Source organism: Oncorhynchus gorbuscha, linkage group LG05, assembly GCF_021184085.1.
Source record: "Oncorhynchus gorbuscha isolate QuinsamMale2020 ecotype Even-year linkage group LG05, OgorEven_v1.0, whole genome shotgun sequence".
In the NCBI taxonomy this organism is placed as follows: domain Eukaryota; kingdom Metazoa; phylum Chordata; class Actinopteri; order Salmoniformes; family Salmonidae; genus Oncorhynchus; species Oncorhynchus gorbuscha.
The window spans coordinates 68,255,818-68,357,870 of record NC_060177.1 but is presented as its reverse complement, the minus strand read 5'-3'; the positions used below and the strand labels follow the sequence as shown (position 1 = coordinate 68,357,870).

The following is a 102,053-nucleotide window of genomic DNA, read 5'->3' as shown; positions in this document are numbered from 1 at the left end:
GAACATATTTCTCTGGTGTATTTGTTAAAATAAGATTGATTAGAGTTGACTTTGAAGGATATTTAAGCTTAGTCACCAGCTGGGTTAGGTTTAGATCATGACATGTCTTTGATATTGTCTGAAGCCTGCATTTCCCAATCATAATATAGGTCACACAGGATAAGGCAACAAACTAGTTAACAAACGCTTAAAGATAGTAGCTCACATTTTTTGGTAAGGAAAATGGATTTCAGTAAAGAGACAGATAAATTATGTTTAATAAGAATGGCCACTCTACCATCTCTACCCTGTCTATCATCTCTGAACACATTATAACCCTCAATATTAAGTCCACAATGTCCCCAGAGATCCACGTTTCAGTCAATAACAGAATGTTTGGATTTGTCTACTTCGTCCAGATCTTGATGTAATCCAGTTTAGGAAATAAGCCCCTTATGTTCAGATGCATCAACCCAAGTCCTTTACGATGTTTAAAGTCACATGGAGTTTCCAACATGAACAAGCTACCTTCAGTTGGTAGTTGAAGGCCCTGTCTGATGGTTGATATTGATAAAGTTGGTACGGCTATAAGATTGCATAGAACTGCCCCATTTGGTCTATATCCCTATTAGTAATAGAGGAAAGAGTAGAAATTTAAATTACTTTTCTAAAGTTGGCACCATAGGCCCCGAGGCCACAGCCAATGTCAGTATGAGGAACTTTCAGATTAACCAATGACGGAATGCTATAAACTGATTTACATGGGCTTTGGTTGCTATCGTGTATCAGCCCAAGCCCGCTACATTATTTGAAAACCGGGGGTGTTGAAAAGGCCCATGGAGTTGGTGGAATCGGCCATAAATGTATGGCCGCTTGCGCAACTGGGCCAGAGCTCTTTAATTAGGTCGGGTGGAAATGTCCAACAGGTCTCAACTCATTAAAAGGAGGATATCGCCTCCGCCCGACCTCACTGCCTCCCCCCCTCCCCCATCTCTGTCTAATACAGACATTGTGTGCGTCCACAAATTGTAAATCCACCGAATCTGTTATCTTTCATCTGAACTATTTGTTGTGCTTGGGAGAGTGGGCCATCAGTTATTGTTTATAGTTAATACAGAGGAGCGCGGTTTGGACAATGATGTCGGCCCTACAGATCATTACTGGACAATTATGGCATTGATATATGATTAAGATGTAACTAAATTATATATACATATCAAGACAAACCTGGAAATATGAAACCTAATTCATATTTGCTAAATTGATAATCCTGAGATCAAACTGATTGAGATTATAGATGTAATAATTTATAACTGATCAATTTATTTGCATAATCATTGTCATGATTATGGTGAACGGTTATGATCCTAAATGACTCAAACATGCTTCATATTGAACTGACTTGCTTAATTACTTCATAATGTCAATGAGAATTATTGTTAATATGATTTTACTTTTGTGATTATGAATGTGATTTGATACATGTTATTTTGTTTTCTTTGCTATGCAGCACACAAAAAACTACCCAGTAAATATACCGCTTTGTGGTTAAAGGAATTCCTGCCTCTGTCTCCTCCATTCCTCTGTCACCTGACCCGTGGCCCTGTTCACCTTCACTATTGTCAGTCATTCGACCTGTCCAGCTACACACACAGATTCCAAGAATCTTTCAGCGGGGCTACTTGACCAAGAAGGAGAGTGATGGAGTATTGCATCAGATGACCTGGCCTCCACAATCACCTGACCACAACCCAATTGAGATGGTTTGGGATGAGTTGGACCGCAGAGTGAAGGAAAAGCAGCCAACAAGTGCTCCGCATAATGTGGAAACTCCTTCAAGACTGTTGGAAAAGCATTCCAGGTGAAGCCAAGAGTGCGCAAAGCTGTAATCAACGCAAAGTGTGGCTACTTTATAGAATCTCAACTATAAGATATATTTATATTTGTTTAACAGTTTTTTGGTTACCACATGATTCAATATGTGTTGATTAATTGTTTTGATGTATTCACTATTATTCTACAATGTAGAAAATAGCAAAAATAAAGAAAATCCCTTGAATGAGTAGGTGTGTTCAAACTTTTGACTGGTACTGTATATTCACTGTTGTTATCGAAGTCATTCCAAAGAGTAGGTTTATAAGAGCAAATGAAATGTAACCATACGTTATAAGTCATATATCATCAATGATACCATTTTGGCCTACAGTATATAGAGAGAAATAGTAATGGCGTCTTTTTGTAGGCACTAACTCGGCCATGGCTCGTTGGACAAAGCCTATTTATTTATTTTTATTTTATTTATTTATTTAACCTTTATTTAACTAGGCAAGTCAGTTAAAGAACAAATTCTTATTTACAGTGATGGCCTACCAAAAGGCAAAATACGTCCTGCAGGGATGGGGTCTGGGATTAAAATAAAGAATAAAAAAATAACATAAATATAGGACAAAACACATCACGACAAGAGAGACAAGGCAAAACTACATAAAGAGATACCTTAGACAACAACATAGCAAGGCAGCAACACATGACAACACAGGAAAATGAATGGTGTTTTTGGAAAAACTTGAAAAAAGAGGTATGTGGTAAACACAGGTTTAGGACATTTTATGTTTTTTTTCTATGAGATAATCTCCATCAGCTAGCGACACTTTTTGTGAATTTGGAAGAATTTGTTATAAAAAAAAGGTACAAAGGCTTAATCATTCCTAAAGATTATGTTAACGGATTACTATTTTCTGCCGAGGCAGGGTAGCCTAGTGGTTAGAGCGTTGGACTAGTAATTGAAAGGTTGCAAGTTCAAATCCCCGAGCTGACAAGGTACAAATCTGTCATTCTACCTCTGAACAGGCAGTTAACCCACTGTTCCTAGGCTGTCATTGAAAATAGGAATTTGTTCTTAACTGACTTGCCTAGGAAAATAAAGGTAAAATTTAAAATAAATAAATAGAACAAAACTTAAGGTATCCTAATCCTGTGTTAACCTCAGACTTTATTTTCTGCGTTTATTCCAAAACCCATTTCTTTCCCCATTCATTTTTCCCATAGGGATCGCTGAATGAGCCAGAGGTAACTCATTTTGGGGTTTTTAGGACTAAAAGCTGGCGAGGTCTATAGCATTTGCAAAATTATCAACAGCTATTGCTTCAATTCAACACATGGTTGAACTAAAAATAGACAATACATTAATGTCAGATTCACATCTCCATCTCAACCAAAAATATAAGTTAAACAATAGGACTAAATCCAATCAAATCTGATTTAAAGTTAATTTAATGTTTTATTTATATTAGATTTAGTACTATTCTTTCATTTAGCTTGAACATTTGCTTGAACATTTGAAGGAAATCTTTTGGTTGGAGAGTTCCATCTGTTACACTGACTTAGTCCGGTTTTAATTCCATTTTAACCAAAAATTCCAGTTAGTCTACAAATGAATAATTGAGATGCTGGATTCACGTCTCCATCTTAACCAAGATAACACATTTAGATGAGGACTAAACCAAAAATCTGACATTTGTTTTTTCATTGGAATTTGGTTGTGCTTTTCGATGGTTGAAGCATAATGATAACACATTGGGAATTCAACAAAATGCTGGCTGTCTTTTTGAGTGGGTGAATAATGGTTGAAATCTCATTGATCAATGTCTCAACCAAATATTACCCACATTTCCACACGCCCAGTGGGTCCTCACTGTTTGCTGAGCCAGACCTCTCATGCTGTTTCCTAGGAGACAGAAAAATTCAGAACAATACATCTCAGCTTGCCTACTCTGTGAAAATGACTTATGCACTCTGAGAAGATCTGATAAAAGGGAAGGGGGATACCTAGTCAGTTGTACATCTGAATGCATTCAACTGAAATGTGTCTTCTGCATTTAACCATAGAGTTGTGGGGGGCTGCCATAATCAACATCCACGTCTTCTGCATTTAACCATAGAGTTGTGGGTGGCTGCCATAATCAACATCCATGTCTTTTGCACCTGGGGAACAGTGGGTTAACTGCCTTGCTCAGGGGCAGAACGACAGATTTTTACCTTGTCCGTTCGGGGATTCGATCCAGCAACCTTTTGGTTACTGGCCCAATGCTCTAACAGCTCTACAGCTCTGCTGTACCTGACCATGATAAGGGGATATCAGACCTTGTCTAGTAATGAACAGCTCCAAATGTAAAGAATTCAGTGAAAGGTGCTCTAGAACTCAACATAAACACATATTGAATGAGTTGATGAGGAGTAAGGCTTTTCATGGTGGATTTCTGGATTTATAGAGTTTACAGGTCACTGTGCGGTGTGTATCTCACCACAGTAAGGAAATGAGAAACTGGGAGCTTGGCCTTAATTGATAAACCTTGACGAGACACTTATTGTATTAGGCAAATGGGGTCTGACATCACAAGGCTGGAATATAAGCCTCCCATTGCTAGTGCAGTTGAGGGAAGACTCGACATAACCAACCAACCAACTAACAAAGAGTGCTCTGTCAGTCCTGGGTGAGCATTCGGCTGGGAGACATGACTGATCAGTCAGTGTCAGTCACGGTTTTACACAAACACACTGTAGTAACGGTAAGGAGCCAGGCCTAACCCTGGCTGCCTCTCCAGTCATCTTACCAGAGTGCTGAGAATGTGTAGCCTACTGCATGCTGCCTTCATTCAGGTACTGTAAGACTGGAATAACTTTTTTGCTTGTGCTTCCTGGCTTGTTGTTGTTGGTTTGAGTTGGGGCAGCAGAGCACAAGGCGATCAAGTGATCTGCCTTGTGCGTTATGGCAGAAGGGTGCAGGACAATGGTGTAGTTGTAGCCAGGAATGAGCTGCCTCGAGGCAGGGGGTCCTCCTCGGTGAGCATGGTGCTGATGGGGCCTGCAGGACTCTCAGGAGTCTGAGCTGAGGGTGATTTTAGGGTGAGCCTTTGCAGTAGTCAGTTTTCACATGACTGGTGTGTGATGGAAAGGAAAGTTTTCTCCTTATTCTCCTTAAAGTTTTCTCTCTTATTTCATGCAGTCTACCAGAGAGTTCAGCATAGCTGTGACTGCACCGTGAGCTTGATGTACCACTGCTGTAGAAACCTACGTTTGGAACCTCACCTCTCTCTCTATTGGAAAAATAATGGTAGGCTACACTTTTTTATCTTCATTTCGGCTACACTACTCAAACAATGGACTCAGGTTTGAGTGATATATCATGTATATACCATGTAATGTAAACATATTGTAACACTTTGATACAGATTGCTACATGTTTCCAACTCGTTTGTATTTCTACACAGTGACCGGCTGTTAGATAACATGTTCTCACCCAGTCTTGTCTCTGGCTGTCTGGTAAATGTTCAGAGCAGCCATATGATAAGGAAGCAGCAGCCACAGCTTTAATAGATGGGGAAAGTAGAGTAGGGGCACTGACAGGAAACAGACTCTTGTTCCAGACCTTTTTCCATTGTGCTTCATCATTCTCTCTGATGACCACTGCAGTTCAGTGTGAAAAAAGTAGCTCTGTAACATTGAGGACCAACTGATACACTCACCAGCAACAGGAGCGAAAGCTAAGATCGCTTGCGAAGCGATGAGATGATTGGGGCGACAGGTAGCCTAGCGGTTAAGAGCGCCAAACGGTCACTGGTTAACCCCTAACAACAACTGCTCCCCTGGTGTCGATGACGTGGATGTCAATTAAGACAGCCCCCCTCACCTCTCTGATTCAGAGGGGTTGGGTTAAATGCATAAGACATATTTCAGTTCAATGCATTCAGTTGTACAACAGACTAGGCAACTGAAGCAACTAAAACCATAGACAGACAAACACCAGATCCAGGATTGCTAGTGCCCCTGCAACTGTCATGTTTGTCATTTATTATCATGTCTTGTCCCTGTGCTCCCCATGCTATTCGTTTCCCTCTGCTGGTCTTATTTGGTTCTTTCCCTCCTTCTATCCCTCTCTCTCCCCCTCCCTCTCTCACTCTCTCGCTCTCTCTTCTCTCTATCGTTCCGTTCCTGCTCCCAGCTGTTCCTATTCCCCTAATCATCATTTAGTCTTCCCACACCTGTTCCCGATCCTTTCCCCTGATTAGAGTCCCTATTTATTCCTTTGTGATCCGTTCCTGTCCCGTCGGTTCCTTGTATTGTATTCACCATGCTGTGATTGCGTTTCGCCCTGTCCTGTCGTGTTTTTGCTGTGATTGTGTATCGCCCTGTCCTGTCGTGTTTTTTGCCTTCATCAGAAGCTGCGTGTGAGCAGGTGTCTCTGTCGACTACGGCCTGCGCCTACAAACCTGCAGTCTGTGGCCGCTTCTCCAGTTATTTCCCCTCTACAAGTCTAGAGGATTTCTGTTATTCCCTGTTTGGACTTAAATAAACTCTGTTTCTGTTAAGTCGCTTTTGGGTCCTCTTTCACCTGCATGACAGCAACAGCCTCCTAAATAACAATGGACAAAAAACTAAAATAATGAAGGAATAAGCTAAATGTCCACTATAACCAGTAGATGTACTAGATGAAAATCCTGCTTTCAGAAATTAAATATATAGTATTAGACAGAGTCAACATCTCAGGGAGTAATCTCTTAAATTTTCCTGCAGAGTCATTCATTTTGAGTAGGTCAATCAATTACTATTATTGAGAACAAACATCTGGTGATAAATTGAGTTTCCTCCAAACAAAAATAACTCCCCGATCCAATGTCCTCTCAATCCAAACGATGGGAAATACATTTTGTTACCTAAAGATGGACAAAGAAATCTCCAGAAATGTAATTTATTAAAACCTCATAAACTCCCAAAGAGTGAGAAAGAGATTATTATCAGGCTAGAGAGTTTAAATTGTCTACAGTTGAAGTCGGATGTTTACATACACTTAGGTTGAAGTCATTAAAACTTGTTTTTCAACCACTCCACACATTTCTTGTTAACAAACTATAGTCGGTTAGGCTAAGTCGGTTAGGCATCAGAAGCTTCTGATAGGCTAATTGACATAATTTGAGTCAATTGGAGGTGTACCTGTGGATGTATTTCAAGGCCTACCTTCAAACTCAGTGCCTCTTTCCTTGACATCATGGGAAAATAAAAATAAATTAGTCAAGACCTCAGAAAAAAATGATAGACCTCCACAAGTCTGGTTCATCCTTGGGAGCAATTTCCAAAAGCCTGAAGGTTCCACGTTCATCTGTACAAACAACAGTACCCAAGTATAAACACCATGGGACCACGCAACCGTCATACCGCTCAGGAAGGAGATGCGTTCTGTCTCTTAGAGATGAACATACTTTGGTGTGAAAAGTGCAAATCAATCCCAGAACAACAGCAAAGGACCTTGTCAGGAAGTTAAAGCCTCGTCGCAAATGGGTCTTCCAAATGGACAATGGCCCCAAGCATACTTCCAAAGTTGTGGAAAAATGGCTTAAGGACAACGAAGTCAAGGAATTGGAGTGGCCATCACAAAGCCCTGACCTCAATCTTATAGAACATTTGTGGGCAGAACAGAAAAAGCGTGTGCAAGCAAGGAGGCCTACAAACCTGACTCAGTTACACCATCTCTGTCAGGAGGAACGGGCCATAATTCACCCAACTTATTGTGGGAAGCTTGTGGAAGGCTCCCCGAAATGTTTGACCCAAGTTAAACAATTTAAAGGCAATGCTACCAAATACTAATTGACTGTATGTAAACTTCTGACCCACTGGGAATGTGATGAATGAAATTAAAGCTAAAATAAATAATACTCTCTACTATTATTTTGACATTTCACATTCTTAAAATAAAGTGGTGATCCCAACTGACCTAAGACGGGGGATTTTTACTAGGATTAAATGTCAGTGGTTGTGAAAAACTGAGTTTAAATGTATTTGGCTAAGGTGCATGCAAACTTCCGGCTTCAACTGTATGTGTCTCTGCTTCATCTGCTGTGGAGTCAGGCTTCACTCTGGCCATCTCAAATACTAGAATCAAAGGACCATGTCCTGCATGCCTGTCACCCACTTACTATTAAATGTGTTCATTTGGGATGATCTATCCTAACCCTTTTTATTAGTGCAATTTCCTTCACTCATGTCATACCTCTACTTTTAGATACATCAGAATGTGTCATGCCTGGCTAAGGTCCTACAAGCTGACATGATCATCCTCAGAAGGATAAATCTTGTGACACCAATGTATTTTTCTTAAGTTGACCCTATAAGGGTTGACATTGTGAAAGCATGAACAATCAATGTGGTTTAGAGCAGTTGTGGTCATAAGATGCTTAGCCAGACCAGACCATGTAAATGGCTCCTGTTTTGTGTGCCATAACGAACTAGTGGTATATAATGTATCCACTGTGTCTACACATGATCAGTTTTGTGCTATTTCACAGTAAATTATCCTGGCTCTGTTCCTGATATCTGATTACATTGTTCCTTTTCCTGTCTCTACTTCTCATGTTTCCAGCTCATATTTCTATCTCTGCCAGTTCTCAGTGGGACAGGTATAATCATACACCCTGCTTTGAAATAAAAAAAGGAGATGGATGGAGAGAGAGAGTGGATGTGGGAGAGCAGAGCACAGGGTTTACAGTTAAATAAATGCTGCTGGACTGGCATGCCACAGCTATGGTATTATTGTAGACTGCTACTTCAGAGTGAGGAGGGTAACAGCTTGTCTCTGTCCACAGACTAGCATTGGGCAGAATCAAGACAAGGTGGATGGGGATGAACATGCCAGCAGTGGAGGGGCGGAGGAGAGGGGGCCCTGCCCCGACCTTGGGGAAGCAGGCAGGGATAGAGGTGGTGCCATGGAGGGAGGAAGCCCCTGTGAGGAGGCCGGTAAAGCCGGGGAGGACCCAGCGTTAGCTGATGCTAAAAGTCTGAATGAAGGTCCAGGCATGGAGCCAACAACACCTTCGGCAGAGAAAAACCATAGCACTCAGAAAGGGGTGAGTCCTTTCAAAGAGGGGGAGTTGAGAGAAGGAGGGGCTGGAGGAGAGGAGGGAAGAGAGGAGGGTGGCAGGACTGCTCCACTGACTCAACAGGATCAGTACAAAAGCCATAGCCTAGAGAGTAACACACAGTGTGAGGAGAAGGCCAGAACACCCAGACAATCCACCCAAAACGTGAGAGAGAAGAAGAAGAAGGAGGGTAAAACTGCCAAGATGGACCATCGATATGAAAGAACAGCTCCACACCAGAAAAACCAGGAAGAAAATTGCTGTTCTGCTTCAGAGGGAGTTACTGGTGAGACGTATAATCCATCTGTGGAGAAAACTGATGGCACTGTTTCAATGGGTGAGAGCACCATGGAATACAAGAAGGAAGGTTCTGTGAAAGTCGGCAAGGATGGGACTAATACTGAAACTACTGATGACGTCATTCAAGAGGGAGGAAGAAATATGTTGACTGTTCAGAAAGACCAGGAAATTAAAATGAAAAATGATCCCTCAAAGGCAGTTGAGGATGGAGACACCAGGTGCATTTATGGAGAAGTAGGCGATTTGAGAGAGCTGAAAGACCCCTACAAGGCTGAACTTCAATCACCATTAAAAAAGACAAAAGGGGAAAAGTCTCTGTTAGCCGTGGGTGGTACCTTGAATCATGACCCTCCAACAACGGGACAGGTAAAGCCACATGGATATGAAAACAAGAGTGACATTGAGAAAAAAAATAAAGTGTCAGAGGTGGCAAGGTGTGACATTAAGCCTGACCTGAATGATAATCACAAACAAAGTGAGCTGGAAGGGGCAGGATCCCCTACAACTAACCCTCCCACTCAAAGGGACAAAGAAGCCTTGCCCATGGGGCATACAGAGGAGCCCAGCTCCATTTTGGAGAAGCTTCTGAAAATAAACAAAAATGAGCCGTCTCCAGATCTCTCCAAAGTTAAAAAGGTGGTCTCTGTGTCAAGGGACCAGTCTGATGACCATGACCAGCTGCAACCTGAGACAAAGCTTCATTCAGTGGCTGTGGAGACAGGGGCTGTGCCAACACCAAAACCTGCAGTGAAGGAAACAACACCAAAATGTGCTGCCAAGGGAACAACACCAAAACCTGCCGCCAAGGAAACAACACCAAAACCTGCTGCCAAAAAAACAACACCAAAACCTGCTGCCAAGAAAACAACACCAAAACCTGCTGACAAGAAAACAACACCAAAACCTGCTGCCAAGGAAACGACACCAAAACCTGCTGCCAAGAAAACAACACCAAAACCTGCTGCCAAGGAAACAACACCAAAACCATCCGCTGATATTGCAAAGACAGCTCCAGATCAAAATAACCCTGGATTACAATGTCATATTGAGGAGGAAACCATAATGTTATCATCCTCTGTATGTACAACAGAGAGACCCCCTGGAGCAGAAGTTAACACTAAGCCCTGCCATGAGGAGATTCATCCACAAAGCCTGGAAAAAAGTGACCAGGCAGGGAAAACTACTCAGGACTCTACAGATATCATCTGTCCACCAGCTCCACCTCTGGAGACTGGATCTGTCACTGATAGAGAAGCGGGAATGTCATCACTGATGGATGAGGCTGACTGTAAGGCTTCAGAGCAGGACTTTGCAACAACAGCTGCCTCGCCCCAAAATGAGGGGAAGACGATGAAAAATACTCCCCCAGCTGAGACCCCATCACCAGAGACTTCACAGACAAGTCTGCCTGTTAAAGGCAGGCCCTCCACTAGGAGTGAGGTCATCACAGAAAAACCTGCATCTTCCTCAGTTTCTGATGAGGGCGTCATTGAGTCTACTGAGTCTCCATTCTGCAATAAAGAGGATGATCAAACCACAGAGCCCCTGCCTTTGCACAACATTGATGAATCACCAAGCGCTATCACTGTCACTGAGATTCCTCCACCAACACCCAGGCAATGCACCTCAGAGGCCTTGCATGCTGAGTCTATGGAGGAGGCTAAGACCATGAAGGACCCTCCTCAAATAACACACATCCCAGTTGTAGTGATAGAGGCTGCCTCAGCGTCGGTAGGAACTGGAAGTGCTCTATCAGAAGAAAGCCAAGAGAGTATGGATAATCAGAACAAAGATGAGAAGCTTCAGTCTCAAGATGTTACTTTCAAAACAGAGCTTGTGTCAGAGCAAGTCACAGAGAGCAACACTGCAGTCCACTTTGATGAACAGTCTACCCAGGACAACGACCAAACTGTCTCAGAGAGTGGCAAACACCAGGATACTCCGAAATCAATACCTGTCTCTGAACTCTTAAAGGAGAACATTCTACTACAAGAAAAGCTGAAGCATCCGGATATGACAAAGCCATTGGAAGCTAAACCTGATGGAGTTTCAGAGCAACCCCAGTCTGTGAATGTGGCTCAAATGTTGGCGGCTTTTGACACCCCCAAGAAATCCCCAGAGAAGACACTGAAGAGGAAACCATCTGTGAGAAAAGGTATGAGCTTTACAAGTTTTCATCTGAATTGTGCATTATGTGACAACCTACTGTAAGTGGGGATGAATGAAAGATAACAGATGTGCATGAATCAGAAACGTGTATATTTGAATAATTTGTATGCTGAAAGTATTTGGTAATCATAGGCTTTTCTGATACATAGGTCCACAACATTGTTTTTCATTTAGTTATATGATTTATCCCAATCCCCTCCAAATCTACCGTGGGCCTAAGCAACAAGGCTCAGGAAAACATTTGGTGGCTGATTGGACGGACACAGACGCTATTTATGTGGATTTGTAAAATGATGCCATCTTGTGGCAAGCAGAATAAACAAATTCCTGAGGTAGATTTTGTTCTCAATTCATGTTCTATTTAATCTATTAGCTAAAATACCTCTAAACAACATTTGTCATCAGCTTTAGCGGAGGCAGTTAAAGCAACACACTACATACAGTACACTGCCCTCTTGCCCTTTTACTGAGTCTGGGTGACATTTGCATAGGTACAGTCAGAATAGATTTTCAGCCTACTTCTACTGGGACATTACGTTTTACAAGGGACAGTGCACCAACCATTCCCATGCCTTCAAGGTGTACACATCTGTCATTAAAAGAAAGAGAGAGGGATTATGTCAATGCTTATTGCTCATCAAGTTTCAGATTTTCAAGGCATTCATATTTATCACATTGTAACAATATACAGTAGATGTGTTATTATGTAGAAAAAAACAATTGGGTTTCCTTTTTATGTTATTCATTATAACACACTATTTATCACATTAACAATTACATATTGGAGGCATATGTCTTGCTCCCTGACACAGCTCTAACGGCGATTGTGATTGGTGGTTTTGGCTGCTGCTCATCTTTTCCAAACATGCCTGGCCAAGCCATAACTGAGGCGGGGAATGGGGATAGGGGAGGGCGTTGCGTCCGGTGTAGCAGTGACAGAGGGAAAGAGAGCCCAAGCGAGTTGTCAGTGGCATTAGCGGTGGATTCAATTGGGTGAACGTCGACAGTCCTATTTTAGATAATTCAGCAGTCAGGGATATTTGTACTTTGATCTGGAAGGTACGTCTTTTTGCTTTATCTTTAACAATGTTGTACACACAGTTCCGACTTGGTTATTGTATTAATCTGTGCCGTCTGTGCTTTAGTTAGCGAGGCACCACTTGCTTGAATCCAGTGAGGAAGCTACAGCTAATTGGGATTGACAAGTTTAACGCCAATGAGTTAGTTACCTAGCTAAATTAGGTAGCTAACTAGCTACAATTTTTGCCTTTAGTACTTGTGATATCCATAAGCTGACTAGCTATCCACCATGTGAAATGAATGACCAGTCCAGCAGCCAGTTGTGGTAGGGTATTATTCCACGACAAAGTAATCGTTTCTGATGAACCGAACTGACTTGTGGTTCCAGTTAAAACGAGGATGGGGTAATGTAATTTAGCCTCAAACTGTCAAAACGATATAATATTAGGGAGGTAACGTTAGCTAGTTAACTGGAAAGTATTGATTCAGACATCTGAGCTCATTCAGCTTTACAATGTCATCTGGGTGTTGCTGATGACTGCAGGCTTTAGCACAATCAAATTAGTTTTGTGTCCACAGATATAACCTCATTTGCAAAAAGGAATTTAGAATTAATGTAGGAATGACTCAAATTCCCAGACAAAAGCACATTGTCAGCACAGCTGTGCTACTACTGGCACAGCTATGTTTCGAGGATCGATTGGATAAAATTAATTGTACACAAATATTTTAGTCTGACCATAAAGACGTTATTCGTCCCTCTTTGTATCTGACATCGCCCATAAAGATGAAGCTATGGCTTTGCTCTCTAACCGAGGTGATGGGTCGCCGTGAATGGCCCTGTATAATGCCAACCTACTTATATATGTTACTGTGATTGAACAGCCATAGCTTTGATCAGCCTTTGACTTTTCAGGCTGTTAAAAAATAGCATTTTGATCTATGACAACATTGATTTTACTTGAGGGATTTTGGTTTTCAGACCAGAAGGATTTGCCTATTATTAGCCTCGATCCCCCTCCAGAACTATTTGCAAAGAAGTGTGTTTGCATAAGCAGCTTGGGAGTTCCCTTCCATTGGAGAATGAGTGAGTCATTGTGGGTGGACGACTGGCCATAGCTAGCTGTCAGTCTGACCTGAGGGGCACATGTTAACACCATGGTCATGTTTGGTCTGGATGTCAGGAAGCATCAACCTCTGGCTGGCAGGTTGGCTGGCCACTCGGACCGCACCACTGTTAACTCCGAAGTTACCCCTCACCTCCCAAGGCTTGTCTGGGAGATGCACCGACGTGTTAGGCTACAGAGGATGCAGCGAGAGGGAGTGGGGGTTGTCAAATAAGTCCTCAACCCCCCCCCCCCCAGCCACTTTTGTATAAATGGATTCCAAGATGAAGCCCCTTAGGAAAGTTGGGAGAACACAAGAAGAACATGCACATTTTCAGGTATCATTTCTGCCTGATGGTAACTCTGATTGCATACCTCGGTTCACATCTCACATTCTTGAGTTTGTCAGGTCCTGTCTGTGCAAGGTGGTGCTATCCGAGGCCACATCACCAAGGTGAAGGGTTTGCATCTTCTGAGACTCCTCCTCTACAGGGAAATAAAATTCTGCATAACGATTTGGAGTAGGCCTACACATTAGCAATGTTTATTGAACCAATTATTTTCTGCCCTGTGGAGGTATCAAGAAACCATCACACTAAGCTGCACATGTGCTCTAAGTTCTTGCTGGTATTATCACACCCAACACCGTTAGTCTGTTTGATTAGGGTTAGTAGGCACAAGTACCTTTGGTGCTGTGAACATGACCCATCATGGAAAGGTGTTCATGTCTTGCTAACAGTATCCACCTCTCCTCATTTTTGGGAACCAAGTGTGATGGTATTTTGTCCAGTCACATTTCCTTTGTCCAGTTCTGTGTGTGTGCTCCCAAACCTGCTCTGAAGTTCCAGCAGGAACTGGGAACCAGGGTGAGATTGTTTGTGACAGACAGGACTGCACAGGCCTAGTAGAGGTTTGAGACCAAGATGTCATGTGATGTATGTTTGTCTGTCTGTAGATGTGACTCATTTGGGAAGTGGCAGGAGCATGCACTGATCTGATGAGCACACCATTCAGCATGATTTCTGTGGCAGTGTATCCATCTGGTCAAAACTGGTTGTTTCATCTTAACTATTGCCCACACTTTTTGTTTTGACTTTCTCATTTAGTGGATGTTATTGTTGATGTAAAACAACAGAACCTCTCACCTTAATCTAGGCCACACAGCACAGGATTTTGTCTGCCTAAAGCCTGTCTTGATTTAAGTAGCTTCATAGGGTTTGGGGAGTGGACCTTCTCAAGTCTGGGAATTAATTTGGATAAGTACATGCATAGACAAATGTCCTCCTTTGAAACAGTTGATGTTTTATTCTTATAGTTTAGGCTAGTCCCTGGTAAGGTTCTGTACCAGATCCTGACCTTCCAGAACAAGGTGAAATAGTGAATGCTGCTGTACATCATCCTCATTTGACATTTAATGTACAGTTTGAACATAGTTGAAATGTCTGGTCTCATTCGTCCGAGCATAGATGGATACGGTGCCATAGGAGAGTATTCAGACTTCTTGACTTACTCCACATTTTGTTAGGTTAAAGCCTTATTCTAAAATTGATTAAATAACAAAACATTCTCAGCAATCTACACACAATCCCCAAATAATGACAAAGTGAAAACAGGTTGAATACAGGTGTAATAAATACAGGTGTAATAAGCTTGTAGCGTCATACCCAAGAAGACTCGGTGCTGTAATCGCTGCCAAAGGTGCTTCAAAGTACTGAGTAAAGGGTCTGAATACTTAGGTAAATGTGATATTTCAGTGTGTTTAAGAAATGTGCAAAACAAAAACAGTTTTTGCTTTGTCATTATGGAGTATTGTGTGTAGATTGACGAGGGGGGAAAACAACTTAATCCATTTTAGAATAAGGCTGTAACGAAACAAAATGTAGAAAAAGTTGAGGGGTCTGAATACTTTCCGAATGCTCTGTAGATGGGGAAATAAGTGGCTCAGTTCCAGTGGATTGTCTTGTTGCACTGGCTCTGTCTGTATTTTGCAGGATACAGTCTTTTTGGCCCTTGAGCGCATAGTCCCAAGTTTGAAAACAATACAACATTCCATTGAACTGTGCTGCTGACATTGTGCCCTCGTGGTATTTTACAAAGAGCAGAGCACAGACCACATGGTCACCCAGGAACAGAGAAAGGTGCTGTTTTTTCACCGATCTCATTGTTGAGAAAAGCAGTGGAATGTAGCTGGAATTTGATTACAATGGTACACTGTGGATTTGGTTACGGGAAGAGGATTTAGGTGGCGTCTCTCTATGCGTTCTGAGTGACAAAAGGCAAAGTCTGCCAGTGCATCGAGAGCATTGAGGCGACAGTACAGAAAGAAAAGCCTTGGGACAACATAATGCCAGACACTGGGGTGGGGGGCTCCACTCCAGAGTGGTCATTTGTGTTGATGGGCTATGTGGTTAATCAGTGGCAAGTTTTTTTTGTTAAATTTTTACCCCCTTTCTCTCCCCAATTTCGTATTATCCAATTATTAGTAGTTACTATCTTGTCTCATTGCTACAACTCCCGTACGGGCTCGGGAGAAACGAAGGTCGAAAGTCATGCGTCCTCCGAAACAACCCAACCAAGCCGCACTGCTTCTTAACACAGCGCGCATCCAACGCGGAAGCCAGCCACACCAATGTGTCGGAGGAAACACCGTGCACCCGGCGACCTTGGTTAGCGTGCACTGCGCCCGGCCCGCCACAGGAGACACTGGTGCGCGATGAGACAACCCGGACGACGCTAGGCCAATTGTGCGTCGCCCCATGGACCTCCCGGTCGCGGCCGGCTGCGACAGAGCCTGGGCGCGAACCCAGAGTCTCTGGTGGCATAGCTAGCCTGCGATGCAGTGGCCTAGACCACTTGCACCACCTGGGAGGCCCTAATCAGTGCGAAGTTATGTAGGGCTACTTCATGTGCACACCGACTAGGGTTGAATATTTTACAAATGTCCATCCTGAGAATAAATCACTTTTCTCCTAGGCAACCCGGTATTTCCCTTCCAAACCAAAAGTGTCATTATAAAGCATATAAATGTGTCTAGATTTGATTAGAGCTTTGATCAGAATGGAAATTCAAGCTGATGCTACCTGAGCCTGATGACATTCATTAAACTAGAGATCTGTTTTTTGCAAGAGCTGCATCTGGTGGTGGCAGAGCTAGAGCGGTGTTTGTCAGACCATGAGACATCCTGAAAATCGGTCTTCTCACAAAATAAATTGTGTTGCGCCTGAACAGTTGGGGATACACACTAATATCTGTGGAAAGCTGAGACTCTCATGAACACGATGGTATTCTTCGTTGTGCTCTGGGACACAACGAAGAATACCAAACTCTGTCCTGCCCCCCTTGTGGGTGCCCAAGAGCAGGGTTTCCCCAAACTCGGTCCTGGAGCCCCTCCCAGGTGCACGTTTTGTTTTTTTGCCCTATCACTACACAGCTGATTTAAAATAATAAACACTTGATGATGAGTTGGCTATTTGAATCAGCTATAGTGCTAGGGCAAAAACCAAAACATATACCCAGGGGGGGCTCCAGGACCGAGTTTGGGGAAACCCTGCTCTAGGGCGCCTACAAGTCTCAAGACTTGTCTGTAGGTCCGTGGTACTAGTTAAAAAATAATGGAAGTGTGGAGATATTTTAGGGACTAAACTAAGGCGGATAATGAAATGTAAAAAAAAAGGGTTCCTCATCTTTCATCTCTCCGATATAGAATAGACACTTCAGAACAAACTTCCTATTTGATATTTTTGGGGGGACTGTTCCATGCAGGGAATCTGTTATTCAATGTGTTTGTATTGGCTAATAGCATATTCCTATTTTTATTTTATTTTTTAGAATGTTAAAACAATTTTATACTTCAAGGGATATTAAAATCCAATGGGTAAATAATCCTTGGTATTACTTTGTCTTAAAACAATTCCATTATAGTTTAGTAGATTTCCTAATTCTCTTTCCTTGGCTGACTTTACCTCTCCCCTTCTCCACATAATGTTTTGGTTGTCACTAGTTACCGCAGCCACATAGTCATAAACTCTGCTTATTTCTATATTTTATCTTCTTAAAATCAGTTTTTAAAACTAACCTTAACCACACTAATATTATGTCTAATCCTAAAACCAAAAATCAAATTTGTTTTCAAGAATTGTTCAAATACAGCCAATTTTGACTTTGTGGCTGTGGTAACTAGTGGAAACTGTTTTGGGGGATTTCCTGGTCTTTGAGCTCCCTGCAGTGAGCTATGAATTTCAGTGCTTGATAACATCAGCATCTGTCTGGTTCCCTAGTAACCACTCTGAAGTGAGCGGATGGTTAAATATTTAAAGAAGTCAATTCAATTTGGATTGACATTGTTAAGTTTTGCTTTGGTTGACCACCTGCCCATTCTTCATGTACAAGGATTAGCCCCTCCATCCTTTAAAAAAATATTAATGGCTTTCACAGGGACAGGGAGAGTGAGATACACGATAGGCCTTTCAAGCAGAGGAGATGCTGACCTGATCTGTCGGTGGGTGGGGGGAATGGGATCAGACCGGATACAGACCTTCCTCATAATTTTCCTGGCTCTGTCTGTGTACAATTTCCCTTTTACTCAGGATGATTTCAGATTGATCAGTGAACTAACCTTTCCCCCTGAATGACACGGTCTATTTCCTTGTGTGTATTGTTTTGCAGTGATCCTTGTGGTGCATTGTCAGGGAGGGGCAGTATTATAGTGTGGCAGCCTTCTCATTGACAAACCAGTTTTAGCACTGATCGTTGTAGACAGAATGGGATGGCCATGCTGTAGTAGGCCTAATTGTGATGCATGAACATAACCATGTATAGTGTTAGATTGTCTTCAAATGAAAGGGACATAAAAGGCATTACGAGCTCTTGCTCTTTTTTTTCCACTCTTCCCCTCTCTTTTCACTAACTGCTTCCCAGCTTTATGTCAGAGCATAATAATGTGCCTTGGTTTAAGAAAAGGCAGCAGTCCCCACTCCCCAGCACTCAGCTTTGACTGTTTGGTGGAGAGAGGAGAGAGGAGACCTCTAACCTTCTGTGCTCTCAAGGAAAGTGGGAATGGACTGAATTGTTCTGTTATCACTGATTACTTCACATGCTGTGCTCAGTCTCGCGCTCTCTTTCTGTCTCGTCATTCTCTTCACTGGTTGTGCAAAAAATGCACTTTGTGCGACACTGACACAGGACAGGAGCTTATAAGTGTTAAGCTCTTTACAGTAAGGGAAAAACACATTTTATTAGAGTATTCAAAAGTGCCTAAGACCACTGCGCTACTCAGGAGGCCCAGAATATTAATTTGAGAAAAAATAAGGTATAATTTCATATGTGTTGTCTAAATTTAAATTAACATCTGTGGCATTGCTACATACAAGGATAGACCAATTGTAATAAAATACGTTTTATGACCGTTTCTATCGGTGCGCCCCATTTTTTAAAAAGAAAAAAAAGCTATCTGCACTACCATGTTTAACAAGTGACTTGGTAGATTTATAATCAATGCAAAATAGAATGACAATTACAGAATTAAGTTGGGTAAGTTAGGAGTAGGCTACAATGATCAACCAACAGGTAGGCTATTTAATATGAATGGAGTTGTTGTAGATAAGGATGCTGGGAGCTCAGCAAAATAGCCTCAATTATCCTTGCTAGCTGGCTAACTAACTTAGCTGGCTAGTGTAGCTAGCTAGCTTTACATCGATTTGATGCAGTAAAGACTGACACTACCAGATGAGAGAACCTATCGCAGCAACAAGTTTGTCTAACTTTTGGTTTGTACTTTTGCTCATTCACTCTCCCTGTTACACAGTCATGGTCGAAACATGTTAATATATCAGTAGCTAAGATGGAGAGGTCTGTCCGTTTATTTAACTAGGCAAGTCAGTTAATTAAGAAAAAATTCTACGTTACTATGACGGCCTATCAAAAGGCAAAAGGCCTCCTGCGGGGGCTGGTATATAAATTAAAAAAAGGACGAGAGACAATGGTACAAACATTATTGTGCACAGATAACGGCACAAAGGGCAATAATGTAGAGACAACAATACATCACACAAAGCAGCAACAACTGTCAGTACGAGTGTGCGTGATTTTGAGTTGTTGAATGAAGAGATTGAGAACTGTCCAGTTTGAGTGTTTGCTAGCTGCAGCGAACTGAAAAGACGAACAACCCAGGGATGTGTGTTTTGGGGCCCTTTAACAGAATGTGACTGGCAGAACAGGTGTTGTCTGTGGAGAATGAGGGGTTCAGTAGGTATCTCAGATAGTGGGGAGTGAGGCCTAAGAGGGTTTTATAAATAAGCATCAACCAGTGGGTCTTGCGACAGGTACACAGCGATGACCAGTTTCAAATCAAAATCAAATCAAATCAGAGGACTATAGAGTGCAGTGATGTGTCCTATAAGGAGCATTGGTGGCAAATCTGATGGCTGGATGTATGGGTAGGAGGGTCATCAATCAGGGTTCTTTTGGCAGCTGGGGTGAAAGAGGAGGGATTTACAATAGAGAAAACCAAGTCTAGATGTAACTTTAGTCTGCAGCTTTGATATGTGCTGAGAGAAGGACCGTGTACTGTCTAGCCATACTCCCAAGTACTTGTATGAGGTGACTACCTCAAGCTCTAAACTCTCAGAGGTAGTAATCCCACCTGTGGGGAGAGGGGCATTCTTCTTACAAAACCACATGACTTCTGTTTTTGAAGGTGTTCAGAACAAGGTTAAGGAAAGAGAAAGCTTGTTGGATACTAAGAAAGCTTTGTTATAGAGCATTTAACACCAAAACCGGGGAGGGGCCAGCTGAGTATGACTGTATCATCCACATATAAATGGATGAGAGCTTCCTACTGCCTGAGCTATGTTGTTGAGAAGAGCGTCGGATTTAGCCTAGGGGTACTCCTTTGGTGACAGGCAGGCAGTGGCTGAGACAGCAGCTTTTCTGACTTTATATTAGAGGTCAACCGATTATGATTTTTCAACGCCGATACCGATTAATGGAGGACCAAAAAAGCCAATACCGATTTTTAAATTGGCCGATTTTGATTTATTTATTTGTAATATGACAATTACAACAATACTGAAAGAACACTTATTTTAACTTAATAAAATACAGCAATAAAATCAATTTAGCCTCACGTACATAAAGAAACATGTTCAATTTGGTTTAAATAATGCAAAAACAAAGTGTTGGAGAAGAAAGTAAAAGTGCAATATGTGCTAACGTTTCAGTTCCTTGCTCAGAACATGAGAACATATGAAAGTTCCCTTTAACACGAGTCTTCAATATTCCCAGGTAAGAAGTTTTAGGTTGTAGTTATTATAGTAATTATAGGACTATTTCCCTCTACCATTTGTAGGTTTTGCAGAGAGCCACATCAATTTACAGAAATACTTATAATAAACATTGATAAAAGATACAACTATTGAACATGGAACTTTAGATAAACTTCTCCTTAATGCAACCGCTGTGTCAGATTTCAAAAAAACTTTACGGAAAAAGCATACCATGCAATAATCTGAGTACGGCGCTCAGAGACCAAAACAGCCAAAGAGAGATCCGCCATGTTGTGGAGTAAACAGAAGTCAGAAATGGCATTATAAATATTCACTTACCTTTGATCTCAATCAGAATGCACTCCCAGGAATCCGAGTTCCACAATAAATGTTTGATTTGTTCTATAAAGTAAATTTATGTCCAAATTCCTCCTTTTGTTAGGGCGTTCGGTAAACAAATCCAAACGTGCGTGCAAGTCCAGCCAAAAAGGTTGGATGAAAAGTCCAAAAAGTTATATTACAGGTCGTAGAAACATGTCAAACTAAGTATAGAATCAATCTTTAGGATGTTTCTAACATAAATCTTCAATAATGTTCCAACTGGAGAATTCTTTTAACTGTAGAAAAGCAATGGAACGCAAGCTAACTTTCACATGACCGTGCGCCACGAGCTCTTGGCAATCTGCCAGACACCTGGCTCAATCCCCTCTCATTCGGCCCCACTTCACATTAGAAGCATCGGTTGACATCTAGTGGAAGTGCAAAATGACCCCACTTACAATGTATATTGGAATGTCAATGAGTTGAGAAACTACAAACCTCAGATTTCCCACTTCCTGGTTGGATTTTTCTCAGGTTTTCGCCTGCCATATGAGTTCTGTTATACTCACAGACATCATTCAAACAGTTTTGGAAACTTCAGAGGTTTCTATCCAAATATACAAATTATATGCATATTCTAGTTTTTATGGCTGAGTAGCAGGCAGTTTACTCTGGGCACCTTATTCATCCAAGCTACTCAATACTGCCCTCCAGTGACCAAGAAGTTAACAATACCGCTAAAAATATCTAATAATAAGGACCAACGTCTTCGACAGAGGAGAGTTCATGAAGGTTTGCTCATTAAAGTTTTTTAGCAAGCGTCTAAGACAAATCGGGACACGTCGTTTCACTGAGCAGCCATTACGAACACAGGCTGAAAAACAGTGGTTTGTTATTATACCTTTATTTCAACAAGGAACACAGACTGAGACCAAGGTCTCTTTTACAGCTGGGCCCTGCGTATACATGTTTACACATACAGTTTAGGTACAACGATTTAAAAAACTAAACAGGACAAACACAACGATCACAGATAACACACACAAAAAGAGCAACGGATAACATTTACACACAGGTTATTCTACTAACAGCACAATAACTTGCATTACCCGAAACAGTTACAAGCAATATAAAAATGTTCCAATAAATATTTAAAATGAGCAAGGGGGACAAGAGTCAAGTTTAGTCTGCAGGCTATTCCATAGGCAAGGAGCATAACAGGAAAAGGCAGCCATACCCAACTCTGTGGAAATCGCATGGGCCTCAAGTGTAATCCATGCTTGAGACCTGGTTTTAGGAATTCTAATTATAATATTGATGAGTGATGATAAATAAAAAGGTAGCTTATTCAGAAGTGCTTTATAGACAAACATGAGAGCATGTTGTTCTTGTCTAACGGACAGCGAAGTCCAACCCACATATTGATATTAAACACAGTGGTGAGTTCTGTAGCTAGCACCCGTAATAAACCTAAGTGCGCAATTATAAGTAACATCCAGCGATTTTAAGTTTTGATGCCGTAGCATTCATGTAAATAATTTCCCCATAATCTGTAAGAGACATAAGTAGCTTGCACAATTTGTCTTCTATTTGTAGATGACAAACATGTCCTGTTTCTATAGAGAAAGCCTAGCTTGAATTTTAGCCGTTTACAAAGTTCGTCAATATGCATTTTAAAAGACAGGGATATGGTTGGATGATAAACTAAGTATTTATATGCAGAGACCTGATTCATTTGAGAACCATCTAAGCTCGTAAGTGCAAGTGTATTTTCAACCAACTTTTTGAACCTATTAAAAATCATAAAATGTTTTCTTTGCCTTTAAAACAAGTCTCAGCTGTATAAAAAAATCCTTGCAATATCTTAATCTGTCTCCAATAGTGATAATGCTTGGTCAGCTGTTGAAGTGATAGAGTACATGAGTGTCATCAGCATATAAATGATTTTGACACTTATCTCATCACCGATATTGTTTATGTAGAGAGTGAACCGTAATGGACCAAGTATAGAACCTTGTGGGACCCCTTTAACCAACTCCAATGGCTCCGAGTCGATGGCATGCAGTCAATCAGCCTGACTTCTATCCTTTAGATGGTGATGAAACCAACGACAGGCATCCAATCCCAGTACTATTGACGACAGCTTACCCAAACGTTTCGCATGGTCTTCAAAAGCTTTAGATAAATCTATGAACACGGTGGCACAGTACTTTCTATTATCTAGGGCATTGGTAATATAATTTACAACACGTACAGTGGCCGTAATAGTACTGTGTTTAGGTCTAAAGCCAAATTGATTACTAGAAAGTGTATTGTTAAAGCTTGAAGTTGCCTATTCACCAATGACTCTAGAATTTTAGCCAAACAGGAGAGCTTAGAGATGGGCCGATAATTATTCAATTCACTACCATCACCTCCCTTGAGGAGTGGTAAAATAATATTTTTTTTCCAAGATTTAGGAATCTTTCCTACGACAAATGTTTGGTTAAAAATATGCGTCACTACACCAGCAATAATAGGTGCCACATACTTGAGTAAATATGGATCCAGCTTGTCAGCGCCTAATGATTTCTTAGAACCTATAGCAGTGCAAAAAATACCACCTCTTCTGTGACTTTTTGAAAATTGAAAACCAGCTTACTGTTTTCCACATAAGCTGAAGGCCAAGGGACTGAAACAATAGACCGGTCAGGATCATGTTGGCCATTTTTTCTTTAAAAAAAAACCCATCAGAAAAATAAGTAAATTAATAAGCATCGGGAGCACGTGATGCCGTGGAGCTGAGCAGACGTTGACAAACCGAGCTCTTCAAAGTTATTCTATTTTTACCTAAAATAACAACGTTGAAACAATATTCTAAAATCGGCTGATAAATTGTCAAGTACTTACCTTCCCAAAGAGCCATGGACCTCTGACCAAGAGGCAAAAAGGAAGACCAAAAGGTTGTTGATTCCCAAGATAACGATAACGCTACAGCTAGCAAGATTAGCATTAACCCTCATAACTCAGAAGACAGTTCCAGACTGTTGCTCTCAGCAGCCTCTTGCGAGCCTGCCGACATGCTGGCTACTCTCCTCCGGGAAATTCAGGATGGTAACGGAGGACTTTCTCTGAAAATCGATAAGAAATCGGCTGAACTACATTCTTCCATTGGCGACCTGAAATCCTCCATGAATGATCTCCTTTTGAGAACGACTGAGGCAGAGCTGCGCATTAGCACAGTTGAAGATACCATCGCTAGACATGACCAGGTCTTGATACAATTGCAAAAGGACAATGCCTACCTCAAAAACAAGGTAGATCAGATGGAGAACCAGAGTAGACGTAGTAATATCCGTGTGGTGGGATTGAAAGAGGACACTCGGGGCCGTGACCCTGTCGGTTTCTTCACTCAATGGATCCCGGAGGTCCTAGGCATAATTAACTTCACCAAGCCGCTGGAAATCGAACGCGCCCACAGAACATCAGCGCCGAAACCCCGGCCAGATGAGCCCCCACGAGCCGTCCTGATCAGGTTCCTCCATTTCCAAGACAGAGAGAAGATACTGCAACTCGCAAGAGCCAAAGGGGACATCACCATTGATGGAAAGAGGGTCAGCCATTCCCAGATATGAGCGCGGATCTCGCCAGACGTCGCAAGCAGTTCAGACCTGCCGCCAAAGCACTGAAGGAGAAGATCACCGGCTACCTCATCCACCCTGCGCGGATGAAAGTACATTTACAGGAGAGTATATTTTGGTTTAGTCCATATCCACTGGGCGAAGCAATAAGTTGGCTTAGGCCCACTGCTTTCCCCCTCATTTATGTTAATCTTTCGAAAAGAGACTCAAGCATCCCTTACCATGGGCAGTAAATATTCGGGGTGGGTGGGATTATTTTTTTCTTCCTTTTTCTATGTTTATTGTTTCCTTCCTAAAGAGAGAGACGGGTCACTTTTGTGCTCAAACCAAAGTTGAAACATTTCCTAATCATCTGCATATGATAGATTTCTATTCATTTACATATTTGAAACCCAACCTATGCTTAATCCACTAAAATATGTCACATTCAACGTAAAAGGTCGTAACAGCCCAATTAAAAGGAAAAGAGTCTATACATACCTTAAGAAATTAAAGGCTGACATTGTGTTTTTACAAGAAACACATCATACATCTATGTAAGAGACTGGAGTCATGTCTTCCCCCTGTTGGTCAACCCAGATCAGACTGGCTTCATAATTAATAGAATGTCCTCCAACAATCTCAGAAGGTTCTTTGATATTCACCTTGCTAACAAAAACAAAATACCTAGTGTTGCAGTTTCCCTCGACGCTAAAAAGGCCTTTGATAGGGTTGAATGGCCATACCTCTTTCGCGTCTTGGAAAAGTTTGGTTTAGGTACCATGTTTGTAAATTTGATAAAATCACTACAAATCTCCTAAAGCTAGGATTGCTACCAATGGGATTACTTCCTCCTTTTTCTCTCTTTATAGGGGGAACAGACAAGGTTGTCCAATTTAGCCCCCACCTCTTTGCCCTCGCCATCGAACCGTTGGCTGAGGCTATTAGAACGTGCCCTGACATACATGGCTTTGAGGTGGGCCCCCCGTACCCATAAATTATCACTCTTTGCGGACGACCTTATCTTATTTCTAACAAACCCAGAACACTCCCTCTCTCACTTGCAGATCCTACTACAGTGTTATAGTTCTTTCTCTGGATATAAGGTCAATTTTGATAAAAGTGATATCTTACCATTGTCTGTCTTTGACCATCATACCATCAAGCACAAGTTTTTCCTTTTAGATGGTCGCCTATGGGCTTCACATATTTGGGCAGAATGGTGGATGGTAATCTGAACAACCTCTATAAACTCAATCTGGCCAGTTTGTTGCAAAAGGTAGAGGTTAACCTTTGTAAATGGATGGACTTACCTCTCACTCTACTGGGTAGAATCAATGTAATTAAAATGAATGTCCTGCCCAGATTTCTATATCTGTTGAAATCCCTCCCTATCCCTGTTCCCCGTAACATTTTCTTCCTCTCTCGACAAGCTGACCAGACGGTTTATCTGGCACTGCAAAACCCCTAGGGTTGGCCTGGATAAACTGACCCTTGATTACAGTCAAGGGGGCTTAAACCTCCCCAATTTTAGAATGTACTACTGAGCTGCAGTCTAGGTTTCTGGCTCAGAGGTTTGACAATGGTCCCTCTCCCTCATGGTTGAACATTGAAAAGCTTGAGGTAAATGATGACACTGGGGCAGAATTGTTTTACAAATGGGACAGAAAATCTATAATAACCATCACAGACAACCCTTTAATCATACATTCTGTCCTGGCATGGTGCAAACTGCATGAGCTGTTCGGACGAGGGTGATTCCTTTCCCCTAAAACCCCTTTATGGAACAATAGATTGATCCCTATGTTTTTCCAGAATAGTAACTTTAGACCATGGTCTGATAAGGGGATCACTCTTCTGGAACATTGTTACGAGGAGGGAGTTCTTATGTCTTTTGATCAGCTGAAACAGAAATACCACTTGCCTAACAGGGACTTCTTTAGCTACCTACAACTATGAAACTTTATTAGGGTGACTCTCAAGGGACAATGGAACATGCCTAAGATGTCACCTATTGAACAACTCTGCCACGCAGACCAACCACTGTTCAAGACCATTTCCCGTGTATACGATGCTCTTATGTCAGGACTAACACTGCCTGGGCTAGATAAACCCCGACTTAGATGGGACAAAGATCTGGGTATTGATCTTGATGAGGGTCTATGGAGTGACCTATGCAGGGATGGTGTTACATCCACATTGAACTCCAGATACAGACTGATCCAGTTTAATTTTCTCCATCAGCTCTATATCACCCCATCTAGACTGCACAAGTTCAACCCAGATATCTCCTCCCTATGTTTTAGATGTGGCTCAGATGAAGGAAAATTCCTCCATTCCACTTGGCAGTGTTCAAAACTACACGGTTTCTGGCAGGGGGTATGCGATACCATATCCTCAATTCACGGGGTTGCATTCCCTTTTGACCCGGAGGTCTGTCTACTGGGTAACTTTACTAACACCAATCTTAGGCAAAGCCAAACTATAAAGCTAACAGAAATATTGCTAGCGATTGCCAAGAAATGTATTGGATTCCTCCCTGCCAGTTGCAATGTGGCTATCGGAAGTTAATAGTTGTATCCCTTTGGAGAAAATCACTTACTGCTTGAGGAGTAAGTTAGACATTTTACAGAATTTACCAACCTTTATTGACCTATATGGAGAATCTCCCCCCACATCTCATTGATTGAATCTATATATAATCCTCACATAATGTTTCACACGTAATGTATAATATGTAGCCTACGGCAGGTGATCCAATGTCTCGTTATTTTTTTCTTATTGTATGTTTGTATATATATATTTTTTTGTTACGCACGTCTCTTACTGTCACTTTGTCCTATCGTTGTCTAATATCTTTTCACTTTTGTTTTGAATGTTCTTAATTGGAAAATTCAAAAATAAAATATAAAAAATAAAATTAATTAATAAGCATCACAAATTTCAGTTCGGTCACTGATGATCCCAGATTCCGATGTAATTTGCTTTGGCAGGGAAGTCGGAGTTTCCTCGTTTTAAGTGAGTTAACAGTTTTCCAGAATTTAGCGGGATCACCAGCAGACTCTGTCATAGCATCAAGAAAATACCTAGATTTGACCTTTTTTATCCTTCTGGTCCATTTATTTCTCAATTGCCTAAAAGGCAGCCAATCAGCTGTTTCACCGGTTTTCCTCGCCAATGCCCATGCTTGATTCTTCTGCAGAAAAAGGATTTTCAAATCACAGGAGAATCAACGATTAGTTTGATTATTTTTTTTACCCTAAGTTGCTTTAACGGGGCGTGTTTATCAGCTATGAAGGTAAAAATAGGCGGTAAAGGGTGATCACTAAGTTCATTACTGAAAACACCATACCTATCAGGATTATTTGTGAGGAAAACATCAAGAGTAGTAGCCTTTTCTGGGTGTTTGGAGTCATACCTTGTGGTATTGGTCATCATCTGAGAGATTTAGAGTCCCATTGCTTTAGGATTTGGTCAGGTGGTTTGAGCATGTCCCAGTTTAGGTCACCTAGCAGGACAAATTCAGACTTGGTGTTTTTATTTTATTTATTTATTATTTAGCCAGGTAGGCAAGCCAGGTAGGCAAGTTGAGAACAAGTTCTCATTTACAACTGCGACCTGGCCAAGAATAAAGCAAAGCAGTTCAACACATACAACACAGAGTTGCACATGGAATAAACAAAACATGCAATCAATAATACAGTTGAAGAAAATCTATATACAGTGTGTGCAAATGAGGTAAGATAAGGGAGGTAAAGGCAATAAATAGGCAATGGTGGCAAAGTAATTACAGTATACCAATTAGACACTAGAGTGATTGATGTGCAGAAGATGAATGTGCAAGTAGAGATACTGGGGTGCAAAGGAGCAAGATAAATACAGTATGGGGATGAGGTAGTTGGATGGGCTATTTACAGATGGGCTATGTGCAGTGATCTGTGACCTGGTCAGACATCTGGTGCTTAAGGCTAGTGAGGGAGGTAAGAGTCTCCAGCTTCAGTGATACAGTGCAAGGAGCCAGGAGAGAGCTTAGGGCAGGTAGGGTACAGGCCCGGTGCTGATGGAGGACGATGGCACCCAGCAACAGTCAACAAAGAGCTATTTGAAAGTTTAATGCTTAAAACCAGAAAATCAAATTCTTTAGGGATGGACTTGGTGGAGACAACCGAGCACTGAAGGTGATCCTTGGTTAAGATTGCCACTCCCCCACCGTTTGGAAGCTCTGTCTTGCTGAAAAAGGTTAACATCTGTGTTCAAAGCACTCTTCCTTAACCACATCTCAGTAATGACCAACACATCTGGTTGGTCATGCCCCCTGTCACTCAAGGCAAGCATTTGATATTACTCAACCACGAGACACTTGTCTCTGTTAACCACGAGACACTTGTCACTGTTAAGTCTGCATGATCAATGCAGCACATGCAGCAATACTGTTTTCACTTTGCTTCTTAATATAAATCCTCTAGCGTTCAATAATGACACTATTAGTTTTTCTTACATCAGCAAACAGCTAGTTTGTCTTTTATTTGCAAGTTGCCCTACATCTTGAGATGCTAATTGTTAGCCACTAATGCTAATAGCTAACTAGCTAATAAATGTACTGAGCAAACGTAGCTAGCTAATACAGCCTGATAATACCAGTGATGGCGTCAACCTCAATCAGCATGTTTGTGCAACAGTATCTTCTAAATCAAAGAGGAATATGCAAAGCAAGAATGTTAGATACATGAAGTAGCTAAGAGAGAACATGCAATGTAGCCAAATCTTATAGGGTCCCCTAGGAATCAAGTATCAACAATTTAGTTCCTACCTTGTCACTAACTCCTCCCTGGCATTTTAATTTGTCATCTCAAACAACACTGTATTCAAAGTGCCCACTTATATTCTAACTTCTATTTCCATGATTCCAACAGGTTTGCTCAAATTTTCAGGGAAGTCCGGAACCAATATACTCAGTCATTTAGGAAAGCTAAGGCTAGCTTTTTCAAACAAATTTGATTCCTGGAGCACTAATTTCAAAAAGTTTTGGGACACTAAAGTCCAAGGAGAATAAGTAAGCCTCCTACCAGCTGCCAACGGCACAGAGGATAGGCAACACTGTCACCACTGATAAATCTACGATAATTGAATTTATAAGCATTTTTCCACGGCTACTCTTACCCCGGCGAACATCTCAGCACCCCCTGCAGCAACTTGCCCAACCCCCCTGCTTCTCCTTCCCCCAAATCCACACAGCTGATGTTCTGAAATAACTGAATCACTACAAATCAGCTGGACTAGATAATCTGAAACCTCTCTTTCTAAAATGATCTGCCCAAATTGTTGCAACCCCTATTACTAGCCTACTCAACCTATTTCGTATCGTCTGAGATCCCCCAAAGATTGGAAAGCTGCCGCAGTCATCCCCCCTCTTGAAAAAGGGGTGTCTCTAGACCCAAACTTTTTTATAAACCTATTCCCAAACTTTTTTAAAACAGATCACCGACCATTTCAAATCCCTCCGTACCTTCACTATGCAATCTGGTTTCCGAGCTGGTCATGGGTACACCGCAGCCACAATCCACGTCCTGAGCGATATCATAACCACCATTGATAGAAGACAATACTATGCAGCAGTCTTTATCGACCTGGCCAAGGCTTTTGGCTCTGTCAATCACCATATTCTTATTGGCAGACTCGATAGCCTTAGCTTCTCAAATGACTGCCTCGCCTGGTTCACCAACTACTTCTCTGATAGGGTTCAGTGTGTCAAATCGGAGGGCCTGTTCTCCGGACCCCTGGCGGTCTCTATGGGGGAGCCACAGGGCTCAACTCTCGGGCCGACTCTTCTCTGTGTATATATCCAATGTTGCTCTTGCTGCTGGTGATTCTCTGATACACCTCTACGCAGACGACACCGTTCTGTATACATCTGGCCCTTTTCACTGTGCTAACAAACCTCCCAATGAGCTTCAATGCCATACAACTCCTTCCGTGGCCTCCAACTGCTTTTAAATGCTAGTAAAACTAAGTGCGTGCTCTTCAACCGATCGCTGCCCGCACCCTCCCGTCCGACTAGTGTCACTACTCTGGAAGGTTCTGACCTAGAATATGCGGACAACTACAAATACCTAGATGTCTGGTTAGACTTGTAAACTCTCCTTCCAGACTCACATTAAGCATCTCCCATCCAAAATTAAATCTAGACTCGACTTCCTATTTTGCAACAAAGCCTCGTTCACCAATGCTGCCAAAAACCCCCGTAAAACTGACTACCCTAACGATCCTTGACTTCGGCGATGTCATTTACAAAATAGCCCCCACACTCTACTTAGACTTCATCCAGTTTGCTATCACAGTGCCATCCGTTTTGTCACCAAAGCCCCATATACTACCCACCACTGCGACAGGTATGCTCTCGTTGCCTTCTCAGTTCACCGGTCACCATAACACCCACCCGTAGCACGCGCTCCAGCAGGTATATTTTACTGGTCATCCCCAAAGCCAACACTTCCTTTGGCAGCCTTTCATTCGAGTTCTCTGCTGCCAATGACAGGAACAAATTGCAAAAATCACTGAAGCTAGAGTTTTATCTTCCCCTCTAACGTTAAGCATCAGCTATCAGAGCAGCTTACCGATCACTGTACCTGTACTCAGCTAATCTGTAAATAGCACACCCAACTAACTCATCGCCATATTATTACTAGTGTTCCATTTATTAAAGTGGTCAGTGATTCCAAGTCTATGTATATAGGGCAGCGGCCTCTAGTGTGCTAGTGATGGCTATTTAATAGTCTGATTGCCTTGAGAAAGAAGTTGTTTTTCAGTCTCTGTCCCAGCTTTGAGGCATGTATACTGACCTCGCCTTCTGGATGATAGCAGGGTGAACAGGCAGTGGCTCGGGTGGTTGATCTTTTTGGTCTTCCTGTGACATTGGGTGGTTTAGGTCTCCTAGAGGGCAGGTATTTTGCCCCCGGTGATGTGTTGTGCTGACAGCACCACCCTCTGCAGAGCCCTGCGATTGTGGGCGGTGCAGTTGCCGTACCAGGCGGTGATGCAGACCGACAGGATGCTCTCAATTGTGCATCTGTAAAAGTTTGTCAGGGTTTTGGGTGACGAGCCACATTTCTTCAGCCTCCTGAGGTTGAAGAGGTGCTGTTGTGCCTTCACCACACTGTCTGTGTGGGTCGACCATTTCAGTTTGTCATTGATGTGTACATTGAGGATCTTGAAGCGTTCTACCTTCTCCACTACAGTCCCGTGGATAGGGGGATGCTCCCTCTGCCGTTTCCTTAAGTCCACTGTGTTTTGTTGACGTTGGATGAGAGGTTATTTTCCTGGCACCATACTTCCAGAGCCCTCACCACCTCCCTATAGGATGTTTCGTCGTTGTTGGTAATCAAGCCCACTACTGTTGTGTCGACTGCAAACTTGGTGATTGAGTTGGAGGCGTGCGTGGCCACGCAGTTATGGGAGTACAGGAGGGGGCTGAGCATGCATCCTTGTGGGGCCCCAGTGTTGAGGATCAGCGAAGTGGTGTTGTTTCCTACCTTCACCGCCTGAGGGCGGCCCGTCAGGAAGTCTAAGACTGTGTTGCACAGGACGGTGTTGCACAGGACGGTGTTAAGACCCAGGGCCTCGAGCTTAATGATGCGTTTGGAGGGTACTATGGTTTTGAATGCTGAGCTATTGTCAATGACCAGCGTTCTTACATCTTGAAGAATGTGGTGACGGTAGACTGGGTTAGGGAGAGATTAAATATGTCCGTAAACACTCCAGCCGGCTGGTCTGCGCATGCTCTGAGGTCACACGTACACTGGTTTTGTATTGTAGCTATGTGGTGGAGTAGGAGCCTGAGGTCCGTGTGTTGTGAAATCCGAATGTATAAAAAATAATAATAATTGTGTAACTGCCGGACCCCAGTAAGAGTATCTGCTGGGATCCATAATAAATACAAAAAGGTGCATGTTTTCATGAGCTTGGGTCCCAGGAAAGCACTTTCTTAGTTGGGTCTCAGGCTGTAAAAGTTTATGAACCCCTGGTCTAAATAATCCATATGTTCTTCTGAAATATGAACACAGAAATAATGGACATTTTAAACTTTTATGGTTGTATTTGACACAATTACAATCATGGTCTTGAATTGGACTCACTTGGATTTTTCCGGTCTTGGTCTTGAATCGGTCTCACTTTAGGTGGTCTTGAACACAACACTGAAACGATCTACACTCATCTGCCCAGCCATGGAATTTAAACTTGATCTCCATTGTAAAAAGCATGTCGACATTATCTTCAACATTTGCAATATTGAAATTCGATCTCCATAGTGTCAGGATTCGGGACGAGACAGACGGCCAGCTTTTCATTTTTATGGATACACGCACACAAAGAAATAACAATAGAAAACATGTGAAACGAAATACAGCTAGTATGCAGTCTTTTCAACTTCAGTCTGAAGTGATTGAGTTAGCTGTGTAGTTGGCTAGTTAGCAAGGTGGGAAGAGCCTCAATAGCAGATTGATCGCAAGTCTCTTGCCAAACAATTCTGAAAGTACATGCAATTTCCACGTGTTCCACTGCAAATTGTCATCTCGCAAGTAAGCTCCCACAATTTTGGCCCCGTCTGTCTGTGTGGTGCACGTGTTGGTCTATCACTCTGTCTAGCCAGTTGATGTGATAACATTCTTGTGGGTTGACAGATTCGCTACCCAAAACTTTCTCAATTAAATGTTAACTGCAAAGTAGGCATACCGGGTGGAAGTATATCAAAAAATGTTGTAGCTTGTGACGTTTACATTTTTTTTATAAGTAGCTCTCATGCTTTGCCATAGCAACCTGCATTGTTCTAGACCTGTCAACCAGTGCTTGGATAGTGGTTTTGCTTTACATTGCAGTCAATACAAATAGAACTAATGACCAGCAGGTGCTTAAAATTGCGTATTATTGCTTAAGTAGAGGATAGGAAAGCCAGGCTACAGTGCGCCGCCATGCAAGACTCTCAGACCGAGCTCTGTTACAGAACTCCCTCAACAACCGACCCCATCTATCACTGTTGTATACCAAAGTTGTCAAACCCCACCTGTCTTCCAGTCAACTTTTTCATATTCATTGCCTTTGAATCATACAGTATGTTTCGTATGTGGGTTTTCTATGCACTAGCTGAACATTTAAAAATGTTTAAAGTTGTATGGACCAGATTCAGCAAGCAGAACTGCATGATCTTCTTACAATTGCCAGAGTGTATTTTCTGTTCTCAGAAGTTCTCACAGAGCTTTGCTTCTTGATTGGCAGCTAAAGACTGGCTTAGTTCTGAACACTGCATGGCCCCTCTCTGACGCTGTAATGCTTACAAATTCTTCAGTCACATTTAGCACACATTATGAGCCATTTTTCACACCACTAATCTCTTCATATTAGTCATTGTAGAGCTATAGTGTAGCAGTCACTGTACCATGTTACACTACTGTACTGCCAGTCCTGCTCTGTCCTCCCGAGCAGTAGCCTGATATCGCCCCTTCAATGTTTATTTTCTTGTATGTGTGGATACTTTTTGGATAATGGCATGTTCCCTCTTATTGTTTATAGAAATGTGATATCTGTGTGTGATTCAAGGCATGAAATTGGGCATTCCAGTCTACTGGTTCAATTGATCTGTGAGCAGCTTGTCTTCAAATACTGCTCATGGACATGAGGCCTAATTTACTGTGCTGTGGTCATGACAAACACCTCTCATAAATGCTTGACATTTTTAAACATTCCGTGGCTGGTATTTTACTGATGTTGCTAAGCAGCATCTGTGTTTGCAAACATGGCCAGGAGATCTTACTGCGATCCAGTCTCAACTTCAGGCATGGCTGACTTATGGATTAGGCTAGAGCAGACCACTGGTGCATTTGGCAACACAGAGCTTTTCCACCATCTCTCTGTCCAGCTGTCTGTCAGATGTCCCAGCCTCACCTAACTCGCAGCATATTTGCCAGGATCGGCAGCCGTGATCCTGCGTTGACCTCTGATGCAGGACCGTAGCAGGATGTCCCAACATGCATTGCTCCCCGCCAGGGATGGAGAATGCTCATTATGCATTCTGGTCAGGCAGACCGGCGTGGTGACAACTGAAGCAGCAGGATATTTGTCTGACTCGGAGGGAAGCCCAGGGTGTAATGGGTGGGACAGCCATACAGGCAGGCCAAGCCATAAGTGTCTGGCTGGGGCTGCTCTGCTGGCAAAGGTCCTGTCACTACAGGCACAAACGGCTCATTTTCCATGCATAGTTTCATTCTACTCCATCTGTGTATGATGTGTAGTAGACCTGGGAAGTTTTCTGTTTGCAGCAGATGGATCACTCTGACAGAGGGGAACCCTGTTGACCTTGTTATTTATTAAACCGTACGTCAGCCGAAATGGAACAGGTATCACATGTACCCCCCCTCAGCATCTATGCACTAATGAGACTGATTGGCTTTCTGTGATAATTAGCCATGGTCCTGCACACACTCAGGGGACCAATCAGGCTCCACTGTTCTGACTGAGCTAGGACCCTGGTGAGTTCTGCTGTTCACAATAGACCACAAGTCAATGATTGCCTCCCCCATTCTGTAGAGTTGGCTCCCTCCAGACAAGAGATCATATGGTGCCATCAGACACCCAGTAGGGAGAGACTGGCTTTAATTGAACATTTGGAGTGGTCCTCAATTAGCTTGTCATCCACTTGAGGACTGTCTGATAGCCAGTGTCTAAATACACACACATACACCAGTTCCTTCCCATTTAACATGGGCACCATGACTTTGTTCCTGACGTAAGCTGTTTTATGCATCTTTGCACCATCGAGAACTAAAATGTCTGGCATTTGTACATGTCTTCCAGTATCATGCCTTTTTAAGATAGTCTTTTAACTGGAGTTGGCACGTGTTCTCTGTGTTGGATCTCAAGCTCTCAGTATGGAATATGCAGGTTCAGGAAGCTTGCTGGAAACTCGTACAGGTTATAGCAATGTTCTGTACTGGGCTGCTCTAAAGCCAGCTGTTTCCACTCTGTTCCCTCAGTCTTGGCATAATGAGGACATACAAGACTGGGGTCACATTTAGCCCTTTTCACACAGCTGAGGTGAAACGAGCAGTAGGCCTACTGTGCTAGCACAGTACGGTTTAGGTCGGCATAATGGTGCGAAACACTGCTCACTGTGCCCCTAAAGCTGATTGGCATTAGCCAACCTTCAGACCACACAAACCAATCTAGACCAAGAGGGCTCAAACTGCACAGGGGTATGCCAAAACATCAAATGATTAAGGACATTTTATGCAATTTTTCTTTTTACAAATGTCCAAATGCCATGGCAATTCCCCACCGCTCCCAGCTGGTTGAAGGCCTAATCTGTCCTGTGTCACTCAATGTAGTGGGTTTATACTTTTTGCAGGACAATACGCTAGATTGTTCAAATGATGTGGGTTTTTCTCTCTCCATCTAAATCAGTTTATGAACCAGCAGCACACAATCATAGTGTGCGGAAAAGCCATAGAGGACCATGGAAGACACCCTGTGAGGCTTTAAGTGTTGTTAGGTGGCCATATTGGCCCATACAGCTGTTATGACACATTTTCAGAGCTTTGTGTGGAAAAATCTGAGTAAGCCTCATGTTAATCAAAAATGCTAAACTTTTTTTCTTATCGCATGTATGTCTTAGCTCAGTCTCTCAGAACACATTTTCTAATAGGGGATAGTTTTCTGTTAACCCACTGTTCCATAGTAGGGTGGCCTTGGCTGAGCCTGAAGCATGACAGAGGTAATGAAGAGGTCAACAGGAGAAGGTGTCTGTTTGGGTTGGTTTGGACCCGGTGGACAAGGCATGTGGCCTCCCAGAGGAAATGGTGGTTGATTTTTAAGTGACTTCAGAGCTGCCTGCCATTACAGAGAAGCACTGTGGTAGATCCCCAGTGGGAGGGTGGGCAGACTGGGTCTTGGGGGCTTTCATTTCCTAAAACAAAGTCATCCTTGTTGAGTATTTTTGCCGAAATGGCCCTCACACTGAGGAAGAACAATTTCCCGTTTTCTTCTGCCTGTTGGTTTGAGAAACAAGCAGATTGAAGTATGAAGATCATAGGTTAGAAGGTGAGGGTCAGCATCAAATTGTATTTGTCACATACACGTGTTTAGCAGATGTTATTGCCGGTGTAGCGAAATGCTTGTGTTTCTAGCTCCAACAGTGTGGATAATTCCCTTTGTTAACATCGATGTAACAAATAAGGACAAATGCATAGCAGAACGATTCATTGACTGTATAGCCTACCCATTTTTAACTTTTACTGCCAAGGTCCTTCCCTCATTAAGCTCCAGCATGGGGGGGATACATGGGCTGTGTGCCCGACTGCCTGTTGCATGGTGAGGAGGGTGGTGATGGGAGGATCTGAGTTTGTATTCCACAAGGGTTAACAGTGGAAGTAGTGTTGCATATTATCTGCCTGTGCCATACCCCTCCACAGGAAGGACTTCCTGCCTGACTGACACCAAAGATGATCTACTATATTGACAAGATAAGAGTGACTGCTCTAACAATGGAAATACATGTCCTCAATGATTGAATGAATGCGAGAACATGCGTATCTGCCCTCTAGCCAATGAGAGGGCAGATATGCATGTAAACAGGTGTTTTTAAGTGTCCAGAAAGCTACATGCATCAACTTGTATCAGTAAGTTGATCAACTAAGCCTCATGTAATGCAACACACTCCTAGAACTCCATACAAAAATGGGAGAATCTCACATGGGCAGATTTTTCCTGAGTAAATCCTCTCGTTTTGCCTCTGACACACCGGCAACACCACATGCCCTGCTTCGTCAGTGATTTAGGATGTGAATAGTAGATAGCCTTGTTCTGCTCGGTGGTCGTGCATCATATCAGTGGATCATGGCTTGACTACACAGATCTGAAGGTCAGATTAAATCAAAGTTTATTTGTCACATGCGCCAAATACAGCATGTATTCATATAGTGAAATGCTTACTTACAGGCTCCAACCAATAGTGCAAAAAAGGTATCAGGTGAACAATGGGTAAGTAATGAAATAAAATAACAGTAAAAAGACAGGCTATATATAGTAGCGAGGCTATATATAGTAGCGAGGCTATATATAGTAGCGAGGCTATATATAGTAGCGAGGCTACATACAGACACCGTTTAGTCAGGCTGATTGAGGTAGTATGTACATGTAGATATGGTTAAAGTGACTATGCATATATGATAAACAGAGTAGCAGTAGTGTAAAAGAGGGGTTGGCGGGTGGTGGGTGGCGGGACACAATGCAGATTAGCCAATGTGTGGGAGCACTGGTTGCTCGGCCCAATTGAGGTAGAATGTACATGAATGTAAAGTGACTTTGTATATCTGATAAACACAGTAGCAGCAGCAGCGTAAAAGAGAAGGGTTGGGAGGGGGCAAATAGTCTGGGTAACCATTTGATTACCTGTTCAGGAGTCTTATGGCTTCGGGGTAAAAGCTGTTGAGAAGCCTTTTTGTCCTAGACTTGGCGCTTCGGTACAGCTTGCCATGCGGTAGTAGAGAGAACAGTCTATGACTGGGGTGGCTGAGGTCTTTGACCATTTTTAGGGCCTTCCTCTGACACGCCTGGTGCAGAGGTCCTGGATGGCAGACAGCTTAGCCCCAGTGATGTACTGGGCCGTACGCACTACCCTCTGTAGTGCCTTGCGGTCGGAGGCCGAGCAATTGCTGTACCAGGCAGTGATGCAACCAGGATGCTCACGATGTTGCAGCTGTAAAACCTTTTGAGGATCTCAGGAGAGAGACTTCTAAGTGAGAGACTTAGTTCTCAGGCTAAACTAAACAGTTGTAGGCTAGATGCCATACTATGTCCCAGAGAAGGGATGTGGCTATATGATGTAGGACCTAGTTTCTTCTCCCTGGTTGCCTCAACAACACTGTATTTCATCTGTTGAAGTTAAACACAGACTATTTGACAAATCAGGTGTAAAAGGAGAGGTGATTTGAGTTGTTGAATAACGATGTATTAATCTAGTCAACCGAGAGTTAGGGCTGGGTGATAAGGCGTAAAACTTATATCTCAATGTTTTTCAGACTTATGGGTGATTCACAAATATATCTAGATAAATGTTTTCTCTAAGCTTTGTTGTACAATTTTAAAGGTCAAATACACAGCATTTAAAATTGTCAGCAATAAACTAATGAATTCAAAGCTTGTGGAATATATGCCTTCCACAACCGTAAGACCCACTACTAATTTAATATTTTATCAAAATAGTTTTACCTGCTTTTTTGTGTGATCACTGATCTTGCATTCAGATCCGTCTATAGAAATGCAATTTTTCTAACAAATGTAACCAGAACCATGAATAATGCACATTCATGAATAATTAGTACCGGTCTCATAAACGATCTCTCCAGCACAAGCTAGTGAGTAGCCAGCTAATATTACATGTTTAGCCAACGTAAATCTAGGTATAATTTCACAAGCTCTGAATTCAGCTAACAAGGAAAAACAGTTGAATTGTTATGAACACAACCTTGTCTGCCTCCAACTGTTTGAACAGCATGCTAGCCTTTCCACTTTGTTCAGATGTTGAAATCAAGTGGCCTACCTTCTCAGAATGAGAACGATTTGCCAATCCCTTTATATAATTGTTTTATTCTTATTGCACATTTTATAAAAGACTAAACAGCTTGTAAAACCACCTTTTATTTTACTCAAATGCTGCTAGCGATATGTGGTATCGTAATGCGTAATCCGTTTGTCAGAGCGGAACACGTGATCCCTCATCTTTGTTGTTGGGAGGGGCTTGGGATACAGAGGCGAATGAGTGATCACGTGTGAAGCTTAATGCAGAATCGGCTTTCTATTCCGCAACAAAGCCTCTTTCACTCACGCTGCCAAGCTTACCCTAGTAAAACTGACTATCCTACCGATCCTCGACTTAGGCGATGTCATCTACAAAACTGCTTCCAACACTCTTCTCAGCAAACTGGATGCAGTTTATCACAGTGCCATCCGTTTTGTCATTAAAGCACCTTATACTACCCACCACTGCGACTTGTATGCTCTAGTCGGCTGGCCCTCGCTACATATTCGTCGCCAGACCCACTAGCTCCAGGTCATCTACAAGGCCATGCTAGGCAAAGCTCCGCCTTATCTCAGCTCACTGGTCACGATGGCAACACCCATCCGTAGCACGCGCTCCAGCAGGTTTATCTCATTGATCGTCCCTAAAGCCAACACCTCATTCGGCCGCCTTTCGTTCCAGTACTCTGCTGCCTGTGACTGGAACGAATTGCAAAAATCGCTGAAGTTGGAGACTTTTATCTCCCTCACCAACTTCAAACATCAGCTAGCTGAGCAGCTAACCGATCGCTGCAGCTGTACATAATCTATTGGTAAATAGCACACCCATTTTCACCTACCTCATCCCCACAGTTTTTATTTATTTACTTTTCTGCTCTTTTGCACACCAATATCTCTACCTGTACATGGTCATTTATCACTCCAGTGTTAAACTGCAATATTGTAATTATTCGCCTACCTCATGCCTTTTGCACACTGTATATAGACTCCCCTTTTTTTCTCTGTGTTATTGACTTGTTAATTGTTTACTCCATGTGTAACTCTGTTGTCTGTTCACACTGCTATGCTTTATCTTGGCCAGGTCGCAGTTGCAAATGAGAACCTGTTCTCAACTAGCCTACCTGGTTAAATAAAGGTGAAATAAAAAAAAATAAAAAATATAAAAAATTCTATGCGCTTGTTGCTTATTTTGAACCTAAACTTGTCGCCTGCGTAATTCTGTTACCAAGGAATTGCCCTTAGCAGGAGGATATTTTTGAAAACTAGGTTACTACTTATTGTCCTCTCAGATGTGACTTCACTTGTAGCTGTTACAAATACATGTTGTCCAAAGCGCCCTCATCTGTTAATTAACAGATTTTATTCCTGGGTGAGAATTTCAGCTGAACAACCTACCAAGTCCCTGACTGTTTTATATTTGAATTGGACATGTATTATTTTTGTTGAGAAATGGCACTTAAGTAGGTGAGCTATTCAATGGATGAAAGATGGTTGTTGTTTGATAGTTGGCATAATGCAAGATGAAAGAAAAACAAATGAAATGTGATGAGGTGTGAGCCTTGTGTGACATGTTATGTCAAACATGTTCATGTGCTAGGGTGGGGCTTAAATAAATATCCATGTATATGTCTAGATATCTGAGGTTATTTGAGGATTACCATTTCTCCCTGCCAAGAATTTTATCTCTTGGTTTTAATAGACTGTGATTACACTTTAACCTTCATGGCAAAGCCTACGCCAACATTATTTTCCAATCCAGGAATTCACTCAGGGAGGCTTTGGTTGCCCAGCTTTGCTATCATCTCTTTCTGTCTTGCTCTCTCGGCTTCATTTCTGCCTACTCTGTTGTTATTTAGTTCCTCGTTGCCTGTGTATGAGGAAGTACACAATAGCAAGTGTAGGCCTAATTCTGGTGGTGGAAGAAAGGAATGATACAGCTGAGCTATGCTCATTGCTCAACTCTAGATAATTGGCGCTCATGCTGGCACATGTCTGCTAAATGTCAGCCTGGTTGTGTGTCATGGGGAAGGAGGGTTAGTCTGATCTGTCATATGGCTCCTCTCTCTGGCTGTACTATGCTGCTGTAGAACCTTACCGTAGTGATGTTCCAAATGGTGCCCTATTCCCTATATAGTGCACTACTTCTTACCAGGACCCATAGGGAATAGGGTGCCATTTGGGATGAATGCTTAGTCTGACTGAGGCTGAGACTCACATCTGGGAGGGGAATGTGTAAAGGGCTCAGTCACACATGCAATCAATCTGTCTTGCAGAGTAGCAGCCACAGCTAGGGGACAGGACGTTCAAGGCACCCATGTCTCACAAGCAGTAAACACGTATACATGTGAGAGCTGCAGCCTTTCTACTTCTCAGCCATGTAGCACCTTGTGAAATGCTGTTTTTTTCTTTGTTTCTTTAAAGAATTGTCATTTGAGATGTTACAGGCCTAAAAATTGACTGCTTGGTTTTGTCTTTTCCCTTTGATTGTGAGTGACAGTTTCTAAACTTAAACCCCTACTTTTCTACCCCTCCCCCCCGTCTACTATGCAGATATGTTCAGGCGAGTTGTGCGAGCGAGCAAATTCCGTCATGTCTTTGGCCAGGCGTTGAAGAATGACCAGTGCTACGATGACATCAGAGTGTCACGGGTCACATGGGACAGCTCGTTCTGCGCCGTCAACCCCAAGTTTGTCGCCATCATCATAGAGGCCAGCGGGGGCGGGGCCTTCCTGGTCCTCCCTCTTAACAAGGTGAGTCAGATTATTGACTATAACAACTGCATTGCATAGATCTGTCAGTGGGTTTCGCAAGGAAACTAATGTCAAGCAACAGAGGTTTATACATTCATATGTGCTATTGCTGCCTGAGCAGATTTGGGCTTTGGCCTAGTTTGACCTGTCCTTACATCTGTGGCTTTGACACACACTTCCCACACACACACCTCCCCCTGGGGACATGACGGAGTGTGTGTCTGCGTGGCTTTGGCCTGGGCCAGCCCCCCTCTTTCCCAGAGTCAGTTTCAACATGCCCTGTTTGCAGGGAACAACCAGGCACGTCACACACAGCGAAATGTACTGCTCAGACCCACACACATCCAGGGGAAATCACACATTGGCCACCTACAAATCCCAACCCTGCAGTTATATATTTTTGTATTTATTTTATTTATTTCACCTTTATTTAACCAGGTAGGCAAGTTGAGAACAAGTTCTCATTTACAATTGCGACCTGGCCAAGATAAAGCAAAGCAGTTCGACAGATACAACGACACAGAGTTACACATGAAGTAAAACAAACATGCAGTCAATAATACAGTATAAACAAGTCTATATACAATGTGAGCAAATGAGGTGAGATAAGGGAGGTAAAGGCAAAAAAAAGGCCATGGTGGCAAAGTAAATACAATATAGCAAGTAAAACACTGGAATGGTAGTTTTGCAATGGAAGAATGTGCAAAGTAGAAATAAAAATAATGGGGTGCAAAGGAGCAAAATAAATAAATAAATAAAATACAGTTGGGAAAGAGGTAGTTGTTTGGGCTAAATTATAGGTGGGCTATGTACAGGTGCAGTAATCTATAAGCTGCTCTGACAGTTGTTGCTTAAAGCTAGTGAGGGAGGTAAGTGTTTCCAGTTTCAGAGATTTTTGTAGTTCGTTCCAGTTATTGGCAGCAGAGAACTGGAAGGAGAGGCGGCCAAAGAAATAATTGGTTTCGGGGGTGACCAGAGAGATATACCTGCTGGAGCGTGTGCTACAGGTGGGAGATGCTATGGTGACCAGCGAGCTGAGATAAGGGGGGACTTTACCTAGCAGGGTCTTGTAGATGACATGGAGCCAGTGGGTTTGGCGACGAGTATGAAGCGCGGGCCAGCCAACGAGAGCGTACAGGTCGCAATGGTGGGTAGTATATGGGGCTTTGGTGACAAAACGGATTGCACTGTGACAGACTGCATCCAATTTCTTGAGTAGGGTATTGGAGGCTATTTTGTAAATGACATCGCCAAAGTCGAGGATTGGTAGGATGGTCAGTTTTACAAGGGTATGTTTGGCAGCATGAGTAAAGGATGCTTTGTTGCGAAATAGGAAGCCAATTCTAGATTTAACTTTGGATTGGAGATATTTGATATGCGTCTGGAAAGAGAGTTTACAGTCTAACCAGACACCTAAGTAGTTGTCCACGTATTCTAAGTCAGAGCCGTCCAGAGTAGTGATGTTGGACAGGCGGGTAGGTGCAGGTAGCGATCGGTTGAAGAGCATGCATTTAGTTTTACTTGTATTTAAGAGCAATTGGAGGCCACGGAAGGAGAGTTGTATGGCATTGATGCTTGCCTGGATGGTTGATAACAGTGTCCAAAGAAGGGCCAAATGTATGCAGAATGGTGTTGTCTGCGTAGAGGTGGATCAGACTCACCAGCAGCAAGAGCGACCTCATTGATGTATATAGAGAAAAGAGTCGGTCCAAGAATTGAACCCTGTGGCACCCCCATAGAGACTGCCAGAGGTCCGGACAGCAGACCCTCCGATTTGACACACTGAACTCTATCAGAGAAGTAGTTGGTGAACCAGGCGAGGCAATCATTTGAGAAACCAAGGCTATAGAGTCTGCCGATGAGGATGTGGTGATTGACAGAGTCGAAAGCCTTGGCCAGATCAATGAATACAGCTGCACAGTAATGTTTCTTATCGATGGCGGTTAAGATATCGTTTAGGACCTTGAGCGTGGCTGAGGTGCACCCATGACCAGCTCTGAAACCAGATTGCATAGCAGAGAATGTATGGTGAGATTCGAAATGGTCGGTAATCTGTTTGTTGACTTGGCTTTCGAAGACCTTAGAAAGGCATGGTGGGATAGATATTGGTCTGTAGCAGTTTGGGTCAAGAGTGTTCCCCCCCTTTGAAGAGGGGGATGACCGCAGCTGCTTTCCAATCTTTGGGAATCTCAGATGACCTGAAAGAGAGGTTAAACAGGCTAGTAATAGGGATGGCAACAATTTCGGTAGGTAATTTTAGAAAGAAAGGGTCCAGATTGTCTAGCCCGGCTGATTTGTAGGGGTCCATATTTTGCAGCTCTTTCAGAACATCAGCTGAATGGATTTGGGAGAAGGAGAAATGGGGAAGGCTTGGGCGAGTTGTTTTTGGGGGTGCAGTGCTGTTGACCGGGGTAGGAGTAGCCAGGTGGAAAGCATGGCCAGCTGTAGAAAAATGCTTATTGAAATTCTCAATTATAGTGGATTTATCGGTGGTGACAGTGTTTCCTGTCTTCAGTGCAGTGGGCAGCTGGGAGGAGGTGTTCTTATTCTCCATGGACTTTACAGTGTGTCCCAGAACTTTTTTGAGTTAGTGTTGCAGGAAGCAAATTTCTGCTTGAAAAAGCTAGCCTTGGCTTTTCTAACTGCCTGTGTATAATGGTTTCTAGCTTCCCTGAACAGCTGCATATCACGGGGGCTGTTCGATGCTAATGCAGAACGCCATAGGATGTTTTTGTGTTGGTTAAGGGCAGTCAGGTCTGGGGAGAACCAAGGGCTATATCTGTTCCTGGTTCTAAATTTCTTGAATGGGGCATGTTTATTTAAGATGGTTAGGAAGGCATTTAAAAAAAATATCCAGGCATCCTCTACTGACGGGATGAGATCAATATCCTTCCAGGATACCCCGGCCAGGTCGATTAGAAAGGCCTCCTCGCTGAAGTGTTTCAGGGAGCGTTTTACAGTGATGAGTGGAGGTCGTTTGACCGCTGACCCATTACTGATGCAGGCAATGAGGCAGTGATCGCTGAGATCTTGGTTGAAGACAGCAGAGGTGTATTTAGAGGGAAAGTTGGATAGGATGATATATATGAGGGTGCCCGTGTTCAAGGCTTTGGGGAGGTACCTGGTAGGTTCATTGATATTTTGTGTGAGATTGAGGGCATCAAGCTTAGATTGTAGGATGGCTGGGGTGTTAAGCATGTTCCAGTTTAGGTCGCCTAGCAGCACGAGCTCTGAAGATAGATGGGGGGCAATCAGTTCACATATGGTGTCCAGAGCACAGCTGGGGGCAGAGGGTGGTCTATAGCAGGCGGCAACGGTGAGAGACTTGTTTTTAGAGAGGTGGATTTTTAAAAAGTTCAAATTGTTTGGGTACAGACCTGGATAGTAGGACAGAACTCTGCAGGCTATCTTTGCAGTAGATTGCAACACTGCCCCCTTTGGCAGTTCTATCTTATCTGAAAATGTTGTAGTTTGGAATTAAAATTTCAGAATTTTTGGTGGTCTTCCTAAGCCAGGATTCAGACACAGCTAGAACATCCGGGTTGGCAGTGTGTTTAAGCAGTGAATAGAACAAACTTAGGGAGGAGGCTTCTAATGTTAACATGCATGAAACCAAGGCTATTACGGTTACAGAAGTCGTCAAAAGAGAGCGCCTGGGGAATAGGAGTGGAGCTAGGCACTGCAGGGCCTGGATTCACCTCTACATCGCCAGAGGAACATAGGAGGAGTATAATAAGGGTGCGGCTGAAAGCAATAAGAATTGGTCGTCTAGAACGTCTGGAACAGAGAGTAAAAGGAGGTTTCTGGGGGCGATAAAATAGCATCAAGGTATAATGTACAGACAAAGGTATGGTAGGATGTGAATACAGTGGAGGTAAACCTAGGTATTGAGTGATGAAGAGGGAGAGATTGTCTCTAGAAACATCATTGAAACCAGGAGATGTCATTGCATGTGTGGGTGGTGGAACTAATAGGTTGGATAAGGTATAGTGAGCAGGACTAGAGGCTCTACAGTGAAATAAGCCAATAAACACTAACCAGAACAGCAATGGACAAGACATATCGACATTAAGGAGAGGCATGCTTAGTCGAGTGATCAAAAGAAGCGAACTAGCTTCTGAACTAGCTTCTGAACTAGCTTCTGAACTAGCTTCTGAACTAGCTTCTGAACTAGCTTCTGAACTAGCTTCTGAACTAGCTTCTGAACTAGCTTCTGAACTAGCTTCTGAACTAGCTTCTGAACTAGCTTCTGAACTAGCTTCTGAACTAGCTTCTGAACTAGCTTCTGAACTAGCTTCTGAACTAGCTTCTGAACTAGCTTCTGAACTAGCTTCTGAACTAGCTTCTGAACTAGCTTCTGAACTAGCTTCTGAACTTGATTCTGAACTAGCTTCTGAACTTGATTCTGAACTTGCTTCTTGGAATTTCTGGCTAGCTTCTTGGAGGATTACAGATTTGAGGTAAATAATACTTTTTTATAAATATAAATTGGTGAGGCGGGTTGCAGGAGAGTGTTTTGAAGGTGAGTTGATGGAAAATAAAAATAAAATGTATGTGAATAAAGTTGTAAATATATACACACACACACACACACACACACACACACACACACACACACACACACACACACACACACACACACACACACACACACACACACACACACACACACACACACACACACACACACACACAGGACAAGACGAGGACAAAAGACGTCTGAACTGCTATGCCATTTAGCAGACGCTTTTATCCAAAGCGACTTACAGTCATGTGTGCATACATTCTACATATGGGTGGTCCCGGGGATCGAACCCACTACCCTGGCGTTACAAGCGCCATGCTCTACCAACTGAGCTACAGAAGGACCACATTATGTGTGTGTGTTCGAGAGCCTACGTATTTCCCTTTGTCATTCATGAGGAGAAGGCAACAGCATTTTGTGTATCAGTAGCAGCATCACATAGACGTGTTTCAGGTTGTGGACAGATGTTTTTTTTTTTGCTGTGTGAGATTGGATGGATTCTGGGTTGCTCAGCATTGCAGGCAGCAGTACATACTGGTGGTGGTCAGTGGAGAGAGAGACTGCAGTCTGACTGGCCCAGATGTGGGAGACCGATACTACAGATTCACTATTCTAAAGATCATAATAAGTGCCATCTTTGTATCAATGAAATGGTTTGTTAGTAACTCAAGTCTGTGTTCACCTCTCCTATATTTTGAACAGAAAGAAAGCAAAAGCCCCGTCAGCTCAGCGGCAGTTGTTTTAATGACCTTAAATTAACCAGCTGTCAGATTTACAGTTCATTATTGTCATTTATCTTCTTTTAGTGAGGGACAACACAGTACCATAGAATACTGTAGCAGCTAAAATCCACCTTTTTGTTATTTGTGCCTGTTGGCTCTATATCCTCAGTGGCCGGGTGATGGTGTACTCACCGTGGCGATGATGTAGGAGGATAATATTACTTGCTAGGGAAGCCATTTGTCTACTTAGAGTCCGATGGACATGTGGATACTATTTTTATGCATCTGCATTCGGTATGAAAGTTAGAGGTAGTTTCGTGAGCCATCGCTAACTAGTGTTGGCGCATTGACTGGACATTTATGGTAATAGCTTTAGTTTCGCTAGTTAGCCACTGGGCCGGCGCTAAGTTAGCCGCTGGGCCGGCGCTAAGTTAGCCGCTGGGCCGGCGCTAAGCTGGGCCGGGCGCTAAGTTAGCCGCTGGGCCGGCGCTAAGTTAGCCGCTGGGCCGGCGCTAAGTTAGCCGCTGGGCCGGCGCTAAGTTAGCCGCTGGGCCGGCGCTAAGTTAGTCGCTGGGCCGGCGCTAGTTAGCCGCTGGGCCGGCGCTAGTTAGCCGCTGGGCGGCGCTGGGCGGGCGCTAGTTAGCCGCTGGGCCGGCGCTAGTTAGCCGCTGGGCCGGGCGCTAGTTAGCCGCTGGGCCGGCGCTAGTTAGCCGCTGGGCCGGCGCTAGTTAGCCGCTGGGCCGGCGCTAGTTAGCCGCTGGGCCGGCGCTAGTTAGCCGCTGGGCCGGCGCTAGTTAGCCGCTGGGCCGCTGGGCTGGGCGGCGCTAAGTTAGCCGCTGGGCCGCTGGGCTAGTTAGCCGCTGGGCTGGGCGGGCGCTTAGTTAGCCGCTGGGCCGGGCGCTAGTTAGCCGCTGGGCCGGCGCTAGTTAGCCGCTGGGCCGGCGCTAGTTAGCCGCTGGGCCGGCGCTAGTTAGCCGCTGGGCCGGCGCTAGTTAGCCACTTCAAATGAGTGGATTTGGCTATTTCAGCCACACCTGTTGCTGACAAGTGCATAAAGTTGAGCAGACACCCATGCAATCTCCATAGACAAACATTGGCACTAGAATGGCCTTACTACTTCTGAAGATCTTAGTGATGCCACCTTTCCAAGAAGTCAGTTTGTCAAATTTCTGCCCAGATAGAGCTTCCCCGGTCAACTGTAAGTGAAGTGACAACATCTAGGAGCAACAAGTGGTAGGCAAGCTCACAATGGAACAGTTGAGTGCTGCAGCATGTATAAATTGTCTGTTCTCTGTTGCAACACTCACTACTGATTTCCAAACTGACTCTGGACGCAGCGTCGGCACAATAACTGTTTGTCAGGAGCTTCATGAAATGGGTTTCCATGTCCGAGGAGCCGCACACAAGCTTAAGCTCACCATGTGCAATGCTAAGTGACAACTGTAAAGCTTGCCGCCGTTGGACTCTGGAGCAGTGGAAATGCATTCTCTGGAGTGCTGAATCACCATCTGACAGTCTGAAGGACGAATCTGGGTTTGGCAGATGCCAGGAGAACGCTACCTGCCCCAATGCATAGTGCCAACTGTAAAGTTTGGTAGAGGAGGAAAAAATGGTCTGGGGCTGTTATTCATGTTTTGTGCTAGGCCCCTTAGTTCCAGTGAAGGGACATCTTAGCGCTACAGCATACATTCTAGATAATTCTGTGCTTCCAGCTTTGTGGCAAAAGTTTGCGGAAGGCCCTTTCCTGTTTCATCATGACAATACCCCCGTGCACAAAGTGAGGTCCATGCAGAAATGGTTTGTCGATCGGTGTGGAATAACTTGACTGGTCTGCACAGAGCCCTGACCTCAACTCCATCGAACTCCCTTTGGGATGAATTGGAACGCCGACTGTGAGCCAGGCCTAATCCCCCAACATCAGTCTTTGACCTCTAATGCTCTGGTGGCTGCAGCAATATTCTAACTTCTAGCGGAAAGCCTTCCCAGAAGAGTGGAGGCTGTTATAGCAACAAACTGGAGATGACTTTGGAATGAGATGTTTGAGCAGGTGGCCACAAACTTTGTTGTGTAGTTTTGCATGCAGTTTGAAGGAAGTTACTGAGACACACACACACATGGTATCCACAAGTTCATCTGACTAGTGGGAAATAGAAAAAGGGCTTCATTGCCAAAGTCCCAAAGTATCCCTTTTTGGGTATTAAAGGGTATTTCTAGAGGAAAGCATCCAAACTGGCTTCAGATATTTGATACAAGCAGGACATGGGACTTAGGAGGATAGGGTGGGTAGTGTTACAATGCCTTTGGAAGCTAGGCTGTTCCTGATGGATGGCAAAGGCCAGCCAGGCAAGCCATTTTTCTTCAGCTTTGCCCCTTTTAACAGTAAGGTGGTTTTCCAGTTAAAATGTCTGTTTTGCATACAGTAAATAAACATGCATTTGCATTTCAGATTTCACTACAGGGAGGACAAACACTGTTCGTGTCTGAGCAACTGGGATGATTGTGTCCGCTCTCCCTGAGTGAGGTTTCCCAACCCTCACTATAGGCTGGCAGGCTATCTCGGTTATTATAGCATTGTGTACAACACAAACTAAACCAAAGGCCTCTGGGGACAGGACCTCTCTGTGCTGCTCCGCTCCATATAAGGGCCTTAAAGCGCTCAGACCACTTTGCTCTACCCTCAGTTTGGAGATTAACAGCATTTGGACAGTGTTTGGTTGTAAACAGTTGACTGAACACCCACTCCTAGAGTCATGCAGTTTGGCATGCTTTCTCTCTATATATTCAGCTATTAATTGGCTACATTAGGTTATGATGTATGAAAAACTGGTGTAACATAATTAAATGCAAGTCATTAGCCTATTCTTGCATTGAATTTTTTTTTAAAGAATGTAATTTGGATTTTTTTTAACATCAAAATACGACTGTCTTAAAGGGGCAAACGTTCCAAACGAGACATTGAATGGCTAGTCCCAATGCTAGGTTTCTTTTTGCAGACTAGCCAGCATATTGCTAGTACGTTCACAATTGAAGGTTTACTTCTGTGAATCACTTTCCCTAAAATAAACTGAGTGGATTTTTTGCTTTGGATGGCTCACGTGTGCTGTGTGAAGGCATCAACTCATGTAGGCCTAGTTTTTGAAGTAATGACTTGCGGCAGCGTGAATGAAAGGCTGATCATATTGCTCATACAAATATCATGACTTTTCTGTCTAGTCTACAATGGTAGACTGCGACAGCAGGTAAATGTTGAACTGGAACGTTAGTCAGTAAAAACATGTCGGGCCGGTGACTAACGAGATCCACTGGCATGACATGTTTTTACTGGCCCTAGGCAGCGGAACATTGTTAATGTCGGACCAAACCCCCCCTCATAATTAGTTTAATTAAAGTGTAGAAGGTCAGACACTCCTTGATGCCAACGGTGTCTCTGGTCTGTGATGTCCCTCAGTAACAGCATTAGTTGTTATTAGTGTCATAAGTGGTCAGTAGTGGACGTCTGGCTGCAGCAGACGTGTGCACACAGAGCCTGGTGGTGTTCCTGCATGTCTGGTTCAGCGGGGCCCCAATGTCAGCCAGCCATGGCCTGATATGCAGTAAGTTCTGCCTGTGTGGTTTTGACGGCTTGTAACCAGAGCAGGCCATTGGTGGACCGTGTCATTTGACTCCGCTATGATCTTGGGAAGCCGATCCTCTGGCCTGTCATCACACAGCCACAGCCATGCACCTTACTCAATACAGCCATGCACCTTACTCAATACAGCCACCGCCTGCCTGGCCCGCTACCAGACCCTGGCTGTGTCTCAGGGATTTATATTTAAAAAAATGCATTTCATCTTTTATTTAACCAGGTAGACTAGTTGAGAACAAGTTCTCATTTGCAATGACACCGTAGAGAAAAGAAAGTCTATATACAGTGTGTGCAAAAGGCATGAGGAGGTGGGCAATAAATAGGCCATAGGAGCGAATAATTACAATTTAGCAGATTAACACTGGAGTGATAAATGAGCAGATGATGTGCAAGTAGAGATACTGGTGTGCAAAAGAGCAGAAAACTAAATAAAAACAATACGGGGATGAGGTAGGTAGATTGGGTGGGCTATTTAGAGATGGACTATGTACAGCTGCAGTGATTGGTTAGCTGCTCAGATAGTTGATGTTTAAAGTTGGTGAGGGAAATAAGTCTCCAACTTCAGCTATTTTTTTGCAATTCGTTCCAGTCACTAGCAGCAGAGAACTGGGAGGAAAGGTGGCCAAATGAGGTGTTGGCTTTAGGGATGACCAGTGGGATATACCTGCTGGAACATGTGCTACGGGTGGGTGTTATCATGACCAGTGAACTGAGATCAGGCAGAGCTTTACCTAGCATAGACTTATAGTTGACCAGGAGCCAGTGGGTCTGGCGATGAATATGGAGCGAGGGCCAGCCGACTAGAGCATACAGGTCGCAGTGGTGAGTGGTATAAGGGGCTTTGTTAACAAAACGGATGGCGTTGTGATAGACTGCATCCAGTTTGCTGAGTAGAGTATTGGAAGCTATTTTGTAAATGACATCGCCGAATTCAAGGATCGGTAGGATAGTCAGTTTTACTAGGGTAAATTTGGCGGCGTGAGTGAAGGCTTTGTTGCGAAATAGAAAGCTGATTCTAGATTTGATTTTGGATTGGAGATGTTTAATATGAGTCTGGAAGGAGTGTTTACAGTTTAGCCAAACACCTAGGTATTTATATTGTCCACATAGTCTAGGTTGGAACCGTCCAGGGTGGTGATGCTAGTCTGGCGGGCAGCTGCGGGGCAGAGAACAGTTGAAAAGCATCCATTTGGTTTTACTAGCGTTCAAGAGCAGTTGGAGGCCATGGAAGGAGTGTTGTATGGCATTGAAGCTCATTTGGAGGTTAGTTAGCACAGTGTCCAAAGAAGGGCCAGAAGTATACAGAATGGTGTCGTCTGCGTAGAGGTGGATCAGGAAATCGCCCTCAGTAAGAGTGACATCATTTTTATATACAGAGAAAAGAGTCGGCCTGAGAACTGAACCCTGTGGTACCCACATAGAGACTGCTAGAGGTCCGGACAACATGCCCTCCGATTTGACACACTGAACTTTGTCTGCAAAGTAGTTGGTGAACCAGGCGAGGCAGTCGTCAGAAAAACCAAGGCTATTGAGTCTGCCGATAAGAATACGGTGATTGACAGAGTCGAAAGCTTTGGCCAGGTCGATGAAGACTGCTGCACAGTACTGTCCATTATCGATGGCGGTTATGATATCGTTTAGTACCTTGAGCGTTGCTGAGGTGCACCCTTGACCGTCTCGGAAGCCGGATTGATTGCGCAGCGGAGAAGGTACGGTGAGATTCTAAATGGTCAGTGATCTGTTTATTAACTTGGCTTTCGAAGACTTTAGATAGGCAGGGCAGGATGGATATTCAGGGGAGAACGAGTATTTGATACACTACCGATTTTGCAGGTTTTCTTACTTACAAAGCATGTAGAGGTCTGTAATTTATCATAGGTACACTTCAACTGTGAGAGACGGAATCTAAAACAAAAATCCAGAAAATCGCATTGTATGATTAAAAAAAAAAAGTAATTAATTTGCGTTTTATTGCATGACATAAGTATTTATCACCTACCAACCAGTAAGAATTCCGGCTCTCACAGACCTGTTAGTTTTTCTTTAAGAAGCCCTCCTTTTCTCCACTCATTACCTGTATTAACTGCACCTGTTTGAACTCGTTACCTGTATAAAAGACACCTGTCCACACACTCAATCAAACAGGCTCCAACCTCTCCACAATGGCCAAGACCAGAGAGCTGTGTAAGGACATCAGGGATAACATTGTAGACCTGTACAAGGCTGGGATGGGTTACAGGACAATAGGCAAGCAGCTTGGTGAGAAGGACATTTTCTAACAACTGTTAGAAAATGGAAGACGTTCAAGATGATGTCAATCACCCTCGGTCTGGGGCTCCATGCAAGATCTCACCTCGTGAGGCATCAATGATCATGAGAAAGGTGAGGGATCAGCCCAGAACTACACGGCAGGACCTGGTCAATGAAGAGAGCCTGAAGAGAGCTCGGACCTCAGTCTCAAAGAAAACCATTAGTAACACACTACGCCGTCATGGATGAAAATCCTGCAGCGCACGCAAGGTCCCCCTGCTCATGCCAGCGCATGTCCAGGCCTGTCTGATGTTTGCCAATGACCATCTGGATGATCCAGAGGAGGAATGGGAGAAGGTCATGTGGTCTGATGAGACAAAAATAGAGCTTTTTGGTCTAAACTTCACTCGCTGTGTTAGAAGGATGAGTACAACCCCAAGAACACCATACCAACCGTGAAGCATGGAGGTGGAAACATCATTCTTTGGGGATGATTTTCTGCAAAGGGGACAGGACGACTGCACCGTATTGAGGGGAGGATGGATGGGGCCATGTATCGCGAGATCTTTACCAACAACCTCCTTCCCTCAGTAAGAGCATTGAAGATGGGTCATGGCTGGGTCTTCCAGCATGACAACGACCTGAAACACACAGCCAGGGCAACTAAGGAGTGGCTCCGTAAGAAACATCTCAAGGTCCTGGAGTGGCCTAGCCAGTCTCCAGACCTGAACCCAATAGGAAAGGGAGGGAGCTGAAAGTCCATATTGCCCAGCGACAGCCCCGAAACCTGAAGGATCTGGAGAAGGTCTGTATGGAGGAGTGGGCCAAAATCCCTGCTGCAGTGTGTGCAAACCTGGTCAATAACTACAGGAAACGTATGATCTTTGTAATTGCAAACTAAGGTCTCTGTACTAAATATTAAGTTCTGCTTTTCTGATGTATCAATTTTTTTTAACCCACTGGGAACAGTGGGTTAACTGCCTGTTCAGGGGCAGAACGACAGATTTGTACCTTGTCAGCTCGGGGTTTTGAACTCGCAACCGCCCCACCATGTCATGCAATAAAACGCAAATTAATTACTTAAATCACATTGTAAATCACATTTTTTTTCTTCTGGTTTTCTGTTTTAGATTCCATCTCTCACAGTTGAAGTGTACCTACGATGATAAAAAATTACAGACCTCTACATGCTTTGTAAGTAGGAAACACTGCCGATTTTGCAGGTTATCAAATACTTGTTCTCCCCACTGTAGGTCTGTAACAGTTTGGGTCTAGGGTGTCACCCCCTTTGAAGAGGGGGATGACCGCGGCAGTTTTCAAATCTTTATACCAATGATTTATATATACACTGACGGGTGTGATTTTGAATCCACCGCGCCTCCATTTGGCACTCCCCCACCTTTTTGTAAAAAATTATTTTGGAAACTATAGAATGTATTTAATGTCTACATTTTGTTTTTGCTTTCTATTAGACACATTAATGCATATGTTTAAATTATATTATGTTACGGGAGGGATCAACTGTTCCTTCCTGCGCTAAACGGTTGTTAGCTCACGGACGTGAGGAGAGTTAAAGCTAGTACACCCGAGCAGTTTATAGAATTTACTTTGTCTGCCTACTATGATCGAAATCAACACTGGTAGGCTGCAATTGTTTTCAAATATGTAGCCTATTTGACAAACCTTCTTACATCCCAATACATTTAAACTACTATAGTCTACTTAGCATAGGGAAGATCATAATCCCTTTTCTATAAATGACCCATGCAATTTATCTGCTTATTTTAACAGCATTGAACCACGTAGAAGCAAGGGTAAAATAGACTTGCTTTATAATTTGACGCCATTGACGCTCGCGGCCCTGTGTTCTCTCATTTACTCCTGTGCATTCTAATTCCAGCATGTACGTGCTCGTTCATGCGTGTAAAAAATACATTTGGGCTCAGGGTGTATTCGTAGGACAAAGTCTGCTTTGACTGGTGAATTAAAAGTGGACAGAATGATTGCTTTTACGCGCAGAGCAAAGGACAATTTCCGCAAGCTGAGGATAAAAAATGGCTCCCATGTTTTCAGATCTGCTTACATACTGGCTGGCAGCATGGACTAATCTCTTTTTAATGTTCCCTCAACCGGCTATGCTCTAAAACACTAAGCGTTAATATTGTTTCAAATGGCCATTAAGTGTTTTGAATTATTTGGCTTGTGGCTTTGGTTACCACTGTGTCAAAACGTAGTCTTTCAGAGAAAGGAGAGGTTCAGGCTGCTGTCTCCATATAAGTTTAGAGAACACATATCGATCTCTATGGCAGCTTGGAGAATACTACTCTACAAACAGGAATGTTACACTGCATTAATTAACATTGCAGTATCAGGGTTTCAGGGTTGTCTTCTGCAACTGCAGCCTTTTAAAATGACTTTGTGCCATAGATTTGGAGACTACTTCCTGATTTTACAGATGACCTTTCCGATTTGAATGAGGCTATGGAGCTCTAGTTAATCTGATCATGGCTTAGCTGAGTGTTTCTTCTGGTGGTCTATCCAAGATGCCGTAGCAGTCAGACATGTACACGGGACATGACAAGACATCTTTTTTCTTCGTATATATTTTTAACCTCAATTTCAACATACTCTCCTGCAACCCGCCTCACCCAATATAGTGTGGATCTGCTATTTTCTATACTTTACAACCGGAACCCCCAACAGAAGCTGGCCAGCTAACTATCTACTAGCTAGTAGTCAGCCACTGCTAGCGGTCATCAGCTAACCTCAGCCTGGTCAACTCGTGAATAGAAAACACTCTAAAGTTTCTAAAACCGTTTAAATTATGTCTGTATGTAAAGCAGAACTCTCAGGGCAGCCATTCTCCCAAACTCTCTCTTGGCAACAGAAAAGTTGGGCCAACTTTGACATCATCGCCCCCACCCTTCCCAAGCAGGTAGCGATCTGGGAACAGTTTGTATGTGTTCAGCGCGATGTCTGCTTTCAAATGGTGCGTTCATTGTGAGAATCTCGTGCGCCCTCGTCCTTTGGCGGGCAAAAACGTTCGGGTCACTCATACATGCACTCTATTGCGCGCAGGCGCTTTCTTTTCCAAGAAACACCAATTGATGTTTGTTTGTTCGCGCTGATCATTGTTTTACACGTTAAAAACATCATAAAGCTCGATTCTGCACTTAGTTTGACCTGTTTAATCGACATATAATATGTAATTTTGAAGTTTTGATGCGCAAGAGTGCGGGACCAGAAGTCATTTTGGGTGCATTTCAGCTGAAGCTGTTAGCATATGCTAATACAGAGACACACAACTTGAAACCAAACGATGTATTGGGTAAGTATGACTCCTTCCACGTCTTCTGATCGAAGAACATCAAAGGTAAGGGAATATTTATGTGGTCATTTTGGGTTTCTGTGGACTCCAAACGTAGAGGAGACATATTGCTAATATCTGAGCGCCGTCTCAGTATAGCCTAGTGAACGAATTCTGTAACGTTAAAAATAAATGTAACACAGCGGTTGCATTAAGAAGAAGTGTATCTTTGTAACTATATGTAGAACATGTATATTTAGTCATGTTTATTGCTTGTTATCTGTCGGAGCTATCATCATTTCTCCGGACATTTGAGTAGCATTTTTTGAAAATGTCGTCATTGTAAACAGAGATTTATGGATATAAATGGCATATTATTGAAAAAAACAAAATTTACTGTGTAACATGTCATTACTGTCATCTGATGAAGATTTTCAAAAGGTTAGTGAATGATTTATTTTTTAATCCTGCTTTTACATTTTATATTTTCTGCGACAAAATGGCTGCCTCTTGTCTTTTGTTTCGGTGGTGATCTAATATAAATATGTGCTATGTTTTCGCCGTAAAACTTTTTAGAAATCTGACTCGCTGGGTAGATGAACAAGGTGTTTATCTTTCATTTGAGCTATTGGACTTGTTAATGTGTGGAGGTTAAATATTTCTAAGAATATTTTTTTGCATTTTGCGTTATGGTAATGAGGTTGAGCCTGTAGTCACAATCCCGGATCCGGGATGGGTCGCCGCAAGAAGTTTTAAAAACAAAAATATATATATATATATTAAATGTAAAAAGTCTGCAGATTAATCGGTATCGGCTTTTTTTGGTTCTCCCAATCGGTATCGGTGTTGAAAAATCATAATCGTACAGTCTAGAGGTTGACCATTTACATTACATTTAAGTCATTTAGCAGACGCTCTTATCCAGAGCGACTTACAAATTGACCGTTTGTTTATTGTCACACTGCTTTGCTTCATCTTGGCCAGGTCGCAGTTGTAAATGAGAACTTGTTCTCTACTGGCCTACCTGGTTATATAAAGGTGCATTTTGTTTTTTCTTAATGGCTCAACCCCTACACACAATGTCAACGTATCCTCATAGCAGGGCACAGCGTTCAGATAAATGTGTCTTCGCTTGTCTGTCTGACTCTCTCTGCCCTCTCTGCCTCTTTTTTACACACACACACACACACACACACACACACACACACACACACACACACACACACACACACACACACACACACACACACACACACACACACACACACACACACACACACACACACACACACACACACACACACACACACACACACACACACACTATAGCCCATGTGAGGGTGGACAGGCCCATCTGCCCATGCTGTGCTGTTCACAGCCTGTTTGGGCAGCCAGCTGCTCAGAGCCTTTGTCTCTCGCTCACTCCCAGCCAGGCCCTTTGTCACAGCAGCATTCGGCCTGCTGAGGGGGGATGGATGTGGAACGAGGGTGCTGCTCCTTGAATCCAACCCCCAAAATATGGCCCCGTACTGTGGCCCTCATTTTATCTTCATATGTTCTACCTCCCTATCCACATCCAGCATTGTTGGTGTTAAGTCCGAGAACCACAGAAACCCTCCATGTAAGTGTTGGTTTGAGCTTTGACTGAAGGTGTCTTGAGATTTTGCCTTGATATTCACCCTTCATACTTTCCTTGCACTTGCCTATTATCCTGTGTGTGTGCTTGGACACGTTGGCCTATGCTTGAGCTTGTGGAGCGATGTGTGTGTGTGTGTGTGTGTGGCCATAAGGTGCCTGTGGTATTGGTCAGTCAATATCACAGAGATGAGCTGGGTGTGTCTCTGTGTAGGAGGTGGTTCCTGTGGCAGGCCAAGATGACTCAGCGCCTCGCCTCATTGTTGCTGCCTGCATGGTTGGCTGCGTCCTGTCAGGACCGAGAGGGATGTGTGGTGTCAGGTGTCTGACTGAACGCATGTAGTCTTCAACCCTCATGCTTTCAATCTCCTTTCTCTCTGTGCGCCTGACGCAATGTAATATATTCCCTAATTTCCATATGAAGGAAGCAGTGGGAGACTGCATGCTGTAGCAACTGCACTGAGACATTCCTGCTTTGGCCTCTCAATCTGCCTGACCCAACTCTGTAGAGGGGTGGGGGGGGTCTCAATAAGGAATAAATAAATAAACCACTATTTATGATTTATAATCTGATGCCTTGAAAGCCCTCATTTGAGTCAGTCAAGCATTAAATTGTTGAATTATTCATGATGACTGGCTGGCTCAGTAGCCTCTGTCTTTCCCATATGTAGCCACCATGTGTTGATCAGTGTGTTACAATAACGTTATTCTGACTGAGGCAGTAGGTTTCTTCTGTCTGTTCTGGGACTCTTTTGGGATAAAAGTACAGCCAGGACACTGTGTGTACGAGGTCATGTTCTAAACCAGTGGTTCAAAAACTCTTTCTTCACAGAAGAGAGAAATCAGATTTGGCCATGTTGTCTTTGGACCAGTCCTCAATCCCTCATTCATCCAAAACTCACCCTTTTGGCTTAAGAGATCCCTGGGTGTGTGTGCGCGCACACGGTCTCTCTCACACACACACACACACACACACACGCACACCAGGGTTTCCGTTAGTGGTACCTGACAGATTTTACCGGCAGCATTTAAATGAACTGGACATTTGAAATGTACCAGACCCATGTGCATTAGGTGTGTAATCTAATTAAAGCATCCACCCACGTTGCTCAGAATGACAAATCACATTTACATTATGGTAATTCATCTTAACATGCAACTCGAGGATGCAACGGCGTGCTTCCTTCTTACCGAATTCCGATGTGCAATTTGAAGATGTTAAAGCTGTTCTTTACTTTTCCTCAGCCAACAAGACAAGTAGCGAATAGCAAAATCACTAGCCTATGTCAATCTACTATCCCCTATAGTGGAAAAGTATACCTATTCTACTGGTCAGCTTGTCGTTCTCTGCAAGAAAGAAATGGCCAATTCCAAACAGACTCTGGGACAGGTGTGGGATGATGGATCCAAAATTCGTAGAACCATTTGGCTACATTGTTATAAGTAGCGAGGCTGATGCAACCGATCAGAACGTTTAGCTTAAAATGTTGATAAACTATAAGCGCAGTAATGTGCACAAGGCAGTAAGTTCTACTCGAATGTTCGCTCCATAATGCAATTAGCAGGGGAAAAAGCATCCGGCACGTGATGGAGATGAGAATTTCTGTTTCCGCCACATTTCTATGGTCTGGTTTTGACTAGGCTACTTTGAAGCAAGGTAAGACATACCTCATAAAAAGTCAGCAAAAAAAGAAATGTCTATTTTTCAGGTCCCTGTCTTTCAAAGGTAATTTGTAAAATTCCAAATAACTTCAAAGGTCTTAATTGTAAAGGGTTTAAACACAGTTTCCCATGTTTGTTCAATGAACCATAAACAATGAATGAACATGCACCTGTGGAATGGTTAACACACTAACAGCTTACAGATGGTAGACTATTAAGGCCACAGTTATGAAAACTTATGACACTAAAGGTCTTTATACTGACTCTGGAAAAACACCAAAAGAAAGATGCCCAGGGTTCCTGCTTATCTGTGTGAACGTGCCTTAGGCATGCTGCAAGGAGGCATGAGGACTGCAGCTGTTGCCAGGGCAATAAATTGCATTGTCCGTACTGTGAGAGGCCGAACTGTCCGCAATAGGCTGAGAGAGGCTGGTCTGTCCTCACCAGACATCACCGGCAGCAACGTCTTCTATAGGCACAAACCCACTGACGCTGGACCAGACAGGACTGGCGAAAAGTGTCGATTTTGTCTCACCAGGGGTCGGATTCGCATTTATCGACGAAGGAATGAGCGTTAAACTGAGGCCTGTGATCGAGGTGGAGGATCCGTCATGGTCTGGGGCGGTGTGTAATAGCATCATCGGACTGAGATTGCCTGCAATGACAAGCTCAACGCTGTGCGTTACAGGGGAGACGTCCTCCTCCCTCATATGGTACACTTCCTGCAGGCTCATCCAGCATGACAATGCCACCAGCCTTACTGCTCGTTCTGTGCGTGATTTCCTGCAAGACAGGAATGTCTGTTCTACCATGGCTGGGGCCTGTTGGCTCGGGGGGTGAGGGCAAGGGCCGCCCCCCCAGTATTGTCCGGGAACTCGGTGAAAGAGTGGGATAACATCTCCCAGCAAGATCTGGCAAATCTGGTGCAGTCCATGATGAGGAGATTCACTGCAGTACTTAGTACCTGGTGTGACCACCAGCTGCATTGACAGTTACTTTTGATTTTGGCCCCCCTTTGTTCAGGGACACATTATTCCATTTCTGTTAGATGTATGTGGAAGTTGTTTGTGGAATCTTGTTGCGTTCATACAAGTATTTACACGTTATGTTTGATGAAAATAAACGCAGTTGACAGTGAGAGGATGTTTCTTTTTTTGCTGAGTTTATGATATGAAGTTAAACGTTCTGGTTTCAAACATTAAGTATGTTTTCAAAATGCATACTCCCTCCACTGGTGTGAGGCGCTAAAGCCTCCTTACCGTTGCCTGTGCACTTGGATGGTGGATGGGAAGCATGCTTCAATTACCAGCTGAGAAATAAAAATACTAGCTATTTTTAATTGTGGCTTTAACTTTTATCACATGATTGCATTTAGAATTGTTGCACAATGATTGGACTAGTAAAAAAGCACATTTCACTCCAGCAGGAACGAACGAGCTGTTTGAGGCATTGTAGCAGCAGCTCTCACACTGACACGTTTTCCACTCAAACTAGGCTCTGTATCTGTACGCTGTGCGGGTATACATAATGACCAACAAAAATACACAAGCTGCAATTAATTCCACTACATTTTGAAAAATGACCTATACACCGATAAGCATGACCGGTCAAATGTATTTATCAATGAATGGGCTAAAAAGCAGTATTTTTTTCAATGGATTTGTATTTATTCTCACTGACACGTTACCTTCACCAATTAAAAAAAAAAAGATCTGCTTTTCTATTTATTTATTTATTTTGCCTTAAAGCCGGCTCTTTCTGGCTGACTGAAACACACACACACTCCCTACTTAACTCTTAAACATGCAAGAGGGGGTTATTGTAATGGTCTTTGCCCACTCTGCTCGATCTGTATTCCAGGAGCCCTATACTGCCTCTGCTACTGCTTTCACCACTGCTGCCACTGAGTCCTGCTGACTGCAGATTTTACCATATATGGCCATTCACTGCACCCTGCCTGACAGCCTTACAGGACCATTTCCTCCCTGCCTCGTCATTGGCTGCCAGCACTGCCAGTTCCTGGTGATTTCAGGGATAGGCTGGAGATGAGAGGCCTGGAGGAGAGGGAGATTGTTTTATGTCAAGTGTTGTCTGTCAGCCATATTCACGGTGGATCTCATTGCCATGTTCTGTTTGTTATTAGTGCGATTTGATTTTCTAATTAAAGATTAGGACTATGCTTGCTTGGTGCAGGTTTTCACTGTATTTCATTGTATTTTTTTCTGAAAGGCAAGGAAATGTATGGAACATTGTGAATGATCCAAGTAGAATTTCTCCTCACTAGTGCTAGTGTTTTGCTGGTTGAGTGACAGTCATGTCCCTCTAAACATTTTGTTAATGAGGTTTGTAAGACATACTGGGCCCAGGATTCATTCCTCTTTTGATCTCTATAAAAATGTTTTTTTCCCTAACTGGGCCTGGGCAGCCACATGTTGGTCTTGGCTCCTGCCCTGTCATCACTAATTTCTGACCACCTGCCCTCTGATCTACCCCTCCATTCATGTGTTGAAGCTGGAGCATCTCCAGCCATGTACAGTCAGAGTAGAGTGCCAGGTTGCCTGTACTGTGCCTCCCATTGTGCTGCATTTCTCATGGAGACCAGCCCGAGGGTCTGACCGGTATGCAGCCTCAGCTGTGCTCTCAAGGCCGTACACTCACAAAGGGAAGCGGAAAGGTGGACATTTCCATGGTGCGCAGAGGGGAAACATGCGTGTATGAGCCCTCCCATGTGTCAGATGTTTTGCTGTAAGGATGTGTTTGTGCGTGACGCCTCTTGGGTTTTACGGATTCAAAGTGATAACCTCTTTGGGCTGAGATCCCTCTAACGTGATCGATATGACAACAGTCAGTGAAAGTGCAGGGCGCCAAATTCAAAACAACAAATCACAATTGAAATTCCTCAAAAATACAAGTATTTTACACAATTTTTAAAGATATACTTCTTGTTAATCCCACCAGTGTCTGATTTCAAAAAGGCTTTACGATGAAAGCAAACCAAACGATTATGTTAGGTGAGCGCCTAGTCACAAACAGCCATTTTTCCAGCCAAGGAGAGGAGTCACAAAAAGCAGAAATGGAGATAAATTAATCACTAACCTTTGATCTTTATCAGATGACACTCCTTGTACTTCATGTAACACAATAAATGTATGTTTTGTTTGATAAAGTTCATATTTATATCCAAAAATGTCAGTATACATTGGCGTGTTGTGTAGTCAACAGAAGTCAGAAATAGCATTATAAATATTCACTTACCTTGGATCTTCATCAGAATGCTCTCCCAGGAATCTCAGTTCCACAAATGTTTGATTTGTTCGATAAAGTCCATAATTTGTCCAAATACCTCCTTTTTGTTTAGCCCAGTAATCCAAATTCATGACGCGCGATCACTAGGTGCGGACAAAGTCAAATAGTTCCGTTACAGTCCGTAGAAACATGTCAAACGATGTATAGAATCAAACTTTAGGATGTTTTTAACATAATCTTCAATAATGTTCCAACCGGAGAATTCCTTTGTCTGTAGAATTGCAATGGAACTCAAGCTAACTATCACGTGAACGAGCGTGGTCAGCTCATGCCTCATCCCCCTCTCATTTGCCCCCACTTCACAGTAGAAGCATCAAAGACTGTTGACATCTAGTGGAAGCCTTAGGAAGTGCAATTTGACCCCATAGACACTATTTGATAGGCAAAGAGTTGAAAAACTACAAACCTCAGATTTCCCACTTCCTGGTTGGATTTTTTTCTCTGGTTTTGCCTGACAAATGAGTTCTGTTATACTCACAGACATCATTGAAACAGTTTTAGAAACTTCAGTGTTTTCTATCCAAATCTACTAATAATATGCATATATTAGCAGCTGGGCCTGAGTAGCAGACAGTTTACTCTGGGCACCTTATTCATCCAAGCTACTCAATACTGCCCCCAGCCATAACAAGTTAACTTTGCCATCGTCCATTTTGTTTTGTTGTATCTTATGAGGTTTGGACACAGATTTTGTGTAGCTTCACTTATTGCTATCCAACATGTCAGCTTGCTTGACACATTCTCTCATAGGATATCATACAGCACATAGCCTTGTCAAGGTCCTTAGATGTTCTGGTCATTTACAGTATCATATATAACAATCAATGAAAAATGTATGTTTGGGACGGAGTCTGCTTTGGATTGCTTTATTCAATTCAGGCTTTAGCCTACTTATTTGATGGGTTGCCTCAATTGCGTATGATTTTGACCGTGCTATTCATCCTTTCTACTCAAGTCAGTGGTTTGCTCAACTGTCTGTCGCATGTCTCAACTCCCGCCTCCTTGTCTACATGAAACACACTCCTACCCAGTCTCTTGTCTCTCCCACTGGACTGTTTGTCGTGGAGATTATGACCAGTGGTCTGGTCTGCCATTCCTTGCTGTTTTGATCTGTTTCAGGAGCAGCGCTTACATTTTTTTTAAAGGTTTGGGGGCTGAAAGTGTTCTGTGATGTCACTCAAGGCAGGCATGTAAAGGGGCTGTGCCAATTAGCTAACAGTCTTTTCACTGTGTTTTATACTTGTCGCCGGTCCTTGTACTCTGCCTGGTCTTCAGCTTAGAGCACTATTCTCTGTACTTACAAGCATCATTTATCAGCGCCTTTCCTCTTATCTTCAGCTTTAGCAATTGCTTACCTGGCACCTTCTCCGGAATGGTTCCAGTTCAATACAGTTCTGTGGTTACCGAATTACATGGGGGTGAATTTTATGACACTAATAAGAATCAAGGCCGGCCGTATCTTTTGGCTATGTTTACACAGGCAGCCCAATTCCAATCTTTTTCCTACTAATAGTTTTTTTTGACCAATCACATCTTTTCACACCACATTTTTCCGAGCTGATCTTAATGGTCAAAAGTGCAATTTAGGGGGGGGGAGATGTTTTATCAGAATTGGGCTGCCTGTGTAAACGCAGCTATACATACCTGCCTCAGGCTGCGTCTCAGGGAGGAGTCAGTCAGTCAGAGCAGAGGCAGGTTGCCACAGGCCAGGCCTCCTATTGCTCTTCACTATCTCTGAGAATCTAGCTTAGTTACCTGTGTTCACCTGAATCAAGGAAGTTGGACTCTGGATAAGAATGTCTACTAAAAGGGTTATGCATTGAGAAGTTGTGGTGTAAAAGAGTGATGTGTGTCGTCTGTTCTCCCCATAAACAGCAGCATGGTGGTGCCTGCCTTGGAAATGTTTGAGCAGTTTGGCTAGGATCTGTTTATTGGCAGTCCTTTCCTAACCATCAGTGACCTCACCATGCACAACATTCCAGCCTTTTGTAGATGATCACGACGCTATCAAATAATATTTATTCAGGCTTGAAGCGAGATCTTGTCCTGTACTTCTCTCGGACCGTGGAATTCCATATTGTGTATAGCAAAGACAAACACGATTAACACCTCCGTGGTGCGTTTAACACTCTCGCTCCCTCGCTCTCATTAGTCACAGCCCCATCAGAGCTGCCTGGGGTGTGGGATGACTGGAACGACAGGCTCTCAGTCCCGCTGGACGGCATGTCAGCAGCCCTATGAGCTGTGTGTAAACAGGCCTACAGCAGCCGTGTGAATTGTGTTAACAGCCAGGCCTACAGCAGCCCCTCACTGCTGTTGGGCTCTGTCCCTTCTTCACAAGTCAACCATGTAGATTGTTGGTTGGGACAGTCTGTACTGTCCTCCTAGTTTTTGTGGTGAAGAATAACAAAGCGTATGAATTGAACTGGTGTGAGAGATGTGTGTAACAGAGTTTCCATGTGAAATGTGAGTCTCCTGTAGAGTGCCGAGGTCCTCCCTAGACCCTGTGCACATGTTCCTAGTCTGTGAGTACGTACCAAATGTAACCCTGTCCCCTATATAACGCCCTACTATTGACCAGAACCCATAGGGCTCTGGTGAAAAGAAGTACACTATATAGGGATTAGGATGCCATTTGGGGCACTGTCTCTAATCTCTCTGGGGTCTGTGAACCAGGCAGCAGTTAAGAGGACGTGACACTGCTGATGTCAGCGGGAAATACCACTGAGACGGGCAGGCGGGAAATACCACTGAGACGGGCAGGCGGGAAATACCACTGAGACGGGCAGGCGGGAAATACCACTGAGACGGGCAGGCGGCAAATACCACTGAGACGGGCAGGCGGAAAATACCACTGAGACGGGCAGGCGGCAAATACCACTGAGACGGGCAGGCGGCAAATACCACTGAGACGGGCAGGCAGCAAATACCACTGAGACGGGCAGGCAGCAAATACCACTGAGACGGGCAGGCAGCAAATACCACTGAGACGGGCAGGCAGCAAATACCACTGAGACGGGCAGGCAGCAAATACCACTGAGTGAACAAAACATTAGGAATGCCTTTGTAATATTGAGTTGCCACCCCTTTTGCCCTCAGAACAGCCTCCATTCGTCAGGGCATGGACTCTTCAAGGTGTCGAAAGCGTTCCACAGGGATGCTGTCCCATGTTGACTCCAATACTTTCTACAGTTGTCAAGTTGGCTGGATGTCCTTTGGTTGATAGATCATTGTTGTTAAACATGGGAAACAGTGTTTCAGTTCTTGACACACTCAACCCATTGTGCCTGGCATCTACTACCATACCCCGTTCTAAGGAACTTAAATCTTTAGTCTTACCCATTCACCCTCTGAATGGCACACATACACAATCCATGTGTCAACTGTCTCGAGGCCTTTTAACCTGTCTGTGGATTTAACAGGTGACATCAATAAGGGATCATAGCTTTCAACTGTTCAGTCTGTCATGGAAAGAGCCTGAAGTGTTGTGCGCTCAGTGTATTGGCCTATGTACTACACACACCCAGATCCTAGTCTGCCATCTGCACACCTTTTGTTGTCCCTGGAAACCACACCTCTGCTGACATTAACGACATTATACAACCAACCACCCAGCCTGATGAAAAACATTGGGCGTGTTCCACATTGCAGCTGACTTTAAAGGCGAGTCGAAACTGACTGTACAAATCACCATGCATCATAAATAACTACTCAATAATATTAGTCAGTCACAATTTCCCCATGATGCATCAGTTTGATGCCCTCGAACACAGCCGCCAGCTAGCTGTATGTTGTTGATCTGAGCAAGGCCGAAGCAGCTAAGAGGAAATGCTAGTACTGAGCAGTATCCTGTGCTATTATAGGCCTAGCCTACATTGCTCTGTCACAATTGGTCCTCTGCTGATATAGCCTAGCTAGCCTACACCCCCTCGACACTGACTTGACTTTCCTGCTGCACATCCTGCTGCTAACAGGCCACTCCCCCCAACAGCGGGAGATTGAGAATCACTTTCAGGCCTCTGCTGCAATATGGGCCGCTGTTTGTGACCACGTCAACCTTTGTCTCATTCCAGAAACTGCTCACCTCCCTCTCTGGCTATGTATTCAGAGGAGCCTATCCTTCCGTCCCAGGCCCAGAACAACGGCTGATTATCCTGTTAGATTTCCGGGAGTGTTCTCTGGACAGGGCGAGGCATGGTCATGTGATTTTTAGATTCATATACACACACAGGTATAGTACACTCAGACTTTGATCACTGATGTTGGAGTTTGTGTCACGGCCCAACTCTGCTGTAGGGAGGGCTGTGATTGTTTCCTGGGCAGTGGGTTGTGGTGTGAACCGATTGACTGTCTTCTATGACCACAATCCCCATGGCCATGTCTGGCATGAGATTCATTTTAGTTTGTGTTGAACTACTGTGACTCACTGACCACTATTGTAATCAGGTTTTAACCCAACACTGTGTGGTGTATTGTGACGTGAGCAGCAGAGTTGAACTGGCCAGTCCTTTTTTGGCCCAGTGCCACAGCAGGCAGGGAAGTAATAGAGAAATATGGAGGAGACTTCAGACAACATACTGACTCATATCCTGGTCTGAAATGGCTGTCTGGGTCCTAGTGGCCAATCCACTGCCTGCTGTTACACAAGCATTTAGACATAGGGCCTAGACCGCCCACTCAGGTTTGTCGTTTGTAACCTCCCTCTGTCCACACGCCTCGATTACATGTCCATGAGGACAGAGCTTCTTCATACCTGAATATGTTTGTTCTCTCTGACTTCACGCTCTTAGGTTATCTGAATGGTCATTCTCAGCATTTCTCTTGAGTTTTGAAGTCCACACTAAAGGCTGGTGTGCCTAATGCTTACAGGCCCTGTTATGTTTTCTAATGTCTACAGTAGAGACCTGGAAAAGCTCTTCTCTCCCTGTGACTGAATATGCAGCACTTATATTTAGCCCTCTGAAACCATTGTTGTCATGGTGCCCAGTCTACTGCTAGAATGGCTGTGGGCATTGAGTGATTTTCATGAGGCAGACCATTATGCTTTAAATATGGCTGCAGCCAACAGGGCTCTGTCTCGGTGACATCATCTGACTGTCGGGCTCTGTGGTGGTCTGGTTGGGCAATCAACTGACGGGAGCATGGAAAAGGGTGCGTCAGTCTCCCGAATCCAACCCTTACCCCCCTCAGCATCTTCAGACTTTACATTACCCAGAATTCACACTGTGGAGAGCACCTGATCCTCCAATCATGATAGGGTCAGTGGTCAAGATCGTACCCGCCTTCAGACCAGACTGATGTCATCAGGAAGTCAGCTGATAGGGTGGGAAAGCCTTCCCTTTGTCTGGCTTATTTGTTTTGTGTGTGTGATGGCTGGGGAAGTGATTTCTGGCCATCTGGCCTGTGTGTTGTATAAGGGTATTATATTGGAGGTTAGATCAGGGTTTCACTTTAAAGAGCAAAAAATAAGCTTCTGCTGGTTTGCGTCTGACGTCATCACCACCAACATGCCATCATTTACATACTAAACAAGGGCAAGCTTTAATCTGAATGAGTCCTAGGATATAGCTATGCAACAGAATTGCAAAAAGAAATTGTTTTTAGAGGCTATGACAGTGCTAGGCTGGTGAGTCTCTCTGTGTTTGTCTCTGTTCCTCTCTATGCTCTTAATGCATTAGTGGACTGTGTAATTTGGTTGAAAACATAGATTTAAATACAGGTAGTCAAAATGTGTCTGGTTAATGTTTGACTGAGCTCCTCCTCGGGATGTTGCCCTCTGCTCACAGGGAACATCTCTATTGTATACTCCTTGTTTTGTACATGGTCTCTGGTTGGTCGGCCTAACCCTGTGATTTCATGGTTTAAGTTAAACTCGGGTCAAGTTGTTTCCTCAGATCACCAGGCGTTATAGACATCCGTGACTGATCTCATGTCTGTATCTGCTTGTTTCTCCACAGTCGGGCCGCATTGACAAGGCCTACCCCACAGTGTGTGGTCACACAGGCCCTGTGCTGGATATCGACTGGTGCCCCCACAATGACCAGGTCATCGCCAGCGGCTCAGAGGATTGCACAGTTATGGTATGGTTACAATCACCCCTCTCCCTGACACACACCTCAGCAGTGGAACCGTACAGCAATGTTTGTTCATACTTAACCTGTCCATCTACACACACCCTCTCACCGATGCCAACCGACAGGAGATGACAAGTTTTGGTTGTGAAAGGCCAGATACTGATAGCGTAGGGAAGGGTGTTGATTCCGATAGTGATAGGGTAGCTAAGCATGGGTGCAGGCAGGGCTCGCCCTCTAGTCTGGATTAGATTAGACGCAGAGAGAGACAAGTCGTATAGGAATCAGCTCTGGGGAATGATTTAGCCTTTTTTATATGGCTGAGGTCACTAACTTGTTTGAGGCTGGTGCTGTACTTTTCTCCATATGTCCTTATTTGGGCTGTGAACGGCAGTGATCAGTGTGCGCAGTGTACTTTGGTATGCTTCTACCACTTCCCCACCTGTAGGCGTTGACTTCCCCATGCAACTCTCTCAACACCAGAAGACCTGTCTGTGAAATGGATGCAGTGTTCCGAGTGCATTTACAGAAGTTGAACCGCCAAAGGTTCCTCTCTCTTCAGAACATTTAATATTGCTGCTAGAAATACACACAGAATTGGTTCCCTAAAAGTAGTTTTGACTTTAGATTACATTTCCTGATGAGCTGCTGTTGACTGCTGTATCCGTAGTGACCTATTGCAGCTGGAGTAGGAGCTCTGATTAGTGTAGGGGTTCAGTAGTAATGCAGTGGTTTGACTACTGAACCACATGCCTTTCATAATGTCAGTCTACTGCTGTCGGAGATCATAGAGATAATGACTTTCACCTTTAGTCTTTATTTCCATAGATCAATGTTTTCATTCTGCCATCTTTACTGTAGTTGTATAGTCTACTGGCTGTATTGTCAGTGGGAAGTAAGCTACTCAGGCTGTACGTCAGTATGGGGAGTGACTTTGGATCTCTGCCGCCCCCTTGAGTCATGGTTGTGTGATCTACTAACTTCCTGTCACAGTAATGTCAATCTAAAAGTTTTTGATGTGAATGTACTGCTTTCTGCGGTCGATTTAGTTTAGTGCTTTACGACACGTAACAGCAGGGGAACTTGCAGCCATACTCTCTGACACTTTAACTCTACCTACATGTATAAATTACCTCGACTAACCGGTGCCCCCCGCACATTGACTCTGTACCGGTACCCCCTGTTTATATCCTCGCTATTGTTATTTTACTATTTGTTACTTCTATTTTTTCATAACACATTTTTCTTAAAGCCCTTAAACCAACGCCGTTAAGCATTTCACTCCAAGGTGAAATGTTGTATTTGGCACGGGACAAATCAAATTTGATTTAAATTCTGTATGTGATGCATTATTGACCCTAGCTATGCCCTGACCTCTGACCCTCATCTCTGTCTGCAGGTGTGGCAGATCCCTGAGAACGGACTGGTTACTGGCCTGTCTGAGCCTGTGGTGGTCCTGGAGGGACACTCCAAAAGGGTTGGCATCATCACATGGCACCCCACAGCACGCAACGTCCTGCTCAGTGCCGGTGAGTGGTATCCTCTAGTGTTGCATGGTATACCAAAACGTCTGTACTTTTTCGATACTAGAACATAAATGGTTCGGTACGATCATTTTTGTTACTTTTGCTACTTTTGTCAAATTTCTCACGGATCAAGTCTGTATCAGTGCTGCTGAAGGTCCCCCTTAGTGCGAGCGAACTGGGCTGCACAGAAGTTTACACACTTGAATAATGCGACAGGGCATGTAGAAATGTTGAACCTGTTAATTACTGGTCGCAAAACAATGTCTATACAGGCTAGAACACTTTACAATGCAATAAGATACTGGTAGCTTCCTGCTTTGTAGGCTAACTTCCCTTGCTAGTTTGCAGCTGACGCTAACATCAATTCACTACTACCTGAGTACTTTGATAATATGCAAAATATGCTGATTTCAAAGCTGATTGCCACAAACTTTATTCATTCACGTAATCGGTCTCTCATGTCTCTCCCAAGATGATCTATTGCCTTAGCGAACTGACTGTGTGAATAAGGCTCGGACGGACCGCCCCCCCTCTTGCCTCGTGAATGATGTCGTTAAAGAGACAGCGCACACTCTTATAAAATAAATTACCTCTATGCAAATATTGTTGATCAGTACGGTACAATATTAGATCGAAGTTTGCTTGTCATGTGCGCCAAATACAACAGGTGTAGTAGACCTTACAGTGAAATGCTTAAGTCCCAAATGGAAGGGAAACAGATGAAATCAGACAAAATCAGCTCAATGCATGCACACACACATATTGAATATGCGTTCATCTGTATTGCGAATAGGCCTAGATTACATCTTGATTTACCCAGTTTATCAAAGGAGGTTTACCATTCCAATTAAAAAATGTAAATTTGAGTTATTCAGCAGACTCTTATCCGAAGTGACTCACTGCTTGAGTGATACATTTTCGTACTAATAAATACATGATTACCATTGTTATGTACTTGTTTTAACCAACAAAGTCAAATTGATTGTATAATTGATTCATTAATGCATACATGTCTGTCTCTGACGTCAAACATTTCCAATGTAATGATGAACTCAGAAGATGCCTAACGATTGAACAGAGCAGTAGTGAAGTTTGTCTCCATGCCTTTTTTTGCCGTGGTATTGTGATGGTATCAAAAGTTTAAATTCTGGTATCGTGACAACACTAGTGTCCCCCTGTCCTTATCATTATAGTTCTGGTTCAGCCTGTGTGCCTCTGCTTTTGTGGTTGTATTCTCGGTCGCCATCAGCTCACTCACTCTCATCCCCTCCTCGCCCTGAGAAAAGTGGTAACCTGCTGTGAGCTTGTCACTGTTACCCTGTGGCGTAATTTTCCCCAAACACTGAGATGTCTGATCAACGCACATCTGTCCCCATTGACACACTGACAATTGCCTTAAAGGGATACTGCAAGATTTTTGCTATTGTGCTGTTTTTCTACTTACCCATTGAACTTACCCATTAGTCCATTGAACTTGTGGATGTCATTTGTTATGTCTACATGCAGAAGGAAGAGGTAGTTTGGCAAGCCAATGCTGACTAGCATTAGCGCAATGACTGAAAATCTACAGGTACGCTAGCGTATGCTACTTTACCTATAGACTTCGTCATTGCTTAATTGCCAGAATCTCGCAGTATCCCTTTGAGAATTACCATATTCACTGTGTTTTCCCCCTCCATGTCAGAACCAAACCAGAATGAGCTAAGAGTTGTAGATGATATTATCTTGCCACATCAGAGTGATATTATGTCCATGCTTCTCGTGTGTGTTTGTTAAATGTGTGTAATCCTCAGGCTGTGACAACCTGATCATCATCTGGAACGTGGGGACGGGAGAAGCCATGATTCAACTGGAGGACATGCACCCTGATGTCATCTTCAGCGCCTGCTGGAACCGCAACGGCAGCCTCATCTGCACTGCCTGCAAGGACAAGACCATCCGTGTCATCGACCCCCGCAAGGAGGAGATCGTAGGGGTGAGCACCACTGACAATAATTTTCACTAACAAACCTGTTGTATAGGGTTGTCAAATTCCGCAGACTTTCCCTAAAAAAAAACTAATTTGAAAGAATCTCGGAGGTGAAAATTTACGGTGTATGTACCTTATGTTGATGTTGACCATCTGTGTCACAGGAGAAGGAGAAGGCCCATGAGGGGGCACGGCCCATGAGGGCCATCTTCCTGTCGGACGGAAACGTGTTCACCACGGGCTTCAGCCGTATGAGTGAGAGACAGCTAGCCCTGTGGAACCCGGTGGGTCACCCTGTCCTCACCATCACAACTCTTGGCTGAGTCAAACGGAACCCTATATTCCCTATATTAAAGATGTTACTGGACTGCTCAGTAACCAACTATGTCAATGTTTCATTTACAGCAAGCCATGGACGAGGCCATCTCAGTGCATGAGATGGACACCAGCAATGGAGTTCTCTTGCCCTTCTATGACCCAGACACCAATGTGGTTTACCTGTGTGGTAAGGTGAGTGGAGTTTTTCCGGAAGATTACATACATATACACCCATTTGATCTGCTGTGCAAGTGACTTATAACAAGTCTTACTTTGATCCATGAAGTTCTGCATGGTGAAGTGTTATCCATGAAGTCATTACTAAAACATTACACTGTATCTTAAACTTTAGTCTATTGCTGCTCATTGAGTCATTAAAAAAATGTAGAAATTCAGACGAGCACTAAAAGGCCGTGATCTTGTCTCTCTGGTTTGTAGGGTGACAGCAGCATCCGCTACTTTGAGATCACGGACGAGGCCCCATTTGTCCACTACCTCAGCACCTTCACCACCAAGGAGCCCCAGAGGGGAATGGGATACATGCCCAAGAGAGGTCTGGATGTCAACAAGTGTGAGATCGCCAGGTAGGGCTGGCTGGATAGAGAAATGGATCAGCCATTTTAGGACTGCTCTATCATATCTGAATATCATGTCTTGTTGGGCATACCCCTGATTCATTTCAGCAAGGTCTAGTGGGAAGGTCTAGAACCAAGTGGGGTGGTTCTTGGCCGGGTCTATGAGGTGGCCCTAAATGGAAGATAACTTGGAATGTGGCGCTATTACCTGTCCATGTCCACCAGGAGGCAGCACATAACCACATGTTGGAGGAGAACTCTCTCCTTATAAACGGATTAACTCCAGGCCCTGCCAACCAGAATTGTGTACCATGCAGTTATTCAACTCCATGTTTACTGAGGCTGCCTGACTATTGCCAGTGTCCTGGAAGTAGAAGTGCATTGGGCTGCAGTGTTTGTAAAAGGATGTTAGACAGTGGGCCTGTTATGTGATGTTTTGAATAATACACTTATTTCTGCTTCTATGTTGGCAGGTTTTATAAACTGCACGAAAGGAAATGTGAACCTATCATCATGACTGTGCCCAGAAAGGTGAGCTTCTTCATTCTGATCTAGACAGTCGATATATGAATGATTTCAACAATCAATGCCACATTTAACTGAAACGGTCTGTTTTGAGGGATAGAACATTTTAGGGTGTTTTACTGGACACATATTAAGAAAGCAAGATCAATGAAGAATCTCTATAGAGAATGCTTTTTTGTTCAGGATTGTTTAATCTGTGTCCAGGTAACGGGCCCTAGTGTTTGGTACAGCGTTCTCTAACAGCAGTCTCTGTGCCGCTCTCGCTCTGCAGTCTGACCTGTTCCAGGATGACCTGTACCCAGACACGGCAGGACCAGACTGTGCCATCGAGGCAGAGGATTGGTTCGAGGGGAAGAATGGCGAGCCCATCCTCATATCCCTGAAGAACGGCTACGTCCCTGGCAAGAACCGCGACCTCAAAGTGGTCAAGAAAAACATCCTGGACAACAAGCTGAGCAAGAACACAGAGAAAAGGGGCCCAGCCAACAAGTCTGCCTCGCCCACTCCATCCAGAGTGAGGACTGCTGTCTTTGTCTGGGGAGGACTCTGACTGGGTTGTATGGGAGAGACGGTCTCTCTCCACTCCAACTCCAGTCCTAGAGTATCCTCAACGGCACACATTTGTGTTGTAGTCCTGACTAGCATACCTGATTCAACTCAGAGGGCCTGATGATTAGTTGACAAGTTGAATCAGGACTACAATAAAAATATGTACTGTTTGGGTACTAGAGGACAGGAGTTGGGAAACACTGCTCTATTTTATGTTAACAAGTACTACTCACCAGACACCAGGATATTACTCTGTATGTGCAATGTACCACTAGTGTTTTGATTGAAAGTTGACACCAGACTGGATCAGTATATCAACATTACAGTATGTATCTCCTTGGGTATGTACAGTGCTTTCCCAGGGCTAGTCTGATTGCCACACCCACCACCACAGTCATCAAATGGCCTTTAGTTCAGCCCTGGCCTTGATATATTGCATTTGGGGCCTTGGAACATGAAGAGTTTGTTGGCTGGGTGTGTTTTAGAAGGGGGTGGCTGCCTGACTTCATAAGGTGGTTACTAGAAGTCGCCACCCCCCTCGCTCTCTCTGACTCAATGAGGGGCGGTTGCTGCTCCTTCCCCACCTCACCCACAATACAGCTGCCCACGCAGGGCCCAGCCCTGGCCTCCACTTTGATCTGCAGCTCTGGCCTGTAATCATGGCAGACTGGGCTGTTGCTCTGCAGCCTGCAGGCACTCCATGTTAACCCTCAGGGTGCTACGGGATACTGGAGCCCTGCATGCCTGCAGCGTAGAATGCCTGCAGGGATAGAATGGACCTCTGTATTAAAAATGTACACGCACACAGTGTGTAGACCAGGGATCATCAACTAGATCCAGTCACGGGCCAATTTTTTATTTTCTTGAGCGGGCAATCAAGGGGCTGGTACATAATTACAAATATTTTGTAGACTGCAAAATGACTGCAAGAAGCCCAAAACCGATATAATATTTGAAGAAAACAACATTTGGGACAGAATTCCAAAATAATAATTTGGAGCTGATTTGCTGGTGTTTTTAGTTAAAAAAAAAAAGTCCAACAATAAAAATAATGTATTATTAAAATATAAAATATCTATAATTGCTCATTTGGGGGCCAAATAAAATCACCTACAGGCTTGCCAGTTATGGAACCCTGCTGTAGACCCTGAATTTAGTCATGTTGTCTTGGTGCAAAAGCTTTAACTATACTAGGACTGGTACCAACATCTCCAGAAAGGGCCTCATGTCTTGCTCCTGTCTCTGTATTCCTCAGAAAAACGAAGCCAAGCTGGATGAGGTCTTGAAAGAAATCAAATCCCTCAAGGACCTGGTCAGCAGTCAGGAGAAGCGAATCATCCAACTCGAGGAGCAGATGTCCAAGATCGCCATTTAAGGACCCTCCCCCCAAAATTCAGGACGATCCATTGGCTAGGAGGTGGGCGGGACCCGTCACTGCCAATCTCAATGACAGCGTTCTGCCTGAAACCTGCCTAGCAATGATCCCAAGCAACATTCCGATATGAACTTTTCTTAGCCAGCCCCTAACCCTCAGTTAACATGATGGAATAAGAGAGAAATATGGCAAACTATTCCATTCCTTTTAATAAGTGGCGGTTTAATCTTCTATGTTATATGAAAAAGTCTTGCATATTCCTTTTTGCTTTTAAGATTGTGACCAAGAAAATTCCAATGGGAACCATTTCTATTTGGGTAAACCAAAATGTTTTATATGTAGGTATCAGTATATTGTCTACCCCAACTACTTATGTTGCCAAATTCTAAAGGAGTTATGTTTACACCTCCTTGACAGTATTTTTCTTTAAAAAAAATGTTTATCTTTGTTTTCCAGGAAGACTCAAAATACAAACTATAAGGGACAATGCAATAGGCTGGAAATGCGAGGAGGGGGATGGCAGATTTCAATAATCAAACAATTACTGTAAAAGACAATGGAGGAGAACCAACTCATTATGGGAAATATCAAACACTCGAGCCTGATTTATCATAGTACTTCTGTTGTCTTTGCTGAAAAGCTCTGAGGTGGTGGTGTGATTCTTGTTGTAAGTGTTCTCGCTCTCCCGCCTGACTTTTCTGAACCTCTAAATTCTTCCCTCTCTTCCCATCTTAACAGGACCATTGTCTGTACACTTGTTAACATCTCCTGATTCTGACCAGAGTTAATACATTCATATATATTCTACTCAAGAGATTTTAATTTCCACTGTTTATTCTCCATCTTTGATCTCTCTTACTCTAGCTTGTTTTACTAAGCAAGCTGCAAACATGCAGTCCTTACATATCATTTGATACCTGGTATAACTTATGTTTGCAACTTGAACAATGTTTTGATCATCTCCATCAATTTTGTGGAACAGAAAGGGTATGAGTGGACTCCCCTTAGCTTTGTAGATTAAAACGACAGGTGAGATGTCACCCTGCACCTTGTACTTCTCGTAGCCTTAGATGTTCACTTGAACTGTCTTTCTTTTTTGGAGTTGTTTACAATGCACATGGCCAATCCAAAAATCCTTTTCAATCATTTAGTTGACCTCTGCCATCAGCATTGTTAGCGTTCCTGTCATTTAGGTGACCTTGGCTACCATCAGCACTGTTGGCGTTCCAGTCTTATGAAACAAATGTGCCATAGTTTGTCATTGTCCCCCTCTGGCCCTGTGACACAGATGGTATGTGTGTACTGTAATAAGCTCTGCACTGTAAGTTACAGTTCTGCTGACTCATGACATGGAGCCACCTGGGTGGCTTGTACGGGTTCTTGTGGAAATGTCCTGTGTGCTGCCCAGAGAAGGACCAATGGAATTGTGTTCTATGTAGCTGGTAAAGATTTCCTGGCTTTTAGCAGTGTATCAGCCTTGTTCCGCCTTTGATTTGAGGAGTTTGTGCTGTCATAAACCCCAATGTTGAACCGTGCCCTTGTGTTCAGGGTGTGTGTGTCAGGATGCTCACTATTCACCACTTCATTGGCCCATACCCATACAGCCAACCAGAGGGTGAGTAACAGGGGTGTGTCTGAAACAACAATTTTGACTGTTGGTTGACAAGAAGTAACGTGGAGAAGGAAGGCTTTCAGGATGTGTGAATTTGTCTCGTATGTCTTTGACCTGGTTGGAGTTTTTTTTTCTGCGAGGAGATTTTTAGATGATTATATGGATTCACCATAGGGTGTGACCAAGGTTTTGGCCCATGACAACAGAATTGGGTGGTATGGTGATGTTAATATACTGTGCGTTTTATCCTGTGCTTCCTTCTCCGGCTCTCCCGTTGCAGATATCCCACTATGTACTTCCTTATCAGGATTTTAAATAGTTTCCCCTAAAATACATGGTCACATTACTAGAGAATCAGAGGAACAAGGAGTCGTTTGGATTGTCTGACTATTTGATGGTGTTGCCAACTGCGATAATAGTTCTGTTGTCATGCTATTTTTTTCTGCCTTATTTTTCAGCGGGAGGGTGAGTTAGGTTTACGGTTCAGAGTTTGTTAGCCTTTAAAGTTTGTTGCCACTGAAGAGATCAGAAATGCCAGAGTTGTGCACAGGAAGTGCTTAATGATGACTGCGGTTTGAGAATGGTGTGAGTTATTTAGCAGGAGAGAGTGGATAGGCACCCTGAGAGGAACTTTGACAGTGGGTTTTGGGCATAGAAAGCACTGAGAAATGTATGCTTATATCAATCACTCCATCCTGGCCTCACAGAATCTAAGATTACATCCGAGGATTTCCATTTTACTCTAAATATGCATCGTCTGGTGTTCTGTAATATTTGATTGGGGTTGAGAACTACTTCAATGTGTTCTACTGTGCTGTAGAGATATGAATCTGTCAGGGGAGGATGTCTTGGACTTTACTGCCCTGTAAGTGCTTCTCCTCAGCCTCCTTGGTCTACTCAAGGCAGCGAGACCTGTGATGTTTGGAATATTGGTGAATAGCCATTCAAAGGGACACTGTAGGTTGGAGAAATCTTCTGTAGAGAGATGTATGTGATGTTTGAAATAAAGGCCTAGAAAATGATTTAAAGCTTTGTAAATATTTGTTTCCATTTTTTTCCATTTTTTTCATTGTTGTTTTGGGCTGCAGTGTGTCTGGGATTTGGGTTCTGGTGGGTTTTGAATGTTACCTCTTGTCTGCGTTCCTTGCCATAATGTGTCATGACTGAACAGAATCTCCATTCTATCACAGGTATTATAAATACAAAAAGAGAAATTAATAACAGAAGAAAAACAAACAAGGATTCAGCCTCTTGTGGAGGTCTGTAGAGCATTTTTGTTCATTTTTTTTCTGCTTCAAGTATCAAACTTATCGATTAACAGAAAAATGAATAAAGAAATTTAAAAAATAAGTGTATTCTGTTAAGTTAATGAGTGATGCAGAGGACTGGGCAAACATGAGCTGACCATCTTCAAACAAGCAATATCTGAGATGCAGTGCATTTGGAAAGTATTCAGATCCCTCAAGTTCTTCCACATTTGGTTACGTTACAGCCTTAATCTAAAATGGATTGAGTTGTTTTTTCCCCTCAATCTACACACAATATCCCATGAAAAAGCACCAAACAGGTTTGTAGAATTTTTTATTTAAAAAAATATATATATTTGCTAAACTCATTTACATAAGTATTCAAACCTTTTACTTTGAAGCACCTATGGCGGCGATTACAGCATCGAGTCTTGGATATGACGCCAAGCTTAGCAAACCTGTATTTGGAGTTTCTCTCATTCTCTGCAAATCCTCAAGGTCTGTGGTTGGATGGGGAGCAATGCTGCACAGCTATTTTCAAATCTCTCCAGATGTTTGATCGGGTTTAAGTCTGGCCTCTGGCTGAGCTACTCAAGGACATTCAGAGACTTGTCCTGAAGCCACATCTGTTGTCTTGGCTGTGTGCCTAGGGTCGTTGTCCTGTTTTGGAAGGTGAACCTTCGCCCCAGTCTGAGGTCCTGAGCACTCTAGAGCAGGGTTTCATCAAGGATCTCTCTACTTTGCTCCGATGGTGCAGGTTTCCTCCAGACGTGATGCTTGGCATTCAGGCCCCAGAGTTCAATCTTGGTTTCATCAGACCAGAGAATCATCTTTCTCATGGTCAGAGTCCTTTAGGTGTCTTTCGGCAAACTCCAAGCGGGCGGTCTTGCCTTTTACTGAGGAGTGGCAGGGCGGCCAGATCAGTTGGCCGTGTGGCAGGCTCTAGGAAGGGTCTTGGTGGTCCCAAACATCTCCCATTTAAGAATTATGGGGGCCACTGTGTTCTTGGACCTTCAATGCTGCAGATATTTTTGGTACACTTTCCCCAGATCTGTGCCTCGACACAATCCTGTCTCAGAGCTTTACGAGGAATTATTTCGACCTCAGGGTTTGGTTTTTGCTCTGACATATACTGTCAACTGTGGGAAATTATACAGACAGGTGTGTGCCTTTCCAAATCCGGTCCAATCAATTTAATTTACCACAAGTGTACTCCATTCAAGTTATTGAAACAACTCAAGGACGATCAATGGAAATAGGATGCACCTGACCTTAATTTTGAGTCATCGCAAAGGGTCTGAATACTTGTGTAAGGTATTTCATTTTTACCTTTTTTTTACATTTGCACAAATTTCTAAACCTGTTTTCACTTTGTCCATTATGGGGTATTGTGTTTAGAAACAATTTAGACTTTTAGAATAATAAATTCATTTTAGAATAAGGTTGTAACGTAATAAATGGGAAGGTGTCTGAATACTTAACTAATGCACTGCATGTCAAGTGTACGCTCATATACTTTTGCTCTCACATACGTGCTATTCTTTATCAAGAGATTCTAGCTTTCCTTGTATCTGAAGCCCATGTATGCCACCATACCCCATTCCTCATTTGTAAGTGTAACACTTGTCAGTGTTTTATTTTTTTAAACAGCTTCACTTCTGTGAAAGGCAGCATGCTTCCTGTAATTCCTCACAGATCAGCCAATGTCTCGCTTCTTGCTTGACGGTGAACAATCTGCTGGTTGAGGGGCCAATATACCACAAAACAAGACTTCTCCTCCAGCATTTGGGTAAGTGTCATAGCAGTGGGGTGATCAGTAGTGTTGGGCTGCATGAGCTAGTATACAGTTTATACAAAGTCTCCACTTTCTAAAAGAACCGGTAATTAGATTGATTTGGGTTTTTTTCTGAAATGCTGAGGAAGCGTTGCAACATCACTGATGGGGTGGATTTAGATGTATTGCAGATCATTATCTGTCAGTCACTGTCACTAACATTTTTTGTAAAGGAAATTGATCCCTTTACATAGGCTCAAAGTGATGTTGATGAGCAACACCATTTTAAATATTAAGCCAATGTATACCGTGTTATTACAAGTATTGGGTATTTGTGCATGAGTGCTGGCATTTCGGTGCAGTGTTCTGTAATGTATCACACTAGATTACAGAAGGTCAAGTTACTTTTCACACTGTCTCATAGCACTTATCACATTGGTTCTTCCTTAGCGCATGCTAAGGTAGTGTAAAACAGGAAGGCTTGAATTGGGCATAGCTATGCCTAATAGTTTTGTGATGAACTTCTGAGTTGTACCACTGTTTCATTGAACATAGTCTTTACATTTTTGCTGTTATCATTTCCCTTCGCAGATTTGCCACCATGTTTACCCCAAAGCCTGGGAGATTTCCAGCTCTTGTGTTCCTTCTGGTTCTGTCAAGCAAGGCGGTCTCAAGATGTCTACTTAGCCACGGGGAGGTAGCAACCCATGGACCCCAGGAGTCGAACCTGTCTGAGCTACCACCTCAACCAATGCCCCCTGTAGCCCTCACCAAAGACCTGACCAAAAACGCATCAGAAGTCTCCGTTACCCAGCAAACAATGAGAACTGAAACCTCAGAGACAGACCATGAGACTGAGCTCTCCCACACCACTGTGAGAGTTAAACAAACACCTGTCCCATCTGCCCTGCATCCACCCAACCCTACCACTGCCATCAACTCCTTCACAGAAGGGACAGCAAAATCCTCCATTCCAGGAAGCGTCAGTGCCTCGAACAGAGTGACATGCCCGACCATGACCCCTAAGGGGAGAGGGCTGGTAGGTCAGTGCCTGATCATCATCGCTGTGCTGGCTGCTGTGATAACAATGTTCATTGTCAGCACCGTCATCCTCTTGACCAAGCTGAGGTGCAGCAGATACAGACACAGGGCTCAGCAGCTGCAGGGACAGGGCACAGAGATGGTGTGCATCTCAGGAGTGGTCCCCACCAGAACCACTTATGGAGGCCAGGGGAGATACAGATGCCCCACAAGCAACATCACCCTAATGCCCAGCACAGAGGACAGCGAGGGGGACAATCTCACTCTCAACAGCTTCATCCCAGCCGTTGACGGATGCTTGTAACACTTCACAGTCAAACTCGCAATTCACAGTAACACACTTGCACTTTGTCAGCTATGTAGCAAATGTTTTGTACTTATACAGAAAAAGAAGTGCCTTGCTTATCTGTTACTGTCACTGTTATTCTAATGAGAAATACACATCTATCACTATTGTGAAGCATGTGTATGCCTGACCTTCCCTGTACATACTGAATAAAAACATTTAAAAAATATTACAACAATTCTGAGGCAAGAGGTGCTCCAAACAGCCATGGGCAAAACAGAAGCCCTGCAGCGCCAGCAGGGATGTAAGTTCTGAGGCACATGTTTGTAGCTGACTGTAAATTTTCTGTTAGGTTTGTACATGGGTGATATGATGAAAGACGGGCCCTCTCTGTAAGCTGGTCTTGTAGGCTGTGTGGAGACGGGCTGTAATCTGGAGCACATAATTAGAGATCTCCGAGAAGCAGGGGGAAAATAGGGACTCTCCCTGTGGAGAACATAAATACCCACTAACTGTCAACGTACAAAAAGTGGTCTTGTCCATTTTAGAGAATACTGATTCAACTGTGTGTAATGGCAAGGGGGAAGTGAGTACTTTGTCTTTGATAATGAAGAAAGTACTACAAATGTTGTGCTACTCCAGTGCATTAATCCTGCATTAAGATTGACCACATTTCGGCTGAATTTTGTATTTGACCTAATTGCTCAACTTTCAGAATTGCCACGTGAACCAGTAACTCTGTGATTGTGAACAATTAGGAAATATCTATGTAGTGGACAAAGATGTTCCCCTCATAAATATCTCCATCATATTTAAGGTTTAGGAGCAAACAAGGAAAATACATGCATTATGGCAGCCCCTAACTGTCCCTCCTTTCTAGACTGGCAAAAGCATCCACCATGATCCCACTTCTGGGAGAGGAGGATTTTGGGGGGAGTTATGTAAAGTGGTACGGGGAGGGGATAGAAATGTAGAGGGATGGACGTCTTTCTGCAATCAGCAGGCTTTTTTAGAACTGGAGAAACAACTTTCAGTATACTGGAAGTTACAGGAGAGGGTGGCAACTTGGACGCTCCCTCTTCTTTCCACACCTCAATTTTCTTCCACTCTCTCTCTCTCTGCTGTTAGAACCCCTCTACCATTCAGTCCAAGGGAGACATTTCAGCCAGACAGCATCTGTAAGTACAGACCTTTTATTTTTTGGTTTAATTCCCAGTTAGGACACAGAACTAGTCAAAAGTTTGGACACCTACTCATTCAAGGGTTTTTCTTTATTTTAACTATTTTCTACATTGTAGAATAATAGTGAAGATATCAAAACTATGATAAAACACACATGGAATCATGTGTTAAACCAATCCAAATATATTTTAGTTTTTCTAAAATAGCCACACTTGGCAATGAAGACAGCTTTGCACACCCTTGGCATTCTCTCAACCATCTTCATGTAGGAGGCTTTTCCAACAGTCTTGAAGGAGTTCCCACATATGCTGAGCACTTGTTGGATAGTTTTCCTTCACACTGCGGTCCAACTCATCCCAAACCATCCTAATTGAGTTGTCGGGTGATTGTGGAGGCCAGGTCATCTGATGCAGCACTCCATCACTGACCGCCTTGGTCAAATAGCCCTTACACAGCCTGGAGGTGTGTTGGGTCATCGTCCTGTTGAAAAACAAATCATTGTTGGTGGTCCTTCTGTAGCTCAGTTGGTAGAGCATGGCGCTTGTAACGCCAGGGTAGTGGGTTCGATCCCCGGGACCACCCATACGTAGAATGTATGCACACATGACTGTAAGTCGCTTTGGATAAAAGCGTCTGCTAAATGGCATTTATTATTATTATATTATTGTCCCACTAAGAGTAAACAAGATGGAATGGTGAATCGCTGCACAATGCTGTGGTAGTCATGCTGGTTAAATGTGCCTTGAATCCTAAATAAATCAGTGTCACCAGCAAAGCACTATCCCACCTTCTCCGTGCTTCACGGTGGGAACCATACATGCGGTTGGAACCAAGAATCTCACATGGACTCATCAGACCAAATGACAGACTTCCACCAGTCTAATGTCCATTGCGCGTGTTTCTTGGACCAAGCAAGTCTCTACTTATTTTTGGTGTCCTTTAGTAGTCGTTTCTTTGCAGCAATTTGACCATGAAGGGCTGATTTCATGCAGTCTCCTCTGAGCAGTTGACGTTGATGTCTGTTACTTGAACTCTGTGAAGCATTTATTTGGGCCGCAATTTCTGAGGTTGGTAACTCTAATGAACTTATCCTTTACAGCAGGTAACTCTGGGTCTTCCATTCCAATGCCTGTCCTCATGAGAGCCAGTTTCGTCATAGTGCTTGATGGTTTTTGCGACTGTACTTGAAGAAACTGTCAAAGTTCTTGACATTTTCCCAATTGACTGACCTTCATGTCTTTTCTCTTTGCTTATTTGAGCTGTTCGTGCCATAATATGGATTTGGTATTTTACCAAATAGGGCTATCTTCTGTATACCACCCCTACCGTGTTACAACACAACTGATTGGCTCAAATGCATTAAGAAGGAAATAAATTCCACAAATGATCTTTTAACAAGGACGCCTGTTAATTAAAATGCATTCCAGGTGACTACCTCATGAAGCTGGTTGAGAGAATGCCAAGAGTGTGCAAGGCTGTCATCAAGGCAAAGGGTGGCTACTTTGAAGAATAATCTAAATATATTTAGTTGAGTTTTTAACACTTTATTTGGTTACTACATTATTCAATGTGTTATTTCATAGTTTCAATGTCTTGACTACTTATTCTACAATGTAGAATATAATAAAAATAGAAACCCTTGAATGGGTAGGTGAGTTCCAACTTTTGACTGGTACTGTATGGGTAACAAGAATAAATGGTATGTTTGATTGCTGTAGACTTTGTACGGTACGACAAACCTGTCAACTTAAGAACAAGAAACGGGGACAATGGGGAAAGTTTTTGTTTTTAGGAAATTAAAGTTGCAGGTATTGTCACGTTTAATTTGTCATACAAGATCAGTTGTGGTCTTGTATTTTAGGTGAAGACATTAGAAAATGTTTCAAAAGTGTAGATTAACATATCCATCAATCTTTGGTTTTGAATGATCGATGTAAGAGTCCATTTGTTTAGAAATATCAAAGTTTGAGAGGTTGAGTCCTCCAGCGAATAGAATGTTTAAAAATATGATTATGGTGAATGTCACATTAGAAAGTTAGTCTTAATATTTAGAGGGGTAAAAGTCACAATAACATGGTGGTGATTGGAGCTTGTAGGTGAAGATGGCTGGAGGAATTCAGGATGATTCTTTCAGTGTTTTTCAGTGGATGGACTGTAGAGATGATGATGACCAACCAGGAGACTATTCCTGAAGATGTAATTATGTCTGGTAAATACCAAGGTCCAGTCACAGCACACATGGCTCTGTAGCTTTCCTGACTGAACATACATGGGTGGGGAGATCAAGCTAACCATCCATTTTAGTATGACTAAAGTACATACATACTGTATGCATAACCACACAAGAGAGACATGATGGGCACATTTACAGTAAGGAGTAAGGCTTCAGAGGTTGAATGTAACAAGGCTGATTAGAAGCCAGCCATTCTCACCAGAGTAGTAAGCAGCACTGTGTAATTACATGTATTTCCAGACGGAGTGAAGCTACAGATTTAGAGTTTGGGCTGTGAGATACTGGTGTGTAATATTATGTTAGGAGAGAGAGACCGTTTTGAACTGCATTAGCTGCTTCTTGAGACGGACTCTTTCTCTGTAGAGCATACTGTAAGTGCACCCGTTCCTAAGGCAGGATGAATGCAGACCATCCCTATGAGCAGAAATAACCCATCCGATCGCTGCCGCAGCCTGTTGTTAGCGTGCTGCAGCCCAGTGTAAATGGAGACCACAGCCACAAGTATCCTACGCCTCTCTGCTCCCTGTGGCATATATAGCTTTCTCCTCTCTTTGGTGTGGTGGATGGGTGGCCTCTCTCCACTACACATTTAAACCATGACCAAACTGCCGGCCTCCACCCCAAATAAGTAATGGCTACAGACAGTTAAAATAGATTTAATACAATATGCGAAATGGGAGAACTATTGTGGCTGTACTTTTCTGTAGTGATTGTATAACGAGATGGATCTGGTAATTGGAAACATGAGCAACACCTGAGAGGTTTCTACTTTGTTCTGAGTTATAATAACACTAAATCCATGCTCTGTACTGTCAAACCATTGAATGTTTCTTCATTCTAATACTAGAAACCCAACTGCCCATCCATCCTTAGTAGAGAGAAAGGGAGACTCGGCACACCCTCATTTCAACATGGACACTTGGGTAGTATTTGGTAGATACGTTGAGATTCCAACCTATTTTCACCCACTCAAAAACACAGCCAAAAGTTTGTTGAATTCCCCCCAATGTGCTGTCACTGGGTTTTCAACCATATAACTACACAACCAAATTTGAATGAAAAATCTGTCTTATTTATAACTTACTGTGTTATCACTGCTTGATCTAAAAGCACAACCAAATGATCTGGCTTGCAGTTAGTTGAGATTACATTAAAGTACATGGTGTAAGTAATCAATGCCTTTTTGAGATTCTGTGCAGGTTCTTTTAACATATGTGAAGATTTCCACAGACCTGCGACCCTGATTTTAACCTCCATATTCATCATCTCCTGTGAATACAGTGCGTTTCTATGATCTGCGGTTGAAAAATACGTTTGTGACATCACAGGAAAGGATTAAATGAAAAGAAAGTGATTTTCAAAACTACGAGTTTCTAGCCCAAGGGAGCGTATTTTCTTGCTCCCAACGTCACAGCCAATGTGTGTTTGAAAATCACTTTAAAAAAATGTATGTCATTGGGTATAATTTTTTTCTACAAAACATAGAAATGCACCATTTTCACATGTTGACACTGGTATTGTGCTGGAGATGATGAAAATTAGGTTGAAAATGGTGGAGTTGCCCTTTTTAAGGTTGTATAAATACTGTTAAATTAGTTTGTAAGATAGTAAATAGCCTAATGTACAAAAGCGATAGTGTTTGGTTGACAATGCAATCAAATATGAACATTTAAAGGATATGTATCTACTGCTTGGATAGTTTAATCTGCGCCACTGGCTCACTCCTATCCTTTAACTCATTTTTGGTTGAGGGAAATGTGAATCCAACAAATTCTTAACTTGTCGACAAATGAATAGGCTATTTACCTTATTACAAAAGTGATATTGAATTGTTTGTCAACACAACCAAATATACACATTTAAAGGAGATGCTTCTTCTGCTTCGACAGGTCCAGCTGTGCCACTGAGTCTGGCTTCAATTCCTGTTTGGCTACAAATTAATAATTGATATGTTGGATTAATCTCCATTTCAATCAAATCTTTTAGAATCAAATAGAACGTTAAATGCACTTTAAAAACAGTTTGATTTGATTTAATTCTATTCTAATTATATTATTTAACTTTTTGGTTAAGAGGGAGACTCCAACATATTTATTAAAAACGAGTATATCCCATTTGAAATCGAACCAAGCTTTTGGGGACATGAGAATTACAGAGGAGGCAACTTAAATTAACTGTGACTTTACTTTTTAACATTTTTAAATTACAAATAGCGAACATTATTTTTCATGACACGAGAGGTAAAATTGGTTTCGGAATGAAACGGTGCATAACTGAGAGGTGTCGGATCCTGTTCCGGCAGTGTCCAGCTCAAATCAAGCACTGGACACAGGCAGTAATGCTGACACAACATTGGCAGTACAGTACACTGTTTCTCAGCCATTTCTGTACCAGTGACTGGCAAGACATTGTCCTCTTTATTTTTTACAATATTTATTTTCATAAGCAATATCAACCATACATAAACAAAAGACAAATACACATATTTTTTTAACCAGCTTATTTTAAAAACAAATAGCATATATAAAGGAGGCTAGGAAACACCGTCACCACCGATAAATACACTATAATTGAGAATTTCAAGAAGCATTTTTCTACGGCTGGCCATGCTTTCCACCTGGCTACCCCGGTCAACAGTCCTGCACCCCCACAGCAACCTGCCCAAGCCTCCCCCATTTCTCCTGCAAAATGTGGACCACAACAAATCAGCCGGGCTAGACAATCTGGACCCCCTTTTTCTATAATTATCTGCCGAAGTTGTTGCAAACTCTATTACTAGCCTGTTCAACCTCTTTCGTATCGTCTCAGATTCCCAAAGATTGGAAAGCTGCCGCGATAATCCCCCTCTTCAAAGGGGGAGACACTAGACCCAAACTGCTACAGACCTATATCCATCCTACCCTGCCTTTCTAAAGTCTTCGAAAGCCAAGTTAACAGATTACCAACCATTTCGAATCCCACCGTGCCTTCTCCGCTATGCAATTTGGTTTCAGAGCTGGTCATGGGTGCACATCAACAACGCTCAAGGTCCTAAACAATATCATAACCACCATCGGTAGGAGACATTGCTGTGCAGCTGTATTCATCGACCTGGCCAAGGCTTTCTACTCTGTCAATCACCACATTCTTATCGTCAGACTCAACAGCCTTGGCTTCTCAAATGAATGCCTCGCCTGGTTCACCAACTTCTCAGAGTGCAGTGTGTCAAATTGGAGGGCCTGTAGTCCGGACCTCTGTCAGTCTCTATCAAGGGCAATTGTGACATCATTAAGGACCTTTAAGGTTGCAGTGACACATCCATAACCTGAGCGGAAACCAGATTGCATACCAGAGAGAATACTATAGACAGTTGATTATTGACAAGTTTTTCCAACTATTTTGGCAAAATTGAAATAGGCTATAACACTATCAGCTTGATCTCCCCATTTTAAATAAAGGATGAACCGTGGCTACCTTCCAAGCACTAGGAACCTCCCCAGAAAGGAGAGAGAGGCTTGGTGATGATAGGGGCAGCAACCTTAAAGAAGAAAGGGTCTATACCATCTGACCCAATGTTTTTTTGGGGTCAAGTTTCAGGAGCTCCTCTAGGACCTCGAACTCAGTGACTGCCTGCAGGGAGCAATGTTGTAGTGGAGCAGGGGAAAAATATGGAAAAGCATCCGGGATAGTCACATTAGAAGTGGTGGGAGATGAGGAAATGTTGGACGGGCAAGGAAGTGGTGAAGTGGTGATTAAAGAGCTCAGCCATGTGCTTCTGTCAGTAACATCCACATCATCAACTTTAAGGGACATGGGCAGTTGTGAGGAGGATAGTTTATTCTCCAAGTTTAACTGTTTTCCAGAACTTCTTGGGGTTAGACCCACAGAGAGAGAACTGCTCCTTAAAGTAACTAACTTTGGCCTTCCGGATAGCCTGAGTGCACTTATTTCTCACTTGCCTGAACGAGAGCCAGTCAGCCTGAGTATGCGTGTGCCGAGCCTTTCGCCAAATGCAATTTTTGCGGTGGAGTAACTCTGCAAGTTCACGGGCGAATCAAATCAATTCAAATTTTATTTGTCACATACACATGGTTAGCAGATGTTAATGCGAGTGTAGCGAAATGCTTGTGCTTCTAGTTCCGACAATGCAGTAATAACCAACAAGTAATCTAGCTAACAATTCCAAAACTACTACCTTATATACACAAGTGTAAGGGGATTAGAATATGTACATAAAGATATATGAGTGAGTGATGGTACAGAGCGGCATAGGCAAGATACAGTAGATGGTATTGAGTGCAGTATATACATATGAGATGAGTATGTAAACAAAGTGGCATAGTTAAAGTGGCTAGTGATACATGTATTACATAAAGATGCAGTAGATGATATCGAGTACAGTATATACATATACATATAAGATGAATAATGTAGGGTATGTAAACATATCAAGTAGCATTGTTTAAAGTGGCTAGTGATATATTTTACATTTCCCATCAATTCCTATTATTAAAGTGGCTGGAGTTGAGTCAGTGTGTTGGCAGCAGCCACTCAATGTTAGTGGTGGCTGTTTAACAGTCCGATGGCCTTGAGATAGAAGCTGTTTTTCAGTCTCTCGGTCCCAGCTTTGATGCACCTGTACTGACCTCGCCTTCTGGATGATAGCGGGGTGAACAGGCAGTGGCTCGGGTGGTTGTTGTCCTTGATGATCTTTATGGCCTTCCTGTGACATCGGGTGGTGTTGGTGTCCTGGAGGGCAGGTAGTTTGCTCCCGGTGATGCGTTGTGCAGACCTCACTACCCTCTGGAGAGCCTTACGGTTGTGGGCGGAGCAGTTTCCGTACCAGGCGGTGATACAGCCCGACAGGATGCTCTCGATTGTGCATCTGTAGAAGTTTGTGAGTGCTTTTGGTGAAAAGCCAAATTTCTTCAGCCTCCTGAGGTTGAAGAGGCGCTGCTGCGCCTTCTTCACGATGCTGTCTGTGTTGGTGGACCAATTCAGTTTGTCTGTGATGTGTACGCCGAGGAACAAAAAAAACTTACTGTCCCATCAATGTGGATATGGCGGTGTTCCCTCTGCTTGTTCCTGAAGTCCACAATCATCTCCTTAGTTTTGTTGACGTTGAGTGTGAGGTTATTTTCCTGACACCACACTCCGAGGGCCCTCACCTCCTCCCTGTAGGCCGTCTCGTCGTTGTTGGTAATCAAGCCTACCACTGTTGTGTCGTCCGCAAACTTGATGATTGAGTTGGAGGCGTGCGTGGCCACGCAGTCGTGGGTGAACAGGGAGTACAGGAGAGGGCTCAGAACGCACCCTTGTGGGGCCCCAGTGTTGAGGATCAGCGGGGTGGAAATGTTGTTGCCTACCCTCACCACCTGGGGACGGCCCGTCAGGAAGTCCAGTACCCAGTTGCACAGGGCGGGGTCGAGACCCAGGGTCTCGAGCTTGGAGGGCACTATGGTGTTAAATGCCGAGCTGTAGTCGTTGAACAGCATTCTCACATAGGTATTCCTCTTGTCCAGATGGGTTAGGGCAGTGTGCAGTGTGGTTGAGATTGCATCGTCTGTGGACCTATTTGGGCGGTAAGCAAATTGGAGTGGGTCTAGGGTGTCAGGTAGGGTGGAGGTGATATGGTCCTTGACTAGTCTCTCAAAGCACTTCATGATGACTGAAGTGAGTGCTACGGGGCGGTAGTCATTTAGCTCAGTTACCCTAGCTTTCTTGGGAACAGGAACAAAGGTGGCCCTCTTGAAGCATGTGGGAACAACCGACTAGGATAGGGATTGATTGAATATGTCCGTAAACACACCAGCCAGCTGGTCTGCGCATGCTCTGAGGGCGCGGCTGGGGATGCCGTCTGGGCCTGCAGCCTTGCGAGGGTTGACACGTTTAAATGTTTTCCTCACGTCGGCTGCAGTGAAGGAGAGTCCACATGTTTTAGTTGCGGGCCGTGTCAGTGGCACTGTATTGACCTCAAAGCGGGCAAAAAAAGTTATTTAGTCTGCCTGGGAGCAATACATCCAGGTCCGTGACTGGGCTGGTTTTCTTTTTGTAATCCGTGATTAACTGTAGACCCTGCCACATACCTCTTGTGTCTGAGGCGTTGAATTGAGATTCTACTTTGTCTCTATACTGACGCTTAGCTTGTTTGATTGCCTTGCGGAGGGAATAGTTTCACTGTTTGTATTCGGTCATGTTTCCGGTCACCTTGCCCTGATTAAAAGCAGTGGTTTGGGCTTTCAGTTTCACGCGAATGCTGCCATCAATCCACAGTTTCTGGTTTGGGAATGTTTTAATCGTTGCTATGGGAACGCCATCTTCAATGCACGTTCTAATGAACTCGCTCACCGAATCAGCGTATTCGTCAATGTTGTCTGACGCAATACGAAACATACCCCAGTCCACGTGATGGAAGCAGTCTTGGAGTGTGGAATCAGATTGGTCGGACCAGCGTTGAACAGACCTCAGCGCGGGAGCTTCTTGTTTTAGTTTCTGTCTGTAGGCAGGGATCAACAAAATGGAGTCGTGGTCAGCTTTTCCGAAAGGAGGGCGGGGCAGGGCCTTATATGCGTCGCGGAAGTTGGAATAGCAATGATCCAAGGTTTTTCCCGCCCTGGTTGCGCAATCGATATGCTGATAAAATTTAGGGAGTCTTGTTTTCAGATTAGCCTTGTTAAAATCCCCAGCTACAATGAATGCAGCCTCCGGATAAATGGATTCCAGTTGGCAAAGAGTCAAATAAAGTTCGTTCAGAGCCATCGATGTGTCTGCTTGGGGGGGAATATATATGGCTGTGATTATAATCGAAGAGAATTCTCTTGGTAGATAATGCGGTCGACATTTGATTATGAGGAATTCTAAATCAGGTGAACAGAAGGACTTGAGTACCTGTATGTTGTTATGATCACACCACGTCACGTTAACCATGAAGCATACGCCCCCGCCCCTCTTACCAGAAAGATGTTTGTTTCTGTCAGCGTGATGCGTGGAGAAACCCGCTGGCTGCACCGATAGCGTCTCTCCAGTGAGCCATGTTTCCGTGAAGAAAAGAACGTTAGTCTCTGTCCCTCTGGAATGCTACCCTTGCTCAGATTTCATCAACCTTGTTGTCAATAGACTGGACATTGGCGAGAAGAATGCTAGGGAGTGGTGCACGATGTGCCCGTCTCCGGAGTCTGACCAGAAGACCGCTCCGTTTCCCCCTTTTACGAAGTCGTTTTTTTGGGTCGCTGGCTGGGATCCAGTCCGTTGTCCTGGGTGAAAGGCAGTACACAGGATCCGCTTCGCGAAAGTCATATTCTTGGTCGTACTGATGGTGAGTTGACGCTGCTTTTATGTTCAGTAGTTCTTCTCAACTATATGTAATGAAACCTAAGATGACCTGGGGTACTAATATAAGAAATAACACGTAAAAAAAAATAACTGCATCGTTTCCTAGGAACGCGAAGCGAGGTGGCCATCTCTGTCGGCCAGGGACTGAACCTGTTTTTAATTCTCATTTTCCTTATGGGGGCGTATTTGTTAACAATACCACTGAAAATGTTAAAAAATAAGGTCCATGCATCTTCGAAAGAGCTGATTCTATACAAAGGCTTGCTCATTAAAGTTTTTTAGCAAGCGTCTATGACAAATCAGGACAGGTCGTTTCACTGAGCAGCCATTACGAACACAGGCTGTAAAACAGTGATCACTAAGGTCATTACAGAAAACACCAGACTGATACCGATCAGGATTATTTGTGAGGAAAACATCAAGAAGAGTAGCCTTTTCTGGGTGTTTGTAGTCATACCTTGTGGTATTAGTAATAATCTGAGAAAGATGTCCCATTGTTTTAGGACTTGGTCAGGTGGTTTAAGCATGTCCCAGTTTAGGTCACATAGCAGGACAATTCAGACTTGGTGTAAGGGGCCAGGAGAGAGCTTAGGGCAGGTAGGGTACAGGCCAGTGCTGATTGAGGACGATGGCACCCAGCAACAGTCAACAAAGAGCTATTTGAAAGTTTAATGCTTAACACCAGAAAATCAAATTGTTTAGGGACAGACTTGGTGGAGACAACCGAGCACTAAAGGTGATCCTTGGTAAAGATTGCCACTCCCAAACCTTTGGAGATCTGTCTCGCCCAAAAAAGGTTATAACCAGAAGGGTTAACATCGGAATTCAAAACACTCTTATTTAACCACGTCTCAGAAATGACCAACACATTTGGATTGGAGCTCTGAACCCACACTTTCAATTGATCAATTTCAGGTAACAAGCTTCTAGTGTTAACGTGCAGAAACCCCAGATTTTTACGGAAGCAGATATCAGAGCACAGGTCAGAATTGGGGCTAGTAACAGTAGATGGGCCAGGGTGTACATGCACATTTCCAGATATCATCAACAGTAATACAATCAAGGCACAGCATAGTACAGGGAGAGCTCTGGTTTTATGACATCTGAATGTGCATCAGATGGCAACAAGATCATATTGTACAGCAATTTCATCAGGTAACATGAATACAAAGCGGGCGAGAGGTGATAGAACGGCATGGGAGGCCAAAAGTCTAACCAATCGAGTCAGAGTCCCGAGTGTGGGAACAAACAGTCTGTCCCACAGTTGGGTAAAGGAAGTTCGTAGTCAACTAAGCATGCAGGAGTCATGAGGCAAATAGCAAAATGCACAAATAAAATATATATATATAATGACTTGGGGCAAGCCGTTGTAAGTTCAGAGTTACTCGCCCCAACAGTGCATGTGTTGTGGAGACGAGTGAAAGCGTAGGAGAGATGGGGGGTGTGCAGATCGTCAGGTGGAATCCAAGCAGCAGGCAATGGGAGTAGGTGTCACTCACTTCAGAGAAGCTTTTATTTCTGTAGGAAGATTTCTTGTATAAAATGCCAGTGGATGGTCTTTGAACAGCAGGAGGGGGCTTCAAGGCCTCTGGATCGGGGTGACTTCGACACCTCTCGCTTAACACGTCAGTGCTAATTGAAGTTGTATCTCTTTGTCCTAGCAAAGCTTGGAAGCCTGAGCATTCAGTCCTTATTAAGTAAAATATATAATTGTAATGTATGTTTCTTCTTGGCTTTTGAAAGTAAAAAAATTGCTTCACGCTAAGCATTACTCACTCAGCTCCAGGTTGGATGGTTTTTTTGATGTACAGTTTGGGAATAATAATCCTTGTGTAGGAAGCAACCCAAGTAATTCCATCCAAAATCAGGTTGTAGGTTTGCTGTTCAGATTTGGAATGAAGGTTATGTTGTTTAGGGTAGCATCCTGTATATGTACATCCCAAAAAATCTATAAATGTATTTTTAAAAACATGCTAAAAATGTGGGAGCTTATGACCGCTCTCTCTCAAGTACCCTCCTTTCCTCTCAAAGTAATTCATAGTGCCATATTGACTTTGAATCTGAGTATACGTGACATCCGCTAGATTATAAAAATAATACAGAAACATAAATGTTAGCAGGCTATGGGCCACCAGCCATGTCACATTTTGCATTCGTGTATATATATATGTATACCCTGAAAGCATGATTTACATTTTTTGTTAATTTTGGATTGGAGATGCTTAATATGAGTCTGGAAGGAGAGTTTACAGTCTAGCCAGACACCTCTGTATTTATAGTTGTCCACACATTCCAAGTCAGAACCATCCAGAGTAGTGATGCTAGGTGGGAGAGCCCTTGCGGGCAGCGATCGGTTGAAGAGCATGCATTTAGTTTTACTTGTATTTAAGAGCAGTTGGAGGCCACGGAAGGAGTGTTGTATGGCATTGAAGCTCATCTGGAGGTTTGTTAACGGTGTCCAAAGAAGGGCCAGAAGTATACAGAATGGTGTCGTCTGCGTAGAGGTGGATCAGAGACTCACCAGCAACAAGAGAGACATCATTGATGTATACAGAGAAGAGAGTCGGTCCGAGAAATTAACCCTGTGGAACCCCCATAGACTGCCAGAGGACTGGACAACAGGCCCTCCGATTTGACACACTGAACTCTGTCTGAGAAGAAGTTGGTGAACCAGTCGAGGCAGTCATTAGAGAAACCAAGGCTGTTGAGTCTGCCGATAATACGATGATTGACCGAGTCGAAAGCCTTGGCCAGGTCGATGTCTACGGATGCACAGTACTGTCTTTTATCAATGGCGGTTATGATATTGTTTAGGACCATAAGCGTGGCTGAGGTGTACCCATGACCAGCTCTGAAACCAGATTGCATAGCGGAGAAGGTATGGTGGCATTCGAAATAGTCAGTGATCGGTTTGTTCACTTGGCTTTCAAAGACTTTAGAAAAGGATGGATATAGGTCTGTAACAGTTTGGGTCTAGAGTTTCCCCCCTTTGAAGAGGGTGATGACCGCGGCCGCTTTCCAATCTTTAGGTATCTCAGACGATACAAGAGGTTGAAGAGACTAGTAATAGGGGTTGCGACAATGGCGGCAGATAATTTTAGGAAAAGAGGGTCCAGATTGTCTAGCCCAGCTGATTTGTAGGAATCCAGATTCTGCAACTCTTTCTGGACATCAGCTGTCTGGATTTGGGTGAAGGAGAAGTGGGGGGATATTGGGCCAGTTGCTGCGGGGTGTGCAGAACATTTGGCCGGGGTTGGGGTAGCCAGGTGGAAAGCGCGGCCAGCCGTAGAGAGATGCTTATTGAAATTCTCGATTATCGTGGGTTTATCAGTGGTGAAAATGTTTCCTAGCCTCAGTGCAGTGGGCATCTGAGACGAGGTGTTTTTATTCTCCATGGACTTTAGTGTCACAAAACCTTTTGGAATTAGTACTGCAGGATGCAAATTTCTGTTTGAAAAAGCTAGCCTTTGCTTTCCTAACTGACTGTATATTGGTTCCTGACTTGCCAGAAAAGTTTCTTATCGCGGGGACTATTCAAAGCTAGTGCAGTGCGCCACAGGATGTTTTGTGCTGGTCAAGGGCAGCAAGTCTGGAATGAACCAAGGGCTATATCTGTTCTTAGTTCTTCATTTTCTGAAAGGGGAATGCTTATTTAAGATGGTGAGGAAAGCACTTTTAAAGAATAATCAGGCATCCTCTACTGACGGAATGAGATCACTATCCTTACAGGGTAACTGGGCCAGGTCAATTAGAAAGGCCTGCTCGCAGAAGTGTTTTAGGGAGTGTTTGACAGTGATGAGGGGAGGTCATTTGACCGCAGACCCATTACGGATGCAGGCAATGAGGCAGTGATTGCTGAGGTCCTGGTTGAAGACAGCAGAGGTGTATTTAAGAGGGCAAGTTGGTCAGGATGTTATCTATGAGGGTGCCCATGTTTACGGATTTGGGGTTGTACCTGGTAGGTTCCTTGATGATTTGTGTGAGATTGAGGGCATCTAGCTTAGATTGTGGTGTGGTGTTAAGCATATCCCAGTTTCGGTCACCTAACAATATGAACTCTGACGATAGATGAGGGGCAATCAATTCACATAAGGTGTCCAGGGCACAGCTGGGGGCTGAAGGGGCTCTATAACTTCTTCAGCTACCCATCCCGGATCCGGGATCGTGACTACAGGCTCAAGCTCATTAGCATAACGCAAAATGCAAAAAATATTCTTAGAAATATTTAACCTCCACACATTAACAAGTCCAATAGCTCAAATGAAAGATAAACACCTTGTTCATCTACCCAGCAAGTCTGATTTCTAAAATGTTTTACGGCGAAAACACACCACATATTTATATTACACCACCACCGAAACAAAGACAAGAGGCAGCCATTTTGTCACAGAAAATATAAAATTATAAAAGCAGGATTAAAAAATAAATCATTCACTAACCTTTTGAAAATCTTCATCAGATGACAGTAATAGGACATGGTACAAGGTACATTTATGTTTTTTTCAATAATATGCCATTTATATCCATAAATCTCTGTTTACAATGACGACATTTTCAAAAAATGCTACTCAAATGTCCGGAGAAATGATGCTAACTCCGACAGATAACGTCAGATAACAAGCAATACACATGACTAAATATACATGTTCTACATATAGTTACAAAGATACACTTCTTCGTAATGCAACCGCTGTGTTACATGTATTTTTAACGTTACAGAATTTGTTCACTAGGCTATAATATGAGACGGCGCTCCGATATTAGCAGTATGTCTCCTCTACGTTTGGAGTCCACAGAAACCCAAAATGACCACATAAATATTCCCTTACCTTTGATGTTCTTCGATCAGAAGACGTGGAAGGTGTCATACTTACCCAATACATTGTTTGGTTTCAAGTTGTGTGTCTCTGTATTAGCATATACTAACAGCTTCAGCTGAAATGCACCCAAAATGACTTCTGGTCCCGCACTCTTGCGCATCAAAACTTCAAAATTACATATTATATGTCGACTAAACTGCTCAAACTAAGTGCAGAATCAAGCTTTAGGTTGTTTTAAACGTGTAAAACAAGAATCAGCACGAACAGACAAACCGACATCAATTGGTACCTCATGGAAAAAGAGAGCGCACCAATTCAGACGTGCGCAATAGTGCATGTATTCTCGCGTGACCCGAACGTTTTAGCCCGCCAAAAGACGAGGGTGTGCTGCTTGGGAAGGGTGGGGGCGATGACGTCAAAGTTGGCCCAACTTTTCTGTTGACAAGAGAGTTTGGAAGAAAGGCTGCCCTGAGAGTTCTGCTTTACATACAGACATAATTTAAACGGTTTTAGAAACTTTAGAGTGTTTTCTATTCAATAATAATTAAAATATGCATATATTAGCAATTTTTTTTTTTTATTTTATTTTTTACTTTGGGCACGCACTTCCTCCAAAGGGGGCAGTATTCAGCCCTAAGCTTCAGAGGATAACAAGCGGCAACAGTGAGTCTTATTTGTGGAGAGAGTGATTTTTAAAAGTAGTAGCTCTTTGTTTGTGCATAGACCTGGATAGTAGGACAGAACTCTTTAGGGTTAGGGATCTCTACAGTTGATTGCAACTCCGTCCCCTATAGCAGTTCAATCTCAACAGAGAATGTTGTAATTGGGATGGAAATTTCAGAATTTTTGGTGGCTTTCCTAAGCCAGGATTCCGGCTCGGCTAGAACATCAGGGTTGGTGGAGTGTGCTAAAGCAGTGAATTAAGCAAACTTAGGGAGGAGGCTTCTGATGTCAACATGCATGAACCCAAGACTTGGGTTAACCTCTACATCACCAGAGGAGTAGGATAAGGGTATGCCTAAAGGCTACAAGAACTGGTCGTCTAGTGCGTTCGGAACAGAGTAAAAGGAGCAGACTTCTGGGCGTGGAGGATAGATTCAGGGCATAATGCACAGATGGGCATGGTAGGGTGCGAGTACAGTGGAGGTAAACCTAGGCATTGAGTGACAATGAGAGACTGCATCTCTGGAGGCGCCAGTTAAGTTAGGTGCGGTCTCTGCATGTGTGGGGGGTGGGGCATGGGAGATAACCAGGGCATGCAGAGCGGGACTAGGTCCTCCACAGTAAAACAAAACAATGAGAGCTACCCTAAACAACAGTATACAAGGCATATTGACATTAGAGGGAGGCATAAAGCAATCACAGGTGTTGATTGGGAGGGCTAAGACAACAACGGGTAAATGGCGATGAATGGGCAGAGAGGGTAAGTTAGCTACACACAGGGCCTGAGTTTGAGGCTGGGGCTGACAGATAAACAAAATTAAGTATCGTAGGCATCAGCTGTGTAGCCGAGTGATCATAGGGTCCAATAAGCAGCAATGGACGAAACGGGGAGCTGCTCGGCAGTCGTCACTATGCTAGGCGAGCGGGAGACACGGCGCTCAGACAGTTAGCGGGCCGGGGCTAGTAGCTGGGTCCTCACCGACATCATCAACTCAGAGGCTGGTTGAGAGCACATCGGACGAAATACGTCAGCAGACCAGTCGTGATGGATTGGGGGGGGGGGCGCTCCGTGTTGACAAAGTGTCCAGGCCAATTGGCAAGAGAGGTATTGTAGTTGGTGTACATCGTTTGCTAGCTGGGGGGATGGGCCTAGCTCCAGGCTAACTGGTGCTTGCTTCCTGGACAAGGGTGTTAGACACGATAACCACTCGGTAGCAGCTAGCTTGCTGCGATGACCAGGTGTAATGGTCCGGAGCTTGCGGCAGGAATCCGGTGATGTAGTGGAGAGAAAAAAAAGCAGTCCGATATGCTCAGGGCTGATATCGCACTGTGCAGAATGCCAGATATTATCTGGGCTATCCGGGCTAAAGGGGCTGGTGTCTGTGCTAAAGGTAAAGACTGCTAGCAGTTGCTAACAATGACTAAATAGCAATTAGCTAATTAGCTGGCTAGCTTCTAATGGAGGTTCTAGTTATAAGGTCTAAAGAAATAGCAGATCCATACCACGTTAGGTAAGGCGGGTTGCAGGAAGGTATATTTAACTTGAAAATGGAAAAAGAGATTGATATGGATACAGAAAAACAAAGCTGAATATTTACACGGGACAAAACACGTCTTGCTGCTACGCCATCTTGGAGAAGTATGGAATGGTAGTAGGTGCCAGGCTGACCGATGTGTGTCAAGAATTGCAACGCTGCTGGGTTTTTCACGCTCAACACTTTCCTTTGTGTATCAAGAATGGTCCACCACCCAAAGGACACCCATCGGTGTCAACATGGGCCAGCAAGTGGAACGCTTTCAACAACTTGAAGAGTCCATGCCCTGAAGAATTTAGGCTGTTCTGAGGGCAAAAGGGGGTGAAACTCAATACAATATCTAACATATACAAAATGGAGTGTCGGATTTACATACATAATGCTCTGAGACCAGGTTGCAGCCCTGAATGGGAGACAGAAGGAATAGCTGTATCAACTCCCCAGTAGGAGGTGCTGCCCAGGCTATTTTTTGTTGCTTGTAGTGGAAGCAAATGTAATATATATAAAGGATTTAACCAGTTTGTGCTCATTGGGGAGGCATGTTGTAGGCCTACAATAGCTGCTGTTATATACATGCAGAAAATGAAAGCCTATATTCTTGAAATCAGCCCAAATAGTCATGAATTTGACATCAAAACATTTTCTAAACCATCTGCAATTTTGAGAAATGTTGTATTGAATGTCTCGCTCTTGTCTTTACAGGATCCTGAAGGAAAGATGAGTAACCACTTGATTCTTCACTTGGCATGTGTGAGCATGGTTCTGCTCTGGGGTCATGGGTATGCAGTGCATGTGCCCCTGGTCTATAGAATTTCCATGGATGGCAGTGGTGATGGAGGGGAGCCGGATCTCATTATCCCCGTCGATGGCCCCCACCACCCTCTCTCCCCCGTCGATGTCTCCCCCGTCGATGTCTCCCCCGTCGATGTCTCCCCTTCGATGGCCCCCACCACCCTCTCTCCCCGTCGATGTCTCCCCCGTCGATGGCCCCCACCACCCTCTCTCCCCCGTCGATGTCGCCCCCGTCGATGTCGCCTCCGTCGATGTCGCCCCCACCACTACCCTAGCCCCCACCCTGGTCAGCACCATCACCAACACCATCACCATCACCATGATTCGCCTGAAGGACTTTATGCTCACCCGGGTGGTGGACTTCCTCCAGGATAATATGCTGATCATAATTGTGGTCACGTCCCTCCTCATCGTCATGATCTTCATCATCTGCTGTGCCGCTACCATGAGCCAAAAGCGCAAGATGGAGGCCTACAAACCCCCTGCCAACCCACCCAGGAAATATATGGGTGACACAGCTGGCGGAGTCGAACCCTCCAGTGAAGTCCAGAGTAGGGTCTATGACGGGCCTGATTTTGCCAGGAGGGTCCAGATCCAGGGAACCCCCAAGAATCTGCGCACCCCTTCCACCGCACTGGTGGGGGAAAAAGTGGGTAAGGAGCCCAAACCGAAGGAGGTCCAGAAAGTGAGTGAGGTAGAGGAGGAGGAAACGCGCAGAGTGGAGTCTAAGCACAAAGGCCAGAAGGCTGAGGAGGTGCCGCAGAGCTCCAACACCAGCCAGCCCATGGTCTGCACCTGCCACCTGCGGAAGGCAAACCACTAAGTATAGGTTGGGGCTCCAACCATGCAAACTAGCAAAAAAGGAGATTGAGGCCTTTTCTTTTGCAGAGGGAACTCCCTGGGTATGTCAGCTGCTGTGTGCCAAACTTGTCTGTGGAATCTGACTCTGTCGGCACCTTTAGCATACAGGTATAACTGGGTCTAGTTAGCATACAAAGGCCTTAAAACAGAAGGAATTTCAGGTTTGACTGCCAAAATATATATATATATATATATATATACATACATACACAGTATATGCCATATCATGTCATATGTAAATACAGTACCAGTCAAATGTTTGGACATTCAAGGGTTTTTTATATTTTTACTATTTTTTACATTGTAGAATTATAGTAAAGACATATATTTTAGATTCTTCAAAGTTGCCACCTTATGCCATAGCGCTTTGCATACTCTCTGCATTCTCTCAACCAGTTTCACCTGGAATACTTTTCCAACAGTCTTGAAGGAGTTCCCACATGCTAAGCACTTGTTGGCTGCTTTTCCTTCACTCTCATCCCAAACCATCTCAATTGGGATGAGGTTGGGTGATTGTGGAGGCCATGTCATCTGATGCAGTACTCCATCACTCTCCTTCTTGTTCAAATAGCCCTTACACAGCATGTGTGTTGGGCCATTGTCATGTTTAAAAACAAAGGATAGTCCCACTACGCGCAAACCAATATTTTAATTCTAAATAAATCACTGACACTGTCACCAGCAAAGCACCATCACACCTCCTCCATGCTTCATGGTGGGTACCACACATGTAGAGATAATCCGTTCACCTACTCTGCGTCTCACAAAGACAC

General features: G+C 43.6%; 2 protein-coding genes across 4 annotated transcripts; both read left to right on the top strand.

Moving 5' to 3' along the window:
• The first annotated feature begins 12,268 nt into the window (after window positions 1-12,268).
• On the top strand, window positions 12,269-78,885 carry LOC124036377 (coronin-1C-A-like). Of its 3 annotated transcripts, none has more exons than XM_046350890.1 (12): window positions 12,292-12,416; window positions 41,504-41,574; window positions 41,781-41,980; window positions 68,973-69,095; window positions 70,486-70,615; window positions 72,406-72,587; window positions 72,746-72,865; window positions 72,987-73,091; window positions 73,338-73,483; window positions 73,948-74,005; window positions 74,271-74,513; window positions 75,804-78,885. In XM_046350890.1, the coding sequence occupies exons 3-12, from the start codon at window positions 41,783-41,785 to the stop codon at window positions 75,921-75,923; spliced, it is 1,425 nt and encodes a 474-aa protein (XP_046206846.1). In that variant the 5' UTR covers window positions 12,292-12,416; window positions 41,504-41,574; window positions 41,781-41,782; the 3' UTR covers window positions 75,924-78,885. The 3 variants fall into 3 exon arrangements, with proteins under 3 accessions (XP_046206845.1, XP_046206846.1, XP_046206847.1); XM_046350891.1 differs by having other exon boundaries at window positions 12,301-12,416; window positions 41,509-41,574; XM_046350889.1 differs by lacking the exon at window positions 41,504-41,574 and having other exon boundaries at window positions 12,269-12,416.
• Window positions 78,886-80,483: 1,598 nt separating this feature from the next.
• selplg (selectin P ligand) lies at window positions 80,484-81,984 on the top strand. Its single transcript, XM_046348669.1, has 2 exons — window positions 80,484-80,571; window positions 81,148-81,984. Exon 2 carries the CDS (start codon window positions 81,158-81,160, stop codon window positions 81,899-81,901), a length of 744 nt encoding a protein of 247 aa, XP_046204625.1. The 5' UTR covers window positions 80,484-80,571; window positions 81,148-81,157; the 3' UTR covers window positions 81,902-81,984.
• Window positions 81,985-102,053: the final 20,069 nt, after the last annotated feature.

Bases quoted from the DNA above. Each gene is read 5' to 3' on its own strand.
- LOC124036377 (XM_046350889.1), top strand. From the start codon at position 41,783: ATGTTCAGGCGAGTTGTGCGAGCGAGCAAATTCCGTCATGTCTTTGGC. The intron at 70,616-72,405 runs GTGAGTGGTATC...TGTAATCCTCAG, and splicing joins CAACGTCCTGCTCAGTGCCG to GCTGTGACAACCTGATCATC. The intron at 73,092-73,337 runs GTGAGTGGAGTT...TCTGGTTTGTAG, and splicing joins TGGTTTACCTGTGTGGTAAG to GGTGACAGCAGCATCCGCTA.
- selplg (XM_046348669.1), top strand. From the start codon at position 81,158: ATGTTTACCCCAAAGCCTGGGAGATTTCCAGCTCTTGTGTTCCTTCTG.